We start from the raw sequence: 144179 nt of genomic DNA, 5'->3' as shown, positions 1-144179 counted from the left end.
AATCTTAGGCAAACAAGAATCCCTAAGTAAGGTATAATACTGAAAACTTTATTTTCTCCCTTCACTTTCTGCAGTAGCAGGGAGATTGTTTTTTCCCTTCTCTGCAGCAGTACTGGTACTCTATGTACTTTCTGGTGATCGTGGTTTTTTAAAAAAACCTGGAAAAATCAGTGCTAGCCAAAGACAAATAACTAGGGTTATTGAGATAATCAGTGAAATTCTGTGGCCTACATATAAGAGGTCAGACTACAGTACAACTAAAGTTAAGGATCAGAATAACTACTTAGTCAGAGAGAAACAGGGATTTTTTTTTATTATTCATTTTGCTACTAAGCAACTTAGATTTCAAAATGTTTTCATTTTGGAGAAACAAGCACTTGGAGTATGTGTATCAATCAGTTCTTGTAGGGTACCTGGCACCTCAGTCCCAAGCCTGGTTTTGGAAAGCAACATAAAAATAAATAAATTCATAGTATCATAGAATGGTTTGGGTTGAAAGGAACCTTAAAGATCATCTACTTCAAGCGCCCTGCCATGGGCAGGGACAACTCCCTCTAGATCAGACTCAGACCTTCAGGCACTGTTTCCCCTGCTGCCCTCTGTTTGCAGTGCAAGCTGGTGGCACTCCCTGCAGCCGGAGATCTGGATAGCTGCCTGTTTTCCTGGAAGCTCAATCTGGGCTGATGCATCCCTTCTGGCAGGTGCAGAGGACACAGCATCCTGCCAGGTGGATTCTGTGGCTGGACTCCCTCTCACTGACTGAACCTACCTCTTGAGTACAGAGACTGTTGCCCTCCCTGCCCGCCCTGCCTCCTCACACTGCCTCACCCCACATTTCTGATAAGCCACATCCCTGTTTGACCGCTCTGGGTCTCCACGCTCCTGGTCACTTGCACTCCCAAAGAGCAGCTCTTGTACAGCAGGGAGATTGGCCCCATCACCCTTCACTCTGCCCACAATGAGTCAGCATGGTGTACAAGCTCAACAGGAGCTCACGTTCCACCTGCACCAGCGCCAGGATGGGGCTGGGGCTCTTGCTCTTTTGCTGGGATTTTCAAACACCTTCGCAGTTCTGGCCACAGTTTTGCTGCTTTTGGGAAGGGCCCCCTGATGTGATCATCCTCTCTGGAGCTCTTCACCTCAGTGACATGAGTCTGTTTTCTAATTCCAAAGATTGTCCCATAGTTATGTCACATTTCTGATTATTCATAAGCCACATATCACTTTGTTCCCACCTGTAGTGAGACACCATCTAGCTCACGTGTCAAGATGTATAGCAGTGCAAACACGAAAACAGGCATCAGAGTAAATGATGACTAAGAAGTACATTCAAGAAACCTCTCACTGTCCTAACAACATAAAGATACTTTAGATGAATTTTAGATAGTTCAGGGACAATTTGATGACTGCCATTGTTCTGAGATGCACAGACACTATTCTAGTTTGCTCTGGTCTAGTTTCCAAATCTGGGATGCTGGTGACTCTCAGCAGACCAAATACCAAGCAGAACCATTGAGGTGCTGAACCAGCCCAAACTGAATCACAGCTAGAGGATTAGCCTGAGTCACAGGTGGAGACTCTTAACTGTGGATGGGACCAATTCCAGTACATATTACATGATATATTGTAATAAAATTTAACTGGGGATGGGGGAGTATTTAAGCATTCCTGGGAACTAGTGATCTAATTTTTCTGTTCCTCAGGGACATATAAACTGGCATTCACTTGATCACCAAAAAATAAATATAAACTTTCCATTATTTCTTACAATAATGTAGAAAGATGGACACTATGAGAATGTCCTTATTTCCAGAAGCTTAGCATAGAACTTAGTCACCTCTCTCTCCCTACTCAGTATGTTTTGTATTTACCACAAAATTGTAACAAGACAAGGGTTAATAATCAAGGAGATTTATTTTAAAAAGAAATTTTTACTACAGACAGTTTCTGGGAAGAAAAGGTCCTATTCAGACTCCTCTCACTCTGTTGATGCTGAGTCAATTCCTTTGCGTGAATTCCTCAGGACGGCATGCAGTACTACTAGTTGTAAGGAAGTTCTAACACAAAGCACAAGTCTCTCACAAACGGTCCTTTTACCTGATGTCTGGTTACATAACTTCTATCATTCTGTGCCTGTTGTTAGAGGTCTTATTTTTTGGAAACTTCCACTCTAGCCACTCGGAACATTCAGCTCCTGACCCTCAGAGCATTCTGAACTACTACCTTTTCTTCCATGAAGGCTATGCAAAATTCATTACAAAACTGGAAAACAGAGAAGGTATAACCTACTGGTATTTATGTTCAGTCTTAAGATTTTTTTCTTTCCAGTTTTCCAAAAAGCACAGTCCATACCGATTCTGCAGCTACTTATGATTGATTTAAAGAGTTACCTTTCTTCTATCCATACATCCAGTAAAAGGTTTCTTTAGTTAGCGAGGAGAGTTTAAACTTGAACAGTGGTCCCACTATTAAGGTTTATGAATAGATGTTCTGCCATCATGTAAAATATTCTGTCATCGTGTAAAATATTCTGTATCTTCTAAAAATTCAGGCAGCATGGCCCTTTCTAGACTATCTCACATAGAAAATATGGCACTGCCCAGTTTCATGTCACCACTAGAAACTTCCCCTTTTCTATCAAAGGGGCACAAAGGCCAGACACACAGGGGGCAGAATTCAAATCAGTAGCATTAAGTACGCAAGTGCTGCCAGTTCTAGAAAAAAAGGTGTCTGGGTCAAATGGGATGACACTGTTCTGCCAGAGGAGAAACAGGTCTCTCGCAGGGAGCCGGAAAGCTTGCATAGTACATGAGCAGCTACACACAGCTTAAGCAACAATAAATGGTTGGCGAAGTTATGTGCTAGAATTCTTGTACTTCTCAGGAGCTGAGGCACCATATTTGGCAAAACACTTTCAAGAAATCTGCTTTTGCTCTAGACCTTAAAATATTCTTCTGTGCTTAGAAAAGCTTGCCCCTTTTTTCTTTTCTTTTTTTTAAAAGCAGTAACAGTGATGTTGAAGTTATGTCTGTGAGTTGGAAAGGAAATAGCAGTGTCTTGGGAACCAGTGTACAACATCATTATTCCACTGTGTATATCCATGGTTTCTATTTTCAACAACATGATGGGTAAGAATACATGACAGCAAACTTCTGAAGAGCAACTGACCATAGGTCCATAGTGCTGAGACAGCTTGCACATGGAGACGAATCATAGAAGTTACTTTGCCTGACCCCAGGTGTCACACCTCTGCCAGCTGCAGGTAGAGGTCCCAAAATAAAAAACACAGCAGCCTCAAATTCATAAAACATTTCTATGGGTGGTGGTAAGTAGAAATCTTGGACCAGAAGATATGCTGATTTCCAAACACTGTCCATAACATGCAAGTAAAATCACTTTTCATCGGTTACTGTACACGCACTGTGTAGATAACGAAACTGTGGTGAAAGTGTAAACTTGAGCGTAGAGCCTGAGCTCTTCTTTAGATTGTATACATTGGACAAAGGCCACGTCTTGGCAGTGAGTAGTACATATTGCACAAAATGGAATACAGCTTCAGAGCTCAAGTGACCATAATCATACAGAGCATGTTTGTTTTATTTGCATTATAAAAGTGAGATTCACCATGAATCCTTAAAAGCTTCTTTAAAAGCTGTTTAACAGATAGCGGAAGGCAAAAGAAGTAAGGACATTGGCTAGCAATTCCACCAAGATACCTCTACTTCTGTAAAACTTAGTTTTAATAGAAAAAAATATGTATAAAGCATGTATGTCTATGTCTCTATATAACATGAGACATTAAAGTTCACTAAAAAATGTCTTTGAGTATTAATAGAAGATCATTTCCTTGGAATTTTCTTTTAAATTCCTGCTTACATTAAAATTTTACACCAAGCCATACACCACAAATTGAATTGCATCCATTAACTACAACAGCTATATGCTACACTAATGATTAGAATACAAAAAAACCTGCAATACATGAATTAGACAGATCAGAGATATAAATTTAGACATAAATTTGTCTAAAATTCACAAGTTTAAAAACCAGTAAATTATTTAATTTCCATTAATGAGAATGAGGAAATATGCTACTGAAAGAAAAGCTTTCTAAAAGCAAAGAGCAATTATGTTTCATGCTCAAAAGACCAGAGATTCCACATAAAACTCACAATGCTGTGCCAATTATTTGGAGTTCAAATTCCCTTATTGTAGCAATTGAAACAATCTCAAAGAGTGCAAAAATTATTGAGTTGAAAAATCGGTTCTTTAAAGAGTACCAGGCATTCATTTTGTACATAAACGATCTTAAAGTATCTCAGAAGGTGCTGTACGTTTTAGTTTTAAAAGTAAAAATAACATCTATCACTTTAGTAACTCTGTTAGACATCTTTTAAATAGATATTTAACAGAATTACAGACATGTTGGAGAAGATAGCTTATATTCACTGAAAAGGCTACTGTAGTGCATTAGTCTTTAGATAAAGTAATAGGATCTTTTCCATGTATTAAAAATCCTCCATACAAAAGATTTCTTAAACTTTTTAAACAGCTTTATCAAGTCAAGGTTACAAAGCACAAATGGGTAGCTAAATGATATGTGGTTACTCAAAAAGTTATTGCCTGAATCCTTACAGATTTTGATTGCTGTGGGATAAGAGGAATTTGCAGGGTTTGCTTCTTTAAAACTAAAGTATATTTTAAAATTTACAATGGCATAACAAATTGAAAGATAGTCCTATAGTGCAGATTTTTTGACTATCACACTTGCGTCTAAAAAATCTTTATCATGCTGATATGATTTAAGCTACAGTGCAGGGATTTGTCCCTTCTGACATGATCTAAGGCGAGCAAAACATAGAGTCCAACACTAAAACCTCCAGAATTCATTCCTGCCTTTCCAGTTGTAGCTCGGGTAACAGCAAAGTCTAGCAAAGTCAATGCTAATTTTATGCCATAAACAACCGTTTTAAAAGTAATAATTAGTTAAATAGGTGGAGATATATACTATTCTGGTCAAATTCCTGTTGATATAAACAGCAGCTGTATGTTCAAAGTGGTAGCTGCATATATACAGTTTCTAGCATTTACACAGACATCTGCACATTTATCTACCCAACATCCGTCACCCCAACCATGTTTTAAGTACTTCTGAATTTATACTGGTTTCTGGTTCCTATTTCTACTTCTCTGTCTTAATTAAGAGTGTCCAAAAAGACTTGTACACCTGGTTTCTCTGGTTCAAATTTCAAAGCACTCATGATCAGGAAATATAAAGCCAGGAGTCTGGCAAGGCACCCAAAAGTAATAGGAAAAAATACATTGTGAGGAACAAACAGTGAATCAGTCTTTTATTTATTTTTTTCTGCAAGGTTTGTAGCAAATAAATGAGCCTTTCTTTTTGGTGCTACCACAGCATAAAAAGAGAATCACTGGAACATGCTGGAATAGCCATAAAAAGTGAATAAAGAATAGCAAGAATGGCTCTCAAATGCCTGCATAAAGCTAAGTCAGGGCTATAAAAACTGCTGCATCTAATTCCATAATTTCTTTCTGTGTTTTCATGCAGTCAGCCATTCTGTATTGTCCTGGAGCTCACTGACCAAGGATATTGGAAAAAATGTTATCTAACCCATAATACAAATTATCTTTTTATTATCATTATTTCTTACTGTTGTCATCGTTGTTAAAAAAGGGTGTTAACTTCAAACCAAATAATTACTAGAACAGGGCATTCATCCTTTTGCTTCCCCTCCCCCAAGATTTTTTATAGACCTACATTTAATGTGGTTTTCTGTACACCCCTTAACAGTTTGTGAATTTTCATTCCTCTCTAAGATATGAATATATTATACTAAGGGATATTATATAAATGAGACCATTATTCAAAATGAGAACCTTCTCTACTAACAGCATCACTATTTGCAGAGTATGAGACAAAATAAATGTCTCCCATGAGTGACTAAACGCAAAATAAAAAGTAACCACTCGACTTTAATAGTTTAAAAATGCTATTAAACATAATGGCTCCTCAACATTCAAGCAGCACTGTGTTTTAAGTGATCTTCATTTTAAAAGAACTGTTTTATTTACATTTGAAATATTGATGGTGCATAAAGTTCTGTTCCTGTATTAATGATAGTCAAAAGTATTTAATACAATTGCCACAAGACTGAAGTCGGTTTGTTCTGTCCTTAAGGCCAGCAGGGGCATCAGTGCTAAAAATGTAAACATTTGAAGAAATAACAGGAAACAAGAAACACCTACTCTGCTCTGTGTAGTTCTCGAAAAACTATTTGTGACTTTCTTGGTGACTAAAAGAAGAAATACAAAGCAAAACCTACTAGGTTATTAAGAGGTAAAGTAGTAACTCAATCTGGTTTTTTTTTACTGGTCAAGGAGAATTTTGGTTCTAGGTATATGCTCCCAGAAATTAACATTTTAGGTAGTAATCTCATCAACTCCTGGATATAAAGGAATTGTTTCAAAATACCACAGAGATCATGCTTGCATGATAAGGTAAAAAAACAGAGAAAGTTTGGTTTTAATTTGTGAAGACATATTTAATAAATAAATTTACTTCATTATTTCTTGTATTGCCCAGGGCCAAAAATCAAAGTCTTCAGGAGCAGTATAACTTATTTCCCAGGTTATTTTGTCACCTGATGTCAAACCTGATGGTCATGCTGGCATAGCATCCATGTATTAGATGTGGTCTAAGCAACAGTAGAATTTGTGGGAAGTGAAACAAATGCACGTGCCACTTCACAGGTCAGTTTTATGAGTCCACAGTTACTTGTGTGCCAGAGGCATATAAAGGTGAATGGGCCTGGAGGAGCCTAGCAAATGGTGTGAAGTGTCCAGATCTGCAGGATGCACCTCTCTGGTGAGATATTGAGCTCCTAGGAAGGAAGCAGGGCATACTCGGAGACCACTACTGGCACACATTGCAAGTGTAAGTGATAAAATGTGTAGCCTTAATCTCTCTTTTGCTCAGTTCAATTTATCTTGGATTTCTGTCTATTTCCATGTTTTCCTGAAAAGCAGTCCAGCTTACTGCTTTTCAGCATAATCAATTAAAAAAAGAGAACGGTTACTTCCATTTACCAAAAATGTAAACATCCATGAGTAATACAGGCTTTTAAAATTGACAGGGACTAAGTACAGTCTTATTTTAAGGTTGGATAAAAAATTCAGAGGATATGCAATCTCAGAAAATTTCTCCAAGACATACTAGCCTGAACTGAAAGGAAAGAGACTGAGCTGTTAGCCTCTCCAAAATTAACCAAGATGCTGAAGGAGATGAAGAGGTCACTGGTTAAGTAAACGTTTATTGGGTTAAGTAAACTTTATTGGGTTAGGGAAGACATTTATTGGGTTTTTCATTAGTAGCTTTATTTCTTACTTTACTTTCTATTTTGTAACCAGGAAAATTAAACACTTCGATCATCTAGAACAAATGTATATTTTTTCTGGAACAAACAGATCGGAAGGTTTTTCTTTTTCAAACAGTGATGCTTAATTATGAAGTATAATAAATCTAGAATGCTTTTACATTCATAGAGCAAACAGAAACCTGGAGTTAAATGTTTTAGGCCTCGACATAAGCACACGTAGCGGTGAGAAAGGGCCCTATAGAGCTGACAAAGCCTGTTGCGGACTTGGTAATCCAAACACAGGGGTAGAAGAAGTCTCCTCAAGCAGTAAGAGATACATGACAGACAATGACTGACTGATTTCACAACATTCTACAATGCTCCACAGACTTTTTCATATCTTATTTTTCTTTGTAAATTTATTAAGATAATATTTAAAATACTCCACTAAAAGTGAGGCTAATTGGAGTAAACTTTATAAATACAAAGAGCTAAAAATCAAACAAACATACTTTTCCCAGTATATGCAGATTACATGAAGTTACAGGATAGGATAAGAAATGGTTTTAAATTACTTTTCCAGTGTCACATAGCAGGACAGGGATCCAGAGATATATCCATGTAGCAAACTGTTTACTACTTTGCTTCCCCTTGCTTGCATCCCTTCCTGCATAAGTGGTAGCCATTTACATGCCTCAAGTGCCAAGATTTTGCTGACAGCTCTTTTTCACATCTGCACTCACAACTGATTTCTCTCCAGTCAAAACCACATCTACTATTTCCAACTGCAATAACTCACATTTAAAAGACAGGCACCACTATTTTTCGCTTCCAGCTCTGTCCTTTCCTTCCTACTGTATCACAGGCAATACCAGAGTGGTCTCTGCAGACCTCATAGATACCTACTCCTGCACCGAAGCCCTACCACCTGATATACTTATCCCTCCAAATCAATTTATACAGTTGCTTTTTTCCTCCTTTTAGAGTCAACGCCCTCCTCTCCTGTCATAAAAGTCTCCATACACCATTCAGAAGCACCACACGTTGTAAAACGCATCTGTGCCTTTTCTGATGAAATTCCTTCTCTGTATTTTAATTCTCTCTACCAGCAACCAGCTCCACCTTTTTTCCTAATATCTGGCTTTTTCTTCAAGGGCCTGCACAGCTCTGCAGCTACTGCCTGCCTTCATTCACATCTCCTCTGCCTTGGTTGTCATGGCTACAACACCAGACTCACATTCAGACTTACTTTTCCCCACTGGCAATTTCAGGCTGTCTTTCAAGATGCCCATGATTTTTCAAAATCATATAAATTACCAAGCCTGCCTAAAGACCAACATCTATCGTGACATCTACAAAAATGTGTCAAACATCAGCAAGGATCTTTGATTTCCAAAGCTTTTGTATGATGGGTGTTCAGTGAAGTCTCAACATTTCCTGCAGGTCACCAAACACCCCATCGCTAAACGTATAGGTCAGAAATCTAGTAAAGCAAAGGGGTCATGTGGGCTGCCTGGGTATTTCTTATGGTAGCTTTGGGATGAAGTATAGAAAATGGGAGGAGAGGAGTGTGTCTTATTTTCATAGAAATATTTTCAGATCAAGGTTACTCAACAGGCAGGCTTCAAGCCACAAGTTTACTGTTGTTTCTCCTAGATTTTTAATAACGTCTTTGCCCCAGTACCATAGAATAGTAATAATTTTTAAAGAGATAAAATGTAGGCAAACAAATTAGAGGGTGAGGGGTTAGGCTGGCTAATGTTTTATTTACAGAGATATGTTTGATTTGTATCATTGATTTTGTAGGAAAAAAATGAAACATTACTCTGACTGTACTAGTTTCCCACCTTAGTATATCCATTGATGCTGTTAACATGGCATCAGCTATCAGCCTTCACCTCTGAACAGTTTTCAGCGGAGGGAGCAAGAAGAAAGGGACACACATCCATTGTCATCAGTGGCATTTTCCAACATCATGACAGGCTCTCACTCACACGGTGGCAGCTGCACTGACAATAGGCTGTTTTACACCTGGTGTTTTCTTGAGGGAGAATAACCCAGTGACACTGGACAGAGCTCAGGTCACCGCAGAGGTGGTAGTAGCCCATCCTTCTTATACAGGCGTGGTTGATGAACCAGAAGAAGTGCCTGTAAAGCCCATGAGGCTGCGACCCTTGAAAGTTGCAGTGGCCAATTAATTCTTGGAATTTTTATCATTTTATTCCTCAACATTTTTTCAAGGTTAAGGTTTAATACCCAGAGAAAGGACAAAACAAGACTTGTCTTTACTCACCCATCACATAAAGACATGGAACAATTGCTGCCTAACCATTTACTGGTTCTATGAACCAGTAAATGCACGTGGGCTTGTAGGCACAGATCAAAGATAACTTGTGGTCTCTGGGGAGGTTCAGATCCTGAGCTCTGTTGCAGTGGCTCTTCTCAACTCACCCCCACCTTGTTGTGAAAGTAATGTGAAATGACAACATTTCCCAAATAAACAAAGGTTCCTTTCCTTTGTTATCTTCAAACAGTGTAGCAAACTAAAGGATGAACCAGAATCCCCATACCTTATGGTTACTTTTCTCTGAATTTTAGTGAAGGTCATAGAACCTTTCATGTCTAAAAAATGATGGCTCAGGCAGTGAAATACAAGTATCCCAGGTCCACTGTAGTTCACACAGTCAGGTGTTCAAGGTTTTGAGTCCCACCACACTGCACACCTGGAAATTTGGGTTTCTCTCCAGCCGTGGTTCAGCAGTGGTTTTCTTTGGCTCTCCAGCACATTGCATGCATATTTTGTAGTTTAAACAAAGGTATATTACTTTGGTTATCAATCTAAGTATAACTCCAGGATTTCCTCCCCTAACATATCTCCTCTATATCATGCAAATCTGCTTTGCTTCTGGAAAGTCCACCCAAGCTTATCTTTGCCCATCTCCCCTCCAATGCTTGGTAAGGTACTTTCAATTTCCTTTGACAAGACATCATCAGAAACTCTTAGCATACCTCAGCAGATAACTCATTTTTTAAGGTAAAGACCAAATTAATTTTTTTTCTATTTACATTTACAGGCTTGTTGCCATGTAAACTGTCTCTGTTAGTCTTTGATTTCTGGCCCAACGTAAAGGTGAAAAGATGAAAGTAACTAGATGTGCAATTAAAGCAGAAGCTGATACTTATGGAAACTGTCACACCAAGCAAAGCTGGAAAGCTGCACATAAACTCATTGGCAATTGCCACTGCAAGCAGTGCAGCTCTGCATTCTAGGTGCCTGAGGATGGTAACTAGATTTTAGATAATGCATTTATATCTCATCCAATGCTATATTTTCAGGTGAGAGGGAGACAGCAAAAGAACTCTCTCTGAACAACATGCAGGGGGAAATACAACAGCATTTTTGCAGTAATATTTAGCTTAGGTGAGGTCATAAAAAGGATTGTTATTGGTTGGGATATTTACTGCTAATATTATTCTTTTTCTACTTGCATCTTTCTCTTTTCAAATGCCATTCTATTATGTCCCCATGTTCAGTTTTCCCTGCAGTAGATGTACTTTTGAACCTTCCTGCTTCTTCCACTGGTGTCCCTAACTTCCGTGGTGGCTCTGCTTTCAGAGATTAGGTACAGCTCTGTTCTCCTGCACATAACAGAAGCCAACAAACACAGCAAAGTTCATTCCTGCTTCTACAAATGTTTGTGCTTTTTATAAAGATGTAAGAACGGATACCAGCACATTTGAAAACAAACAAACAAAAAGAAAACTGTACCCAGATAAGCAGGCAGCATCCTACAGGCTATCAGGACTCTCTGATGCACTCTGAACTTCAAAATTCCCCAGCACCTTCCGCTGTTCTTCTCCCCTTCTAATTAATTCTTTGAGTGAGCAATTGGAGTTTGATCAATATATAACCCGTGATTTTTCTAATTGTAACTTGTTACAGCTTCTCTAAATTGGTTATTCTAAGAATAAAGACTAAGCTTTTCAAACTTCTCATCTGGAAATATTATGATAATAAGAAGTGCCTGAACTTCACAAAGGATGCCTGCAATACTACTTCAATATTGAACAGAAAGATCATTTATAAAAATAAAAAGGTTGCTTCCAGAAAAAGTAAATGGTTGCTTCCATCTTCATGGAAATGTTTAGCCCTCTTGAAATTAAGAATTCAGTTTTATTTCTTATTTTAGAAACTTACCAGATGACCACGTAGATGATAACATTTACTTGAGAAATTATATGCTACAATCTAACACAGAGAATAGATGCTTCTCTCTACTCCATTCCATGTAGTAGGAATAGTCTATAAAACTAAGCTTCTCAAAATGAAGGATGTGTGAGGAGTGAGGGAGGGAACTGCAAACCAAAACCTATCCAATCTAGTGCAATTTATATGAATGATCTCACAGCCACAAAATAATTCCATGTTCAAACGGTTGAGTGCTATGTATGCAACAAATACTCAAAATGGCATCTGCGCACTGCACATGGATGTTGATGTTACGGAACAACAGACACTGCTAGAGGATTTTTGGAAAAGAGATTTTGCATCCGTTTATTTTAGGAGGTCAACAGTGCATTCTCGCTCTTGGCCAGGCTATTAGTGATGTTATTAGGCAGGGTTATTTGCATACATCTATACTTATTAAAGATATTTAAAAGAAAATTTGAGTTTGAATTTTACTCCAACATGGAATGTAATTATTTTCTACTTTCATGCTGAAGTCTTAAAGTCAGCTATCCCATAATGTCTCTGTGGTGTCATTTTATGGCACTTATGTTCCAGTACTCCAAAGCACTTAGGTAGTACTGTTGAATCCAGTGCAATGATTTGCATACTTAAATACACACTTTTTGGGACCTGGGCCTAACACTTCCTTTCATTGTTTGTATGTATTGCAAATGGTTTCTGTTTCCTTCTGGGCACGGGATAACTAATCATGTTTTAGTCCCTGGGCATCCAGCAAGTGTAATATAAAACCACAAGATTATCACTGCTTTTTACTGCAGTTTTGTCCCAGTGCAGGCTAGAAAAAGGTGCAGCTACAGCCTTCCACTCCAGAGCAGCTTCCCCCCAACATCCAAGGAAAGTAATCTCCTGGCTATGCTAACAGTCATCCAAAAACCTACTATATAATCTAATTGAACTATCGATTCCCAAGCTAGGGCTTCTATTTAACATTCCAGAGAGAAAGAAGAGAGAGAGAAAAAGGTTTTACAGACACAGTAACACAATGCTGCACAGACCTTCCTTAGCTTCTGCTGCTTTACATTCATTTATCATAAAGATTATGCAAAAAAATGTAGTTACAATGATAATAACAGTATCCCCTCCTTCTCTGAAATATATTCTCCTTTTTATTTCAAGCTGCAAATTCTTAAGCAAGGAATATACATTTTCCTTAATAAAAAAGTCTAACTGCAAGGAAGACTAGAAGAATAGAAAGTGTTCCACCACAGTGTTACCTCACATTAGTTATGCATCTAGACAGCTGGTAGTACTATCAGTATGACAGAATCTTTCTTGGTGTTTTTTTGTTTATTTAGTTTGTTGGGGTTCTTATTTAAGAGGAGAAATAATAAGCTCATAGTTTGCATTTAAAAAATTCCATCACAAACCCACCTTATCTTTCATTCAGATTGCAAGATCAACAACTTCCCTTGACAATTATTTCCTATGAATGTTAATTAAGTTACTACTACACTGTGTTTACTAATCTTTTAGAAATAATGCAAGCCTTATGAGGACAAGATATCAATGCCATGGAATTAGAAAAATATTCTGAACATTTGACCAAAAATAGAGGTTCTGTTCTGGTAATTTTCTAAATGCAAACTATATACCTATTTTACAGAAAGCTACATATACTGATAGCAATGTGTGACATTCCCCCATACTTTTGAAAAGCAAGTCAGGTTTATTCATACCAATAGCAAAGGTATTGACTTACAAAAGGATTCTGTACTGTTGTATGATACTAGAGTATTTATTTCATATAAATGGAATAACTTAAATTAGAAAACGTCTTTGTTTATCTAAATGGCATTACGAGATTTGTTCTTGTTGGTCAAAACATTTTCTTATAACATACTTAAAATAAGGGGTTAAAAGCACTTTTCATTTTTTTCTTGGGTAGATTTATATATTTGGAGATCTTTTAAGTCATGAATTAAGCAACTCTAGGGAAGCAAGTTCTTCACAGAATAATTTAAAATCAGCTGCAAAAGAGTTTCTAGTCTGATCTTTAAAATGTAGTTACTGTCAGAAATTAACACTGAGAGTTCTTTGTACCATGGCTAGTTTGTGAATTACAACAAATCACATCCTATCTGCCAGTCCCTGATACTTCCCTAACTAGTTAAACAACATGTTGATAGTTAAGAGCTACAGTTTACTTTAGTCTTGCACTTCTAGGTTTGGGCAATGAAGCTGAAAAACGGGATATTTGCCAACAACTTAAACTAGTACTGTTCCTGCTTATTTTCCAGTGGGATTATAAGGGTGGAAATTTTAATCTTATCTAGGATAATGACAAATTGTGAAGGGAAATAAAAGTATCTCCACTGGTGAGGTCCTAGTGCGCATCAAGTGCATGGAGTGACAAAAAAAGCCTTGAAAGAGATTTCTCCAGAGAAGGATTTATTTCTTTAGAGTTCCTTTGCAAGCTGTGATGAAGGAGCAGTTGTGTTAAGATGGCCAAAGACATCTGCCAGGAAAAGCCCTGCACCAGGCAGTGATCACAGGCAGCACTGCACTTGCAAGGCAATGCAAGGAAGTCACAGTAACTGTAGCAGCGGTGATCCTAACTTTTGCAGGAACCACTTCCAGAGTAGACCAATGGACAAAAAGGAAGCAAATTGACTACCATAATGCCATTTCATCTTAACAGTCTTAAAAGATCTTAATCAGCACTTTCAGCAAGGACTGTGCATCCGACTCTGCACAGCTTATAGACAGTGACTGTGGGTGAGAGTGAGGAACCTAAGGGAAAGTACAGCCCCAACACAGCTTGTAAACAGCAGCCTACATCAGCCAGAGGTTCATGATTGATCCAGGCAAGAGAGAAGTTGAAGAAGAAGGTGTGAGAGCACAAACATATGGCATCATGACATCAATCAAAGGACAGGAGTACACGTATTGCCAGAAACATCAGTAACACATTTGGTGCTAGTTGAATATTTACTGCAAAACAAGAAGGTTACTGAATCCTACATCTTCATATCTGTTCAGAATGGAGGGTAGAGACATTACTGGCATCATTGGTGCAAAAGAGTAATGTGCTGATGGATTTTCTTCAGTGTTTTCTCAAAATAATGATCAGTCCTCGACATTTTGTGTAAGTTCTAAAACTGGCGTAGTAGTATCTAAGTACCTATTCAGGTCTGGCTCTCATTCCATCACATTTTCTACCTATTTACTAGCAAACTGTATTGAAATTACTCTTATTCTATTGGCAGCAGTTTGGCCTAACGTGATGAATGTCTTCTCTGTGAGAATTACCCATAATATGCAAACTGAAGAGAAAAATATGCACTCCTTTTAGTATTAGTTTCCTGATAGAAGGAATGACCAAGACTGCTGAAGCCAAGGAACATGTTTAGTTTCCCCTGATCTACTCTTGTTGACAAAAGTCTGTGGGTATTAGAGGAGAATTCAGAAGTAAAGCCTGAGAGGCACCAGCAGAAGGTTACCTTAGCTTTCATTCTCTGCAGTAGCTAACAGAAATTGTGAGATCATCATCTAAGTCCTCCTCCATTAGCACTCATTATTATTATCATTATTACTATTATTATTCACCTTTTATTAAGGAATCATCAAGAGAAACTCCTTATTATCTACATCATAAAGCTGGTAAAATACATTCATTCTACATCATCCACCCCTCCCATCCCCCTGAATTTTGATCTTCACTATCACTCTCAGTGCTACTTCTATTGACACTTAAAAAAATTAATAAAATGCTTAAATCCTGAATGGCTAAATTCCCTACTCAGCAGAAAGACTAGGAGCTTTCACTCAGTAATTTGGCTGAAGTGAAACTGTATCCTGTTCAGTGGAGTACAAGGCAATGGTCTGTAATGTTTCTCTCATGTTTTGGCAATACAGAAACATTTTGGCCTAGGCATGCTCCTTCATTATGGTGTCCTACAGAATTTTATTTAAATAGGCTCTGGCGTGAAATGTTTTTGTCCACCTAGCCCACTTACTACAAAGTGCAGCTGAGTGACTACTAGTGACTACTAATGAGGTACATTTTTTGTTGAGCATGTTGAACAGCATCTTCAAAAGCGCTTTGGAAAGGGCATAAGTTGCAAATTCAAGCAATGAAAACAAATATGTTAGCCATATAAAACGTTGTAATTTTTTTCTCCCTCCTTTGCACAGCGTTATATTTCACTGACATCCCCCAAATGAAATATACAAAAAAAGGAATTTGATGTACACCTTTGTCCTCAGCACAACTGCAGCAATTACATAAGTTTTACAATAGACCAACAAGAGTCCACTTATTGAGGACATTCATGACATCCATCATGTCAGAGGCTGTCAGGTTACTTTTTGGAATTTAACTACATAAAAAAGCTCCTCCTTCTGAGGCGGTCTCATTCCTTTGTCCAATTTCTGTGCTTGCAGGAGAAGGTATAACAAGCTTTTCAGAGCTAATAAAATCTTGGAGATTGCCCGTGGCAGAAAGGTTCAAATATTGGTTCCAGTGGTGGTGGCACAGTTCAGTGAACTGTTTCCCCTTAAACAGATCGTAATTATGTCTCCATTTTATCTTTTTCTCCACACTTGCATAAATTCAGAGAACCTGTGCAAGTGTAGGTTGTTTTGAAATGAACGGTGCATTTAAGGTGTTAATATGGCAATATTCTATTAAAGAGTCTTTTCACAAGTCGGCAAAAGTCACAGACTATGTGGTAACAATGCTTCTAATCACGCTAGTGAATTCTTTTTAAGGAGTCATCTGAATGGGAAGTAGAGAAATAATAGCTTTTAAAAAATATTATATAATATTATATATTATGTATTTTATAAAAATATTATATTGTCTTATTTATTTTCATAAAAACAATTTTCAGAAGAAAAGTCAAAAGTTGAGCTGCCTAACACAATCACATCAATAAATAAACATAGGATTTTAACTGTATCTCCTATTACAATCCTAGAACTTAACCATTTCTTGCATTTTTTTAATTTTCTCCTTCCAAAATTGCTTTGTAACACCATGAGCATGAAAGCAGCCAAATAAATCATTTCTATTCTTCTTAGTCTTCTGAAACTACCTGAATGACAGGGAAGGAGAACAGTAAAACTTCAAAAAGGTTCATGTGGTGTTTTACTTGCTTCCATTAATTTGTCTTTATAGTATGCAGAGACAGTCTTGCAACAATAATCTGCCCACTGCAAAATCATTGTTTCATCACTGAAGCAATCCTTCTGGTCATCCATCCAGCAAGCACACGTGTACATTTGGAGAGCTGGCAAAGAAGCAAGTACTGAGGAAGTTCTTGATAGTAACAAGACTTTGGTTTCTACATTTGAATTTTAAAAGGAACAAATTTTGTTGGCAAACAGCTCCAGAAAAACAAGGTATGTTTTGTCCTAAATTCTTTAGTAGTAAATGTTGTTTCCCTTTCTAACAACACCTTTTTCTGCAGTGACTTGCTGCTATTTATACATACACACAAAAAGAATGTTTACTAGCAATGTTCACATGCTCACAGATCCACAGTAATTTCTTCTTCATCTGATTTCTCTGAGAGTTCATCTCATAGGGTAGCAAAGGAGTTCTTGGGCTGCAAATAGAGAATGATCAATGACAGCCAGAGAGCCAAGAGGCTCTTCTATCTATCAGTCAAGTTGTCACTGCCCCTTCAACATAGGTGAAGAAACGTCAAACAATATTTTCAGCAAGTCATGCATTCCCAGAAGTGGGTGTGTATTGGCTCCAGACATCTGCTTCTAAATGCTTTTCTTCAGCAAGAACAATTTCAGCAGGAACTGGGAAGGCGCACATCTTGTGCACCTTTTTTTCCTTTCAGTGACAAATTTCCATGAGGACCTGAGTTAGAGTATTAAGTATTATGGGACACTTGAGAGACAAATGATGTCTAATACAAATAGGTAGTAAGTGCAGGATTGTCAGTAAAGACAGTAGCAGTGGCACATAAAATCATAGCAGTAAATAATTGAAACAAGAAGGAATGTCAGATGAGACAACTGAATTGGCATGTGAGTCTCTCATGAGATGTTGAGAGCAATGTTGGCTGGGAGAATCAGACACTTTTCTGTAATCATTTACAGAGGTTCTTTCTCCTCCTCCTAAACTGAAAAGAATTAGACAGGCAATGCCATGTCTAGTAACACTTATGGTTAATCTTGCTGATCTGCAGATGCTTGTGCCCGCTAACATTAGGGAAGTGGCTGAGCGGTGAAGGTTTATTTAACCCTACTGCCTATCTAGAGCTAAAATTCTGACAGCAAATTATTGTTTGCTACCAGCATTTCTTCTTCTTAGCTAACGCATACAATTTACACCACTGCCTTGCCTACACTAACAGCTTAACACATACCAGAAATGCATTTTACTTGTAATCTCTATTCCTTTGCATAGGTGACCCTCCAGTCTTCCTCCTCATGAGCTTGTCAAGGAGGTACTTAGCAAGGAAAGAGGGAAAGAGAAGCCTTCTCCTCAACACCCTTTGGTGCCAGCCAGCAGTGCCTCTGCAAAGCCAATCTGCTCCCATAGCCAGCAGTTATGCACTGGAACACTCTCTATTGTTGTCTGTACAGGAGATCCCCATTCCTAAATCATATCCTTCACATCAATGTGCTATTATAGAAAGATAAATTTCTGCACTGGCACCTCAAAGCAATCCCTTGGTCTAGGAAAAGAAAATGACATAGTTTTTGAGGCAGTCAGCACACTGTATAACATGAGGAAAAGAAGAAAACTCTGCCCACAAGGGAAAACTGCAAGGGAAGCAACCCAGGAGATAATTTTGGGTATGCAGCTATGAGGTAGCTTTAAAATAAATAAACAAATGGTCCAGCTAGTATATAAACATGACTGAGGAAAAATAAATATTCAGACAGGTTCATCTTCTTCATTATTTACCTTGATGGTTTTCAGACATCATCACTCCTGAGCATTTAAAACACATACCAAAAATATTTGCTACTCTCTTAAGCCGTTTTAAGCCTACCTGCACAAATAAAGTTCCCTTGCAACTGCAAGCTGTAGTATTGTGTTAGTAATTTTTCAACCAATTCCACTGAGGTACCAAGAGAAACTTGAAAGGGAAATCAAAAATTAAAAAGGCAAAATTATATTTTAATATATACTGCCAAACAGCTGTGAGGCCTTTGTCCTGGATGCCTTTTTTGTCTCCTTCTATAACACCTACTCAACTTATTTCTGTTCAGTAACAAAAAGAAGCTCAACCTGAAAAATTAATTTTTACAATGTGCTTTATTAAAACATGGTGATTTGAGTAAAAATTCTCATCCTTGGCTTCACAACTATGACCAGAAATTGTACTTCACAAATTTGATGAGGAAGTGACTTTCAGCTGGTTGCTGCAACACCAGCATCTCCTCACTGCAGGGCATTTTTGCCCAATGCACCAACTCAGAACTGTTGCCAACAGATGATTCAAGCCACTTTTTCACTTAATCATCATGGACCCAGGCTGGAAGGATCTTTGAGTGAGAAACACATCATTTATATTTGTAAAAGCTAGATGTACTTATTCCATTGTACCTACAAGCTTAAAGCCAAGGACCCCATTGTCTAGTGTGTTAAATGCCCCACTTTTTCCTGACACAGGTGAGGATGGAAAATGCTCCCTAGTTCACAGAACACAGTTTAAAGGACAAAGACTGTGTGCACCTGTTTTAAATTTCCTGCTCATTTCAGTACAAGTGCACATCCCTCAGCATCTTGACAAAAATAAGCACGATCCAGGTAAAATAGCAGGGAGGGGGGAGGCGGGAAATAGATATATATTCATGGCACTGATTTTGTTTCATTTTTCCCTGCTGGAGCTAAGAAGTAGAAATGTTTCTCACATGATATTTGTATTAGTGCTTTGTGTTAACTTATCATTAACTCCAGCTAATATCAGTACTGTCCTTGTTTATTAGACAGTTTTATAGGGACAGCTAAAAAAAATTAAACCAAATCAGTATCTAATAGGAGCAATTAAACTAATTAATTTTAAGCAGTTTCTGTGAAAATCATATTTTAAAAAGAAATGTTTTAATTTAAAAACTAAATCACTTCAAAATTAAATTTCATTTTACAACAATCTTTGTGAAAGGCCTAAGAGGAGAGTTAGTGTCTCATTGAAACTTTACTACTACAGAGTTTGTTTTCAATCAGAACTTATCACAGTAACCTCTGAAGACCAGGGAAAGGGTATATTCTCTTCAGTTCTGCTTATCCAACTAGCAAACTCAGTGATTAGATAATGTAAAATAGAGCAACCGCCTCCAAGATTAGGACTAGAACTAGGCATTAGTGAATGGAATCTACTATTTCTAAATCCTGGTAGATTCAATCCCCAGAAGGTACTACATCAGTTTCTTCATAGCAGAATATACTAATTTTGTTAAGTAATTGTGGGGGTTATATGAAACATATTTTGATAAACTTTTTTACTTATAAAGCCAACACATAAATTAACTTTTTTTTAATTCACAGTACCACTTTATACATATGAACAGAATACTCCAAAAAGTGTTCAAAATAAAAATTGCTGAAGTAGTAAAATAGTCAAGGCTTTATTCTACTTCAGATAATAATCTGAATACATGCTTCTTTCTTTATGAATACCTTAAATAATATGTACAGGGGTAACCAACAATACTTTGCTGCAATATTTTGCAGCAAATCCACATTCAATGGCAACCTCAACTTTCAAAATACAAATTCCCTGGTTATCAACTGACACAAACTAACTCTTCTTTCAGAAAGCAGTGGAAAAGTGGTGGGGAAAAAGCCTCTTAAAAGTCTATTACTTAAAACAAGTTATTCCTGCTTTTGGCTTTAAATAAGTTATAAAAGTGGCTATTTAAATTACTTTCATGTCAATCCATTCACCACCATCTGCAGAGAGCTATTTCAGAAGAAGAAGAAAGACTAAAGAATATCTTCACTCGTGTTACTGTCAGACCTGGTATGGTTCATATTTATCATGTTATACTAATATTCCTTAAAACTCATATTTTTTCTTCATTGAATATTTGAATGGAGAAAGTTATATACATTATACACAAAGGATTTTTTTTATTTGCCAAAAAAAGGAAAAAATATATGCATTTGAAAAAAAACACGTTGAGGAGATGACATATGACTAAGAGCCTCCATTGTTACGAAAAGTGTAACAGCAATGCTTGGCAACCAGCAGAAGCACAACAAATATATGATTACTCTGACTTCTCTAAGTAATAGAGCAATGTAGAAAATAACATGAAAGAAAAAATAGATTCTGTGTAACAATTAAAAACCCCACCTGTACCACATACTTTGTACTGTATTAAAGTAAAACCTATTCAAGAAAAAAAAAAACAAATCACAAGAAAGGAACTAGTAAGATGTCTATAGAAATGATTTCCAGTGAGATCAAGACTCTGCAGAACTTTCAGAAAACACTTGAATGCCCAGAATGAGATGTGCAATACTACTGCCTTCTATCTTTCTCCTCCAGCCTTCCCCAGTTCTTTAAAATACCCTCCCACTAAAGAGACGTTAGAGGATTCTATGGTATATCCCATGTCTGTCTACCTGTCTTAATTGGGAACTACCTAGCAGGTACAATATTCCCTGCAAAAACCTCCAAACAGAGATTAAGAACTATTTTTGCCTCCTCTGGATGCTTCCACTTGACCAAATTAACAAGAAGACATGTAACCTCAGCCTTCCTCTGGAGCAAAAGTGGACATAAACAGAGAGGTCCCAGTGACAGGGAGAACAAACTTCTCTTGGGTCCCTGTTATAGCATTGTTAATGTTAAAAAAAGCTAAGCTAACAAGTAAACAAATCAACCTTAGTTAAGGTAGAGGTAGGGTTCCTCCAGGGCATTTCCTGGCAACATTATTATCAGTGAAAAAAACCAGGTAAAACCACTATTCAGCTATTGCCAGAAATCACTCATGTCACTATCCAGGCTCTAAAAACCCAGATATTCACCCAGGCTGGCACTGTACCAGAAGCTTCCTCGTCCTTTCAAATACATGTGCCAGCAGTGCAGAATTGAGTCGCAGGGTTGAAGGTCTGTTCTCCCCAGAGAGGATAATGTGTAACATCATCAATAGCAGGCATGGGCCTTCAGCAATAGTTGGATAGCACCTATTACATTGCATAGCTGAGAACAGTTATAATTACAAAAAAATAGCCATGTAGCAACATCTACAGAAATCAAAGAGTAATCTTAAATTTTGCATAAATAAAACCATACATCATAAGGCAGAAACAAAAAGCAGTTTATTCTTTTTAAAAAAAAAAAGACAGATAGCATATTCTGGTTTCATGATAGCTGAGGGAGTGGTGACAACAGTGAGAGATCTGTTTGATCTGAAGTCCTAGCTGAGGATTTTCTCTATTTTTAGCACAGTAACAATAGCAAGTAGATGAAGAACAGCAGTTTTGCAGTCTACCACAGAACAAGCTTGCCACACCTTTCTATGAACTGCCTACTCTTCCTTTTCTAGTTGTGCCTTTCCATATGAATTAGCTCACCTAGATGTATTAACCTCAATTCCACGTTAAAGGTTTTATTTTTAAATAAAGTATATACATTTCTAAGCACTAATGTATAGAGAATATGGGGAAAATATTATCACATCAGAAAACCTATATAGGCAGTTGGGCTGCAAGCTTGTAAGTCTGGCTAAATCCATCAGTTATTTTGACATATATATTTCTTTATGTTGAGTGAAAGGAAAAGTTCATACCTTACGTGGCTTACATGTCAATATTTAGACATCTCCAAGACTCACCAAATTACAGGCACACATACAGATAAGAACCAGCTCAGAGGAAGCTGGCACGCTTGGGAAAGGTACACGCTTCTGAAAAGCAGCAGACACAAAGCAAAAATACCCCATGAACAAAGGAATCCCCAAGGTAATGTTAAATCTCATGTGCCTGAAAACAAAACAGCAATGACTAATCGGTGTGTGAAGCCTGGAAACTGAGTTGCAGCACAACAGATTAAAATTAGGGGATAAAGGCAACAACCCTTTCACACCAGAGTAATAACTACATTGCCTTTCTGGCCACTATACTCTAAGCAACTCTCCCAGGGAGCAAGGCAGGGCACTGAAGTCAGATCACCCTGCCCAAAAATCCTTGCTCAGCCACTCATCACCTCCACATCATACTAGGATATGTGCTTGAAGGACTTGGCAAGGAGAGTATGTGCTGTACCCTCTGCTTTTTCACTTGAAATAAAGTCAAGTTCCATTTCAGACAATCAAGCTCTTCTCAACTGATGTATAAAATCTGCTGCTAAGACAGGGGACTGCCGATAATCAAATTAGACATGAACAGGGGGAGGGACATTTCCTTCTGCTATACACAGATTTGCCAAATTTAGGTATGTTTGTGACATTTTAGACAGATAGAGCCATCTATCAGCATCCCTGTCACTAGCTTTGGGTTTGCAAAAATGGAAACAAGATGTTGCCTTGGAATGCATCTTTGCAAAATTCTGCAGATTAAAAACATCTCACTAAAAGCCCAGGTTTCTGTATGCAACTAGAAGCTACCACTGTAACATCAAAAGATCATATGAATGGTCATTTCATAAAATGTTAATCATAGGATCCTGAACTTACTTAGATTAACTTTCCTATTATTTACACAGAACATTGTTAGGCTATCAAAACAGACCACAGCATAGCTCAGAGAAGCAGGCGGCGTGTGGGGGGTGGAAGGAATCAGAATTCTGGTGCGGTAATAAAGGTTTCTTTCTTCAATGATAATCAACTCTGCATAATTAAAATAGCTCAAACTGCTGAACTAATTTTCAGACTGGAGGTTTCTTCCTGTAGCAACACTTACACACAAAGTTTCTACTGCGGCTGAATTTAATCGTGAGTCTAATTACAATTTTAATGAATATCTTCAACACTGCATGTAAGCTTGCATTTTGTAGTCTTGCTCTCAGAGCATTTTAGAAGCTTTCTGCATTTAATATAAAGGATTGTTCTACAGAGATATTTATGGTAAAGCAGTATTTTTTAAAAGAAAGATTAAAATATATTTGGCAATTTAAAATAATGTTTAAAGCTGATTTGAAATCACTTTACATTTTAATATGAATATTTCAGAATATCTTTACTATATATTTAATTAAAGATGAGCACTTGGTCTATTTCAAATCAAGTTCTAACTTCAGCATGGTCCAAACCATATCTGCTCAGCCTTTCTTCCTCCCTTTCACTCCTTTTTATAAATACTTGTATTTACTTGTAGGTCTGCTCACCAGAAGGCAAAAAACACTACAATAAATTCTCTGTTTGTTCACAAGAGAGAAGCCAGATTTAATAGTAAAGTCTTAAAACCCACACCAATAAAATACCAATTCTATCTGAATTGTCTGACTTTTTATGTAATCTAACGCAGTGAACTGAAAACTCATTGGCAGCCTCAGATAAATTAGAAGGTTCTTAATTAAACATGAAAAATGACTATTCATGATGGAGGTTCTTCTTCTATATGCAGTTTAGTTTATTTCACACTCCCATCAAATTTACAGCACCCAGACTGGTGTACCCCTTACCTTACAGCAGCACAGGTTACTGGTAAAATAAAAGTGACCTGGTAATCTGGCAGGTTACAGATTACATCTCTACGTCCTAGGCAGATGTAATAGATTCAAGGTGACAGGATATGAGCATTCTGTAGTAATTGTTGTACTAATCAGTACTGAAGTCATCAATGCAGGGTAAGCGTTTTTATGTTCCAGAGTTAAACTTCAGTTAAGGCTTCTACGAGGAAGCCTATTCAGATGTGCTGAAGGTTTGCAGTATTGAGTTTTTTTCCTTCTCCGCATTCTACCCATATATTTCAATTGAGAAAATGTCTTGTTTGCTTTAGGATTTAAATCCAGCAGTAATGTCTTTAGTCACTGAGTCCTATTCCTTGCCTCTTTATAATAACAGAATATAATCACTTCTACACGTTTATAAAACTTGACATTAAAAATAGTTAGGCTGCTTGTCCCACTAGTCCTGTTGGGAGGCTATGCTAGAATCCCACTGGTTTACTGGTTGGAAACACCCTTTGAATGTCATCCATTAAGTTTCTGTGCAGGAGGATTTCTCCTCCAGACCTGTCTCATTGTCTTCTACTGGCAACCTCTGAATTCACAGTTCAACACAAAGGCATCCCTCTCCAGCTCCAGAAACCCCCAATATCAGATAATAGCACTTAGACCTCTGAAAGTGGTATATTTCGTAACAGATTTTAGATGTGCTTCAGAACAAAAACATTTTTCAATATTTGTTTTGCTTTGATTTGCTTTCTAGCTTCGGTTCAAATGTCTTTAATAAACCTGGTTCGCTCATGTTTTCTTTTCCCCCTAGAACCTGTATTTAATTTCATGAAGAGAAGAGTAAAAATTTGCTTTTTAAAATTTAGAATGTATCTAGAAGCAGTGGAACTTCTTAACCTGTGCATTTCAGGGATAAATTCAGTCATGTTTCAGTGAATGCCAGTTTTCAGCCAATTTCATGCGAATGCTAGAAGAAAAGGTGTTGGGTTTTAATTTATATTTCTTTACTCTGAAAAGCATCACCTTAGTATTGGATCATGCATATCTTCAGCTGTGCTTAAGGATCAGAGATAAGAAAGGGGAAGAGTATGCCCTATCAGACAAATATCTCCAACCTAAGGAGTAATACAGGTAGTAATAATTTGCCTTGCTGTCAGCGTGGAGGCCATTTTTCTACTTGATTAAGTACCAGTACAAAAATACTGTCCAGAGTTTAAAAAAGAAAAAAAAAAAGAGCTCAAACCCAAGGAAACTAAAGCTTCTCAGATATTTGCCAGTGTTAATTATTCTTATGCTTGCAACAGACCAATGAAGGGGTGACGGTGCGACGGAAGGCATAGCCAGACAAACATCACTTGGTGAGGAAGTGTCTTGTACCTACAATCCCGTTCACAGAATCACTCCATGCACAGAAGCAGCTGTAACCAAAACACTGGATGATGCAGGTCTGTAGCTGTGATTTCAAGACTAGTCTAAGCTGATCTAACTACAAACCAGTACAGAAAGATACAGTTGCAAACTCAGGTGCACGTTGCCACCTCTTCCTTCTGCCTGTTCACGCAGACAATCTCACTCATCTAACAGGAAAATGCAAAGTCCTTATTTATCTTTGTCAGACTGGCAAGCAGGTCTGGCTGACTGGGCAGCTGCACAATAGTAACTGAGCAGGATGGCTGCAGGTCTGTAGAGCCCAGCAACAGGGATAAGGACAAAGACTTTTCTGAAGGTGGCAATTTCTTACAGTTAGGTCTGCTCAGACTACCGTGACACCCTGAACTATGCCCAGAAATTTGACTTTAGTTTCAGGATAGCAACAGATGCAACAATGACTTTTTTTTTTTTTCTATTATGCATACAGTGGAAGACTGAAGTAACTAAATGCATAATAAGAGCTGGAAATACCTACAAAAAGGAAAAAATAAGGAAGCTCACATGGCACTTCAGATATACTTGCAATGAATAATAGGAGCCAAAAAATAAGATGATACACAGAAGGTGGCCTGATTTTTCACATAGCAGTGGCTGATTCAGAGCACAAATGTTTAATCGTTTTCAGCTATCTTAAACATAGAAGTCTAACTATGAAATCATACCAGAAATTCAAGGACTGCATTCCTGGCAAAAATGAAACACAAAGTATGTGCTTTTAATCAGGGCACAGAAGAAAGTGGAATTACAGACAGCATGGTGACCAATCTAATACAGTTTTGCAAGTCTAACGTCTAACTAGGACTAGATATGAAGTAAGATTGTAATTGAGGTTTGGAGCTAAAACTGAGAGTTCACTAGAAAATAAAGAATTAAACCTGAAGTACACAACTAGAATTTACAACTACCTTTGTCCAATACAAAATGAAGATTATAGGATTATGAAAGGTAAACATTTATCTGACACTGAAGTCACAATTCAGGATACACAACAGAAGAAAGATGTCATGAAAAAGATGAGAGGGGAGTAATGTGAGCTGCTGACCAAGAAAACATCACCATCTCTGGCAGCTCACTGCTCCAATTCAGGTAAGTAGTCTATAATCTGATTTTAATCAAGCAGGACATTTCTTTCTTGTACATCAACTCAGCCCAGGCACCAAGGAGTAGTTAGGAACAGGCAAGAGAACATGAAGGGGGGGGAAATGCAGCTTACAGAAATAAGTGTTCCATCTGGGGAGGGAACTAAGAACTAAGCACATGGCTGGGAAAGAAACTACGATAACACCTGTGGAAAAGAAGTAATTGTTATCATGTTAAAAATTCATCTTATCAAGCAGAAAGGCCAAAATTATTAAAGTAGAGATAGAATCAATCTTCAAAGTTCACTCCAGAAAACAAAACATAGCTCATTTCTTCGCCTATAGAAATGTTGTTCTTACCTTATGACAGAAACCAAAACAAGAGCATATGAGAGAGAAACTGATGACTGGATACACACACTATGCATTGTTTTAAAAACAGAGAAAGAGGCAGAGATCACGATCGTGATTATTTTACAGCTAAGTTACATAGCAAGGAGCAGGTGCATAAAAAGGGAGTATTTTTACCACCTGCTGAACAAGGAATACCTGAGGTGGGAAGGAATATAAGGTGTATCAAATATTTTTCACGTATGAAGTGAGAGGTTGTTGTAATAAGTAAGGTATATATTTTTTAAAAAGCTCATACCTACGCATAACAACAAAAAAAACCCCATTCTTTCATACTCACATGTAAATTCCAGTCAATACCCAGACATATGTGAAAATGCAGAAGTTTGACCATATAAAAAATATTACCTTTTAAATAGGCAACTTTTGGCAGAGCTACAACTAGGACAACGAAAAATGACAGAAATATAAATCCCATATAACATAAGTAATAGATAGGAAAAACTTTAACTTAGATAAGCACACAAGCAAATTGGGGTAAGGTGAATAATCCATAGGGAAAAATGGTTTATGTAATAATTTAAGATGTTACAACAAAAAAAATCTTACAATTTCTTTAGTTTCTTCCAAGTCCCTGTGCTAGGGTTTGCTGGAAGCCGTTGCGGAATACAGCTCAGATTTTTGGGGTAGGTCACCAGAGCCTTTCTAAAGTGGTCAGCAGTCAGTTTTGCCAGTAATCATCTCAAACTTCCGTAGCTTTCTCCAGGGTGCAAAGTAAGCACGATCAGGTTTCACATTTAAATTAATTTGGAATTGCTTTATGCAAAAGTGGCTGGAGTTTGCAAATTTTTCTGCTTTCCTTTGCTGGAGATGAAATATTGCTTTCTGCCACTATACTTCTCAGGGTCAGTCTCTCCAGTATCTCATCCTACCTACGTAACTGGATCCTTTCTACCTTCTACCACGACTCTTTAATGTTCCATTCTAATTTTTTCCAAACCAAGTACAGTACTATTCCTGTCAAATTTACCCAGTTCTGAGATCCCATCTGCACGGCTATATATTCTTTAACAGATTCTGTTTGCTATGGGTTGACCTAGTTCAAAGTTACGTTTGTTCATTGATTATTCTGTACTCCACCTTCTCCTGTGTTTATTTCAACAGCAAATTGTATGGGTTTGCAGTTAGGTTTTTCAGCTAAAGCATTTTTATAGATTAGAAACAGTATAAATTCAAGTATTGATCCACAGGGACCCGATTTAATACTTTAGCTAAATTTAAATACCTCCACTTACAATCACTCTTTATTCCATATATGTAACCACTGAACTATTTATCCAAATTCATATTACTGCATCTCTTGCATCCTTAAAGCTCTTTACTGGGGGCAGTCCTGTGACAAACGTCGCTGCTTAAATATATTACATTGTACCCCTGCAGTGTACATTTGAAGTACACTCTGTGTACAAGTCTGACTTTGCACATGTTGGGACACCTACTGAGTTTTCTTTTGCTTATGCTTGCTTTGTTTATCAGAAAAGGAAATCATTCTGTTCCTGCAGTGGCAATTCTGTTCTTACAAACAGGAAAAAATGCAGTGATCAGGACTGACTGTCACTTTTAGGCTGTTCTCTCTACCATAGGGGTTTGGTTGCCCTAGGTAGTACACCCCAAAGTGTCATCATCAACAAAATGCCTCATAGACAGATCTTAGGCTCTTCCCAAGCTGCATGTCATTTTTGAAAGCTCAACCATTCCCTTTGTAATGGGAAAGTTTCACAGTGCATTAACTCAGAGCTCACATTGAGCAAGCAGATCTCTTCCCACATGAAGGATCCAAAAATCTGCAACTCTGCAAGTCCTGTGCAAGCTAAGGTAGAGACAAGAGCAATGAGAAGAAACCTAGGAAAAATGTCCATACTGGAGATGGTCATAAGGGATTTTTTTCATGACAAGTCAAGCAGAGAAGCAGGTCTGATGCACAAGGTTAGTGTAGTTGCCCTCTCCACACCACACTCTCAGAGGCTGGCACTTTTCTCATTGGAGGGGAGACTATGCAAGACAGCTGAAGAATCTCAGCATTTTAAGGTTCCCTTCCCACCTTTACATGGTTCTTGTTGAGAAAAAAACATCCCTTCTCCTGCCCTCTCTAACACTAGGCTTCATGGAGAGGCTGAGGATCCTAACAACTCCTTTAAGGTTTTTCAAGGTATTGGAGAAACCCAGAGCCTGGAGGAAAAGCAATGATGAAACTAAAGGCAGCAATATGGAAATAGAGAAGAGGGAGAATACTGGAGAGGGGAATATAAGACTCTTTGGATCTAGATATGTAACTGAAATAGGGACTACACCATTTGTCCATAAGAGAAGTTTCATTCCTCTCAGAATGGGTGCCAGGATTGAGGACAGGCAGCTGTCAGTTCTTCTGCAATAATATGAATGCTAGGAGAGACTCAGAGTTAATTATCATTTTGGAAGCCTCACAACATCCTGCAGACAAAAACAGCTGATAACTCTGTCAGACAAACACTTTGGAGGCTAGACAGGGATATTCAAAATCAAAAGGCACACTAAAATAAACCAATACATGTAAACATCTGAAGCATATGCACTTAAATTCATATTCTTATATATAAAAGCACATATGTACACATATAGTAGCTAATCTCACAGATCTTTGGAGGTCTGCCTGAAGAGTTTTAATTTTTGGATTTGGCTATTCTGCACTTCTAATGGGATTATTTGTTAATGAATATGAAGTTACTTGTTACCCTGCTAAGGGTAGAGTTGTAGATTTCAACAGAACAAAATAGGACCTTCTCTTCCTACTGAACACAACTCAGTTAGAAGCTTGGTCGTATTATTTTAAATGTGGTGTTAGGTCATTATGTATATTTTTTCTTTCTTTGTCTGATATGCCATCTGATGCATACCACCAACCAGCACTTCCAAATTCTCCTGTTCACAGCTGAGAAGGCACCTGGACTTGCATTAAATCAGTCTATCCTGCCCATTTAATATCTTTTCAAATAAACATCTTTGCATTTTTTCCATGCCACTGCCCATTCTTGGAGCAGTGCCCTTAAGTATCTGCAAAATTGCCTCTTTATCCTTCTTTGAACTTTATTTGCATCCAAGCTGTGCTGAGGTTAGGTGGGGAGGAGAAAACAACAGGAGGCAAGAGCAGGTCCAATGCATGTCACCTTCTGCAGAGCTGCAGCAGAGGCCTAAGGTTACAAGTAAAGAATAATTTTGCTGCTGTTCAGTAAGTTGAAGGATTTCTTTCCCCAGTATCCATGAAATGATTCTACATTAAGTTTAGCTATAAAGCCACGACCCTGGAGAAAGGGCTTGGCTCTTAGTCAAGTGTTTTTCATATTCAGTTTCACTTTCCTGGTATAAAATATTTAAGAAAACATAATTCTTCTTAAAATAATTCTATAAAAAAGTCATCACATTCCTGTCTTTTTTCATATGTAGCAGAGTCAGACATTTCATAATCATTTCATCTAGCACAAGGCTTCAGCCTCCCTTATGCTTTAAGTGATCAGTACTTGTGAAAACCTACAGAATCTATACTGAAAAGCAAACCAATAAAAAGAATAAAACTTCTTAAGGCATTAAAAACCCATTTCATCTCATCTGAGTGTTTGTACTGTCACCAGCCATTGGAGAATGTGAATGTTTCTGCATAAAACAAATTAGCACTAATAACTCTGGTAAACCGTGTGGAATTTCCACTCCTTCTGTCTGTTTAGGCTGTGGAAAAGCTCTGCTCTTGTTGAGATTTTAGAAAATTATGATTATTTAAGAAGTGCGAGTGCTTGGTGTTGTGACTGGCATTCTAGTTTTGATGAAAAGACTTTATCAGATGGAGAGGTTTTAAAGCCTTTCTTATAGATGGTTAGTTTCAATTCACCTAATCTCCTCTGGAAGTTCATTCCACAGCCAAGATCTTTGTTCTCATCCTTCACGTGTGCTACTGCATCAGGTTTGTGATGCATTAAAAGGAAAAAAACCCAAAAAAAGACACTGTAATGAATCTCTAGAAAGTGAAAAATGGTTTAGCTAAGAACAAAACATTGCAATTTTTGTAGTTCAGGGCATTGGGTTTTTTTAACCAGTAGAATTTATTTCATTTATTGAACTATTTCATTTGACTTTTTAAATAAAGATTTTATATAATCCAAGTTTTATATAACCTAAGTTTTGGCCTGAATAGGTTGCATAATAAACACATCACAAATAGTTACGCACATTAAATCTATATTTTCAATCCAGTATTTTTTAAATTTATAATATATATATGGCAAGCAATCAAAATACATTCATGTTTTAAAAAGATCTTTAATGCTGCTGTCCTGAATATGCAGCTGTGGACGATGCCCCCAATGAGAAAGTTTTTCCCTCAGTAGCAGTCACAATGTTTGGACCTTTCCCAAAACTGGTACTACAAATTCTACCATATGGCCGCCCAGCTGGGCAGTCTGTGAAACTCAAAGTAAGTCACAGGGTGTTTTGGGGTTTGGTTTTGTTTGTTTGTTTTTTCTTTACTTTTTTTTTTTTTTTCCTGCTTTGCCAAGGAGGCTCATCGATTTTCCACAGGCTGACTGCAGCAGAGCCTGTTTTTTTCTGCTCAATCAATTTTAGGGAGGTCATGAAACCACCTGATGTCTGATTTAAACAGAGAAGGAGAAAGAATTTTGAAGAGGCTGCTAGGTCCAACCTGATTTAACAGTGTACACAGGAACCAAAAGGATCCAGAGATCACTCTTCTCCTGATGTCACCAGGCACCAGCAGTATCTCGTTTGTATGAAGTGAATTAAGAAGTCGGTATATTTAGCAGCTGAATTCAATATTGGTTTACATAAAGAAGAGTTAATAAGTCCGCTGTCCCTCCAAAAGTGGTCACAAAGGAATTCCTTCATTCCCATAGAAGTTCCTGAAAAATTAAGTACCCTGATATGTGAGACAAAGTCAAGTAAGCAGATTATGGTAGGGCAGTGAATAACTCCCTGACAGAGTGCTCTGCTGGTGGTCTTCCTCCTACTTGCTTGCCTCTCAACTTGTCAACATCTGTTCTGCCAGCGAAAAACTGTCCCACACAGCCCCCAGGTACAGCCCTCTGATGCTTCACAGACAGAACGCCCACGTCCATCCAGAGAGGCAAGTCCCATGGCAATCTCCTTTCTTAAGGTTCTCATTTTTAGAACTGTTGGAAAAATAAATTAAAAAACACTTCATTGTTTGAAAGTAATTAACCTTTCGGAGAATAATCACGGTGCATTTCAAAAGGTCAACAGTTAAAGTACAAGTGTTTTGGCTTAGCTCACTGGGCAATGAATACTCCCTTTGAGACCACAGTGTATTGAGTCAAGTCTTGGGTCAGTTTTAGTGCCTTTCAAATGCAGTTCACTTTGCTGCAGTAAACAGTAGCTTTCTTTTTTTCTGTATTTTAGTACAATATTTTATGTCCAGACTACACTATAGGGTCATGCACAAAAACATTTCTGTGTATGCCAAGGCATTTTGTAATGTTAACATTTGCTAAGACCGTCTATCAGCATTTCTCAGGCAAACTGGCAGAGACACTGTTGACCCCCTGAATGTAAATGGATGCTCAAGCTACAGCGGGGAATGTATAACATCAGGGAAACAACAGTAACTTTGACTTTAAGGTAAAAACTAAAGATGTATCTCTGTACTGGAATTTCATATACAATTACTATTTACATGTATTTTTCTGGTTTGAGAGGTTCTAGCTCCTATTCTTACAGGACAAATACACCCAAAATTACTAAATAATACAGGCATACTTTACTGTCACTTCTGCCTTTTTATTTTAGTTTCTCTGTAGCTTTTGTTCTTTTTAGAGAAAAGTAAACTACAAACTCTCCTACTTTGGGTATTTTTTACAGTGCCTTTCCATGTTCTATTTTATGTATATTAGTAATGGCAACCATTCATTGAAGCTGTTCATTGTGTATTACAGCCAACAGCTGAGTTGTTGACTGAGTAGTGAGGTTTTTTTTTGGGGGACGTTGCAGCTTCCTTAATAAATGAATCTTTACCCCTCCAGATCAATTACTTGGGAGAGCTTTATTTCAACCTGGTTAAATCCTAGGCCAGCATTTCCAGCCAGAGTCTACTATATCTGTGTCCCAAAAAGGAGACAGTCCCCTTTCTGGTGTTAACCACCATAACATCAGTCCCTAGATTTATTCATTTGAATATTACTTAACCTAGGAGTTTATCTCTCCTTGTTCTTGATCAGAATCTTAAACCCACCCACTATTTGACTCAATCCATTTATTTCAGTGGCATCATCTTCAGACAAAGAAAAATCTTATGAAGTACAAGTGATCTGCAAGCTGGTGACTTAGCAGTAAGGTTATTAGCAACCTTAGCACTGACAGTTCTGGTTTTGGCACTGTTTTGAATTTTCATTATTTTCTTTCTTCCATTTCATTTTAGCCCTTTAATCAGCCTTCAGCCATGGAACGTGTTCTTCTTTTAAGATGTGCTTAATAGAGTAGCTTTGGAAGAATACTTTGTATTATCATTTCACAGCAACTTTTTTTTAAATGTATGGTTCAGTATAAATTAATCCTTGCTTAAGCACTGTGTGGCTCCATGGGGCATTTTAATGTGCCTAACTTTAATGGTTCAAGATTACCTGCCATGTCCTTTCTCTTGCCTCTTGTTTATCTCCCTGAATCACATTATAATAAAAAAAGGCTCTTTCAGGACAAAATCCATGTGTGTACCAAGAACAACAGAGTCCCAGGCATCAGAAACATCTACAGGTGTTACACTACATTCCAGGCCGTTCTGTGTAAGAATATTTTAAAATTAACAGGATACATTTTATTACTGTTGGATGGTCGTTCTCATCGTTTTGCAACAAATTATTTAGCATGGATTTTATATACAACATTTTTTAGTCAGCAGGACTTAGCAGCAAAAATCTCTTAAATTTCAAACTGCATAATAAGCATTCAAGATGAAAATCATTCAGCAGTGACTAGTTTCCAAATTAATTACTCAAGTTAACTATATAAGTAATGAATTCTGTCTCCATAGTACCACATGTAGACTTCTTTCCCTGATGAAGATCATTTTAGTGGTGGAAAAAAAATTAGCGCATACTTAGATTCAGATTTTCACATTTTTAAGTTTTCTTTCTGATTTAGAAAGACCAGGGGGTAGGGGTGGAAGACTTGTAGTTTCTCAGATTTTGTTACCTAGTCCAGACAAGTGAATGTCTTGAAACTCCAGTGTGTTATAGAATTTTCTGTCTCTCCATTCAGATGAAAACAGTAGGTGTTCATTGAAACTACACTAACTTTTAATTAATTTCTGTTCACTGGGTGAGGGGCTTATAGTTGGCCTTCCAGAATAATGGTGCACTTAGAGCAGAGGTCCATCTAGTAGCAGCAGCATTCTGAATAGCTAACAATATGAAAACATGTAGTGTTCCTTTCCCAGGATATTTTTGAGCCTCCATTTATTTGTTATTGGATTTGGATGGGTTTTGCCATTGATTTATCTAATACCAGTGTAAACCCATTATGTGAACATTTCTTTATATAGGCATAATACATAATATAGACACTCATATACGTATGGACAAAACACTCAGATATGAAATTTGAGGCGAGTCATTCCACTATGCGTTACTTTTACTTCAATTTGAATATATTCCATAAGATTAAGAATCAAAGCCTGGTGGTTTACTTAGGATTGTTCCTGGATTCCTTAAAATCAAATAACTGAAACTGGCATTTGACAAGTTCCCTTTAAAATTTTTTTTTAATTTAATAATGTTTAATATTCTAATATTATAGTAATCAACAGAGATGCTGAGAGGCTATATAATGTGACTATTCAGTCATTATTTTGTAATGACTCTCTAAATCTTTTTTCAGCTAATAGATGTTGCCCCACATTGTTGAACACATGAGCACCTTGACTCTATACAGTTTTGTACCAATGGGTGAGATCTTCACATCTAAAGCGTTATGAATAATGCCTGTGGCTATTTTCATCTCATATTAAAGATTTACTCTTGTGAAAGTTCTAGCTACAAACCCATAACAATAATGTAGCAGTAAAAGCACAGGGTGCTTCACCAATAAGTAGGTTTCATTCCCAAGTGTGAAAGTGATGTCTGAGGATGACTTTACTATAAATGGGAGGGCAGGAGACTGGAAAAGCACTGAAGATGACCTTGCCTTTGAGCTATGCTGACCATTGGATCAATAGTTATCATCAGTAGAGGCCCCTTACAGGGCTAGCTGCCACAGGGGTGGCATTTAACCTGTGTCAGGTGGCATCACATGCACGTGCAGAGAACTTCAAGTTTAGAATTAGAAGAGAGAGAAAAGGAAAGGAGATTCCTAAGCTAAGCAGCAACTCTTAACTGGAACTTTGAGTAGCTGAGTTTCAGACAGAATTCACTTCTTGCAACAAGCCAGTGAATTCGGAGAAGTTATGTGTAGGTTTAGGGGAGGTTTAGGCTAGACGTTAGGAAAAAATTCTTTACAGAAAGGGTCATTGGGCACTGGAACAGGCTGCCCAGGGAGGTGGTTGAGTCACCTTCCCTGGAGGTGTTTAAGGCACGGGTGGACGAGGTGCTGAGGGATATGGTTTAGTGTTTGGTAGGAACGGTTGGACTCGGTGATCCTGTGGGTCTCTTCCAACCTGGTTATTCTGTGTGTGTAGTTATGTTGTGGTGGTTATGTGTATTTGGCATCACTGGGACAGAGAAAACAGTGCATATCTGCATACACCTCTCTATCACTTGAGGGCATTATATTCATTGATTTATCTTAAACTGTCATTGAATCTCATTTCACTCCAAACGGGTTGCGACTTTGGCTAGTTTAACTAAAATCCCTCTCAAATAATGAGCTTGCCAAGTTTGGAAAATGCACTACTTGTGTTGTTTGTATTGCCCGCCTCAGCTGACAATCCTCTCTACAACAGTCAGTATTTTTAATGTGGTAGCATGATCACAAAACGCTGAACATACAGCTAGCGTATGCATATCTGAAGAATTAATAACGAGATGCAAAAAAAATAAAATAAATCAAGACTATTATATGCATATAGATGCAAAATTTTTTTGTCTCCAGAGACAATGAAGAAGTAAAACCAGATTGTACCTGAATGTTAGATAACTTCACATATAATAACAACATCTAGAACACCCTCTGGAGAAACAGATTTCTGATAGTTTCATCAAAATAAAAGACATTCCTCTTACTTCAAGGAAGTTACAACCTGTATAGACAAGACAAAGACAAAGAACAGAACTAGTCACAAAAGAGAAGTGAGTCCAACCATTCCTATCAATCACTAAACCATGCCCCTCAGCATCTCATCCACACATCTTTAAAACATCTTCAGGGAAGGTGACTCAACCACCTCTCTGGGCAGCCTGTTCCAGTCCCCAATGACCTTTTCCATGAAAAATTCTGATGTCCAGCCTGAACCTCCCATGGCAGAGCTTGAGGCCATTCCTTCTTGCCCTGTCCCTTCTCACTTGGGAGAAGAGGCCAGCCAACACCCCCAGGTTCTTCTCCTCTGGGCAGCTTTCCAGCCAGACTTCTCCTAGTCTGTAGCACTGCGTAGGGTTGTTGTGCCCCAAGTGCAGGACCCGGCATTTGGCCTTGTTAAACCTCATGCCATTGGTCTCAGCCCAGAGACCAATGAGGGGCTCTTTGGTGGAACTGCTCTGACATCTCATGCTTTCACAAAAGGTTTATTGTTTCTCATGCTACATCATTCCTGTACCCAACTCCCACAAGCCATGCAGAGCTATCACAGTCACTACAGAGTCTGGGTAGAAGCAGCCAAGAACTAACCTAATCTAGAATCAAAACCAAGAAAAGGTGGAATTGGTGGACAAACCAGACCAAAGGAAGCAATGCCACTCTTTGGAGAAAACAAATACAATATAAATACATTAGATTAGAAGTATGTTACTGAAACCTTAACATATGTTGAAATATTTCTGATGCCAAAATGAGAAAGTAATAACAATGAGTCCCATGACTCCAGGAATTTTAAATAAATAGTGAGATTTCATTCATATGAAAGCTGCTGGACAGGACAATACTGGAAGAGTTTGGAGAGAAGTCCACTTGAAAGTAGGTATAATTTATGTGTATTTAAAGTCTGGAGAATGTGAGAAGTAATATTTTCGATTTATTAACTAAATCAGAAATAGATAATGAAGACAAATTTTCTGTTTCATAATTTTTACCCATAAATAACAGTAAGTTCCTGGTTGCAGGCTACAAGTAGGAATGCATGTCTTTAGCATGCTGTTTGCAGGTAAGGATCAGCACAATCTGTATTTCATACTCTTTCCCTATCCCTTGTTTTTCTTTTAAATGCTTCCTTTTGGACACAATAGAAGAGATTTTCGTTGTGCTGAGTAAAAAAGGCAAGCCTCAAAATATAAAACCTAATTTTACTAGAAAGCTAATGATTGCACCATAACCCAGATTTTCTATGGCTATTGCGTTAGGGAGAAAGAGTTATGAAACTTCATGCTTTTATACATTTTGTTGAGCTTGCAATCCTGGCTGAAGGAGAGAGCAAATTCTCAGGTGCTAAACATCAAATTGCTTATTGTAGCAGCTGCTGCACTGAGCTGAGTAAGCAGGACATGCAAGGAGGGTCTTTTTCTAGGCTAGTCTTTGACCAGCTTTAGTGCTAATGCTTTCAAATTAAAAGGAATATCTTACAATTAGAATACTGTTATCACTCTTCCTTCTACTAATCATACAGACGTAAGCGTGCTTTTTGCACCTCTTACTCTTGGTTTCACTGTTTTTGTCTCACACTGGTTCAGTTCTGCAATGTGTATTTCATGTGCCTTATTCTCCAAGCTGTAAAACCTGAGTTTTTTATAATTTGTTTTGGTTTGTGTTTGCTTTTTGTTTGGTTAGTTTGTTTTGTTTCGGAGAGGTAGTATGGTATTAGTGAAAAAAATATATTGCTTCAAGTGAGAGAACCAATTAAATGCATCAGGGCAGGGCTAATATTAGGAAACTGCATAATGTTTTTCTTCTTTCAAAGAAAAACAAAATTCCTATGATTCTACTAGCACAGGAAATCCTCTAAAGTACAGACTTTTTTTCTTTGAGTACATTACAAAGAAAAATGTTTTCTGATTTTATGGGGAATGGGCAGAGAATGTTCAATATCATGAAATAATACTGACGGAATCTAGATTATTCAAAATTCAGACTCTTTAACATCCAGAGATGAGTTTGAGTGCTTTTGTTGACTTAGATGATGAATTGAATCGTTTACATGAAAGCAGGAAAGATTGAGCAACTATTAGTTGCTCTCTGATGGAAACAAGATTAATATTATGGCAGATAACCTATTTTGGCTGCCAAGGTGGAAGCAGGGGAATGCTGGAGCGCCTTTCACTACAGACATTCTGCACTGACAAGCACTGCAAGCAGGTAGGAGTGTCTGAAGCAAAAGGCATGATTCTGCAGAGCAGGGCTCCATCAGGCCTGTGTTAGTATCCCTTCTCAGCCCCCTCTCACTTTCAGGTTTTATTTCTTTAACCTTTGATTTCAGTCTTCATGTTTCTGTATCATCTCCTTTTTTAGTGAAGTAGGGGTTCAGCTCCCACTGAGGAATGAAAAGTTCTGCTCCTGAAATCTCCTGCTCATTTTGAACAATGATCTACCCAGAAAGTCAGCTTCTGTTTCCAGCAGGTTACAATTCGTGTTAGAAGCCCACAGGAAATGGGCACATTGCAGCATCTGATTAAAGTCTTTTATTGCTTAGATTAATGCAGAGTCAGCTAGTGAAAAAAAAACTTTCTTTAAGAGAAAGCAAGCTGAAACAAACCTAAAAAGCTTATTCACTTAACACTCAAGCACAAAACCAAATACTTAAATATTTAAAAAGAAATAGTAACAATTATTTGGATGATTTTTGAAAAATCTCCTCAAATATACTTTTTTCCCCAACAGCAAAAGGGTGTCCATATTCTAACCACAAGACTTCATATTTCAGTAATTCTGTGAAGATAATTACCTGGAGATCAAAAAGCAGCTTCCGTACATTTTCATCCCAATAAACAGGCATAAAACCACTAGAAGTTTGATTTATGAAAGTCCAGTAAGTGCATTCTAGTACAGATTCAGGATGTAGTTAGGCCTTTCCTCTTCAACAGTGGAGTCAGAACTTTCATGATTTATGAATCACTACTTTCCACTAATTTTCATCACAATCCTCTATTCCAGCAAGAAACCTGCCAATCATTAGCTTGATTCATAATTCTGTTGCTTCATATGGTCTCACTATATCAACAGTCTCCTTCTTCCTTCTAAGTCATCAGGTTCTCAGGTTTCTTTCCCTTTTAACAACCCGCTCTGAGATTTAATCTCCCAGGTGCTTCCTGTTTGCAGACTGTGGAGCAATAAACAGTAACATCAGTAAGTATGCAAGTTTGCTATGTCTTACTAGCTGGGAATCTAGAGGCAGAGAATAGGACTGAGAGAAGGAAGATGATATTTATGTACATTGTTCTGAAAACTTAGTAAACACTATGGTTATGTTTTGTTTCAGTGGAAAGCGTCAGAACCCAGAGCTTTGTAAATTCTCCTAAGCTAATTCACTAAGAACATTCAGTCATTCTGTTGACCACTGCAAAAGTTACCCTCAGGCAATTTAACTTCTAAATGAGCTACAGAGGAAATATAGGAGATTTTGATTAAATGTGTTCTGAGCAGTTTTAAAACTAGGTCCATGCCCAACATACACATGTGGAATAAGTCTCTTGTAAAGTAAGTGTATGCTTTCTTTCCTGCACAATTAATCTAGTGAAACAGATTTTCTAGATCAAACCTTGGTGTCTATTTTGCATCTGAAAGATACTTTGTATCTCATGCTTTAGGAAATACTGTCTGAAATGGTTAGAAAATGGAACTTTTTGGAAGTTCACATCAGCCACTTGCTTGTTTAGAATATTTGAAAAACTTAAACTAAATGCCTCCAAACTACTAAATTTTCCTTCATTTGAATTCTATGGTCTTTGCTATGTTTTCAATGAAACAATCTTACAAGTCTTGAACACTCCTGGGGCCCTTAAAGCATCTTGTTTCTGTGTTCATTATAGTGGCACGTCAATTAGAGGCAACTTCCCAACATTGGTGTGGACAAACAGGTGGCTACCTCGAACTTCTTTTTTAGATTTGTAAATAGGCCTCATTATTAGTTCTCATTTTCTCGATTATTTACTTTCCAAAGTCAGACCACCCATCTTTGCCTGCAATAATTTTACTAGAAAAACTATGTGAAACTTAATAAACAAAGTTAAATTTTTTATGTAGCAAAACATTGTAGGAAATTACAATGTGACTCTATCTTCTTTTTGAAGAATGTCCTCCACCACTGACTGTTCACACAAACAGAAGAACTTAAAACAGACCGTTTTCCTAGATGTCTTTGTCTGAAAAGGAAAAAGAATTTCTTTTTTTGTCCCAAGATATTGGAAAGAAATAGTTGCAAATATGTGAAAAGAAAACAGGGCTGTCTTCCTGAATCTGCCTGCAAGCTGTTGTGACAATGATATGCTATTACTCAGCATATTCCTCACAGAGGACTGAATTTTAAAACTGATTAAAGTCTCTGCTATGAAAAGGCCACAGACCCCAGCTAAGAATCCAGCCAGGAGCCTTCAAAAATTGTCCCTGCAGCAGCTTCATGCAAAAACAGCAGAAGCAGATACTACAGTTATTTGCAATTAAAAATTACTCAAAAGGATAAGGATTGACTTAGCAGTCAGAAGGGTTGTGAAGGGCCCCTCCGGTAGTTATTGGCGTAGCATGAAAAAAAAGGCATTTCTCTTTAGTTTCTTTAAATTGGGTAAGGGATATAGAGGGCAAGGATTAGGGTTAGGGAGACTGTCCCCACGGAGAATTTGACACAAGATTAAGTATTCATTATTTTTCTAGTGTTTATGAGCATGATGTCACATTGTAATGGAGAGATGAACTGCTATTGTGATATAGTTCAGACATACATAAGTCAGTACAGAAGCCCAAACTCAAGATGACTTACCTAAGCTACAAGGTTGCTGATAGAGCTTGCTTATATTTGAAATTTACTGCAGTGAGTTCAAACACAAATTTACAGTATATTATTCATTTCAAACAACTTTCCTGTGATGAAGAAAAGTATCTTTCCCCAAATGGGACAAACCTTATGCCCTACTAAAGGCTGAGAAGACTACACTGCACTTGTTCTTCTCAATAAGTATCTGGATGATTTGGCAGCAGAGACCAGCTACTGTACTGTGAATCCACATTCTAGCTCACTTCACAGTTATATTCTGTATAAGATACCCTCTGCTTAAACAGAAGATAGAGAAATTAGTTGGAACTCTAGAGTAATCAAATCAACCATACAAAAAAAAAAAGTTTAGATTTGATGAAGCATTATCGGTTAACTTAAGCTATTTCATGGCTACATGTCATTTCATTTTTAATTATCAAAGCCCAGGGCCTTAAAAAGGTCTGCAGGATCTCTCCTCTCAGTTTGTTTGCTGCTGCAGTTCAGCAATATTTAGCACCAATGTGTGTTGGCCCTTTAGCACTTTTATTCATCTTTAACATAATTTATCAAAGAAGGTAGCAAAAATACAAGTTGATCAGTCTCTCTGGTTTAATTTAACAAGGCAGGTCATAAAGGCTTTGTTCCTTGACCAGCCATGCCAAAGTGCTGCTTTCACATATTAATGTGACATGACTTGTACAGTCATAATTACTATGACAAGATAAAGGGAATTAGTTAAAACTTAATTAAAACCAAATGCCTTACAACTGTGCCACTGTACATACTTAGTGACTTTACTTCTTTGTTCCTGGTTTATCAAAAGGGGAAGGGGTCCACATGAATTTTCCTGGTATTACAAGTGCATCAATTAAGAAAGAAAATTAAACACTGATCATAAATAACCAGATAAGAAACAAACCTGAAATAAGACAAGTACTCTGATATGTAGTTGGTAATGAATTTCCTCACTGATACCTTTGTACTAAAGCAGCAACAAAGGACAAACAGCAACTCCTCTTCCACAGGTGTGAGAAGAATTGATCAGGGCAGAGCCAGGGCACAGAGGTGGAAATCTGCAGTGACTCTGTGTCACATTATTGGTAGCCCTTTCAAAACAGGCATTACTGAACAGCACCATGAAGACTAGAAATAAAGCCTCTCTTTTCACATTACAAATAAGGGTGATCAAAAAGAAACAACAGCTTTCTCTGGCTTATTACACTGTGCTGCTCTACAGAAAGTATAGAGGGAAAGCAGACAGCTTAGTTAAATGCTGTTTAAAAGTTTAACTCTGTGCAGTATATTGTAGTAAGTCAGCAAAACCTAGTTATATGTGCTTTGCTTTAGTAGCTATACTCGTTTCCTATGAAGAATTCAACTATGTAGATGCTCTGATGTCATTTGTCATCACCTTCTCTTTTCTGTTAGGTATTTCCCCGAGGGCAAGACCATATCATTGTGGTACAACCCTTCAACAGCATCAGAGAAAAACATTACCCTTTCATGGTTTTGGCTGCAAAATAATCTATCTAGTCGTTTTCTACTATTGTAGAAGTCATATGCTGCTTTTAGTATAGACATTGTCAATATGATCTGGGCTGCACAGTGGCAAGTCCCCATCAGCTGGATTTGACTGTTTCAATCAGCTTTCAATTATGGGCTTCTCATTTCCAACACCTCAAAAAACTTTGTATGTCTCAGTGTGTTTCTTAACCTTTGTTCACCAGAATGAAATAAAGGAAACAATATTGACAGAGAAGAAAGCAAAAGCAGGAAAACTTATTGCCCTAACGGGACAACTGACAATGAGACTCTTTGATTAAGGTAAGAAGGTAGCTTATCTCCCAACACTGGTACAAGAGGTACCAAATAAACTCTGGCTCCTAAGTTTTGCAGTTGTTTATAATCCTGCTCTAACATGCTTCTGAAGAGCAGTGAAATAGTTAACAGCACTGACATTTACAGTATAACAAGGTATCAGCACATACTGTTGAAATGAACAGGCCTGTCACATCTGTCAGAGCTGTCGTTTCAGATTCTTGCATCCACTGCCCATTTTCAAGGCCAACAGCTAGGGGTTGGCTTTTGTATTAAAACAGAAAATATACCAGCATGGAGAAAAGAGTATCTGCACTAAAGAAACATCTCTGTTCTGATGCACCACAGGTCAGCACAGTCAGACCTTCACTACTATATCCTGAGGCTGGAAAGGTGCATATCCAGGAACAGTGCCAAAACATCTAAAAGATCTAGGAACTTAAGGACATGCACAGGCACAATGTATACAAACACCCTTCTGGTTTCCTTTGTAAAAGAATGCTGCAGAAACAGTTCACCAGACTCCTAGACCTACAACTGAATCTTACTCAAAGTCTGACTGCTTTGTAGTGACTGTAGCTCTTCTAAATAGCCATAAGCTAGATTAAAACTAGCTATTTCAGGTGTCACCGGTAGCATAGCTGCAGCAACACCACCTGCGTACTTATTTAGTCCACTTCTCAAGGGTGAGCTGCCTTTCTACAGAAAGCCAATGCAGGCACGTAACTCTCTGTAGAAGGAGACAAAACCTCACAATAGCAGTCTGGTTCTTCTGCTCATACTACATGACACAAAAAAAAACATTTCACAAGGATCAGAAAAGGATGCAACTAGGTTTTGCTTCTGCCTAATATTCTGACATTTTCTCCAAGACTTTTTGGTATACAAAAGCACTTCATGAACACCTTTTTAAGGTGGTTGCTCCTTTTCTGGATGCTGGACAAAGGGGAATTATGTGAAATACAATCCTAAGATTTTAAGGTAGAATTAGCTGCTTGCAACTTACAAGAGTAATAATTAAAGTAAGAAATAAAATGAAGTATAATCCCTGATCTCCTATGTGAGCTGCACCACAGCTATTTCAATTAGAGCATATCCGCACATCAATTAGACCATATCTATATTTGTGTCAAAAATATCAAAAACATTTAGGGAAGTAGCAAGGCATAGTTACTTTGAAGATTAGCATAAATAAAAACACAAATTTAATTTTATATTTTTAATTTATAAAACACTCTCATTTTGAGCCACATTTTACGGTGTTATTTACTTCCTAAAAGCCATAGTAACAATATAGACATTCACAACAAAAAAATCCAGATCCCCCCAGAAATCAGAGAAAACAGTAAACTTAAGTAGCCAAAATCACAAAAGATACTAAATACTTTCTGAATAGAAATATGAGAGTATCAATGGAAATGTGTATGTAAGCCATATAAACAAAGGAAAACTTTTCTGCTTTGAATTTTAAAATTTGTAAAGTTTAAAGTACTCATTGGAACTTCTTACCTGCCATTCTGCAACCAAAGTCACCTTGATCCTTGCACTGCTGAAGGCTTCATTATTTCTCAGCATCTGCCCAAACACTGTAACCTGCAAAGAACTATATCCCATGTGCTTTCATCTAGAGAACTATGACAAGACCCTCATATCACTGGAGTAAAACCTCAAAGAACAATCGTGGGAAACCTTCCTTACACCCAGCCTAAAATAAATACAAGGAAATGTTCTACTAGGTCAGACTAGCTAGCTAGCCTCTGTCTCCAGCCACATTAGACACTCTGCACCAAGTACAGGTGAGCACATCAGCCTGGCCACCACCTGTAGGTCATTACTCTCTTGCTTTCCTGGCAGGTGCTATCATTTGATTAGAGATCTTGAAAGTTCATCCCTGCTTCTGTCTTTAGTATCTGCCTTGGCCCTGTTGGCCAGAAATTTCTCCAAGCTTCTTTTCTGCCTGGTGATACCATGTGTCTCCTCCTTACAACCTTTGGTGACAAAAGCTTAAGAAGTTCACTATCCACCATGTAAAAAATTACTTCCCCCCCCATTTTTATCTGCCCCTAGATCTACTGCTGCTACATATATTGAGTAACAAATGCATTTTTCTCAAGTATCATGTATCGTGTTTGGTTTTTACCTCTCCCAGGTTAAAGTTCCCAGCTTTTTCAGTCTGTCCTTGCAGAGCAACAGCTGTCACCCTCTAAAACATTTCAGTTAACTTCTCCTGTAGCTTCCATAGTTCCATTGTGTTCTCTACAGAGACTATAATGGAAGGCTGTACTTCAGATGTGGGTTTTCTAAAGTTTTACACAGCAGCAAAATGATACCCTCTGTCTCAGTCTCAAAACCCCTCCTGATGATGCCTGGCACTGCACATTGAGCCAATCGCTTCAGAGAACTGAAATCCATTATAACTCTCAAGATCTTCTCAGTTGCAACTACAAGATCTACATTATGTATATGCTCAGTAAGCTTTCTGCAGATGCATTACTGTACATTTGTCTATAAAGAATTCCATCTGACATATTTTTGTCCCTTCAGTCAATTTTGCAAGGTCCTTTCAGAGTTCTTCACCATGAGTGTGGCATTTGAAATGCTGAAAGAACATGGTATTGACTGTGAACTCACAGATGTGCTGCATATTCCCTTCTCTAGGTCACTAATGAGGGTGCTGAATAAGAATGGTATTAGCGCTGATCTCTGGGAGTCTCCACTACTGATAGTTTTCCTTACTGAAATGACCTTAAAACCCAGCTGTCTGCTTCCTAACCTTTAATCTGATTTGAGTCCTCCCAAGGACCTTAGCTCCTCTTTCTTCAATAACCCCAATTCTCTTTTCCTCCAGGGCTCTAGTTTATACCAACAAAAAGTAATGCAGAAATAGTCTTAACCAAGCAATAATACCCATGGTTTCCATCCTCAATTTCTTTGTGTATTAGAAGATGCTTTTCTGGGTTTCCCTTAGTTTTAAAGGTCTCTTGGTACAACCCTAATCATTTTCCTGGGTCCTCCTTTAATTTTTGTCTATCACTTTTTCTCTTCTAAACTGTTCCACTGCTACTTGTACCAAATCCCATCTTTCCAACTCAAATAGTCTTTTTGTGCCATTTCAGTTGCTTTACTGACTTCCAGTGGATTAGAGGGAGTGCATTTCCTTTGTTTAAGAGGATTTTCCTTTGCATTTCCCTTCGTATATTATTTTCTCAAAGAAAATATTTGCTTAGCTTAGCTTTCTCCAATCTTCTTCTGTAGGTTTTCCTTTAAAAATATGTTTATGTCAACATTTTAAAAAGTATTTAGCAGAAGAGAAAGTTGGGTAATAATTTCACAAGAAACATGAATGTTTAAGAAATTATCTACCAGTTTGTGACTTGCTTACAGTTTCTTTACAGAAATGATTTACAGATGAAGTACTAAACAGACCCTATTAAATGTTTTTTTCATCTAGCTAGCAACTTGCTGCTAGCTAATCTGGTACAGCAGGATCCATGTCAGAGGGGAATGATCAAAGTATTGAACTAAAAAATAAAGTAAAAAGGATTGGGTGACAACAGTTTGATGTCTCATTGAAGAAAGAGTAAGCCTTGAAAACAACTTTTAACATTTGGTTGTACATTCAGAATTCAGTTCCTGTGTAGCATGCGCCAATTAAGAAAGGAAGGGATATTTGCTAATACTATTTATACTACTGGTGGTTTTCTGGTACTTATTAGCACCTACATGTCTACAATGACAAGTGTATGTTTTGGATAAATTAAGTCTTCTTTAAATATTCAATACTTCACTTCTGGCTAGATGCCTCACAATAAATACAGGCCAGCAAGTCAAGACAGGTAAGGCTCTCCCCAGACTCAGTGCACCCAGCTGTGAAAAGGTGTCTCATAATTTGGGCTAGGAATTCGAAGTTGCTGTCTGATGATGTTGATAACTCTGTTCTTGGGTGCTGGTGGCTACAGAAGTTTGCATAACTCCTTCAATTCACCTCAGGGGAGTTTCAAGATTCACAGTCTATCTGGCCTTATTACAGATATTTTCTGTAAAACTGAGGAAGGCCAAACACTTCAAACAAGAAAAAGATCTTTTTCTCCCTTAAATGATCAAAGGGTGGGACAACTAACATAACACCTATTTTAAGTTAGAAATAAGCAATGGAGAAAGAAGAGAGCAAAAATGAAAAAGCATGAGAGATTTTGGGATCTCATTTACAGAACCAGACCCATGCCATTCAGGAGATGAATGGACATGAAAAAGATGAGACTGGCACAAAGTTATCAGACAACTAGCTCTCAGTAACAAGGTATTCTGTGTAGTCTATTGACCCCTTTCTAGTGCCTTCTTCACTTTCCCTGTATTTTCATTCTGTAGACTGCTATACAGAGGCAGGATTACATCTCTGTTTATATTTTTTTGTAACAAAATGAAATATTGATAGCAAGGCAGTTTTTATTTCATTGCAATTCTAATATGTTTAAGCTAATGAAAAGTGGTAACAATAAGCATTAACCGCTCACCTCATGTTTCATTTAGGTGGATTTTGTCTTCCAATCACCATGCCAACGTGAAAAGAATCAGAACAGGGCTAACAAATGGTGGTGAGCTAAAGCAATTTATCTACAGATACACAACTACTGTTGAGACTAGTCACTTTTGCTTTTCATTTTTCCTCTCCGTTTTTCTCTAGTTCCAAGGAGAGAAAATAGACTTCCTGAGAGACATTTTGTTGTCAGCTGCAGCACTGAGAAAAATAATGTTAAGATGTTAGATCTTGTTTTATGCTTTTGGAAAGCAACAACTGGGTTTTGTTACATAGACTGAAATGAAAAAAAAAGTTTGAGGCCAATCTGAAGCCAGAAGTCAAGGGATTTTTTTGACTTAAGACATTCATTTCAGCCTAAATGTTTTGTTTGTTCTATGACTATTCAAGGGGCATTTTTTCATACATGGTGAGAACATGGAAAGATGGAGATCCTGCTTATGCCCTTAAGTCCAGCATTTAGACAAATTGTTTTGAGTTAATTTTCCTGGAAGAAATAGACTTGAGCACCACCTATCTTGTCACTGTCTGACACTAAGCAAATAACATCAGAGACTTATATCATAGAAGGGTTTGGGTTGGAAGGGACTTTAAAGACTGCTCAGTTCCAACCCTCTACTAGATGAGGTTGCTCAAAGCCTCGTCCAACCTGACTTTGAACATCTCCAGGGATGGGGCATCCATAACTTCCGTGGACAACCTGTTCCAGGGCCTCACCAGCCTCACGGTAAAAAATTTCATCCTAATGTCTAATATAAATCTCCCCTCTTTCAGCTTAAAGATGTTGCCCCTGGTCCTATCACAACACTCCATGACAAAGAGTGCCTTCCCAGCTTTCCTGTAGTTCCCCTTTAGGTACTAGAAGGCTGGTATAAGGTCTCCCCAGAGACATCTGTTCTCTAGATTAAACAAGCCAAACTGTCTCAGCCTGTTCTTCAACAGGAGGTGTTCCAGCCCTCCTCTGTATTCACTCTAACATATCCATGTCCTTCCTGTTCTGAGGACTTCAGAGCTGAATGAAGTACTCCAGGTGAGGTCTCACAATAGCAGGGAAGAGGGGCAGAATCACTTCCCTCAACATGCTAGTCTCTCTTCCTCTGATGTAGGACAGGACAAAGTTGGCTTTCTGGGCTGCAAGCACACATTGTTGGCTCATGTTAAACTTTTCATGCACCAACACCCGCAGGAAAACCCCCTCTGTGCCGTGATCCTCTGCTCTGCTCTGGCGTACACCTGCACCAGAGCTGATCGCCTCTGCAAAGATTCTGATTTTCAACTTCTTAGACCCCAGCAACAGGAATTATTAATAACTTTAATCTTTTCTTAAAGAAAAACAGTCAAATCACTGAAATTGTAAAGTATTAACTCACACTTCCATATTAACTGCCCCTTATTCCTCTGTCCTTTACTCGCAGAGACATTTCTAAAGGGAAATATCCATGGTAATCTTCCAGGTTATATTAAAGATGGTAAGCACTGTCCTTTTAGCAACAGTTGATACATGTGGGAATTGCTGTAAAGTTCAATGTTGCTTCCCTGAAAACAAAACAAGACATATACCTAAAGGTGAGGCAAAAGAACAGGAAACAACAAAGCCAGGATATACAGTTTTTGTTTGACAGCCTCCCTGGTGACAGACACTGCATAAGGTTTTATCCACTACTATGGGACTTGAGTGACCTATACCAGCATCAACCTGCGTAAGACATTGCTTTTAGTTGCCTTCTAAACTATGACTTCATAGCAGTGTCACAAAGAGGCTGTTTTTAGCCATAGAAGTCAAAACAGGAGGCAATGAAGAAAAGGAGGTAAGTCAAATCAGACAGGGATAATAGGAGAACTGAATATAACAGCCAAGGTGCTTCCTGTGGTTAAGACATTTTGTATGACCACAATAAGCACTTTTTGGAGTAAGGTATTTTAGTAACAAGTATTCTTAGTAGAAAGGTGCAGCTATGATGGCCGAGCCCTCTTAGTTCTGTCTAGTTGTAGTAGATCTGGCACTGGTTGGGATGTTGCAGGGAGCTTTTCATCTTCTTGCCTGCATCCGGTCCTTTGAACCAAGGCAGATGGCAGCCAGAGAAGTACCAAGAGAAGACATGGTTCTGTTTACTAGAATTTTATGTAATACAGCTTGTAGGTTCTGTCATTTTTGGTTTTGAAAAAAACCCTCATGCTATGGCTATATGAGACAATAAATGTAACTTAAGGATTCCTCAGTGACCAGATCAAAAATGCTGTCTCTACAGAACTTATGTAAGAGCTTAAACTTGCTCTGGCAGTTCAAATTTGTTAAAAAATGTTCTGGTTCTATTCTGGATCAGACATTATCTGTCTTTCTACAATCAGCATAAAATCAGTGTAAAAGAAATCAGGCACAAATTTCATACCATGTTCTGACAGAAATGCAATTGTGTTCTTCTGTCTGATCCAGATCAAATAAGTCTTGTGGGATTATTCTCCAGAACACAGATCTGGTTTTAATGATCACACAACAATATTCACAGTCTCTTTCAGTTGTTTTGCCTTTTACAAGCAATTTTGTGTAAAACTGGATTGAATTTTTGTTACCTCTGACACTTTCAAGTCTAGGTCTCTGCTGGATCCCTATCCAAGCAGGCTGTACAACACTGTTCTTCCACTTCTCTCAGACTGCAAAGCCCCATTTTGTGGTATGTTGAAAAAGGCCACTCACATTACCATGTTATAACCTCCCTCACTACTCTTGCTTCTCTTACAGATTGTGTTTTCTTTCAGTTCTAAGCAAAGTTTCTCTACTTAGCAATGAAGTTGGAGACATGTTCATGTTATTTCTGTTGTGTGCCCTAGGCCTTGCAAAACCATCCATGGCATCCTTAGACCTAAGATGCAGGATTCCATGGGAACATCTGCCAAGCAATCTATTCAGCAAGGGTAAAATGCCCCTGATCTTTCATCATTTTATGGGCTAAAAGACCTGTAGAGCTCTGTCTTAAAGAAGGAAGACATTTTGCTAAGGGAAAATTGCTGAGAAGGTAGTCACAACTTCCTCCAGATGTGCCCTTTTGCCACGTAAGAAGTGTAAGTCAAGTCAATGCTGTATCTCTCTCAGGCTGTACGGTGCAATAAATAGACTGATGAGAAACCAGAGGTTCCAGCAGAGCAATGCTGGTAAGAGATACAGCAGTATATGCTGGGGGCCACTTGTCTGGATAGCTTTGCAGAAAAACACCTGGAGGTCCTCAAGGACACCAAGCTGAAATGAGACAACATTGTGTCCTAGCAGAAAAACACTGTAATGGTATCCTTGGTTGCATGAAGAATGTTGCCAGCAGGTTGAAGGAGGTGATCCTTCCATTCTATTCCGCACTGGTGAGGCCACATCTTAGTGCTGTGTCCAGTTCTGGGCTTGTTAGTACAAGAAAGACATGGAACTACTAGAGAAAGTCAAGTGAAAGAACACAGATAAGGAAGGCACTGGAGCACCTATCATATGAGGAAAGGCTAAGAGAGCTGGAACTGTTAAGTCTACAGAAGAGAATGCCCAGAGGGGATTTCATCAATGTCTACAAATATCTAAAGGGCAAAGAAGGAGCACCCACTGGTGCCCAGTGACTGAACAAGAGGCAATGGGCACAAACTGAAACACAGGAAAGTTCCCTCTGAATATCAGGAAACACTTTTTTACTAAGAGGGTGACTGAGCACTGGAACAGGGTGCCCAGTTAGATTGTGAAGTCTTTATTCCTGGAAATATGCAAAAGCCATACGGACACAGACATAGGAAGCCATCTCCAGGTGCTGCCCAGAGGTTACTTCCAACCTTCAGTATTTTTTGATTCTGCAAACCTACAAGCCATGCTTGCACACCTTTACAGCTGTCCACCCTTTGGTTTGCAGTGGACTCTTAGAACAGCCTTTGGCACAAGGGATGTTGCAGCAATTTTGTTCGGCTATAACCTTTCCTCCCAGCAGACTTACTAGTGCCTTGCATTTGTGCCAGGATTTATGCCAAAGGAAGCTGTCAGAACCCCAAGCACAACCTCACCTGATGTTTTAAGGAGTCTCAGAGTAAGTAGAAGAATTCATTTTTACATGCCATTGCTTGATACAGCATTTCCAACCATAGCCATGCCAAAAACTTAACTTCTTGGAGAAAGGGTGTATAATGCAAAGCTCCTCCTTATGTGAAAATTGCTTATATGGGCAGAGTTGATGAAACTGAAATATACTCATTCTTTCCTGCATCCTGGCCTCTACTTTGAATCACTGCCTTTCTTATACATCCCAGCCCATCATTTCTAAACTCAACACCACACCTGCCCATCTGACTCCATGGAAGCTCCTATTCCCATTCTGGGAATTAAAGATCTGGCATCTGGAGAATGTTGTTCCGTTTGAGGACTGAAAAAAGTAAAGCCCATGTGACACTGAAAATCCTTGTGATTTTCCACCAATTATGATATTATGATGTTATCTGCTCATTTATTTTTCTGTTACAGTTCCTTAAGATCTGTTATTTTGAGATAATTTGAACTTTCATTAAAAGGGGGGGAGGGGTTGCCTTTTTGGCAGAGAAAATCTTGAAACACATTCTGAGTATATTGTACAGATTCAAAACCTAAAAGTTACTACAAATATCTGACCACTGTTAATTTAATATAACTTAACATGGGTTTTAGGGAAAAGGCTGGTATTTTTCTAGCCAGGACAGATAGGAATACTGCATCTTCAGGCTTCTAACCACATGATCACTGTTCTCAATCGAGATTTAGATAATCTGTGGCATCCTCCTCCAAGCAGAAACACTGAGCTTGGAGACAGTCACACAAAAGTTTATTTCCAGTAAAACAAGCTCTCCCTAAAAAAATCACATTCTACTGCAGGTAACCAAAGATGATCCAGTAGGATCTTCAGTTACCTTACCTCCATACCACCCTGACGTGCCAAATTTAGATTGTATTTATTAAATGCAAAGATTTTTTACATATCTCTGAGCATGAAACATGATCTCTTGGTAAACTGCCATTGAAAAAGGAGTTTGGGTTCTAGTCTTCTTTGATCAAATTTCACCTGAATCAAAGACTCTGGAGTTTCCCCAAGATGAAGCCTATAACCAGAGGTTAAAACCTTCCTAACCTCTCAGGTAGAAAAGGACAGCAGGCTAGCAGCAGGGCTGACAGGGGAATGAATTGCCCTCCTGTTCCGAGGGGACAGACTTGATATAAGAATCCTTTTAGAGGCTGAAAGATGAACAGCTGCCTAGGGAAATATAGTGGCCGCAGTTTTGGAGTAGTTTGGCAGAAGAAACCAGTACAGAAAAACACGAACTGGAGTTTTTGCTCCTGCAATGATTCAGTCAGAGCTAAGGGCCTGAAAAAACATTCAACAGTCCAAAGAGCAAAGGTGACTACTTCCTGGTGCTGCCAATCTGAAAAGAAAAATGTAACAATCAGGCTTTGAAATTATATGTATGTATGTATGTTTCTTATTAGACTTTTACGATACCCATGTCACTGAATCCAGGTCTTTACAGTGACAAGGAATCAAATAATAGATACTTACTTCAGAAGAATACATGAACACATGCATCTTGTCACTAACTGAGCTCAACACAACCCTCATCTTCCTGTCTGAAACATCATAAAATTAACAAAGACTACATACAAAAATGTTAAAAAAGAAAATGTAGGAAATACAATCTCATAGGTCCTTACAATAGCAGGGAAATTTCTTAGTGGAAATGTGGAGTATCCTAGGATAGAATCATAGATAGGTTTGGGTTAGAAGCGATCTTAAAAATCATCTAGTCCCAATTCCCCTGCCATGGGCAGGGACATCTCACTAGATCAGGCTGCTCAAGTCGTCGTCCAACCCAGCCTTGAATACTTCCAGGGATGGGGCATCAACAACTTCCCTAGGCAACCTGTTCCTAGGTTACTCTCCTCTCCATAGAGAGGGAAGACAAAGTACCCTGCACAGTCCTGACTAGTGTGATTTAGGAGAAATTACTTGCTAACCACATATATAACACTGATTTATCTGTCTACTATAAAAGCTTTTACTAATTGACCCAAATGAATCAGGTGCTGAACACACAAGAAGTGCTTGCGCTCATTAAGAGTTTACAGTCGGAAGGGAAGTACACTGGACAGTCTGATGAGCTGATCAGATTGACATTGCCAGAACTTTCCATTTAACAGGAACAAATATTAATTCCTACTAAGCTAGGGAGAACTGAAAAGACACAGATTTCTACCTACTGTTTTAATAGTCCAGGAACTTGATGCAAGAGGATGCTGTGAATACCAGAAATATGGATGCATTCAAATAGTGATTAGACAAATTTAGAAAAGAAAAACATATTAATGATATTAAACAACTGGATATAACCTAAGGTTCATGATAGTCCTAATCTGCAGGATAATAGGAATGGAGAAGGTATGAAAAATATAAATTATTGAATACTACTCTGTTTTTCTATTTCTTTCTTAGTCATCTATTACTGTCTATTATGAGGGATGTCAGAAGAGCAAATGGATTTGTTATCTGACCTAGTAACTTTTTTCTTATATTCTTATATTGTGTTACTAAGCTGGGGGACAGAGGTGAAAGGCTCTACATCACATTGGTAGTGTCTTGTGATATAAGCACTAACTTTGAGCTGAAAGAGAACTTGCTTTCTGGAAGGAAAAGGCGTTTAAATATTAAATACTAAATAATTTTTGCCTTTATAGAACTCAAAGAGGGTAGAGTGTCCATTCTTTGCTTGCACGGACAAACTTTATATTCTATACTGCTGTACTTGTTCAACCCACTAAGCCTGCAGCACCCTGAATGTGTGCTTCTGAATCTACAAACATTAAACAAAATACAAAGAGTTTTGAAAACGATAGAAAGCCTCTCCAAAAATTATTCCAATGATCCTTTCAATGATCCTTGACCAAGAATGTCCAAGCTCTCCCCACCTTCCCAGCAGCAGAATCTGAAACCTCAGCGCAGGTTTACGTGCTGTTGAGTGTCAGGAGCATAAAATGGCAAAGCAGACAGTCATTCATCAGGTTATTAGAAAACTGAGCTCTGCATTTCACTTGGCCAAGCCTTCTCACATTCTCAGCTGACACTACTAAGCAGTGCCACACACATCCAGGTATAAAGCCTAGAAGCACCCAGGGATGGCAGGGTGCAAACATTCTAAAACACCTTCATGGGACATCTAGGACCAGGCATTCTAGTCTCTGATTTAACATGTATTCCACTTTATAAGGCACCAGGAGGTAAAGATGCAGGGTAAAGCTGATTCCTCTTGTGTTTCATTAAGGTTGATACCTTTCATATCATACAAGACTGCCTGCAAAAGGGAAATAACAAAGTTTGTGAGAGAACAAACATTCTTGAAGAAAAAATGTAGTGGATACATCAGCTTATAGCACAAGAACATCCCAGGGCATATAAGAGGAAACTGAAGTGTAGCCACACACGTCCACAGTTTGTCTTGACTGTATTACAACACTCTCCATACAAATAGTAACTATTTAGCCTACAGGAATAAAGAGAAATTATCTTGTGCCTAATTGAATAGTAGGAGTGCAGTATGGAGTGAAACATCTAAGCAAAGGAAACAATACACAGCCCTTTTAAAAAAAACTTCTTAAAAAGAGTTTTGCATTGCTCTGATAGCACCGCCTTTCCTCTCTCAAAATCCATGTTTAATTATTTTCCAATAGTTGGATTTTCTTAGGATAATGTTTAAAATAATTAATTTTAAAATGCTGCAGTGAGCATTTCAATTACTATTATTCACTTCTTCCTCTTTCATGCTCAGGGACTGATGACAATCAGAGAGCCCAGATGCCAGTCTGTACATTATAGTTTCAGTTAGGCTATTTGGCTCCTTGGCAAGATCCACAGGCAGTTATTCTGGCAGCTCTCAAGTTGTCCCTGCCTAGCAAACAATTAAGGCTGTTGACTGACTGCTCAGACTACCCTGTTCCGGACATCTGGGATTTTTCCTCTCCCTTTACTTGTCGCAGAACAGCTGGTCTGTGCATGTAGTGAATTTGTGCAAGTGTGCATCCATTCATTTATTAAGAAGGAATCAAGAAAAGCATGTTTATATAGGTCCCTTTTAAGTCACAAAATGCATGGTTATGCTAGTACGATTTTGCACAAATTAGAAAGTTTCCAAACAAGTAGGCACAGAATTATGCATGAAAGATCATATCTGGGAAAAGGTCCCTACACACACATAGGTCTGTGGCAAGCAATGTATAGTGCCTGTTGCTTTCCCCTGGAATCAGAAAAATGACTTTTATTAACATGTGCCTAAGAAAGTTGCCAGAGACTCTGTAAACTCCAACTCTGACCTCAGTCACTTCGACTTCCTGCAAAGAGTTTCCTGTACATCAAATGGGCCAGAAACACACCATACATGACCAAAGTCTCAACAGTATTGGTATTAAATTTATTATTATTTTTTGGGAGCCATCAAGGTATCCAAAGCTGTGTGATACAGAGGGAAAGTTGTGGTCTCTGCCTCATGAGATTTAATCTAGACGAGACAGAAGGCTTAGTGCACATTCAAAGTAATACCACCCAGCATGAACAGATGAAGAGCCAGGCTTGAAATTTCATCACTCAACTCTGTTATTATCTAACATTATTGCAGAACATGTGTGCTTTCAGTAAGGCCAGGTGTGCATGTGAAGATTTTCTTAGATTACCTGTGTCAGGATGGAAAATGATAAAAATCAGACTTGTTCGACATAATCATTCTGTCCAACATTTTAGCATAGGTGAATCAAAGTCATAAGCAAAAACTTCGTGATGTAGTTTATTTTGTTTGATGAACAGATGTGGGCTGTTGTAGCCAAAGAACTGGTTTGTTGGTATAAGCTGTCTCTGTCGGGTTTTGCTGCCACAGAAACATTGTAAAATGTTCCTAATGTACAAAGGCTTAAAACTGCTCTGAACACCAGGTACAGTACTGGAGGTGGTCACTGTCTTGAAGAAAGCTTGGACTGAATATACATGGAAGTTATTGTGTGGTTTTGTATAATTAGATATCTACCACTTAGTAACTACTTCTATGCCTGATCATACTCAGTAATGAAAACACTTAAAATGATAAGAATTTGGAGGAAAATTACTTATATTTACAGCCAGGGATTTATGGAGGTACAGCTGACACGCTGTAGGTTTCCAACCTAACCTACCTCATGACAATATATGTACATGTCCACATGCTTTGAGAAGTAACTTTGCCCTAGCAAATGGGCAAGAAGTTGTAGAAAGAAATAAGCAGAATTCCAGACACAGCTGGAATCACTCACAGTTATAACTTCAAGGAAGATGGAAATGAATGCAATAGATTTGAGGAAAGTCATTAAAAGGATTCAAAAGTAAAAATAACATGGTCTAAAGAGTGATGGGGAAAGTGGATTAGGTTGGTAGGATGGTATGAATTAAGAAATCTGAATATTGAGATAGGCAAAGTATTTGAGCCAAGAACTATTTCTGTCAGACGTCCCATCCTAAACTAGCTTCCTGAGATGTTCCCTCTGCAACACAGCAAATGCTCGAGATACCTAGTTGGGATGTAAACCTGAGGATAACCTACCCAGGCATTTTGCTTTTTATGCTGCATGGTATTTCAAATCCTGGTCTAAATTCCAAGAAATGAAGAATAAACATGACTACTGACTGCCTACACATGCCCATCTGTTCAGATGGCACAGCTCCCAATAACAATTTAGTTGGGCAGTTTTACTAAATTCTAGGTGCCAAACCAGCATACGTTTCACAAAGTTAGTCTGTATGACACTTACAAGCACCGTTTCCTTTGCAAGATTCCCTTGCCTGGGACAGGTTTGAAGATTAGCCATCTAATTCTTCCCTGTTAGCCTGGTCTCATAGGAAACAAGATTACGCAATCGCAGCGTGAGTCCTCATCTGTCAGCCTGCCCTCTTCTTTCCTACAAAAGTTTGGCAATCTCAACCAGATTTGACAGAAGGGCAATGATTTCAAAGTTATTATTTTCCTGTACATTTCATTAAAGGGAATGGCTGGTTCGAGGAGACTTTATCAGTGAACTTACTGAGGGAAGTTCAGCCATGTGAACTAAATCCTTATCAGACAACAGAAAATCTACACAGGTGAATGGTGTCATACCCATTGGAAAAGCTACTGTCAGAACTTCACTGATACTAGACAGAAGGGAATTCAACCTTTAGACACAAATCCATAATAAGGAGGACAGCTGCTCATAGAACAACTTGGTTTTGATCACACTTCTCATCAAAGTATGTGACCAAACAAAATACCTGAAGGCAAATGCTGAAGAATCCCAAAAAGTTTACAAACATTTCTGGCCACAGCTCAAACGCTCCATGTGCGTAGCAGAATAAATTGGCAGCACGCTCTCAGCTTGCACAGAGCAAGAGCAATGCCATCCACCTACACACAGCAAGAGTGCATCAGAATATCTGTTCGGTTTTTCAGATACTGCAAGTCCCTTAGTAATTTCCTAATGAACGTTACAGGATATAGAAGACTCACGTAAGCTTTCTCACATTTTCCTAAATGCTCACTGTTGTCCATCAAACACTTGGCCACAGGAGAAAACCAATTCTATGAACAAGTCATCCATGCCGAATGCCAGGTCCTGCACTTGGGGCACAACAACCCTACGCAGTGCTACAGACTAGGACAAGTCTGGCTGGAAAGCTGCCTGGAGGAGAAGGACATGGGGGTGTTGGTTGACAGTGACTGAACACGAGCCAGCAGTGTGCCCAGGTGGCCAAGAAGGCCAATGGCATCTTGGCTTGTATCAGAAACAGAGTGACCAGCATGTCCAGGGAGGTTATTCTCCCTCTGTACTCGGCACTGGTGAGACCGCTCCTCGAATCCTGTGTTCAGTTCTGGGCCCCTCACCACAAGAAGGATGTTGAGGCTCTGGAGCAAGTCCAGAGAAGAGCAACAAAGCTGGTGAAGGGGCAGGAGAACAAGTCTTACAAAAAGTGGCTGAGAGAACTGGAACTGGAGAAGAGGAGGCTGAGGGGAGATCTTATTGCTCTCTACAACTACCTGAAAGGAGGTTGTAGAGAGGAGGGTGCTGGCCTCTTCTCCCAAGTGACAGGGGACAGAATAAGAGGGAGTGGCCTCAAGCTCTGCCAGGGTAGGTTCATGCTAGATATCAGAAAGAAATTTTTCACAGAAAGGGTCATTGGGCACTGGAACAGGCTGCCCACGGAGTCGGTTGAGTCACCATCCCTGGAGGTATTCAAAAGATGGGTAGATGAGATGCTCAGGGACATGTTTTAGTGGCAGATAGGAATGGTTGGACTCGATGATCCAAGAGGTCTTTTCCAACCCGGTAAGTCTATGATTCATGGACTTGCATATTACAAAAGAAAAGCCTATGTGACAGCTTTCCCTTTCTAGTGCAGTCCAGTCCAAGTACCTCAAGCCATTTCACTGATAAGGTTACTTACAAAATTAGACCATTAAAACTCTCACTTAGAAGCCACAGTTGTATTCTAAACACCAATAGCAGCAAACTGAGCTGTTTTTCTGCCTTAAAAAATGGCAGTGCAGAACAAAATGAGGAAATACAGGCTAGTTCCCAAACACAGTGATAACAAAAAGTAACTAATATATGCTTATCATGAGAGAAGGTAATTGTTTATCTTTTTAGCTTCAAAAGAAAAGAAAATCCATAAAACTATCAGCATACATATCAGCATTGAGGGAGAAGGCCATCACCCACAGCATGTAATTACTGTCATCTGGCAGGAAGAAGGAACATTATCCCATTTCTTTTCAATATGTGCTGTGGCCCCAGCTGATCCACTTCTACCAAGAATTCTGTGGCAAAGACTCGAGTTTGATCTGGATTTGTGAGCCATATCAGTATGAATAGTATCAGTGTTCTGATGTTCAGTATGAATAGTATCAGAGACCTCCCCTAAACTGGTAACCTCCCGAAGCAGGATGTTGCTATCAGAAAAGTCAGACCATCCCCACAGTTTAGAATTCACTAACAGAAATAGCCTTTACTGAAACCCTTATTTGAAAATGCTATTTTGCACAACATCATTTTTATTTCATTGTTTCGTTTATTTTTTAAATAATAACAATCTTTGGCAAGCCTAACTTTAGGATTAGCATTACTTCCATTGATATTCAATCCTGGGAAGAGCGTTCCCATTATAAATGGTGAATTTTGCAGGTATATTAATTGCCTCTCTTCACCTTGGTGGATTAGATACAACAGTTTCAATCTACAGGTGGTTGGTGTCCTACATAGCTTCAGTGGAGTTCTGCATGAGGAACTATGTCACTGACAATGAGAAAAAGACAAATATAAAATGGATCAATAAATTATAATTTTTATTTTTCTAACTGTAGTTTAGGACTAAACAGAAAAAAAACCCCGTTTCTTGTGTTTGCTTAGAATCTTTTACTCTGTTAGATAAAATTGGTGAAGACTCTCAAAGGATCCAATTTTACTGGCAGTTACTTCTTAAACTAAATCAATAACTCTAACAATTTTTAATAGCAGAGCTCTGTCCATCTGAGTGGTTGCAATGCATGTGCTTAGGCTGCAGTGATGTTTATTGTAGATCAAGATGGAAAAGCTAGACTTCAAATTATATAACTTCCCATAACATAGCTTTCCTGAGGGCTGTTCAGTTCAGCAATCCACCAAAGAGGGAAAAGGCGTGAGTGCAGTCGACCCATTCCTTTCTAGCTTGAGGTGCAGATGAGGCTCCACCCAGCAAACCAAACCTTTGGCATTCATCCACATGATCCTCCAGGCTAAGGAAAGAAACCATGGAAAAATACAGCAATACATGCTCTTCTCACCTTTCTCATTCTGGTGCTTTCTTTCTCACAGAAATAAACTACCTTAAGTGGTAAACAAGACTGTCAGATTCATGGTCCTCCATAACTGTAAAGTAGACATGTAAATCTTGCTTCTGGTATGCTAGCATTTGCCCAGGCTGAACATGGTAGAAGGTACAGATTTTTCTTCTCCATTCCTCACTGTGTCCATTGTACTATGCACAAAGAAGGTAGGTAGGCCCTTTAGCAGGGGCAAAAATATGCACTCTTTCCAAACCTAATTATCAATGACGCAACAGGAAGATTGACTCATCTGAAATGTAGGAAGTAGTTAGAATTCCCTCAAACTACAACTTTTTTACTGCAAGATCAACGTGCAAATAACTTGGTAGAACATCACCATCTGGTGGATACACCCACTGACAATCTAGTTTTATTTTTTTATTTTTTTCTTTATTTCCCAGATAGATCTTCAGAATATTAGATCATAAGGTCACAGAAAAAAATACACTCAGTCCATTCAATAGTAATCTATAGCTTTTCCTTGGGACAAGACACAAACCTGCAAAAAGTGGGGGAGAGAGGGTGGAAGAGTCTAGACCTGGCTAGACTCTAATCTCTTCCAAGCTGCTGTGGAAAGATCCCATCCTTTGCGGAAAATAACAAGTACCTCCTCCAAACAAAGCCAAAGAGCAAAAATACTATGTTACCACTTTGTTAAATGGCACATTCCCCACCAGAGCTGAGATTTCTTTTTCTTTTTAATCTCAGAACCGTGCAATTAGTCTCATTATTGAAGGGAATAATTCACTTTGCATAGTCCCTACTCCCCAGCACGTCAGCAAAGTGCAAGATGTCACACTTCACAAGCTCTAACTGGATAGCAAAAGAAAAGGAGAAGACAAACAGAAAATATCCATACTGTCCTATGAAGGCAGTCTGATGTCAGTCAAAAATCAGATTATTTTAAAACAGCATCTACCCTTAGACCTTGCATCTTACATAATAAAATAAAAACACAGGCAATGCAGCTGCTTCCTACTGTGCTTGTCAGGAATTCACACTATGAAGCTCCCATAAAAGCCTGTGACAAGCAGTGATACGGTGAAGTAAAGCTCTACAGCCACCCAAATTCTTCCTATCCAATACAACTTGAAACAATGACAAATCATATGTTTAAAAATAATTTTTGGGTGCTACCAAAGGGAAAATATTTTTAAAAACATAAAACAGTACTAAGAAATGAATGCAAATTATCACTAGCATGGAAATTCAACAGTTAACAGCAGAACACTGTCTCTTATTTGTGGGTGTGGGAGAGATCCCAGGGTAGTATGTGACCTGAGAGGGAACCCTGTGTTTCAAAAGACAGTGAACTCTCAAGAAGAATCGAAACACCTGAGCAGTGACTGAATTAAAATCTTTTCTAATATATTTAAAACAAAAGATCTTTTAAAGACAGCCAAAATACATACTCAGAAGATAGCAGGAAAATAGGATCAATAGTAGACCAGAGAGAAACAGATCCTTAAGGCACTGTCAATAAAAAGAGGTACAATTTGGATTCATTGTTGTGGCAAAAGCCACTCTGAAAAAAAAAATGTTTAAAAGCAACTAAACAATTTTACAGGAATAGTATGGGATTTTGTGCAAAGGGAGAGAGACTCCAGGCTTGCCTCATCTCCTAGAAGCATCCCATATTCTTAGATGTGACGTTGCCATGACAACCACAACTTGGTGACCTCGTTATTTCAACCTAATCCTGCTTTGAAATTATAGTTGCTCCACCCTTTTGCCTGGCTAGCCTGATAACATAATCATTGTAAATGAGGATGGAAAAACACAGCAGGATACCATTCCCCTAGTGACATGGGACTAGTCTCACCTTATCAGGAAAATAGACCAACAATTAAACTGCACAAATCTAAAAGCCCAAAAGTAGATTTTTTTGTTGTTGTTTGCTATTCTATTTTGCAAAAATCTAATAGCTTGTCAGTGCAGAGATTCAGCTTGAAATGGGGGCTGTTGGGGAAATTCCTTTTAATTTAATTTAATGTCTTTATCAGGAAATTAAACAGTAATAAGGGGTAGTTCTCCTTAATTATGCATTTGTTTTGAGCAACAGCTGGAGGAAGATTTAGGATATACAAAAAGAGTCAGGATAGAACTTGTTTAGCAAATCAGATTGGGGTTTTTAGATTCAGGCTTGCCTTGCTTCATTTTAAGTGGTTAAAGCAGTGAGCATTACAAAATCCCAGCTGTAGCCATTATGGAAATACTTACTATATTTGTTCACATGTTACAAGAACATTACTGTAATTCTGCTCTTATTAAACACATGGACAACAGTACTGTTGCTGTCACAGATTTAAAGTAAACACTTTCTTGGCTCCTTGGGGAGGGAATTCAGTGTTCTCGATGTGCACAGGGCATACAAAAGCTAGAGGAGGAAAAAGTGGGGCAAATACCTTTAAAAGAACATAAATCTGGAGCTATTGATGTGTGATCTGACTGAAGCTCCATGGGCTGTTGTTTGCAAAATCATTTTGTGACTGTTCTTACATACACCTGTCTCCCTCCATTTTTTGGCAGAGCAGTTCGATTTCTCCCTTTCTCAGTATTTGCATTTAGTACACGGGGACAGAATTGACCTTGGAGGCTGTGACACTGTCTGAGACTTTTTGTGGGAACAACACACACACTATGGAAACTAAACTTGTAAATCATAGTCATATGAGGAGAAGACAACAAAAAGGAAGAAAGGGAAGTTACTTTGACAGAGGAGTACAAAGAATTATTAGCTTGCTCAGAATGGACACAGGATTTCTGTTGTTCTGGTAATTTTCAGAATACTAACACAAAGATTTCCTCAATTCTAAGCTTATGTGCCTTGGTCAGCAAAGGGGCTGAATCGGCCTCTGGGGTTATGTATGAACCCTTGATTCTAGAAAGAAACTCTACATTTTAACAACTGGAAAGGTGTAGCACTGATTTGTTCTTTCCAGCTCCCATGTCACAATAGGGAAGTTGGGTGATGCCCTGTAAAATAAAGAGCAAAGACTCCATGCACAAGCAAAGGCACCCACAGATTTACTCAGTGACAAGCCACAAAAACCTTTACCCAGAATCTGTTTTATTAACAGTATAATCACAAGTCTGTTAGCAGTCATCAACTCCGAGATAACTGATGAAGTAGCAGGGCAAATAAAGCAATCTTTTTCTGGTAAGGCTTTACACAAAAAAAAACTGAATACTGCTTCAGCAGTGCTTGGGAATAATTTTCCTGACCAGCCAAAAAAAACCCAGGTACAACAAAATGAGCTGAAAACTGAGCACTTTCTTCTGTGCCTTCAGAGTATTAACATTATGTATTCAAAAGCATCTTCAGCAAGCAGGTCTAAACCACTTGCCTCTCTATTTCAAAACTTGCCACTGCCATCTAGATATAATGAAACCACTGATAGCTTACACAGCCACCTTCACCTGCCATCAATACAAGGTGTCTCAGGCACATGGAATCATAGAATTTAGCTTTTCGCAACACAAAAAAAAAAAAAAAAAGCAGGAGGGGGGGTGAGACTGATAAAACACATAGTTTCCTCCATGAAGGGATCACGTAATCCTTAGACGTTTATTTCTTGAGGTGTTCAGCAGGGGTTAGAAATCAGTATCTATTAAAATATTTTTCTTAAGTTCTATTGAATCCCAAGAGCAGAGAATAGACATGAGTGGGAGATGTTTATACAGCACTGCAGTAAAGGAAGCAGGTTTTCCTTCGCTAAAAGGCCAGGGTTGATTTTTCTAGAATAGCAGCATACATTCCAAAATGGTGCCTCACATTCACCAAAAGCTATGAGCGAGCAAGTGAACAAGATTTATGTCCAGATTCAAATTTAGTTCTCCTACATACAATAGTAGAAGGCCAGACTATTCAATACTTAATCAGGTTTTGAGTCTGAATTTTCCAGCCTTACTTGAGATCACCATATATCATATGTAGGCTGATTAATCCTTCTAACTATTGATTCTAACACATGAACAGGAAACAAGAAACCCCAAATGAAATTCCAAGCAAGATGTGTACTTTGACAATTGATTTTTGCATAAATAGTCCGACTTCTTAATCTCTTACAACACAGTTTTCTGTACTCCTTTCATAAAAAGTAAAATATTGTCCATTTTACAGTTATGTTCCTGGATTTGAACAGCAGCCAAAATCATTCCATGTTCAAAACAGCAAACATATTTGGGGAAAAAATATTACTAACTCTTCCTTGTGCAGTTAAAAGTGAATTGCATCGCATACTTTTTCCTGAGGTTGGGGAACACAATGACTTCTTACCAACCATGCTATGAAGTTCATAGGTATGAGTTTTTATAGAGAATATAGAAGTTCTTATATACAAATGATTTTCTGCTTTGTACGGATTTAAAGCAAAAATGGAAACAAAGCTTTTCTTTTCTCTCAGATCAGTAGTGACACCTAGTGACCAAGCACTAAAGGAACAGCCCTAGAAGAGGACCGATTTTCACAAAACTCTCCTGGATTACAAAACCACCACCATAAAACTCTAGGGTGTGGCAAGAGGACATAAAACAAATAAAAAACTGACATTAGCTATGGATTGATTTAAATTTATATAGAAAAGATGCATCTGATTTACAGAACGATATGCTCCAATTCAGAAAGAAAGAAGGGATACTTTTCAGAAACAGGGAAGAAAGCATCTGGACAAGTAGAATGCAGTCACCCAGTGAAACCTGCAAAGGCTCTGAGGCAGAGCATTCCTACACACAAATGACGTGCATAGGACAGGGAACAGGACAGGACAGGGAACACACCTTAGTCGTAAGAACCACAGTTTTCCATCTCAGCCAAAGAGGCTAACTACCAGAACAGAGTACAACTACACCAGTGATATGCTTATTTTTGTCCAAGTTCTTGTTGATACAGGTAGGACTCACTGACATGTTTCCATAACTAGAATAACTTAATCCACTTACCTACACCAGAGCAGATCTCTCTCTATCTAAATATACTACTCTAGAATAAAAGTCACGGAATCACGGAATGGTTTCAGTTTGAAAATACCTTTAAGATCATTGTGTCCAATCATCGATCCAGTTCTGTGAAATTTTCCACTAGACCATGTCCTCCAGTATGACATCTACTTGCCTTTTAAAACACCTCCAGGGATGGTGACACAACCACCTCCCTGGACAGCCTAATCCAATGCTTGAAAAGCATTTCAGTAAAGAAATACCTCCTATTCCCCAACCTAAATCTCCCCTAGTGTATCTTGAGTCCATTTCCCCTTGTCCTGTCACTAGCTCCCGAGGAGAAGAGACCAACCACCACCTCACTACAGCTTCCTTTTAGGTAGTTGTAGAAAGCAATAAGGTCTCCCCTCAGTCTCCTTTCCTCCAGAGTAAATGACCCCAGCTCCCTCAGCCACTCCTCATAAGGATGGTGCTCTAAACCCTACACCAGCTTTGCAGCCCTTCTCTGGACATGCTCCAGCATCTCGGTGTCCTTCTTGTAGTGAGGACCCCAAAATTGAACACAGTATCTGAGGTGAGACCAAATGGCACCGAGTACAGGGGAAGGATCACTCCCCTAGTACTGCCGGCCACACTGTTCCTGATACAGGGTTATTTAGTTACTGATAATTACCTTGGTCAATGACTTGTGGATACAGGGGAATGCTGAAGACAAGTCTTCTCATTGGCCTTGTCCAGTATTGTTCATACATTCTATTTATATGGCGAGGGGAAAGCTGTGCAGGTGCATATTTTCCCCAAACAGGCACTTAGCTGCAATTTGTAAGTCACTTTTACTGTGTTACATACTATCAATACAGAAAACTTTTCCCAAGTGGCAATAACACAGAAGCTTGTCAAGCTGCAGTGATGATGATCAGTGTTACGGAAACAGCCTTTGCTTCCAGGGGAAAGGATGCTGCTTTCTTCCTAAGAATCACTATCCCTTTCCAGCTTTTCACGGGGTTTTAAAATTAACAAAATGCTCTGTGCTGCGCTTCAAATACAAAAAGTTTAAAAGTTGCCCAGGACTAAATTCAGAAGGAAGAGATTAGTCAAAATAGAGAAAAGTTTAAGAAAGCATAATCTGGGCAAACTCCATAGTCGAAGAGAATAACGTAAAATGTAGATCAAAAGGCAAATGTACAGTTCAAAACCAGAGCCACCAATTCCATCTGCAATGTGTCTCAGATTATTCTTATGATGGAAGAAAATTAGTTTTAGTATCATAGAATAAGTGGACGGTGAAGTCTACACCAGTCTCTCTTATCTTCACATTGTATTCATTTCTCATCAGAGAAAGTGACTCCATGTCTCAACACACTGGAGAATCACGCTTGTAATGTGCAAACTGGAGAAGCCATACTGAATTGTGCAAGGATGCTGGCATAAAACAATTAAAATCACACATGGCAAAAGTAACTCAAAAAGAGCTTGAGTGAAAGAGAGACATTCATGATGAGCAGCAAAGAGATCCTTAACCACAGAGCCAGAAAACCTATACATGTTTCTAGGATTTTTCAAGATGTGTACTAGAAAAACTGTTCAGAAAAACAAAAGAAAACTACTTGCTCTTTGAATTTCTGAGATAAGGAATGCTGGGGACTGATGACAGAGAAGATTCAGGCATTTTGTCTTACCAAAAGATGACAGCTGCAGCTTTGAGTGATAAAAAAATATCCAGCACAGAGACAAGCAGTATCAGAAATGTGTAGCTTGTTACACCTAAAAATAAATCCAGCTGTGTTACTTCTGCTTGCTACAAGCAATTTTCCCCATAACTATCCCATTATACTTCACTTGTGCTCCTATTTTTACCACAACCTAGTATAAGGTCAAAGAAAGAAGAAAAAATTCCAGCAGAGACCAATTGATTGCCCCAGACAAACAGCTCTGGAAAAGTCCTCAAAACAAGCCACACTGCATCAAGATCAGAGAAAGGAAAGGGTCCCACATTTCACACATTAAGTCTTTTCCTCACTACCAGCAAGATAACTGATAAGACTAGCCAGTTACCATGATTTGGTTTGTACAGAATGTAGTCAAGTTAAAGGGGAACAAACATTTTTTGTTGATTTTATCTGCAAGCATGATAGCAGTTAGTTTTACATGGAGAAACAGCTTAAATTCCTTGAACTCAAGAAAACTGCTCTGTATGTGACTAGTCTTTGATAAACAGTTTTCACCCTGGCGCTGAGTCTGCTTAGTATCGTTAAGGGACCCATCATAAATGAAATATAGCCATTATTTGACTTTCATGAAATTTCTAAGAGTAAGAATCACTACTGGAAAACTTCTAGCAGTCCATGAAGGGGAAAAACAATTAAGACAATTGCCTTAAATTGGCAGATCTTCAGTTTTGTTCCCATCTCCAAGGTGGGCTGGCTGTGACCTTGCAGAAAGTTCCCTTTATTTACTATGTAAGTAAACAAAATCATACACATGGCTTTGTCAGTGTCTAATACCATGGGGAGACATTTCTCCACAAAAAGTCATAGAATCATGATGGAAACAGAACAGTTGTTAGTCCTTTGTTGCTGACATGGTCAAAAATCTTAGAGCATAAAATACACGTATAACAGCATCACCTTACAATGTCAGACAAATGTTCTATCTATGCAAAGAGGTGGCTGCAACAATACGTGGATTTCCCCAAATTAAATAGAAGCCAGGCAGGACAGGTCCACTGTAAGTATTAAGGTTTGGCTGATCCATTGGTTTATCATTTGTGGTTGGTAAATGTTAGTCAAGTCTGATCCATTTAAAGGTCATCAGCAATGAGAGCTCCTGAGATTATGGTACTGTTCCCTGTCCAAATACACTACAAGTGACAGCAGTGTTGGAAACTCCCCACTGAATACACTGTTCTCCGTGTCCTGTCCTGCATATAGCATATATAGCTAGAAAGGAGTTTGGACAAATAAGGAGTTAAAATAATCAGCTGTATATTATAACATCTCTTATTTATACATTAAATTGAAGTGAATTTAGTTTTAATTTAGTATTAAGATTTGCAGCATTCTTCATGTGGTGTCTTTATAAATAGTGAAAGAAAGGTCAATATCTATTCACAGCATAATTTGTGTATTTGCTAATTACTGAAGATTACATATGAAATGAGGTGATCACACACTTGTTAGCTCTAATTACAACAGAAAAAAAATCATTAATCATAGTGTAATACAACATAGGTATTGTAGGTACTAAATAGATGGTAGCTTATTGCTGTACAACTCTTATAGTATCAGTGTAAATACCCTAAATATCCAGAGGTTGTAAAAAATCTGGAACGCCTCTGCTATTTTGCAGAGTTGTGATCTGAAGTCCTGAACTGCCAAAGAAGCCAGGTGTACCTGGACTATGGGGGAGACCAAGAGAGACTCTCTTGATATTTAATAAAATTAAATGTCCGTAGTTTAATAAGAAAGGCCTTGCCTCCTAGGTAAATATTCAAACCTTTCAAAATGTAACGGAACTTTAAGATGCAAGAACTTAACTTTGGAGGTAGACCTATTATTTCTTTGCACCAGCTCTTAGATACTTTCCTAGGTGGATTTGTCTAATAATCTTACTGCTAAGTTCAAAAAAAATTAAATGTAATGTACTGAAAATACCCTGAATTGATATTGAATTTGATAAGGGGTGTACACCTGGTAAAATTGACAAAACTGGCAAGTCCTCTATTGCCTCTTATTTTATTGTTGTTTTGATTCAACATGTAGCTTTACAAGCATGAGGTCTTTATTGCTTGCTGGTTGAAAAGAAAGATCGTGCTCAGGAATATTTTTCATTAATCACGATTCAGGCTTTTTTTACTACTTTTCCTCTCTGATGTAAATTCCAATTTGTTAATGGTACCTAGGTAAAAACAAAAATATTTCATCAAGTTCTCGAGCATACCACTGTCCAGCTAAATTGAGAACTCTATTTTTATATCAGGGAGGTTTTCTTGAAAACATTTTCTTGGTGATACAGGAGCAGCAAAGACATCAGTAAAACAACTCATGCTTTGGTCTTCGTGGTATATCCATTGCTAGATCTAGTTCTAAATGCAGATATTGCTACCCAGAATTTTTTGCTGATAAGACTCTAGAAGACCTGGTTCACAACATGACCCCAAACCAGCTGCATTGACAGCTGCAGAGACGCTGCAGAGGTCAGGCATGCAGAAGTCTAAACAAAAAGTTAAGAAAAAGAAATTTGAAAAACATATTTCTAAGCAGCAAAATTCTGCTAAGCGAGTCTGCCCTAGCTTTAGTTCCTGTGGCTACCTCAACTTTTTATGGAACAAGACAGAGAACCACATGAATTCAAATAGGTATTTATTGATCTGCTTCAACAAATAGGCCTTTATGCAATCACATAAGCAGAACAAAGGGAATTAAATTTGAACAGGAATGAGTGAATAGATCAAGGGAAGGAAATGCTTAAACCAATTCAACAACTAATAGAACTGCCAAAAGTATTTTGCCTTTCCAGATTCTTTCTATGTTTTCAGGAACATATCGAGTTGTATCCAACAGTCTGTGCCAAAGCCAACTCTCAGAAACAATTTAAAAATACGATATAATTTTAAAAATGTTAGATATTAATGATCAAATAAAATATATCAATGCGACATACTGCACATAAAAATACAATATATACAATGCATCAATGACTATGCATCAATTTAGGCTCTTAGTGTAAAATATCCAAGGCTATACCACTTATTACAATTTACAAAAGTCACAGGAGTGTTTTACTGACTGCAAACCTAGTAGCCTCAAAATTAGAAAAGCCCCTTTGAACACTCAAATTATAATAAATACATTAAATCCATATTCATGTACCATTTTTACACCTAACCCTCATCAGCCTATTCCCAGCCAGACCAGAATCAACACTTTACACTTTCTCTCCCAACTGTAGTACTTACACTTACCCTAATAACAAGTCAAAGACTAATTCTTCACTCAAATTCATCAGCAATAGTGCACATGAAAAACTTCAGTGGAGAAGGCCTTTTGTAGCCTGAGCCTTTCTTTAGCAGCCCCTTTCCAACCACACTCCAACAAGATCTCTTGATGGGTAGATTCTGCCCAGCTTCAAACAGGGACTTTCAGGATGGACACTTGATTCTTCTATCTGGCAAAACCTAAATTTTCAACATTTTCTTATAGAGAAGCAAGGTACCAAGATCTCTCTAACAATTATGGCTTTGTTCACAGACATTCCCACCTCCATTTAGCATTAACATAGTCTTTAATTTTGGATGGAGAAAAAAAAGGATTTATCAGAAATTTTCAGACCTTCAGAATTCCTTACCGTCCTGACTGGATCCTGTGAACTGCAGTGACACGAACTATGCCTGAAAATCCACTAGAAAGGTTTTAGAATTAATTGCTACCAGCTTAGTGGTAGATGTGTTTTACACAGATTTAAAATAAAGCACCTGTCCCTAGTTATACAGTCACAACTAAACCCTGAATGATGGCTAAGTTTCTGCTTCCCAGCTAATATAATTTGTAAGTAATATTTTTGCCTGCAGGAAGCACAAAGAAACCACTAAGTTGCCTTCAATTTCAAATTAGGAGATACTTCTGTATTTAGTTTAAACAGACACACATGACTGAGGTGTAGTCAGACATATGACTGTCTACAGATATCTAAAGATGAGCAAACTTTTTTCCTCAGATGCCAAGATGTCAAGAGATGACAAGACATCTCCTGTCAGCTGTAGTTCAGACTGCAGTAATCCATTCCTTCCTCACTGCTAAAACAGACTACAACATGCTACTGATGTCCAGCTGAAAATGCAGCTTCTGCATCTGCTGTCCTGATATTACTGTGATATGCAATGAAAGGTACTTTTGCTTCTTACATCTACCATGGCCTTGGATTTGTTTGGATTAAGAAAAATTCTGATCATAGAATCAGCAGGTTGGAAAAGACCCATTGGATCATCAAGTCCAACCATACCTATCAAATACTAAACCATGTTCCTCAGCAAATGTCCCTCAACATGTCATCTGGTTAACCGCTAGTTGCATCACTGCGTTCCATTCAAGTGGCTGAGGAAAGAGGGCATCCTTCAGCTTGCAGCCCTCAAATTTAAAAACTTTTAGACTGAGGAGAAATTTGGCTCCTGATCCTACACTTTGTTCTGTACTTCTGAGAAGGAAAAAACTTGATGAAATTAAAATGTAGGCTTTTGCATATCAGTTTCTAGTACTGTTTTGTTCCCAGGTGATTTCCAGATTATTTTACATAAATTTCAGCTCCTGTAATTTTTATAATTTATATCCTCCCTGAATGCAATCAAGAACATTGAGAAAAGTAAGTGGTGAAAAAATAAATGCAGAAGACTGAAAGTCTTAAAAACCAAAGCCAGATGAAACACTGAAATTAAGAGTGCATTTTTCAGAATTACACAATATTTTCCATTTAAATTATTGTTTTGGGTTCTTTTCTATTTTTCATTTCACTGTTCAAGTAAAAGCACGATGAATATTGATTTGTTGCAGAGAAGTACACCCACAAGAACATTACATTTCATTTTATCCCTCTTTCTTTGCTAAAAATTCTTGTATTCTTTAGGGTTTTTTTAATTTCGTCAGCTAGGAAAGAGGGAAACAACCCCAAATGAAACAGGAAGACTTCCTTGTGCTATACACTATGGAACATAAGTGTCTCCTGACATTGCAGCTGTGTGACAGACACGTACTGCGATTTTTTAATGCAATTTAGTCAAGAACAGCTAAAGAAGGAAATATCTGACTTAGGAAAATCTGAAACAGATTCCAGCTTTGCTTATTAAGGTTTAGAGAAATGTACCTCGTGTTTGAATGACTGCCCCAGCGTGGTGTACTCCTTTCCAAGTCCTGAATTTCATGCCTCTTGTTCTTTGTAAAGCTGAATTCAATTTTGTACAGCATCCCTTTAGAATAACTTGTATGTTTTTAATATCTCCTTTAAATAGAGAACTAAAACAAACAGGTTTGGCTGGGTGATTTTAATTGGAAACAGAAAATCTTTTGAAAATGAAAACTACGTACGCCTAGTGTACCAAAATCAACTTTCATTCATTTACTTCTCTTTTTTTTCCTGTTAACTCCAACAAGAATGCTTAGCACTCAGATTTCTCAAAGATCCAAAAGAAATAATAAGAGCACCAAAGATACTGAAGTTGCATCTCAATTTTAGCCAGAAATCTTACATTAGAAAAGAGTGTCAAATGGAGTTTGTTGTCTGTTGCAAAAAAAACCAGATAAAGCTGGAATTGATTTCAAAGTAAGTGGAAGATAAAGTATTAAAGATTTCAAGAACAGAAGTTCGGTTGCTGTGGTATTATGAATACCAATTTTTTTTAAATGCCCTAATTTGATCTTAATTCTTCACTACTGCAAGGCAAGACTGATTTATTACAACAGAGTTAACACCACTTCAGAATTTAAATTTATTGCAATAGAATAAAGGTATGTTGCTTTTTAAAAAATAGAACTACCTGTGTAGATGAAACCTTTAGATCTTCAAACTTATTACTGGGGTCTCCTGGTTAGTCTTGGAATCTTGGTGTTACCATTGAAATACAACTCAACTAAAGTGATATTAAATGTAGGAATACATCTGCCATAAAAATAAATTCTGAATTCAGTCCACTTCAGTAAAAAACTTAGTCTTGTAAAGAAATAAGCATGTTTTCCTTCTGTTTCATTTTGGCTCAGAATACACGCATTAAACAAGCATATCAGACTTTCCATTGCTGAGGTGCTCATTTAAATATATCTGTGCATAAAATTGTTTTTTAAGCACATTAAAAATTGAAGCTCCATAGAATTCCTACCTCTATCAAAGTCAATTGGCACTCTGCTCTTGACTTTTGTAGAATCAGGATTTCATTCAAGATGCTACAATCTAAAACATGTTCCAAGAAGTTTCAGCTGCCATATTTATCACAACAGGGTTTTATCTTGAAGATACGAGAAGTGAGATTATACAAGTTACATTATTTTCACTGCTAATAATTTTTATTATTGTGCTTATCTGTAACTGCTGAATCAAAGAACAAACACAGAAGTAGACACTCCAGGCTAGCACACTGTCATCTTTGTTGAATAAGAGACTAGGAGTTCACGTTACCTTGACAAGAAAAAGTGAGAGAAAGAAACAACAACAAAAACCTTCTGTTCCTGACAATGTGTTTAGAACAAGGAAATAACTTCGTCTCCATCATTCAAGTAGCAACCATCAAATAAGAGCAAATAGCCTCTAACAATTTTCCAAGACTCAAAAGCATCAATTATTCCACACACAGATGTCAAATCCTTCTCAACTTGTAACAACTTCTATGCTACAGTTTTGCGTTAGTCAAACAAAACAGACATAGCAATACAAAAAACCTCAGGCATGGCACGGAGGAATGGATAGGAGAATGGGAAATAACTACTGAATATGTGATAGTAGAGCCTCTACGTCAAAGAACTTGGCAGTATCTCATCCACACCCCAGCCATGGCAGCAGCAGGTCTAATAGACCATATTATTTTCCCTTACAAAGCTGGAATATGTTATTCAGAATCAAATAGAAATTACCCCTTTTAAAAAGACATAAGGAAGAATTTTTTCACCGTGAGGGTGGTGAGGTAATGGCACATGTTGCCCAGGGAAGCTGTGGCTGTCCCATCCCTGGAGGTGTTCAAGGCCAGGTTGGATGGGGCCTTGGGCAGCCTGGTCTGATGGGAGGTGTCCCTGCCCATGGCAAGGGAGTTAGAACTTGATGATCTTTAAGGTGCCTTCCAACCCAAACTTTTCTATGATTCTGTGATTCAATGATTCTATGAACACGTAATGACAGTAGAAAGGCCACAGAAAACTGACTAACTGAAATATCTGCATGCTACCTGAACTATTCCCTAAACCAGAGGGGAGATAATCAAAGTAGAACTGAAGAGTCCCATTTCAGTAAAGAAGTCGTAGCTCAAATGCTGAAGGCAACAGAAATTCTCGGGCACGACCACACAAATATCAACTAATGCAATTATTAACATATTTCAGATAGTTGTTCTGTAATTTTCATGCATCGAAGAAAGTAGAGGCAAGGGCAACAGATGATCAGCAGATAAGAGACAGTGCCCTTGGCTTCCTTTTTACCTTAGCTTACAGAAATGCTTACAGTGAATGATGGTAAAAAATCCTGTAAGAACAGAGATGCTTATGGCTGCTTTGTACAGTATGGAGCTAACTCACTGCAAATTTCTACTTGATGATTTATGTGTTAAATCAAAATTTTCCTAATCTTCCCCTACAAATAGTTTGTGGGTAAGTATTGATATCCAGGACTCCCTTTACATTGGCACAGACTAACAACACATGAACACTTTACAGTTCACATACAGATGTTTATTTTGCTCAGCCATCTGTTCCATCTTAAACACAAAAGAGGCCGCAGAAAATGAACCCTCACTCTAGCTTTCTTCCTGAATACACGGGCAAACAACACAGTTTCCAACAAAGCAAGTCTGTTTGTCTTCACAGTGTGTTGGAAAAGACTGCACTTTACAGACAACTCAGAAAGTCAAGTCCCCAGTCCAAAAAGCGTAGAGTCTTGGTAAGATAATCATGAAGAAATAACAATTGATGATGGGATAAGAGAGCATATAGATCACTCTAGAAGCATTTCTATTTGCAGGATGGTGTTCTGAGTCTTTTTTTTCTCTTTATAGTTATAGGTGTTTGGTTATTCTGTTTTCAGACACGCATACAACTAAGAATTGGATTGCACCACAGCAGATGCAGTAAAGAAAAAAAAAATGAGAGAAAATTGATCAAATGCAAGACTTGTACAGAGAGTGAGATGGGCAATGCCAAAATAAAAGAGTCTATTTCCAAGTGCAGGGAGGAATCAGCCATTAAGAACTGAGACACGAAAGAGCTCTTGGGTAAGAGCCACATGCAAAGGGTGCATGAAATGGGAATGGTGAAGGCATGGAAAAGGTATACACAAAGTATGCAAAACAAGACCAAGAAACAAACCTAACTTGGGAAGGCAAAGAAGAAGTATTCAGCTTTGAGTCAATGATGAAAACAGGGAGACAACTCTAAGAGAGTAAAGTTTGTAGTGGAATCTGTAAACTGAAAAGAAAATTCAGCTACTTGCTGCAACGGTAAGAAGTTAGAGAAAGGCAAAAGAAGGGTACAGCTGTTATAGTACTGTCAGAGAATTGGTTCTCATGACTGTTAAAAGGTTTTGGCTGTCTGGAAGTAGTGCTTATCCATCCCTGTCTCCTGATCATATATCTGCATGAAAAGTTGTTCCTTTATTTGTTTCCTGGTGCCTACAGCTATCCAAGGGTGTTCCAAACTCTGGTCCTGAATAGTAAGTGGGTTAGAATGCCTACCACCTAAAAACTGAGCAGATATAAATAGTTTGACATCACGATGAAAATTTTCAATTTTGTACCCTCTGAAATTAAACAAAGTATGCAGTTTCATGTGACTGAGCCAATCAAATTCACGTCCCAATTGCTGCAGTCAGGCTGTAAACTAGAACCATGCTCAGGGACTAAAAGCCAGGCCTAGAGGAGACCAAATAATACAACTTTGCTTCTTATTTTACATATTAAAAAAAACACAAAACCACAACCCAAATCATCAACAGCAATCTTCATTACTGGAGTTTCTGTGGAGGTATTCCTACCTTCAGGTTCCAAGTAAAGATATCTACTCCATGCAACATCCTACCTGATTGCCCTACGTCAAGTAACCACTAAATAAGGAAAATTTCTTGTTGCTGTTGGTTTTTTATAGGGAATTAGGGAAGCTGTCTGATATTACAGCAGTAATCTTCCTTAAAAAATGGAAGTTATGATGCTGAAAAATAAATAAATTAAATACTTGCCCTAAAGAACCAAAGTTCAAATGAACATTTTGGCTGTAATTTTATTATATACTAAAGTATTTGTTCACCTACAGAAATAACCCCTCAATATCACATTTGAAAAATGTTTTGACATATTTGATACACACACAAGTTTGGAAAATAAGAGTGAGAGTAAAAGCTGTCACAAATAAGGTGATGATTTATAAATTTCTGAAAACTTCCCACGTATAAAATGGTCTAGAACTACAAATAATTGCAATAGATTCAGAGATGTCCAAACCAGCACTGGCCAGATTTGATCAGACACTGGGAGTAGTGCAGTGCTGTCATGGTACAAATCTGCTAAAGCTGATTTGTCTTGTGCTGAGCACTGCAGCTCCATCACAGGAAGAAAGCTAAGTTAGTCCAAGAGGTGCTTTACTACCTACCCTGCGGTTACAGTTACACCTGCAGCAGCTCTTGAGTCCACACACTGTACTGCACTATGCAGAACAGAAAAACAGAAATAGCCAAGACAAAAGAATGAGCTTTTGAATACCTTGAGATTTATATTCAGTCCTGTTGCCTGTGGGCAAGTTTTCTATATGAGCTCATGCACTATAAAAAATGTTTATCTGGTACCTGTGAAACTTTCAGCTTTTCTGTTAGAATGGCAAACAGGGTTTTATGGAGCATGCCTAGTGAAGCAGGGCACCCAAGCCAAAGCAAATTATACTTCCTCAAGTTCATAGTGAAAGGGAAATGGCAATACCTCTGCTTTAATTAGGCCACGTTATCAACAATGTGTTTTTTCCACTGATGATTTAGGCATGAAATAATAACACTATGCTGCATATCCAAAGTAAAAAGCGCAGATATCCTTTAACAGGAGTAACAGCTTTTCTTACTGGGCACTGGTCTTGACATAGTCTGTAACATTTGATCTCATGGTATAGAAAGACTTTAACAAATTGTGCTTCAAAGGCCCATCCTTGCTGATTCTCTTACTCCTACATCTACACTTCAACATACATAGATAGTCCTTATACATTAATCACTGAGAATATACACATAGACTAGTCAAAAATACCTTTATTTTCAAAACACTGGTTCAGTCAGTGCCATTTTACTTTCAGTTAACCTCATTCAAAAGAATGCTAGCTCTGATTTGATACATAACCCTTTCAGACTTCTTTCTGTTGTTCTTGTTGCATTCTGTTCCCTTTACTACCTGGACATAATCACACAGATTAATGCTGATGCTGTACTCAGAACAGTGACAGCATTACCAGAGCACTATTTTTGTTGTCCACAATAAGCTCTCTCTTGTGTCTCTGGTATTCTGTAATTAGGCCCCTTCAGACACACAGTTTGGTTATTATGCTTCATCAATTTATAATGCATTATTCTAAATGGCTGTGTTTTCATTCTTTTTTCCATCTTTTTTTTTTTTTTTTGCTGTGAAATGAAAAAACAACAACCCCGATAAAAAGTACTACTCACCCTTCATCTCGATCTAGCATAATGTTTATGGGCAGCAGGGATAGCGGGAAGATGTTCTTGTGAAGAGAGGAACTTCAGCAGCTTTATAGGACAACAATCTAGGAAGAAATGACAAGCCAATACCCACATTTACTGTTTGTAAATCTGAGCATTGATTCTGCTTTCACAAGTGGCTTTCATCAAATGCAAATCAGAAGCCTGGCATCTGCTTGAGTAACCAGGCAGCCCTGTCCCCTTTCAGGGGAACAAAAGCCATACAATCAAAGGATTTTAAAAGGATGGCAAACTTATTGTAAGCTAGAAAAGGTTAAAAGTCTGCCAGGGTTTAAATATACCTCTCAGAACTCCCAAGAATGAAAACACTTGTGACCTTTATGATTTTTTTTTCTTCGAACTCTTTCAGTGTGTTTGAAACATGACAAAAAGGGAACAAATAGGAAAGAAACAAACTCCTTACATGTCTTACTTCCCAACTGATTTTGAAAGCTACAGAAATAAAACTTAGATAATTCGATTTATTTTCAGATTTCAAAAATCTTCCTCTGAAGAAGAGCATTCTGTCTATGATAACAGGGCCTACACATGTTCCCCTGCATCAGTGACAAATTTGCTTCTGCAAAGACGGGTAGCAACTGGAATTCACTCCAAACACACTATTTCCTCATCTCCGAAATCTTCACTGAGACTGGCATACACTGGAAAATGCCTTAATCACATCTGGGTAGGGAAAAACATTTTTTTAAAAATGCAAAAAATTCACTACTTGTACTTAATTCAATTAAAAACACACATTCCCAGCATCAAGGAAAGCCAGATCCTATTTCTATTGAAAAACTCCCTGAAAAAAAGTCTAATACTCTTTTCATATGCATTATTTATTCTGAAAATAAAGCCTTTTGCTGTCTGGTAACAGTCCAAAATACATGTTTAAATAAAAATATGTTAAAAAGACTTCACAAGTTCATGGCAGTGTGTTGTTCTAATACCCGTATTTCTAATTCATTTGGGAATAATCACAAAGCTTATCCCAATGACTCTGAAGCCAGAAATCAATGTTCAAAAATCTGAAATGAGCCTGAAGAGTCAGTTTGATCAAATTCTCAGATTTCTGTTTAATGATTAATTCTAGATTCCAAAGTACAGAAAGGAATACCATTTCATACACACGTTTCAGCTTCATAAGAACATTATTCATCAATGTTATTAACAACTATCTGGGAAACAATTCAGTGAGGGTAATGTCTGAATGTAAGGAAACTGCTGCTGTAAGGAAAACACTCTTCATAATTACAAGCAATTTAATTTAAATCAGGTCCTGGTTCTAGTGTTGTGAATTTAGTCAGTATCTGACAGAACAACCTGTGATCTCTTTTGAAGGAATCATAACTTGCTCTGGTGTTTAAAGACAACTATAAAGCAAAAGCTGGCAATTCTTTAAGGCAAAATCAGAACAAAAGATTCAAGGCAATAAGAAATCTTTTTATATGTAGTATGAACTACATATATCAAATTATGAAACTCGGTGTCACAGGATGTCACAGAGCCCAAAAAATATAAGTAGATCTGAAATAAAATTACAGGAAGTAAAGGAGAAATCTATTGACAGCTACTAAACCTGATGGTACAAATGTAACCTCCAGGTCGCAAGGAAAGGCTGAAAAATAACAGGCTTACCTATACTTTATGCCTTTTTGATTCTGTATTTCTGAATATGTTTTCCAGGAATAAGCTAACTTAAAACTAATAGATTTATCTCTGAAGCACAGAATCTGGAGTTCAAGTAATGCAGGTGAAACCGATGAGGAAAAAACAACCAAAAAACCAACCACCACCAAAAAACAGGAACCATGGTTTAAAAATGAAGGATCCAAGAAAAAGACACCAAGTAGGAAACAGATTCTGTCATCATTGTAATCATAGAAGGTAAAAGTCTACTTCAAGGCGGAAACATCACTTAGATGCAAAATATGAATGTTTGTTGCCAGATTAAATATCCTGCATTCTGACCACCACATCGCAAAGCCTACCCACTTTGCTTGCTGCACATGATGATTTATCCCAAACTCAACCTCCTTATAGGGAGCAAGAAGGCTGCAGAAAACAAAATGAAGAAGTCAAATCATTCCAGACTACAATAAATTAAATAGAGGAAGAGGTGAAATCATCAAAAGTAGAAGATCCAAGGAACTTGAGAGAGAGATGTCAAACAGACCACTCCTGACAGCAACCACTACTACTTGAAATGACGTGGTAGATGCTGCCAAGCAGTGATCTGTGCAGGAACAGACACGTTACTATCAGAAACAGGATACTGAGCTGGACTCAGCATCTAATATTGAGCTGGCACTTCCTTCTAAGCCATTAAGAAAGTTCTTAAGGCAACATGATTGGGAAAATAAAAGCTGTGCTTTGCTGGTTTTGCTATATGGTATCTTGTGTTCAAAGTTGACCTGCACACAGAGCAAGGCTTTCCCCACAAAGCCTTTGGTTTAAGTACCACTGCAAGACCCTCCTTCTCCTAAAAACAACATCTAGCTTTAGGGTATCTATTAGAATATCTGTTTCAGAAACATAAAATATAAGAAATTCTGTGCTGAGTCATGCCCAGAATCCTTCTTACCTTTGCCATTACCTCTACAGCTGCAGATACTAGATGTTTTCCTGAGAAAGAAGACAAATAAACTCTTTTCTTATTAGACCTGCAAATAAGTTACTTTCACAATATCAGCCTTGCATATCTTCATCTAATTCATCTAATACAGCCATCTGCATAATAATTGGTCTTGCCAGAGCCTTCCACAGAACCACAATATGTAAGAACAAGTGTTGGTTACTGGATCAGCATCCTTACTTACCACTCATAGTTTAGGCTGTGTGAAAACTGCTAGAAAATACTTCAGTTATTTAGCTAGTAAGGCTCTACGTTGCTTTTTCTGTGAAGCAATTAGAAACAAGGTTTAGCTGAAGATACTCAGGAAAAAAAAATCAATACTTCAGGGTATGAACTATCTGATTAAACTCCCAGCTTGATTTAACTTATCTTGGCAGCATAGAAGGGGCATGTTACGTTTTCTTAAAATAACTTTCTAGAGTATCTGCAATGATGCACATTGCACAATAAGGATAATGAATTTTACTAATGCTATCCAAAATGCTGATAAATGTATCATAAAAGTATCCTTGTTTATTGTGCTTACACAAGATAGCCCCATGACACATTGTGATAAAATTTAATATTAATACAGACATGAAACTAGTATACTATTGCTTTCTACATAATCCTCTGGTTCTAGCTGGATCTCACTTGAAGCTCTGAAATATTATCAGATAATACATGCTGATTATCCCTTGAAGTACAAGTCAGACTTTTTTAAAATGTCAGTTCCTAAATCCCATTTAAAAAAATGGCGTATTTCTGTCTAAACAATATAAGCTCCCTCTCCCATGTCAGTAGTTAATATAATAAAGATTAAAAGTTAAAATTCTGCCAGTCTCTTTAGTACTTTTAATCTTATTTTAAATTTACTTTACTATCAGAGCAGTGGCAATGCTAACCCTAAGTTTTTCAAAGACTTTTCAAAACAAAACCATCAAATATTTAAATTTCATTAACTTCTTGCCTTCCTTTCCATCCACTCTTTCCATTCTTTCTCCTCCCATACACACAAACATATGCAAACACACTCACACATGCAAAAATGCACTGACGATTAAAAAAGAGTCAACATTTTTTAATATGAAAGTATGGAAATATACTTTCATAAATGTGAAGACACCACGGTTTTGAGTCTAAACATTCAACACATAATTTATAACTTTAATCAACACATCTCATTTTGCTAATGCATAGTGACTGGATGCCCGAGTGCTAATGAGCGTCCCTGAATGCTAATAGCTCTGTGAAACTAGATGGCTTCTGAGCATCACATGGATTATCTAAAACATCTTTGCATCTCAGATTCCTGGCATCATTCAGCTTCACCTCTCTCTGACCTTGACATTTTATAAACCAGGGAGAATAGTTGTATTATGAAAGAAAAGCCAAAACTAAACCAAAAAATGCAGACAAGGACATATCTATCTAGAATACATTTGAAACAATTTACTGAGTTCAATATTCTCACACTAGAATGTGATCGCTGTAAGTTATTGTACCTCTTATCTGCTCATTCTTTGAACTCAAACTCTTACAGGACATATGCTTAGGAACAGAGTTGCTGTAACCAAGAAATTTTAAGGGTCTAAAGAAGAGATAGTATCTTTTAGAATCAATTTATTTGCCAGCAATTAAAGGTATTAAATATATTGTACGTTACTGCAAAAATTGCTATGAGGTGGTATAATAATACACATATTTTAAATTCAGTGGAGTTGGAAAATCAGACACGGCTTCAGACAAACAAGCCCTCCTTCGAATCCTATCCCATGTATTGAAATAATATAATCCCTTTTCCCCATAATACAACATTTATTTAGTGATTGTCAGATGTGCTTTGTTACTTCGCGAAATCCCCACCATCATGCTTGGAAGTTTTTCAGTGAGTAGATACTGCACCAATGCCCTGCTTTAAAGGAAAACATATACTCAAGGTATTATTTCAGAACCCTGCATGTCATTGTTCTCAGTAGAAGGTCAGAAACACTCTCTGAAAACCTTTTTTCTTTTAAAATTGTTTTCCATATTCTACTTTTCTATGAAGAAATGCATATATATACATATACACGTACATGCACACATATTTTTACATATCCTCAGGACAAGAAAATTTGCCTGCCAAGAAACATTAGAAAAATTATAATTGAAAAAAGTGATGCAAAAGTTATTTTCAAGTAAACTCTCCTTCCACCTTTTATTACCCTGAGAATAAACCGACATATGAAGTTCATGTAATGTTCGGATCTGTTTCCCAGCATGAAATACAGTGGGAGTACTTGATGTCTAGTTAATTTCACAGCACAGGAGAGGCCATTAGATCATTTGGTTTGATCTCTGCAATGTACAGTACACTTCACCTACCAACTTTAATGTGGAACCCCAACCTGTGTTTGACTTAAACGTGCCTCACAAAAAGGTGCATGACCTTGATCCAAGGACTTCAAGTCATGAAACGGCCTTCAATCTTTGTGTTTGTTTTGCAATGGCTAATCAATTCTCCTCTTAAAAATTACTTCAAATATTGATTTTCCAATTTCTGCTCCCGTTGATAGAACCTTTTGATACATGATGAAATATAAGACTTGTACACTTCTGTACCTGCTTTTCCATCTACCTAAAAACACTAAAATTGGCTGCCTCATCCAATTTGTCCTTTTTCTTTTTAATATTTATGTTTTCTCTCTTCTGCTCTTCTGCATCACATCTAATACTTCAAGTTATATTAAAAATTACCAGCATGCCAATATCTTTCTAGCTCTTTAAAGATCATTTGCTACAAACTATCTGTAACTCTATAAGTGTTTATCCTTTAGCAAATATCTATGTCCCAAAAAGCACTTTTTTATCCTCATGGAATGCAAACATGTGGCCTTCTAAGTACAGAACAGAAACACTTACTGATTATTTCTACATCTTCTATATAATTATTAATGATTTCATTAATTCCAGTTAGTCATGGATCTATACTACAACTAGGATTTCTCCAACTCCTCATTATCATTAGCTTTGGGTTTCTTCTTTATGAGTTTTCTAGATTTCCTATTTTCTAAACGACATACATTGCTATTTATTTACCAAAAGTACTTTTACCTAACTATGTAAGATTACGTGTCCCACAGGAAGAGGGCTGACTTCATGAAACTGTCTCCAAAGCCACTTTTATAAAAATCAGTTTGGGACAAGACTGAAGATGAAGCTTCTCAAAGGTGGAACTCAGGGGATCATGGATTCTTCTGGAAGAACTCAAACTGATGTCTGAAACAAATTATGTCACTGTACAACCATGAAGTCTAAGAACCCCACATTAAAAATGTTATGATTTAAGATCTATAAAACGCATGTTAGTAATAAAACTTTGGTGAAACAATTACATTTGATGCTGCAAGGAACACCTTTAGAAAGCCCTAAATGAAGATCAGAGAATGTAATATTTGTTGCAAATGGACTTTCCATATGCGGTAGATGCTAGCAGCTGCTACAGTCATTGCAAGAATATAAAAAAAAAAAACCATAATGTAAGAGAAAAGCTAACACTTTAGCATCATTAAAGCTAGTGGGAAACTAATCAAGAAATTAATTTTTCTACATGCACTCCTAATACTTTGCAAAATGGATTTTCAAATACAAAACAGTACATCACATGGCTGGACATCAATAAATAAGAAGTGCATCATAATCTACAAACCCTTCATATCAGTGATAATTAAACAAACATAAAAGCATCTTGGACTGATATGCATGAGATTGCAGAAGACTCATTACTACTGGAAATTTACTGCAGTAAAGCTTTTAGGCATTAATGACAATAATATTCTATGATACCTACATCAGGTGACATAATTCAATTTCAGAGTCTAAAATAGTTGCATTTCTATTCATTATCTTTTGTTAACAAAAAAAGTAGAAGAAACTGAAAAATTTACTGTAAAAATGTAAACTTTGATGAATTTTACTACTTTCAAACAACTTATTATTGTCTTAATATGATATATAAAAATTGTATTATCAGATATTTAAAGAATTTCATGATATTTTAATTAGCTTGACAGTGTGCAGCAGGTTCTCAGCTAAAACCATAGTATATAACTCACTATTTCCCACTTCACTGTAAGATGTCTCGGTTTCACTGACATCAAACAAGACAAGGTTGGCTTTTGCAACCATTAACGAACTGCTGTGGTGGGTTCTATAATTTGAACAAAGGACCTTGTCAGCTACTTAATTCTCCACTGTTTCTGATAACACACTCAAGGCAGGCAAAAGTCAGTTCCTCAGAGCCATGTTACCTGCACAGTGTTACTCCAGTGCACACATGAAAGAATCCCAGTAGGTCCATGAAACTGTTCCAGGCAGAACCCACAGGGTCATAGGGCAATTCACACTTCTCAGACCTACTATTCCAGACTTTCTTCTGATATCTCTGTTTTGCCTCATCTCAATTCACATTCAAGTTGGAGATATTTCCTCCACAGCTACGGCAGCTAACAATTTTATATGTTAAAAGAGGAAAGGAGGAATTAGAAGTGTCAGTGGACTATCAGATAATTCAGTTGCTGTGGGAATGTCAGGTAAGAGTGGAGGTAATCCCTCATTTCTAAACAAAGCCTAGCTCATTCCATGCCTTGATCAACCTACACAATCGTCACTAACATTTGTCATCTCATGGTTCAAGCAGTCATCTTCAAACACTGCCTGTTGGAGGTATTTGCAGCAATGTAGCACAAGGCTATTCATGTCTGAATCCAATCTGCAAAGAAATCTCCAATTTCAGTGAGAGATATTGTATTGATTATCAAGTTCCTTGTTTCCTGAGAAGCAGCTGAATCATACCTCCACCACTGCTGCAGAAGAAGCATGTTGAGCTAGAGCCAGTACATAAAATTACTTTGTGGAGCTGAGCGAGAATTCACTGTGTAGCCCTCCTCTAATATACCATGGAAAGCAGATCTCGTTATAACTGTTGTGTTATTCACAAACTGGAGCGGCAACAATGATTCAAAATACTCTTGTCCTGCACTCTTACATATGGACCACCTCAATTCAACCCGCACCACCTTCTGTGGACCACGTTTGGAACTAGATCAGGAAACTGATGCAGCCTGAATGAAATGAAAGCAACAAATGAATGATATATTAAAGCTAGCTCAGGCCTGCAAATTCTCCTTTCGCCGCATGTATAGCAAAGGTACGTGTTGCAGGGGAGCAAATCATAAGGAAGGGAAAGTTCTTTTCTTGGAACTGGTGCCAAATTTTTGTAAAATGGAATCAAGGACTTTACAAACCAGATAATTTCAGACCTTTTTGAAGTATCGCTATGCAGAATACAGCCTAAATATAAGCTTGTACTTATTCAGATTCGACAGGGCTTAATTTAATAGTTTAAGCATCTGCTTGAATCTGTATTTTATTTGCAAGCCTCACAAAGCAGCTGTAAATAACTACAGTATGCAAAAATGCCTGTAAGAAAAGTTTTACAATATGAAAGCAAACTTTCAAAGCTCTTCAAAAAAAAAGCATCCTTTCCTCAGTCTTCCCATGTTTCTTTAAATATATATACATATTCTACATATTTTCTGTGTAGGAAAGTCATTTTGAAAGCTTAGTATTTAAATATTTTTTCCTTTTTTTCTAAAACCATTATTTCAGTGTAGACAACCCACGGGGATGACTAAATTCACGCAGTTTCTGAGCTAACTTCTGCCCAGGTCAGGCACTTCTTGAGCTTTGCTGCTCTATATTCACCACTCATTACAGTAGCATCTAAACATTATTTAACAGTCCCTTGAAGCATTTGTCTAGTGCTCATGAAAACACATAGACTAAGCTTCACCTTGTGTGGCTGACAAAATGGAGCTTATCCTTTTATTATTAATCTCATTATCTCTAATAACAGCTTTAGTAGCTACAGCACAAAAATCTTAAAAGAACTCCATATAACACATTTTAATCCTGGTTTAACACACCCTTTTGCCAAGGAAAAGAAATCCTACTAATGAGCCCGATAACTTTGTGATATACAGAAATAGGTGTTGTCTCCAGTTAAATTCTTCTTCTTTTCCTCTAAGGGCCTAAACAAGAACTAAGAACGTGGGCAAATGTCTGATGCAGTGATCCACTGGCACAGCAAACACGTTCACCCACAACATTACTTTTACAGTTGTTGTGTTAAGCTGTCGTAGTCTTTTTGAGCATTGATGCCGTGTCTGCACCCCAAATGTCAGTGTGTTACAGGTGTACCATAGATAAAACAATTTTTTTTGGGGGGGGGAGCTATTTAGTCTGTTAAGCATAAAAGCTTTATGATTACCAATTGCACAATTCTGTGGGTCTAGTGGGAGGTGTCCCTGCCCCTGGTAGGGGGTTGGAACTGGGTGATCTTTAAGGTCCCTTCCAACCTAAACCATTCTATGATTCTATGATATTTATTCTACAGAATGCTAGCATTATTGTTTAAATAAATTTTTGGGATAGTTTGCCTGATTTTGACCTAACTTTTTATTTTTCAGTCAGGTCTTATTAAAACAACTGGAAAAATGTTGGCAAATTTCTATACTTTAGCACTTTAACTTCCATCAATTATAGACATTATCATAATTTCCCATAAAATTACAAATATAAAAAATATTAGACATACCTTCTCTTTTTTTCACAATATCTGAAAAAATGTTTTAAGATCATATTTCCATTTCTCAGAATGTTTTCATCATGTTCCTAGATTGTAACTTAAATTACCTAGAAATGAAAAGATAATTAATTCCTAGCAGGAATAGAAGAGGTAAAGTCAATCTCTTTTACATACAGCAAACAAACAAACAAACAAACAAAAAAAACCAGATCAAAATAAAGCTCTCTCAGCTACCATTATTATAGACAATAAGTAACTGTTGTTGTTTTTTACAACGTGCTTTTCCTCCGCCTCCATGCCATGAAGTAGGGAGATCATTAGTTTTACAGTCAGCAGCTGAAACCAGTTACTCTGACCTCAGATGGTACTAACCACATCCCTTCCTGCTCAACTTCAGACCACAAAAGATATATGCTTTTCTTTTTGTTGCTAGAAATCAATGAAGCAGTCAGGCCAGAACATTATTCCTAATACAAACATGGGTTATTAGTTGCAAATACACCTCTGTGAGTATTTTGATCCAAAGGTCATGGTCCTATATGGAAGAGAAGACAGAATATAGAAGCAATAAAAGCTACACAGTACTTGAACCTACAAGACTTCGCGCATTTGAATTACAGAACCATGGATTTATTTAGTCATTTCTCACAGCATCACTGAATTAAAAAACAAGACCAATGCTCAGTGTAGTTTCATTTTTAAAAAGCATTAAAGAGATGTTTAGGAAATGTCTGGTCTCCTGATCAAGATCAAGACCACAAAATGGAAAATGCAATCTTCTTTCTCTGAAACTGGTGAACACCAAACAGCTTCTAATCTATAGACTTTACAGTACACTAATTCCACCAGCTCTCAGAGTCAGATGTTAGTCTGATGTAAGGACAGCCATTTAGATTGTAGGATCTGGGATCGTTTGGGGCTAACTGTGTAAAGGGAGGACAATAAGCGGGAAATAGATGAAAGCAAGTGTGCATCTAATAAATAATTTTCTGAATGAATTGACTATATACTGCATTGCCATCATGAATCAAACCCATCTATCATATGGTCACTCTGCAGCTTTCTACAAAGCTGCAGGATTGCATCTTTTGACTTGCAGCTTATTTAAGGCAGTGTGTTTCTGTGGGTCCAAGCTTGACATTGATTTCTCAGCTGCCTATGTGATCTGGAAAGCCACTCCAACTACAGTATTGTAAAACGATTTTTAATCATATGGTACATTTCAAAATTCTCAAGGAAGAATGTGTGAGAGCTCTTTAAAATGCAAGATTCACCAAAGGGGAAACAGCGGTTAGCTCTGCAAAGGAAAAAATGTCACATGGTTGAACACATTCTCTCATTATTCCCAGAAGCTACAGAGTAGCTAGAGGCAGAAAACTGACAATAATTATATTGCCTAGAAACTAACAGCATACATAAATCAACTGTATTAAGCCTATATTCATTTATTTACTTTCCAAAGCTCATTTCAGTATTAGACCAGAAGTAACACTGTGCGAGACACTGTTCTTTGGTTTAGGGAAAATTCGGGTAAATTTTTCTTCCGCATACAGTGATAATTAAAGTTTTGTATGGTTTCTCTCTCTAACCACTGGCAACCTGAATGGCCATGATTTTTGACTGCAATTTTCTTCCTTAGTACATTGTCAGTAATACATGAAACAGAAAGCAGGCGTGCTTCAGGAAGAGTAATTCAGACTCTGTTGAAATCATTACGAGTACAGCATAAGCCTGCAGTGATGGCAAGACAGATATTCAGTCCTGAACGTCTGTTCATGTCAAATCACAAGAGCGTAGTGCAAGCAATCTAGATGCAGCAGGAATCTTTTACTCAACTATATTCAACATAACACTGAAAAACCATGAATCAGAGGTATATTTAAGAGAAAAAAAAATAGTGATATTATAGAGAAAGTGCTGGCACAGAACTGGCAGACTGGTACATATGTGTTCCTCTAGTTATCTCACAGGCCAGCAAATTTTAAAATTAGTTTCTCTTCCTTTAGGTATCTGATCCAGACTGCACTATTACTGTTCGTTCCTTACTGTTGAGTCCCCAGGCTGAGGGAAGGAACAAACTACCCTAAGTGGCAGCCAAAGGAAAAAAGAAATTTAAAATCAGCATTCTTTTCTGCTGCTATTTATTGCTTTGAGATGCCTGGCAATCTCAGTCACTTGAGTAAACATTATATCCTTGGTATAAAGATATGAGACATGCAATTAAACGTCTGGGAAGATGTTCTATCAAATTAATTTATTATCTATGATGATCCTTTATTTCTGAGATTTTTATGAACGTTGGTATGTGTTTTGGATGTCTAATTTTGAACATGGTACTTTATCACTCAACACCATTTCAGTGCCAGAAAGAGCATTAAGAACTGTAATACTTATATAGCTACATCTACTAGATATTTTATGTTAACAAGTAAAATGCATGATTTTAGAGGGACCAGAAAAATGTTTATTAATCATTTTTTTTATCCTTAAACTTTCAGGAAGTACAGTCTCCTTGAACTGACATTAGTAGGTTTGCATACTGCACATTGCACAGGTTTTTTGTGTTATTTGGCCTCACAGTAAAGATAATTTTTTTTTTAAAAAAGAGTATTTTCAATATCAGATATTTTCATTATTTCTGCAATGTAACATAGAAGAACATACTCCTCTACTGAAGGGGTTTTATGTAGAGTGTAAAAATCAGACTTCAGGAATTACAGAAAACAATCATGTCCAGAATCTTTTAGAATCTGTATTAGCCATGTTTCTTGAACTTCAGGTTGCAGATCTCACGTATCTACTCATCCTGCTCAAAGAGGAAACTTGCTTTTCTTTGCTTTTAGATCAGTTACGTAAGGGTGTATAGGGTAAACATATCAGTCCAATAAAGCAGGCTTTTTTGCTGTTTTAAGGGACAGAACTGATATAAATCACACATTCATTCAGCAAATGTGTAGTAAATCTGAAACACAGGTGAAAGGAGAGAGACTTGAGGGACTCATAAAGACAGCAACAGCAGCCAAGCATGGGGATAAAGCATCCCCCTGCAGCCTGTTCCCAAGCGGTCCCCTAGCAAGAGGGCCAGAAGGCATAGTGTGTGCTAGGTAAACACTGTTCTAGTTGCTTGTATAGGAGACAAAGCAGTTTCAAAGCAAAGCCTTTTATAACCTACTGCCCGGCTGGCCCAAGTAGCGCAGCACAGGCACTGCTGCTCCTTCCTGGCTTTGGTGGAGTAAAATATGCAGAGTTATTTTGCCAGGATAGCTACACCTACACAAAGAGCTTTGGTCTGTATGCATTAGGGGCGTACCTGTTCTGCTGCTTTTAAACCTTTCTTGATGACTTTTGGGTAACTCCAGTTAACAGGACAAAGGATCATTTGTGCATGATACAAAAGAATCGAGAGCCAGGACACCAAGCCCCTTACAAGTCCCCATTTTAAGTACAGCGTAGATTAAGAATTTTTCCAAAATTTGAGACTTTGAATGAAAAGCAAGAAAAACTTCGCATTCAGGGTGGTCTTCACCTAAAATTAGCATCTACATTGCCCACACAGCAGCCTATCTGCAGAAAAGAGATGTGTAATGGTTCCTTGAGAAATACACTAATATACAGTTTACATTTTTAGGAAAAGGTCTGATAAAGAGAACTTCAGCATTGAAGACCCTTTGCCTTTGACTCTATGACAGGAATACTGCATTAATTTTTCTCCTCTCTATGCATACGATTTGTACTAAGTGAGAACAAATAAATATGTCTACAGAGAAAAAGGTTTTCCCTTTTCCAGAAAGGAAGGAAGGATAAGAACCAAACAGACAACAAACAAACTAGTGAACAAACTGAGAAATAATAAAGCAAATCAGCTTTGTTATGACCTCCTTTCTCCATACGATTTTTTAAAATTATTATTACTTTAAGTTCTCAGAGGAACTAGTATGACGAACATACCTAAACCTCCAAATGCAAGATCATGATCCAAGAACTTACTAGGAAGGAAGAGAGGCAACACTGTTTAATAACAAGGGAGAAAGTCATAATACCATAATCTCTCTCTATTAAATTCCAGTCCACCTTACAGTAGTAAAAAAAAAAATCCTTGCTGTGGCACCAATTAAACTAACTTTTATAGAACATTCACTGTTAAGCTCTGCTGTTATAATGTTTTCTAATATGCTAGCAATTAAATATTCAGTTGAGCATTACTTGCACAATGCCTACAGGTGTGAGAAATATCACATCACTTTTCTTTTACTAAAATTTGTTATCCTAATCAAGTATTTTCAGGAAATTATTTTCTTATCATACACGGAAGATTTTTTAAATTAAGTCTTTAGGGTATGCAGCCATTTTGGGCCATGTATGTCCAGTCTACCAAATAATCCATTAAAACTCCTGCTTTCTAATTCCATATAGTACAGTGTCTCTACACCCTCCTTATTAACTTACATCTCTTGGTCTGTAAGTACAGAAATATTGTTTACATCTAAATGAAAGGTAATCAATCATGACTAGGTGAAGAAGCAGGAGCCCCTGGTGCCCCTCACTTATTCTGTGGTCATGTGATGGACAAACACAGTCTTGTTCAGATCCTAAAGAGCCACCTTCTGTTGTTGGCTGAATGGTGCCTATTAAGCCCAGCTAAATATTTTTTTTAAATTTAGTATAAAACAATGCTGTCTATACATAAGCTTCCATGTATCTACCACAAGAAAGGCAAAAAAAATTCCATTCTCAAGCAAATTGAAGGAACATTCATAAGCCTAAAAGTTAAAAATTCTTGTGTAAAAATCTTCTTTTTGTCTGTGGAGATTCTTCAAGAGGTTTTACTCCATTAATCCCTCTTACTAGAAAAAGCAACCCCCCAATATCCACTTTTATCCATTCTTTCTTCCCTTTGCCTTTCTCAGAGTTCCTTAGTTGACACAAGTCAATGAGAAGACAAGTGATTTTGGAATCAGTGAAATAAAAGCCCTGTCTCAGAAAGCTCTACAGCGATGATCTGCAGTCTTTGTCAGATGACGGTTAACAACATCGAACAGCAGAAACACATGAATTCAGTGAATGCAAGGAACCTGCTACTAACCTTACTGATCTTGCTACCACTTGAAGAATGCCAGTAATATTGGTGGAAAAGTGGAAAATGTTCATATAAACACTATCATGAGTATAAAGTAAAAAAAAGGAATGCATGGAGGCTGAACGCAAGATAGGTCTTCAAGATGGAGACTGTATAGCATTTTGTTACTGGGTGAATATAAGAAAACTAATATTTTTATCTACTGCGAGTAATGACTTTCTTAAGTTTGCTATAATTTGGCACGATATTATTATTATGCAAACAAAAATGTTTATTCAGTATTTTTTTCTTATGTTTCATGCTTAGCAGATCGTAAATATCTTTATATTTCATGCAATCTTTGGCTAGTCAACATTCAGATAAAGTGTACTGTTAAAGAAAATGTAGACTGGAAGAGCATTTGGATCCTATGTTAATGTATTAATCACCATCTCTGTCTTCCTCCTATGACATGAAGGGGTAAAATCACATCCTAAAAATAATTAATCTTTTGAAATAAAGAAGAAAAGCATTTTATAATTTTTTTCTCAACTAGTTCAGAATCAGTAATTAGCTCAAAAGACAAGTTTCAGCACTTCTTGGTAAACAGATGGGAATTTTTCCATCTACGTTTCTTATAGAAAAACAAATTCAGTTTAGGCACAATTAAATTCCTCATTAACTGTTTGAGGGGTTTATCATATTTTCCATACTTGAAGAAGACGTGCAGCAAATTTTCCTCTGACTTAAATTTCTTATTGTTTTCTTTATGTACACATATTTATTGATTTGTAGAATCACTCGGTTCAAAAAGACCTTTGAGTCAACAACAGAGCCATTCCCAACATCCTTGCAAACAGTCTGCAGTTAGAAAATGGGTGGGAATACAAGTTACAATCTGAATCAAAACTTCAGTGCTGCCAATTTATTTATATATTTTGCCTTTTTCCCCTCTATGTGCATCTAACATATTACATATGGCTATGGACATGCTGGCTTTTTAGTCCTTACTCCAGCCCACTATAAATCATGTGGTTGACAGTTAAATAGCCAGTCTAAAGATCCTGTTTGATGTTGCCGTGGCTTTGGTTTGCCCCGGGATGTAGGTCACTGTTAGTGCACAGCCTTTCTCATATCCTTGCTTCCATGATGTATTTAGATGATAGTGCATTAATGTGACGCTCTTTCAAAACAGAAGTTGAGAGATGTAAAATCTGTTCCCCACATAAATGATTTTCAACCTGTTATTTCTATTATTCTTGAAAACTTCCATCGAATGACTATATCTTCCTGTTTTATCCTCAAGAGAAAGGCAGATTGTCGCTATCTCCACTGCCAGCACTCATCATATTTAAACAGCCTTATTCATGGTTTCCAAAGGTGCAAAAGAAACTCCTGAGGAGCAGACCATTGTGGACCATTCTCTGGAATGAAGAAAGCTCCTTGAAATCCATATTGACAATTGTAACTGAAATAAAAATTAACTGAACAAGCATATTTTCTTTGGTGCTATTCCTTTCGAACCGGTCTAAAGCTCTGAGGGCCATTTTAGGGAAGAAGATTACAGATGCATTATTATTATTTAACTGTTTCCAAGTAGAGTAAATAGCTCAGGCTGAACCTTGACCTGTGATGGCTATATTCTTGCCAAACCTTGGTTAATTTAAAACTGATCTATATTCCAGCCTGAAATATCTAGCTGGACTAGATGACAATGGAGATCACTAAACCTGTATCAAATGAATCTGTATTGAAACTTGTAAGGTAAAATTTCTCTATGTTACACTTGTTCATTTGACAAGAAACATCTGATTGCCAAAATTTTACAAGTGAAACGTTAAGTTTTCCAACATTAATTTTTCAATTCATAGAAGACAACTTGACTTTTGAATAGCGACTCCAAACAGCTACATAGAGAAGGCTCCTGATACCGTAAGACCAATTGCGGCGAGTAGCAAGAAACTGGGCATTTTGTAGTTTCATTTTCATTGCACTGGCCATGAAGCATTTCACAGCTTCAAGTTATTAAGCTAGTAGCAGCAGAAAACGTTCTTCTCAAGGCATTAACAACTCAAAATGCCAGTTTCATCACCAACGCTAGCACTGAAGCATTGATAGCTACAGCCAGAGTCTTTCCCCATATCAGTTATGAAAAGTCATCTGAATGTCTTCGGCAAAGTGGGAAGAATTGAAGGGAGGCTGAACTTGATCTCTTACACTCCTTAAAATGAAAGAGGGAGGCAGAGAAGCAGAGGTAATTGGGCAACAGTAAGTGACATAATGGGGAGGCTGCTATTATTAAATATATAACCTGGGTATAGCCAAGAAGAAGGTGGAAAAAGGCTGTGCTGGAAAATTGTAGAGATGTATTTGTCTTTTAGCTCCAGAATGATCCTACACTTTATGTGCCATTTTACATACGCCTCCCCATTAGCCAATTAACTTTTTAGGTCATGGTGTCCCTATCCTGGTCATTATTTCCTCTTTCTCACCCACTCCTTCCACTAAGTCCTCCTTATACCTATAGTTTCCCCACAGAAATTGTAACTGCTTGGCATGACAGAAGATGCTGACAGTGAAGAGAACCACATTATTAACTTCTGCAGGGATGTTACTGGTATTCTAGCTGCTGGTACAAGCAAAAGGCTGTAAAATTCAAGTGCGTTTGTTTCCCCTGGGTTCAATGAGACCTCATTATATGTTTTAATCCAAATCACAACTTATGCTGCCAATAAGCACCTAATATTCATTTTGTATCATTGGAGAAACTTCCCACCAAAACGACAGACTGTTCTGCTCACATATGAAACACAGACGGTGTAATTCATTACACATATCTGGGAGGCAGGCATGACTACAGGGAGGGCTGGTTTCTGAAGTTAGCCACAGGAGACAGCCTTGCTTGTCCAGGAAATACAAATAAGGGGTTAAAATGTTCTCTTTTCTGATTGGAACAGGTACATTGTTCTATCACCTGGCTGATTATTTCCACTGCATTGGAGATCAACACAGTTAGCTGATTTTTTTCATGACTGCATAAAGAACACAGGGAGTCTTGGTTCCCATAATCCAGGAAGAAGCAAGACAGAGAAGAAAATAATAATAACATTAATATTCATGCCTGCTCTGGTGAATTCTTAACTCAAAATTCACTTTTCAAGCCTTCTTTTCCTCCTTGATCATAAATCCATGTTCTGCATTTTCATCTACAACACTGATCTTTCTGTATGATGTTGATACCTTCCCACCAACCCCTGCCAGTTAGTGCTAGTGCAACCGTAGGTTTGCTCTGTTACTCAAAAAGAAAACAGGGTAGTTGCACAGCTCCACTTCATGCGACAGGCTGGTATTCGTGGCTCATATTTTCACTTTCAATTTGTAGAGTAATGCCCCTCATATCCATGTTTGCCTTTCTCATTTCACTTACTTATTTTATCCTCATCTTTTTATCACTGTCCTTCAGTACTGCTCCCGCTTATTCTCCATTAGAATAAACTGTGCTCTAAAGCCCTAGCATGAGTTCTCCCACACCAGAGAGCCTCTCTTGTTAACAGTTCCACTTCGCTCAGCAATCCAAAGCAACCTATAATCATAGTGGCTGGGATAATGCCTCACATAAAGCGTTTTTCATTGAGATCTCAAAAAAATTAAGAGGGCAAAGAATAACAAATTTAACAATGAGTAAGTGGAACAAAACTACTTATGATCAATCCCCTGTTTTACTGCTGAACTTCAAATTTACCCTGTGAATACGACTATCAGTGAGAAATCATTATAGGAAAAATGCCCTAAACATTAGGAAATTTCCTAATCATGATGTGTTTAGCTGCATTCAGAGTCTCTGCATGAGATCCACACAATGCAGCCACGCACAAAGCAATTGTGCTGTTTTCATCTATTCCCTGTTGACTACAGTTCAGGTGAAATTAGTGTATTAAATGACGGAATGTAACCCAAATTTGCCACAGCTTTTAGAAAGCCTTAATCCTGAAGATGTTTATTCAACTAATTTTTTTGTAGCAGAGGTACTTAACAGCAGATGTACCTAGTATCTCTTTCTGAATAGAAACTATTGAGTATTCAATGGGTAGTGGTCAATGACTCGATGTCTAGATAGAGATCACTGACCAATGGTGTCCCTCAAGGGTCTGTGTTGAGACTAGTACACTTTAATATCTTTATCAATGGCAAAGCCGGATTGAGTGCATCCCCAGCAAGGTTGCAAATGACACCAAGATGAGAGGTGCGATTAACATGCCTGAGGGACAGGGTACCACCCAGAGGGACCTGGACCAGCTCAAGAAGAGGGCCCATGTGAACCTTATGAGGTTCTACAAGGTCAGGGGCAAGGTCCTGCACCTGGGTCAGAGCAATCCACATTATCAATACAGGCTGGGGGGATGAAGGGATTGAGAACAGGCCTGCTAAGAAAGACTTGAGGGTATGGTGAAGCTGAGCATGGACAGGTAATGTGTGCTCACAGCCCAGAAGAGAATATATGACTGCATGCCAGCTAAACAGTTCTTACATCTTTAATAACATACCCTTCCCCCCATATATCTTCCACATAATCTCCATGCTTCTTTCTACAGCATTCAAGATGTTTGTATGCTAAGCATGACTTACGCTCTTTTTCTCTACCAGCACCATGAAGACAAAGCTTCTCTGCAGCAGGAACACGGTGTGTGCCTGCAGTCACATCAGACAACTCTTTCAACCCACCCAGCGGCAAGACAGCAAAAGCCTAATGCAAACTCACCATTTTAGAATAGAATCATAGAATCACCATTGGAAAGGACCCACTGGATCATCGAGTCCAACCGTTCCCATCAGTCACTAAACCATGCCCCTCAGCACCTCATCCACTCATCTTTTAAACACCTCCAGGGAAGGTTTACTCAATTTTACTCAATTTCCCTCCCCAGCTGGTTCTTTTCCAATCCCTTGCTCACCATATCTTTCTGCACTTAACCTCAGGATGGTGACAGGGAGCTGTGAGCTGCAGGGGCTGCCCAGTGTCCTGTGAGGGAGGCTCCATCCAGCTCAGACACCTCTGGGTGATGAACCCGTTGTGCACTAAAACCACAGCAAGGCAGGGCACTATGCGATGCCCTGCTGAAGTTTAGGAAAGACGCTGGAGCAGCTTGGGGACACCATCGAAGCGAGGGAGGTCTGTGCTTCAAGGAGAGGTGCGCATTTATGGAGAGGGCTGCAGGCACCCCACATTGGGGCAGCAGCAGGGGTCCCCTCAGGCACGCCCCGATGTGGGGGGACCACGGCCACAGCCCCTCAGGGATATTCCACACCAGGGCCAGGGCACCAAGAAACAGAGCGGCAGGAAAAGCAGGAGGCGAAGTGGAGCAAAAAACCCACATTAGACATGCAGCACCTCAACCTCCCATGCTGCCTGACACCTCTCTGAGGAAATTTGGGCTGCGAGACTGTAATCCACAGGGAAAATAAGGGAAGCTGAGACTGCGGAGGGGGTAGGCACACGTTTTTATGCGTCTGTGTAGCCTCATATTGCTAATAGCGCTTCCCTATATGCTAACTATACAGATGGTGCAAAGGTTTGCAGGGTAACACTTTGCTTGAGGATAGGTCTAAATTTGCAAGCAGGAAGTTGAGGGAGTGGGGAGTTTTCTGAGACAGAAAATTTGTTATTCACAAAAATTAGTTGAGTTAAAGCTATTTGTCAGGTTATGCAGATAAAGTAGGTCATTAACACCTGCTGCATTACGAACCACTTTCTTGGATTAATGCAACACCGTATGCATGAAGCACTTACCTTAGGTGTGCATCGCTGTGCCCTGCTGCTGAGGAGAGTGTGAGATGAGGTTGGTAACTAGCAGCTGGAATTTGAAGAGTCTGGTCATTCTTCACATAGGGAATGGGGAAAAAAATGGGATTCTGAGCATATGAGAAAGAAAGATCTTCATAATTTGGAAAAAATACCTTCTTGGGAGTTAAAGATGCTTTTCTTCCAAGTGGTGTTTTTATACGAGCTTAAATTAAAAGCTAACTGTGTGGATCCAGAACCTAATCTGGGACCCATTTGTATTATTTCCTAAGCCCTGTCTCACTGAGACATAAAGATACATTGGCAGAAAGAGTAAGTGGCTTGTTCAAAATTATAAACAGCATTATATTTTTAAATTCCAGTTATGATATTCATGAAAAATTAATGCCTGTTGTGCTGGATAGAAAATACCACTACCTACTACAAGATGCACAGGTAAGTGACATCCAAGTTACTCGGCTGAGATAATCTTTAGTATAGTAGTTCTTCTGCAAGTCACCGAATATGACTAGTAGCAAAGTGATATGACTTTGGCTTGTGGTCACAACTTTACATTTAATTTCTATGAGAACAATGAAAGAAGAGGTTATTTTGAGCTTCTGTTATTGCATTCACAGAAAGATAATTCTTTCATGCATATGATCTGCTTTTTATCAGCAGATCTCAAAGCACTTTAAAATGGTCTCAGATATATTTGGGATATAAGGCACAGATGCATAGGTGTACTTAAAATCTTCCAGCAGAACAGTAGCCAAAGCAGAAGCAGAAACCAGAGCCTCCAATCTTAAGGTTTTTCCATGCTTTCCATTTATAAGAATGCCCTAATACATTCTTAATAACAGTATTTAGGAGGAAGTTCATACAAGGAAAATACTGTGATTATTAGTGTAGTTCCCATCTACAGGAGGCACTGGATAATGAATTTTAAACTACAGAAATGACAGTCACGTGGCTTTCTGCTGCTTGTTTCCTTCTAAAAACCACTTTTTAAATATTATCTGTTCCTTCACTTCACAGGCAAATGAGTTCAAATGATCACATTCAAAACCCCATAGTAATTAAATTTTATGTCTCCAAATTCCATCTCTTTGCTAATACTAGTCTGGTCTGAATCGATGCTGGTTATTTTAATGGTTAGATTAGGAAATTCTTTTAACCCCTACGTGCAGTACAGAAGTTAAATAATCCATTTCCCTCCCTATTGTGTCCGGAATATTGATTGACAATGCACTTGCTGATAACATGTCAACGGCAATGCTACACCCAGCTGTGGGACTCTCATCACAGCCTTGGCTTATTTTTTGGTTTGGGTTTTTTTTTTTAATTGTGTTGTAATTGTTTGTTGGGGGTTGTTGTTGGTTTTTGTTTTATTTTGTTTGGTTTCTGGAAGTGGTATATATAATAAACTGCACACACTTGGTGTCAGGAAAGCCAGGAAGCTTGGATTGTGGGCAATAACACAAGAAAGGAGAATGAACCTTTCAGCAGAGGCTGCGGCACAGTTAAAATCCTCGCTGCTAAAGAGAACACGGTTACATAGTCCTAGAAATAATCTCCCCAGTGTATTGGAAGTCTCTGCCCTCTACTGGCACTCCTGAAGATCATCCTCAGCTCAGCGGTGGGAGTCTGTGATCACATCCCTGAGTGTCCTCGCAGACAGTGTTGAGACTGGCCGTATTTATAAAACAAATCCTGTACAACGTGGTGCTTCAGAAAGTGCAAGAACGACGGTGTCTGACAGCGATCTAAATCTCAGCTGACATTTGCTACTGACTTCTGCAGTGCTTGTCAGATGTCTGCCTGCTTCTCACCTTGTTCAACACTGCAAGGGTTAGTCTGAAGCATCTCCACGTGCTGTTGCAGTCCCCATCTGTTTTCTTCCACTGAGCCCATACAAGAAAGACGAAACACGATAATAAATGTGACTTTTTGTTGTGGTGGTGGTTTTCATTCCACTATAAAAAGAAATCGTCCTTGTTCAGCATAATTAATTACTTCAACAAAAGCTTTCGAAGTACAATTTTGGGTTAACATAGAGCTGCAGCTTCTCAATGACTCAGCTACCATTGCCTTTGGAAACCTCTCCATTGTATTTAACAGTGCATTTGTTTTCCTTGGGTGCAAAGCATCATTTTAAACCATTTTGTGGCAATTGTTTTTAGATAATTGGTAGAAAACTAATTTTCCCATAAATATACAACCTTGAAAAACTAATTAAACCCATTGGCAAAGTCTGTGAATTTCACTTCACAGTGAAATGTGGAAACATTTCAGACTCAGTCCTGCAATGAACCAAAGGTTCTGCAAAGCAACTGGACCGTGTGTGGGTCAGGCTTTGCGGGGTGGCAGCCTCAGGTTTTGGTAGCAGAAGGACTACAATGGTGGCTTCTGTGAGAAGATGCCACAAACTTCCCGTGTCTGACAGAGCCTCTGCCAGACGGCAACAAGAAGGACCCACCACTGGCCAAGGCCCAACCCAACCAGTGGTAACACCTCTGGGATAACATAGTTAAGAAGGGGGATGGGAGGAAACCAAAACAAACACTGTGCAAAAGCAGCCAGAAGAGATGGGTGAGGATATATGAGAGAAACAACCCTGCAGACACCAAGATCAGGTAAAGAAGGAGGGGGAAGTGCTGCTCCAAGCGCTGGAGCACAGATTCCCCCGCAGCCTGCAGTGAAGATCATGGTGAGGAAGGCTGTCCACCTGCAGCCCATGAAGGTTAACAGTGGAGCAGATATCCACCTACAGTCCATGGAGGACCCCACACTGGACCAGGTGTATGCCTGAAGCAGCCTGTAACCCCACAGAAAGCAACCTGATCTAGTTAATGATGTCCCTGCTCCTGCAGGGAGCAGGGGTGGACTAGACAACCTGTAGAAGTCCCTTTCATCCCAAAGCATTCTACGACTATGATTCTAAAGCCTGTGCTGCAGCAGGCTCCTGGCAGGACACGTGGACCTGTGGAAGGAGAAGCCCACACTGGAGCAGGTTTGCTGGCAGGACTTGTGACCTTTGTGAGATCCTTATTGGAACAGCCTGTTCCTGAAGGACTGTACCCCATGGAAGGGACCTATGATGGAGCAGTTTGTGATGAACTTCAACCTGCAGGAAGGACTCACGCTGGAGAAGTTCATGAAGGACTCTCTCCCATGGGAGGAACCTCACACTGGAGTAGGAGAACAGTGTGAGGAGCCCTCCCCCTGAGGAGGAAGGAGTGGTAGAGACGTGTGATGAACTGACCACAGCTCCTGTTCTCTGTGCCACTCAGGGGAAGGAGGCAGAGAATTTGGGAGTGAAGTTGAGCCTGGGAAGAAATGAGGGGAAGGTGTTTTAAGATTTAGCTTTTATTGCTAATTATCCTACTCTGATTTGATCGGTAAGAAATTAAACCTGTTTCTCCATGTCAAGTCTGTTTTGTCCTTGACGGTGATTGGTGAATGATCCCTCCCTCTCCTTATCTAGACCCATGAGCCTTTCACTATATTTTCTCTCCCCTGTCCAGCTGAGGAAGGCAGTGAGAGGCTTTAATGGGCACTTGGCGTCCAGGCAGGGTCAACACACCACAGCCTAAAATGTCAAAAAGAGCTTCTTTGGATTTGTACTGATACTATTCATATTCTTCTGTACAAGTCTTGTACTTGTACTTTATTAAAATCTACTTTTCCTAAATTTGTAGCAGAAAAAAATATTCATATGAAATGGACCTGTCCCTGCTGCCATGGCATTCTGGCAAAGACATATTTCATCTCTGCACATTTCTACCTGATGCTGTGTGTAATTTGGGCTAATTGCACCTATGGATGGATGGATGCACTATGTAAAAGCATCATCTTTTCAGAGACAGATTGACTCAGGTCTGAAAACATCCCTTTTCTAAGAATGAGGGGTAGGCTGCTACTCCTGTGAAAAACAGAGTGCTAAGCACAAATGGTTTAGAGGGTAAGCGCAGGACTAATCTGTGTGGCACAATTTATGGTTTATTTCTCCCCAGACCTCTCTTTCTTTAGTAAACATTCGTATGCATCTTCAAAAAAACCACTGTATGGAAAAGCAACTTACTAAATTGGATCTATGTCTGTGATTTTTTTAACGTGACACCAGTTCTAATTTAAAAAATGGTAAATTCAGCTGCTTAATCTAAGAAATTAATAATTACTGCATTTGTTAAATTAAAAGAGGATAAACTTTTCACTTCTGCAGTATTACATTGTTGTTGATGGTGCCATATATATATTAAAATATGCTGAACAGTCCAGGGATTCTCAACAACCTTGAAGTGGATATTAATAAGTTATTGCATTTCTGTAAGAAGCACCAAGTTGTCCCTGTTCATGGCAAGGGCATGGATTAGATGGTCTTCAAAGATCCCTTCCAACCTTAAAGATCATCCAGTTCCAATCCTCCTGCCATGGGTAGGGGTACCACCCACTACATGAGGTTGCTCAAAGCCTCATCCAACATGGCTTTGAACACCTCCAGGGATGGGGCATCCACAACTTCTCCAGTGCCTCATAACTCTCACAGTAAAAAACTTCCCAATATCTGATCTCCCCTCTTTCAGGTTAAAACAGTCCGTTGTAATATCACTGCAGTCCCTGACAAAAAGCTCACCCCCAGCTTTCCTGTAAACCCTGTTTAAGTACTAAAAGGCTGCTATAAGATCTTTCCAGAGCTTTCTCTTCTCCAGGTTGAAGACCCCAACTCTCTCAGCCTTTCCTTGTATGGGAGGCGCTTCAGCTCTCCGATCATCTTTGCGGCCTCCTCTGGACTCGCTCCAACAGACCATGTAGCCATATGACCACGTTAAAAGCAACATATGCAGATGTGAGATTTTCCTAGTGTGAAGAGGGGAAAGACTTCCAGACATGGCAGTAAATCCTTCCCAAACACAACCCAAAAGTTAGGAAAAAGAAGTGCACAGAGAGAACATACACACAACTTTGCATGTTCAGTTGTTTTCAAGATGTTCCAAAAAATAATACTCACTCCATGTAAGGCCATGTTCAGAATAGGCAACACCCTCAACTCTGCAACCAAACTGTTTGTCCACATAACATTTGCTCCAGCTGAAGGTCTGCCTCTAGGCATGGCTAGTATCTCTTCAGCACCTCTACCACAGACATGTATTTTACACAGCATGATCAGGAGGAAATAAGTGAAAAACGAAGCCCTTGGCCACAACTGAACCTCAGGTTCAGTTAAATTGATTAAAATGTTATCCAAACATTTGGATTACAATGATAAAGACAGCCCAGTACATAAAACAATATACATTTATTTAGCACAAAATGTTCCATATTCAAATAGAAGCATGTGTATGCTTTTTCTAGTACTTCTTAACAGCACTTTGCTTTTTCAGAAAGTGAAGAATCATCATGACAAACACACAGACATACTAATCATTTGGCAGAACAACTGTTATGTCCTAAGGCTGTAGTCCTGACAGCAGCTTATAAACTGTAAGGCAAATTAGGAACTCCTTCTCAAGTGAGTAATCTCTATACAGTTCCATTAACTCAACTGGAACTTTCACAAGAAAAACGTCACAGGACTAGAACATCACATATGACTGCAATGCTTCCTTTAATTACAGCCAACATAATATGCGTGGCAGGATTACATTCTCAGAAAGGCAAGGACAAGCAGACTACTGACAGATTCACAATAAGCTTCCAGAAACACTGACTGAGAAAATAAATCCAACCATTATATATGTGATTACATGACATAATTGAGCCCAACTGCCATTTCAGAGAAAACAGGTAAGTTGAAGAATTAGGATATTTATGGACATTAAGGCCTCCAACTTTCATTTAGAGACAAATACTTGATACATGTTGGTAAACAAATGCTGATAGCTCACAACTGACAGTACAGAAATATTACTTGAAATCTGGTTCCATTAATGATGTAACCACAATCACTGATACAGAAGACCATCCAAATTATATCGGTAGACTGATTTTCCACAGCTTCTCCTTTGCTGATTTAAGTGACTAACATCAAAGATGTGCTGCGACTAGTTCAGTCTTCCCTCCTGTAGTTATAACTTGGATTAGACTCCCTGAGTTTGGTCGATTCTTTCCTGTTATCCAGTCATAGAAGGTTCTGTTTTAAAATAAGTGGACAAAACAGGGTGAGAAAGAAAAAAAATAAATGCTACTATGAGGTATATTAACAACAAGCATAAAATAAAAGCCTACAACTTCTTTTCCAACTGCCCTCTCTAGTGACTTCTATGTATGTTGTAAACTAGCAATACAATCACCGGATTCAGACACTCAGAGTGTCAGCTATCTGACACAACAGCTTTCAGGGCACAAAATTCAAGTGTAATATGGGAAAAGATTTCCCACATCCTTTCCAAGATGCAGATATTACCAGCACTTAACAACTTAGGATGTTTTCCTTCCACAGCCAGTGAGATTTTCAGTTTTCAAAGCTGGATTTAAAGTTTAGGGAATTGGAACCCAAGAAACAAAACCTAATTCTCTCATAAGGGAAAAGTACTTAAAAAAAAAAAGAATTTGTAAAACCACAACATCTGGCTAGGCAGCCTCTGGAGCGCAATAAATTAAAGATCTTTTTTTGAGCATTTTTAAGCCTACTAAATTCAATAGATGGGGCTCTTTTAAAGAGCCACATCAAATGGCTGCAGAGGCTTGTCACAACAAAACACATTCCCCATACTGATATCCAACTTAAAAAAAAAATAATCACACAAAAAAAGGAAATCTGATGTCAGAACTAAACTTTCTCTGAACAACCAGCAGTAGGTAAATGCAATTTCAGTGTGAGTTCTAAAAGATTTTATGAGCCCTTTACAACATATGAACATAGATTCATCTTTGGTTTTCCTCAAAGCCGAAAGACAGCTGTGTCCTTAATTTTCTTCTTTTTGACAGCTCACCCACATCAGAATGTTTGCTACTTTGCTACTCCCTATCACATCACAGAAAGCTGCACTTAGACTGCACCTCCTCTAACTGAGAGGAATGAGTAACAGTAAGCCTTAGAATCTCAGCCTGCTATTCAATAAGCTACAGCTGAAGGTTCAGCATTTTGCAGCATTATTCAGAACAAGCTTTTGTGGATGATAGAAGATGATAAAAAAGAAACGTTAACTAAATTTTTCTAAACAAGAGCAGGAATTTCGCCAGCAGGGAGAAGTGAACTAACAAACCATACACTGGGTAGTATAGAGTGTTTAAGAGAAAAAAAAAAATCTCAAAGTTTACATGCCTATTTGCAGTTTACCTTGAAGCCAGACTACCGTCTGCTGAATCTGCTGTCTGCAATTTAATTTGTCTACAGGCTTTACAAGATTCTCTGGCTTCCAACTGCTTGAGGCTATCTCCCCTGTTGGAATAACTGGTGTAGAGATGCTGAAGCTGATGGAGTCTAGCTCATTTTCTCCAGTTATGAAGCCCGTGCTATAAACCCAACGCAATTTAGAAACATAGAAAATGGAGGGGTGATAAAGGGAAAAAAACTCCCAAATCCAAGACAGCTATTAAGAACGAATATGCAATAAGATGCAGCAGTAAGAGGGACAGCAAGGATTTGCTTAGTTGTCACATGGATACTCACTCAGTGATGAATTCTAAGGGTGTCCAGGAGCTGAAATCTGCATCAGGCATTGATTTCCTGTTTGCTGGTGTATCCAAGGTAACCCTGTGATTAAAAAGATAAGCCTTTTATTTATACATCATGTTTCTGATAAGCACCATCTGCTTCTATTAATCACTGTAACATATGCCTGACTTTTCCACCACGTGGTATGGATTTCTCTTGCATCCTCTACATGTGTTAACAGCATACAGCCATGAGTTTCAGTGTACATCAAAAGCTCCAACCTATACCCCCTCACCTTCCTTGTTTGCTGATGACATTCAGGCCATTAGGGCAATCATTTAGCTCTCAGCTCCCTTACAGTTTCCCTAATGCAGACAGGGAATGGCAGTAATATGCTTGTTTCCATGTACTGCACAGCACATACGCACTACAACCATGCTTTCAAATAGCACCACACAAGCTGCAAATGTAGAGATTAAATGAACAAGCACGAGTAGTTCAGATTTTGATGACAGACATTTACACCGCATAGAATGGTATTAAGGGGTGAACTTTTCACAGGTCTCTCACCGAGCTGAAAATCCAGAGTGTAATCACTCTCAACAATTCACTCAAGAACAGAGTTTTGCATGACCACTATACAAGAGCAGAATGCCTACAAGTCCAGTGATCTTGGTGTCTGCCTGTCAGTAAAGCCCTGTAGAAGGTGGTATCAATTATTGAAACACTTCTAACACCACTGCGCTCTGACATGAGAAAGTGCATATAAGTGTGTGTATGAGGAAAGCAAAGCACAGAGAATTCAGGTGGCGTTCCAATTGCCTATGCAGAACTCTTTACTCTTAAGTTTTGCATTCTAAAATAGATCAGGATGCAGAAAGAACAACACTTTCAATCTCTGCAGCAGAATTGATAAATTTAGACATAATGAAGACTTACCAGGCCATCCGCTTCCCTCATCAAAGAGAAAGCTGTGACAGGCAAATACAAGCTAAACTTTTTACAGATCCTCAAACTGGCCTAATTTTACCTAGATGCATAGATATACAGCACCTTATGAAGGAGCATCTTTTTTTAAAAAAAAATATTATGGTTAAACTGGTTAAAAGTGAATCAAATTGTATGTCTAACATCCCCTACCATTTTGCAAAGGGAAGAAAAAGAAAAGAACTTAACCTTTTTTTAGTGTGCCCTGCCTATCATTTTGTTTATAGATTCAAGATGCCTCCTTTCTCTGTGAAACTCTAAGTAGGTCTGGGGACCTGTTTGTGTACTGTGAACGGCACATCAGAAGCATATCTCAGTGACTCCAAGTTACAGTAGAAGTTAAATAAAACACCGGCAGAGGCAACTACGCAACCACTTACGGTAAAATGGCAACAGCAGCAGAACCAGATGGCAAGCCACTACTGGCACCAGCTAAACTCTGACAAAGCTGATGCACTGCTCCTTTCGCCATGCCATAGCCAATCATCCCTAACAATTAAAAACAGGCAAGTTAGAGCACAATCAAAATAGCTCTCGGTATCTTTATCAGTATGACAGAAACTCAGATTATTTGACAAATACTAACTTTAGGACCACTTACCACAACCAGAACAGAATCAGACTTTTAAAACGTATCAAAACATACATGTTGAAAAAAAAAGGAAAAAAGAAAAAACCAAAGAGCTCCTACTAGGCATCCAGAAACTATTACAGAATGCAGTTTACTCAGCACAACAGAAACAAGCAGATTACCAAGTTAAGTATGTTTAGTTAATGCACCAAACGTACCCTGAAGGATGGGACCTACAGGGCTAACCTTACAAATCTTGCAGAATAAGTGTGAAGATGCTCATAGACATTAATAAGGCAATAATCTATTAATCATATGGCTAAGGTATTCGCAGGTTTGGACCCTAACAGAGCTCACTTCTTCCTGGAATTGTAATTCACTTGGTCAGCATCCCAAGTCTGACAGACCCTTTCAAGAAGGCTACAAAAAAAAGTCCTCTAACGGTAGAAAACAATGAGATAACCTGCAGGAAGGACACTGTGGCTTTCTAGGCAGACAGTATTTAGTGATGTAAGAGCAACAGGAATGAACCTAAGGCACAATGGCCAGGTGCAAGACAATCATGGTGCTACAGGTTTGAGATCTCTCATTGGATGTATCTACCAAGCAGGGCAGCACAGATGCAGCACGTAAGAAAATATAAATGTATTTTGTCTACTCCAACTGGATGCCTTTCTACCCATCTATATAACTATGCAACCCGTTTCCAACATTCACGAGGAAGTATTTTGTATCAGTTACAAAAAAAATTTTGCATTGTTGAAGTGTTTCCATTATATTCAAACAGACCTATTGTTTAACATCCATTTTTATTAGGAGGAATGATAGGTAGCAGTAGCTAACTTACTTGTTACAATAAAAATACTTGCATCTCTATCCTACTCCTCTCTTGTCAAAAACAAACACTCCAAATGTTCTTAAACTTTTTCATGCCTCCACCTTCCTGGGCCATCACTGTCAGACTGCTTTTGTAGCTGTTTATTGAATTTTCAGTATTCTTCAGTTTGCATTATGAAAGTCAGCATTTTCACATAAGAAAAGAAAAACCACACTAACAGTAAACAACAAAGATTATTCCTTTCATACTGGCTGGTAGTAAGAAGGGTAACGAGTCATATTTGCCAAAGTTGAGTAACAACTCTTACCCAATTCCTCCTGATGTTAATAAGTTGCATGTGTTTGCCCAAAGCACTGCTGTGTTTTTTAGAAAAATCCAGTTTGAAACCAGCTAGTTCAAACTATAGAAGTAAATCACTTTGATCCCTGTTTTGCGGTCTCTACGTCCCAAAATGACCCAAACAAACAACATTAACGCCAGAGTTCACATTGTTTCATTCACATATGGTCAGCCAGTAGTACACAGTAAGTTATTCCTTTGCTTATTTTCATAAAACATGCCTTTTATCTTCAGACTATGCCAGATGCAAACAGAGAAGACAAACCACTAACTAGAAAATACAGCATATTTTTCCTGAACAGTTTTAGACACCACTTTCAAGAATATTCACAAATTTTATGTTTTAAAATTTTAGTATTTAAGCCCCATCAAAACGTTGTTGAGGTTACACTAATAAATGATTGGGAAATAGTAGTATTTGCCTCAAAAATTTCCTTCTCTCTGCCTGTGAGCTTGCACCATTGCCTTCTTTTTTTTACTTTAAATTACTCCCAGCTTCCTCCCTCCATGCACACCAACATGGCAAGGAGTGAGATGAAAAAACTCAATAAAGTTCTAATTAAATAGCTAGCAGAGTGGAAAGCCGAAGGTCAACAGGCTTATCTATGTCTGAAGCAAAAGCAGACCAGAATCAGAACATAAGGAGGACAAGCATAGTAAACAGAATCAGCTGAGTCATCATCAGCGCAAAAACTGGGCAATTAAGGACTCTGCCTTTCAGAACACAAACAGATTTAACTTTATTTAAGCCCTGTACATATAGCTTGCTGTGTGCTTCTATTCTTCATTATTTTCTGAACATTTTTTTTACTATATCATATATTAACCAAGTACATTTCACCAACATATGGAAGATACTTAACTGCTGATTCTATTTGTTTGCACTCCAGGTTCAACAGATTCAGTATTGCTACCTGTAAAATCACACTTTCCCTAAGTGTTTCAGCAACAATTTTCCACTTGTACTAGATGCCAAGAAACTGGGAAGTGGCACTTTTGCTTCACCAAGAACGCCCACACTAATAGGCAGCTCTAGCTGCTGATGTCCCAGCAGTTATCATGCATTGCATTTTACCTGGGGTTCCAGATAAAGCAGCTTGAGCTCCTGTCAAAGTCAAGAGGCCACCTTCTTTCAGATGTTTCGTGGCTAGGTGGCTGCAAATAGTCGACGTCCAAACACTCTGCTTCCACATTAGATCACAGGTTTTGTACAAAGCTGATTGGGAAGAGAATTAGTGAAATTAACCAAAAGATAGAAAACTTCTACCTCTAATTTCCTTACTCTCACACAGAGCGCAACAGCACTATGCAACAGGACTATGAAAACATGCTTCCTCTTATTTTGTACATTGGGCAAAACACCAGCTGATGCCTTTTGTATCCCACTTCCCTTTGGGCTCTGAGTCCCAGCTTCACAGCATATATTCTAGGCAATTATCTGCTTTCTCAATATCAGAAATAAAAAACAAACACAAGACAGTTCCCTTTGCTCTCCATTAATGGTTCAAAGATTTCCCAAGTTCTTGAAACTCCTGTAGGGGTTGCTTCCATCTACAACAAGGATCTCAACTCTCACATTAGCTTCATCTGACCTTGTAGTAGCACGATCTGTCCTTTTCCCTAACTTCCTCACTGGCTGCAAAAGAGCTACACTCCATTAGTATGCAGATAGAAGACTACAAGAGATAAAGGTGTTGAAAAACAAATATTTCTTATCACCAGATTACTTCATAAACCAAGAAATAATCTGTCTGTCTGACAGTAGGATGCTGGTAGGGAATATCGAAGATATCCCAAGTGTGCCAAGCATGCATTCCAGTGCCCCTACATACTGGAGCACAACTTCTAGTAATGCAGCTTATGAGAGAAGGTGTACCCATAACTTCAAATTAAAGCAAAACTTGAACTCTCATCATTGCTTTTTATTATCAATATTTGCACAGGAAAAGAAGAAAACTAGCCATGCCAAAGATTCTAGTATTTAGAAAGAAACATTTCCATAATACAATAAGGAATAAGCATGAATAACTCTGTGACATAAACTGACCACTCATCCCAAGACACCCTGCTACCTTATCAATAACATTACTACAAATCATGATTATGATAAATTACCTTACTTAAAATATGGTGCATGCTAATAACAATCTAATATAATGCAACTGAAGTGTAAATATGTATGCCTTTCCTTAAAAAGAAATCTTTGCCTGTAATTACTGAACTGGAAGGGGGAATTAAAAGACAAATTTTACCTGATTTCCTCCACGCAGAAAACAAAGCTATTGTTTTTTCTTATATCTCTACATTAGTGGTTTAAGTATAAAATTTCATTCAGAATATTACATGTATAAAAGCTTTTTTAAAGCTGAAGGCTTTTTCCTGTAGCATGAGCTCAGTTTTTAGACAGCTCTTTCCACTACTGTCTTGCACAGTAACAGCTCAGAGAACTACAAGAGGCAACTGAGGTTTTACGTGTAAAGCGATGAATTAGGAAATTACATTGATGTTTCTACCCAGCCACTGCCTTATGTGACTTGCCTGACATGGGTAACCTTGGCCAAAGTTAGTTCATAGATAATAATGCTGAACTTCATAAAGTGCATCAAGATTTTTCCAAAGAAAACTGGACCATCAAAAAGTATTTCTGAGAATATCAAGCGTGGCACAAATTTAACAGAGAGTAAAAATTCATAGAAGCACTAACAAGCATTGTCACTGAGCTATTTTATCCTTTCACACTTATGTCCTCTTCTGGACTCAGGAAGAAAGATGATCTCAAATATCTTTATCACCATGATTTTTAAGGTTTCCTCTCAGATTTAATTCACGTGTTCACTAGTATCCATGTACCAAAGGCTTACATTTGGCTTTGGCGCTGCCTCCAGCCCATCCTCCTGCTACACACAAGATTGCATCCACTTTTTCGTCACCAAGAAGTTTTTCAACCTCTGCTGTCACCTTCAATACACAGAACAAAAAACATATTTAAAACACTGGACTGATAAGGTAAAGGAGGAAATACCAAGACTGCCTTAAAGTTGCTTCTGTTCCAGTTATGTGGTCGAGCAGCAAAACATAGCAATTTAAACAGCTGCAGAAAAAACAATGCTTATTATCTATGAACTCAAAACAAAGTAATTGTGTTGAAAAATAACCGTAGATGAAAGTCAGGCAAATAAAAGTCAGACTGTGTGGCATGTGATGACCCTGGAAACAACTGATCTGAGCAAGACTGAAAGATTGGACTCTTACCCGCATTTTATTTGTGACTTACTTTTAAACAGGTTCTTCTCTGTTTATGTTGCTGTTTAACATGGGAAATGAAACACTGGGGCTACTGGTGTTACTTTGGGTAACAGTGCAAGAAATGAACAACTAAAGATTAGCCTTCCTACTGCTTCTACCTAGACGACAACCATCAGCTGGCATCTGGCCCCTAAATGTGAGATTGTGTACTATTAGGTATCCAGTATCTTTTTCTCTTTAAAATATAAGACTTCATTATTGGTAATCAATTTGTTAGCTAGGAATTTTCTCTGACAAAGTGAAAAGCAAACCATCTCTCAACAAAAGAGAAAAACACAGTTTTTCACAAAGCCTCAATATTGAAAAATACCTCACGAACACTCTACAGAACTCTTTAAAAGCCTTAAGAGCTGTGTAGATATAAAGAAAATTTATTGGCTAGTGATTCAGCTTATCAATATGAGAAACAGGTTCAAAAGTTTAGATTAAAAAAATAAATCCTGTCCCTCAAGAGTAAAGAAAAACACTTTTTAGGACAGCTTGGATTCTCCTATATTTGCCTTCATGTAAACCAGTGCACTCTCTAGGAACCCCACCAGGGATTAGGGTTTGCATGCTTTGAGTACATTGTCTACCCACACATAACACATTCAAAAGTTATGACAGAATAAGAAAGAAGTGTTGTACTTAACGCTGTCCTAATCCTCCATCATTATATTCATCTGATACACTGTCAAGTCACAGATAGAAAAATAATGCAGCACTGCCCTGTGTGCAGAACCTCCAAGCCCCAAGCTCACACATCCACGAAAGCAGTTAAAAGGAAATCCCAAAGAAGAGGTGGCAGCAAGCAGAAAGGACCCATCCCACAGCTGTTGTTGTCACCGGGGCAGGGGAGGTGTGAAGAGAAGAAAACAAGGAGGAAGAGAGGTGGAGGCACACTTTGCACAGCCCGCCCGGTGCTGACCCACCTGCTCAGCCTGCTCAGGGAAGGAGTCTGTCATTGCCACCACCACACTGGCACTGGCGTCCTTGCTTTCCACCAGGTCGATGCTGGCTACCCACTGCCACAGCAGGAGGAATACGCGTTACTGATACAAGTACTCACTATTACAAAAAGTGTAATATTTTCTATTTAAGCTAAAGCAGAGTTAAGCCTCATCTAAGTAATTCTATTTTTTGAAAGTTAGAGAGAACGTCCCTCTGACAGTGTGTTTTCTCCCAAACAGTGTTCTTTCCCAGATACTGTTCATTCTTTGGAGATGATGACATCTTCTGTGAAGTACGATCCATGCTGAACAGATCTCTCTTCTGTAATCACCTGTTCAGAGTGTTTCCCTACCTCAAACGTAAGGTCAGGCAGAGCTGGGGCCAGCTCCAAATCAGCAAGAGTTCACAGAATCATAGAATCACCAGGTTGGAAAAGACCCACCGGATCATCAAGTCCAACCATTCCTATCAAACACTAAACCATTCCCCTTAGTACCTCATCCACCCGTGCCTTAAACACCTCCAGGGAAGGTGACTCAACCACCTCCCTGGGCAGCCTGTTCCAGTGCCCAATGACCCTTTCTGTGAAAAATTTTTTCCTAATGTCCAGCCTAAATCTCCCCTGGCGGAGCTTGAGGCCATTCCCTCTCGTTCCGTCCCCCGTCACCTGGGAGGAGAGACCAGCTCCCTCCTCTCTACAACCTCCTTTCAGGTAGTTATAGAGAGCAATGAGGTCTCCCCTCAGCCTCCTCTTCCCCAGGCTAGACAACCCCAGCTCCCTCAGCCGCTCCTCGTAAGCCTTGTTCTCCAGCCCCCTCGCCAGCTTCGTCCCTCAGTTCTGACTGTCGCGAAGTTCATAATAACATTAGACACCGGAAAGTAACAGAATATGCCTAAGATTTCTGGGAAAACTTACACACACGCCTGTAAATGGAAAATACACCCTGCGAGCAGCCGGTCCGGCTGCACCGACGGAGCTCGCTCCCTCCCGCCGCCCGGGCCTGACAAGGGACGCTCGAGGCGCCTGGGCGAGCCGGTTCGCCGGCGTTTTCGTCCCGGTTCCGCTTATTTTCGGCCCGGTTCCGCTTACCCAGCTCCGGGACTTGAAGAAGCGCACGCAGTGAGCGCCCAGCGCGCCGCAACCGCCGCACACCAGCACCCGGCCCGCCGCCATCGCCCCCGCCTGAGCCCGCGCCTGCGCCTCAGCCCCGCGGGGAGCGCGGGGACCGCGGGGGGGGCTGAGCGGCGTTCATTGGATGGTTAAGCAGGTTGAAGCGGCCTTAGTAAATAATACGGCGCCGGGAACACGGGGAATCGTTTTGCCTGATCGTAGAATCGCCAGGGTGGAAAAGGCCTCTTGGATCATCGAGTCCAACCGCTTCTATCTGGCACGAAACCGTGTCCCTGAGCACCTCGTCCACGCGGCTTTTAAACACCTCCAGGGATGGAGACTCAGCCACCTCCCTGGGCAGCCTGTTCCAGTGCCCAATGACCCTTTCTGTGAAAATTTTTTTCCTGATGTCCAGTCTGAGCCTCCCCTGGCGGAGCTTGAGGCCATTCCCTCTTGTCCTGTCCCCTGTCACTTGGGAGAAGAGGCCAGCATCCTCCTCTCTACAACCTCCTTTCAGGTAGTTGTAGAGAGCAATGAGGTCTGTGTCCATTGAGGCTGGTTACAGGACTTTTATACTGGTTAAACACATTCATACAGATTACGAGAAACACTGGTGACATATTCTGTAAATATTGGTTAAACATACATAGAACTCATTATCACCTACTCTTGAATGTACATCACAGTTTCTTTATGTCTTCACAATCCTCTGATGCCCCTTATTTTATCTCCTTCCTCATTGTGTCCTCTTGGTGAGCTCAGGTCTCTGCTATGTTCCTGCTGGGGGACTGTCCTTGTTTCAACTAGTAAACAAGCTAAACTCCTGTTACAATCACATCCTTACTGCAAGCTGGCCAAGATTTGTTTCTTATTATTCCTAATGATTTATTCCTTCCTTCACAACCATACCTGTGCACTCCTAAATCATGTCCCCAAGCACCACATCTGCTTGTCTTTTAAACACCTCCAGGGATGGGGACTCAACCTCCTCCCCAGGCAACCTCTGACAGTGCCCCAGAACTCTTTTGGTTCAGATTTTTTTCCTAAAGCTGACTCTGAACCTCCCCTGGCACAGCTTGAGGCCATTCCCTCTCGTCCTATTCCCTGGGAGAGGAGACCAACACCACCTTCCCACATCCTCCTTTCAGGCAGTTGTAGACAGTGATAAAGTCTCCCCTCAGCCTTATCTTCTCCAGGCTAAACAACCCCAGCTCCCTCAGCCACTCTTTGTAACACTTGTTCCCCAACCCCTACACCAGCTTTATTGCTCCTCTCTGGACACACTCCAAGACCTCAATATCTTTCTTGTAATGAGGGCCCTGTTTGTTGAGCAGGTTTTGTTGCAATGGGGACCCCAAGGAGGATGACTGAGTGGCGGAGTGGTGCAGTTGCAACACCAGAAGGACACATGTCATCCAGAGGGACCTGGACAGGCTGGAGAAGTGGGTCTGTGTGAACCTCATGAGGTTCAATAAGGCCAAGTGCAAGGTCCTAGGTCAAGGCAATCTGCCATTTCAGTACAGGATGGGGAAATGATGTGATTTGAATGATGCCCTGCAGAGAAGGACTTGGGGGTGCTGATTGATAAGAAGCTCGACATAAGTCGGCAATGTGTGCTCACAGCCCAGAAGTCCAACTGTGTCCTGGGCTGCATCAAAGGAAGTGTGGCCAGCAGGTCGAGGGAGGTGATTCTGCCCCTCTGTTCCTCTCTTGTGAGACCTCATCTGGAGCATTGTGTCCAGTTCTGGAATCGTCAACATGAGACGGATATGGAGCTGTTGGAACAGGTCCAGAGGAGGGCTACAAAGATGAACAGAGGGCTGGAGCACCTCCCATATGAGGACAGGCTGAGAGAGTTGGAGCTGTTCAGCCTGGAGAAGAGAAAGCTCAGAGGAGATCTTATAGCAACCTTCCAGTACCTGAAGGGGCTACAAGAAAGCTGAGGAGCGATTTTTTACAAGGGTATGTAGTGATAGGACTAGGGGCAACGGGTATAAACTGGAGAGGGGAAGATTTAGACAAGGCATAAGGAGGAATTTCTTCATAATTAATATGGTGAGACACTAGAACAGGCAGTGCAGGGAAGCTGTGACTGCCCCGTCGGTGGAGGTATTCAAGGCCAGGTTGGATGGGGCCTTGGGCAGCCTGATCCAGTAGGAGGTGTCCCTGCCCATGGCAGAGGGGTTGGAACTGGATGGGCTTTAAGGTCCCTTCCAACCCAAACTATTCTAAGATTCTATGATTCTATGTGGTCCCCTCCTCAGCTTCCTCTTCTCCAGGCTGAGCAGCCCCAGTTCCCTCAGCCACTCCTTGTAACGCTTGTTTTCCAGCCCCTGCACCAGCTTTGTTGCTCCTCTCTGGACACCTTCCAGCACCTCAATGTCCTTTTGCAATGAGGGGCCCACGTATTGTGTGGGTCTTGTTGCAATGGGGACCCCAAAGCGGATGACTGGAAACATCCTTTGCAAAATGGGAGCTGAACCGGTCAATGCCTCCAGGCTGCGCTTCACGATGTGATGTGGTACCGGCCCCAGGGACGCCACAAGGGCTAATTAATTACCGCTGATAAAGGCCCCATAGCGCTCTCAGAGGCAACTGCAGTTGGTTTCCCAGGGGCTGGGGGCACACGTGGAACAGGGAGGAGGCAGCAGCACCCAGGGGCCAGGTCTCCTGGCTTTAAGGCTTTGTCTCTTGCTATTGTCTCTTGCTGTCCTTGTGGGCTATGCACCCACATTTTCAATCATTAAAAAAAAAATGGATTCCGCTCCTAATTTTCTTCCCATGAGGTTACAGGAAAGAACTTGATGTCATTTGAGCAGGGCAATTAAACCTCTGATGAAACGTTAGCCAGGCGATAGAGATAGGATTACTTTCTGCGGCAAAAAGCATCGCTGCACAACAGCATAATGAAGCTGTTGCTTGCGACCATTTCAGGATGTTGCTGCAGCAAAATATGTTTTTGGACTTGATTCTTAACCATACAGTTTAATTTCTGGAGCTTCAAAAGACAAGAAGATGTGTTTTGAAATGCCTACTACTTGTTTGTGGATTTCAGAGCATGAAAAAAAGAAAAGTGAGAAATGTGCCTGAGTTCTGCAGAGGCCTTGGAGATGATTCCTTGAGGCCACGAGAATGCCCGGCTGTTTTAAAAAGACTTTATTTGCCTTGGCTTCTATTATAAGTTTTGCATCTTTTATCTTGATTGTTGTTGCAATGGGGACCCCGAAGTGGATAACTGGAAAGATCCTCTGCAAAACAGGAGCTGAATTGGTGAATGCAACAGATCCGGAGCTGGTTAAGTTCATTGGAGAAATTTCCTATGGGCTGTTCCGGGGTGGCAAAATACGCCAATGTGGGTTGGGCGGGCGGCGTTCCAAGTTCACAAGTAAGTACTATTTTGGCTAAATCTTTAATGTCTAGTTCAACCTTACAAGTAAATGATTATTAATAAATCTATATTTGTGGCTGGCTTGTGTTGTTTATGTCTTGGTATCTGAGTGTGCATATAAAATATCATTTCAGGGTAGCTTTTTTCTTCAAGTTATGTTCTGTAATCCTAGAATCAAGAAGGGAAAAAAATCCCTAGGACTAAAATGAGGATTTCCTTTTAGTCTTGTGAAGGGGGTGAAAGTCATTAGGACATGACCCAGCAAATCATGCTTTCCCCTTTGCTGACTCTTTCCTATGCCAAGCGTTTGTCTTCAATCTCTCTGTGCCTCTTTCCTTGCCTTCTCTGTTAAACTTCTCCCTTTCTTTTTCATTTAAGAAGTAGAGGTTTACTTAGCTGGCTGCATTTCTGTATTCCTCTAGCTCTCCTAATGCAGATGTCTGCCATAGCAGATGCTCCTGACTTTATTGACATGTTGAAGAAATTTTTACCTTCTTTTCTAGTAACATTGGTGAGAAAAAACGCTGAACTCTTCAAAGATGTAGAGACTCTTATAAATATATTTCTTCTACCTTAAAAGGTTTTCTTGAGGTCTCAAAAGCACTCAGATGTTGGTCAGTACTTTGGGCGATTTCCTGTTTTCACACATCCTGTGCTGTAGTGAAAATGCTATTTCGCATTGAAGATTGTTAGTTCAGTGTGCGGATACAACTTAAATCAGTGTGAGTTGAAGCTACTACAGTCTCAGCCTCTCCCTGGCCCACAGCAATGCTCTCCTGTCCCCATCCTTTGCAGTGGCTCTACTAGTTGTTCTGGTGAAGTAGTTCAGGAAGTTAAGCTGGCCAAAAAATTAACCTTTGCTTATCACACAACTGCACAAGCACTGCTATAAAAAGGTGAAGGAAGGGAGGACTTTGGGACTTTAGAGGGAATGGAGAAGAAACCAGAGCAACCGCAACTTAGGTCAGCATGGCCAGTTGTTAAACTGTGATGAATTTGGAGTAGTCACTTCTACAATAACCAAGTCTTGCTCAAGCTCTGACTGCAGCTGCAACTTCATGACAGGGACATAGCAGTCATGCTCGAAGGCTTTGTCTAGTGAGTTTGAATGTCTGGCAGATAGGCAATCAGGTCAAAGCTCTCCTAGCTCTGCTCTGCTTCTCTTTAGGGCATTCAGAAATACAGTTACAGTTCCTTCACCCTATCAGAGAGAATGAAGAAAAAATAGCCAATCTTCTTTAAATCCCCCTTAATCTCCAAGCATTGTGAACTGACTGGTGAGCAAGACATGGGAGATATGTCTTGGGGAATGTGTTAGCATAAATGCACTGCACTGGCAGCACAGAGCAAGCCAGAAAGCTAGCACCTCATACACTGCAGTATGGAATTCTGAGTTATGACAATACACGGTTATTAGTACATTGCTTTTCACTTTTTTAACATTCTCTAGAGGATGCTTGCAGCTGGCACACTCTTTTAACTGGGACAGTGACAGCATGATTCAATTACCATAATGAGTGTCCAGTGCCATTTTAGACTCCTCAAGGAGTATCACCTGGCCTCCAGCCGCTGCTCCTGGAGGTGTCCTATACATAGGGTAGTATGTACTTTAGAAACACGTGGTTGTCATGATAGTCTTAAGGTATCTAAATTGGCACACAGTGCTTACATTTTGTCATCTGAATCAAACTCTGAGATTGAGCTGGGGAAGCCAGGCCGTTTTGTCTGTGCAGACCAAACACAGCTGGAATGTGTCAGAGCCTCCATGGCAATGTTGTTCCTGAGTATTTTTATTTCTGCATACTAAGAGAAGCTCACCAGTCATGTCTCTGTGGTTTGTCTGAGTGCCTCAGAGAAGAGGCAAGAGAATCATTAAAACTACTCTAAAAACTCTGCTAGTCTGTGAGAAAGCTGAGTTCCATGTGCCGTGGTGTTACACTGACAGTTATTTTAGAGTTGAATAGACTATATGCAAAGGACATACAATGATCATCTAGTCCAACTGCCTGACTACTTCAGGGCTGAGCAAAAGTTAGAGCATGTTATTAAGTGCATTGCCCAAAATGCCTCTTAAACACTGACAGGCTTGGGGCATCAACTGCCTCTCTAGGAAGTGCATTCCAGATTTTGAGTAGCCCCTGGGTAAAGAAATGTTTCCTAAAGTCCAGCCTGATCCTCCCTGGTGCAGCTTTGAACCATTCCCATGTGTCCTGTCACTGGACACCAGGGAGGAGAGAACAGCAGCTCTCCCTCCACTCTCCCTCTTCAAGAAGCTGTAGAGATAAATGAGGGTGCCCTTCAGCCTCCTTTTCTCCAAACTGGACAAACCCAGTTTGGTTGCTTAGTTCTTCCTCACAGGACATTCCTTCCAGCCCTTTCACCAGCTTTTTTGCTCTTCTCTGTTCATGTCATGATGACCAAATTGTACGCCTGATATTCACTGTGACATCTACCAGTTATTGCTGCCTACTTTTTATGGGGTCTGTTTGGATTTTTTTTCAGTTATGCAGTATACGAAGCATATTTGGTTATAATGTAATGTTCCTTCTTTTTAGAAACTTTTCAGTAATTAGGCAGTTAGCTCTTCAAAACGTGTATGAGCATGCAGTGCTATGCTATCTGAAGGGCTCTACCGGTTTGTGTTTTAGGATTCTTCTCTATCAGCTTCTCTCTTTCCTGTCTGTCAACACATCACCTACAATTCCCTGCTCACATTTCTTCTGATTCTGTTAAGAAGGGGCTGCAGGATAGCCTGAACAGGCAGGTGCTCCACACGTCCTTGTTGGTGACCCATTTGGCCCTCTAAAGGAGTCACTCTGACTGTGAAGGCAAAAGCAAGAAAGTTGGCGTTCTTTAGAGGTAGGCGAGGGACAGGCTGCTGAGTAAGAACTAATGCCTGTAGCAAAAGATGGGAGCACTTCACCTAAAGCCCACCCAACTGCAGTACTTTACAGGCTTGCTATAGCTACAACTAAGGTGCTGCCAGGCACCCAGAAGAGCCTAAAGTGGGCATAAATACTAGACGAGAAACCAAGAAGGGAGATGGAAAGTGGAAATCCGTGGGATTAGGAAGTATGAACTCAGAGTGGATCTCACTGGAGTCACTGTTAGAGAGAGAAAGAAGATTAATAGGAGAAAATAAACACAGAAAGGTGCTGGACAAGGAAATGGGCTATCAGACTTCAAAGGGATGAGCTTAAGAGCATGGGACAGGAATGAGAAGCTCAAAAAAAGAGCTTGGGATAGAGAGCAGAGGTGAAAAAAAGAGACAGAAAAGAATGCAGCAGACAATGTAGTGCAGAGATAAAGACATTAACACAACTAGATAAATAAAACACAACTTAAGCCTGAACCCATATTCACAGGCTCACTGTGAGGGATTGTTTCTGTGGTAGAATATTCCTGGTTTGTCTGATGTAGTGACTAATAAAGCATCATGAACCACGATGTGTGTAACTACCTGAATTGAACATTTCTATAAAAAATAGTCCTGTTTAAGTATAGTTTAAGTCTGCAGCACCAGTACAGTGTGATGTTTACTGTTGTCAAGAAAAACATGCACTGAATAGATGATTTCTTTTCTTGCCAGTTTTCCCACACATGGTGAAAAAGCTGAATACAGGCCTGCATGTGATGATTATTATGTTCCTCTGTGTGGCCATTTTCTTTTCCCTGGTCAGTTTTGGATTCTGCATTCTTAACACAATAAAAGTTCCTTACCGGGCTATTAAGGGTCCAGCAGGAGCATGCCTTTGGAACTTCCTTGCAGGTAAAATCATCTACCAGTATTTTTCATTAGTCACAATCATATCAAATGCTAAACGTTCCTTCTTTTGCCTTACTAAATATCTCCTCAGCTTAAGTACTAGTGAATAAAATGAAGTTAGCAGTGAATTCTCATCTTTCAAAACAGGTCTGTCAGCTGGCATCTCAGCTTATTGTGTCTAGTCAGCTTTTTACAGGAGCTGTGAATGCCAGTCTTCAGGTTCCGTGTCACTGGTAAAAAGACATTATTACAAATGCTGGTATGATGTTTCACCATACAATTAAGACTAAGCCTTTTGAAGGTGTTTAAGCCACGCTTGTCTATCCCTATTCTGTTAATGTTCACTGTTGTATTCAACAACCCTTTCTGAAGCACAACCAAAATGTTTTATCTTGTTTTGACAACAACTGTGAGTACTTGTTTCATTTTGTTGCAGGTGGATGTATAGCACTTGCAGTCACCAGCTTTATGGCTGCTGTGAAACTTCATCACCTCACAGAAAGAATTGCCAATTTTCGGGAAAATGTCTTTCAGTTTGTTATCTTAGAAGAACAATTTGAAGACTGTTTTTGGCTTTGTGTGGCAAGTGCCACAGCACATGCAGTAAATTTGCTGCTAATAGCCATTAGTGGGATTAATGTCCCTGAAATTAAGACTAAACCAGAAGAAGCAACCGTTACAGCAGAAGATATCATGTACTAATAAATCTTCACAAAACTACTTTGGCTAAGTGAACTGTCATGAAAGAAACAGTTTATTGGCTCTTCAGCTTTTGATTTGGTTGGACGATTTTGGTATGAATGTCAGTAAAGTAGACACTTATAAAAATTGCAGTATTTTTTAAGGTCAGTCTACAATGCCAGCAGTTAACACATGTGGGGGAAGAACCAAATGCTAAAAATATCATTATTCTCAGAAGTGGCCAATATCTGCAGTGAATATATGATGTTTGCACTTTTTAGAAAACTGACATTTTGAAATCTTTTGGAAACCTAAGGCAAAATACAATTTCAACTAAACCAAGTGTCTTCTTTTTTTAGAAAGAGAATATGTGTATCACAAATCTTTGCTAATATATAGTTATTTGAAAACAGAAAGGATACATATTTGCCAGTTACCTTCACAGAATTATCTGGAAAATGCTGAGAGGGACATAAAAGTTATGCTTGATGATGCTATACTGGGTTAAAAAAGAAGACTTCAAGATCTTTGAGTCTCAAGTTAAGGGGAAGTGCAGGCCAAGTGTGCGTGAAATGTTTTTAAAACAGAAATTAGCAAATCCCACAAAGTAAATAAGTGAGAAAAGTAAGGTTTATGGGATGCTAGTAGAGTATGAAAAAAAAACTATTGGCTGTAAGATGAAAGTTTCATTGCAGCTTCTGGAAGTAAATTAAACAGAATCTAAGTAAAAGTGCTTTTAGATAATCTGGAAAGTAATAATCTGACAGGTTAATCGTCTTCAGAACCCTGTTAATTCTTGTTTCTATCCAAAATCAAGTAAAAGTGATGTATGATGAAACAGTATTAAAAAGAACAAAAATTGTTGAATGTATGGAAAAGTTACTTTCTTACGAAGTACCATAATTTTGACAGGCATTCAACCTGTTCTTGGGTCACAAGTAATGAATATTTCAGAGAAAATAATATGCCATTAAGCATGTAAGTTTTAGATTTTGACTACTGTAGTGAACATGGACTAACCTGTTAGTAGTAAAACCTACACATAACTGAAGAATGTCTTTGAATGAATAAAAAAAGTTATCATATAAATGAAATAATTTATTTTGCAGTCACTCTTCATCGGACCACTACCTCTAACAGTTCTTGCGAAAAACTTTGAAAAAAATAGTAACATTTTTAGAAAAGGAATTCAGAGTGTTTTAAGAACTTGTTGGGTGATTAAAAAAAATCCTTAAGTTGTGTTTGAAAAGACTTCTTTACAAAAATAGTATTGTAAGGGTCAAGTATTTTCAGAAGTGTCCAAAACCATATTTTATGTACCCAAATTACTAGTTTTATCACTGAAGGGTACAGAACACTCAGTAAAACAAATTGCTAGAATAACTTGATATTTAACATGTTTGCTGATTTGGCCTCTTTTTTAGATATTTAAATAAGGACTTATAACTTGGCTTAAGCCCATGAGTTTACTATTTTTGACCCAAAGACTTATTTTCCATCCTCTTTTTACTTTGTTTATATCTGAAGACCAATGAAAACAGATGTCTTATGCAGTAAATCTTACATTCAGTTGGTATTCTTGTGAAATCAGTTTTGTAGTTGTAAAAATCTATTCAGAGTACTCTCAATTTACACAGAATACTCAAATCACTATGTTCGCTAAGTACTTCCGCAGTGTATACACAGGCTCCAGGTGAGGTAAGAAATTAAAATTATTTATGTCCTTTTCAGTGCACAAGCAACAAGACCAGCAGCCATTTGGCGGTCAGACAGTAGCCTGGTTTCAGAGGAAACATTACCCAAAGTCAGCCTACAGATGCAATGAGCAGTGTCTAGTACTGTAGGCTGTACAACCTCTGGCTTTGGCCCTTCAAGTTTATGAGAAAAGCAGAGATTTGTGAGGGTGCTTCTGCAATAGGCTCTAACAATCTGCCCTCTTGAAGACAGCCCCTTCTTTTTAGGAACAGTAAAATCTTTTTTTTCAAGTCCCATAAAAATTTAAGAGACATCTGAAAAGTTTTGATGAGTCTACAGCCCTGATTCATTTTTAGCATTAGAGATGCAGTAAAGCAGAAAAGGTAATTCCTAATTTATACAACCACTTACTTCACTGTTGTTCTGATTTTACTGATTTTACTTTTACTCAAACCCTTCTCTGGGCCACAACTCCAGGAAGATGGTGCAATACCCAGTACATGGAGAGACAGCAAACCAACCCAGTCTCTGAAGGTGTCTGGGATGGTAGCAGCACAGTACTGTTCAGAAAATGGTCCAGAGGCCTCTGTGCTACCACCACCTTCGCCTCCCAGAAAATTCAGAGTGGCTCTGAAACAAATCATTAAACTGCAATATAGGTAATGCAATTAGAAAATGAAATTTGTAATTTTTCTGTGAACATATGCTTTAGAAGTAGTTGTTGTACAGGAAGTATTATACTGTAACACATAACTTAGCCTTTACTAAATATAATTCTTTTTAGGAAGTGAAAAGGAAGGAGATTTTTAAACCCTCCATACAGAACAATTGCTTCAGAAATGCTTTTCAGTAGAAGTCATATGCATGTATTAAAATACATTTCTCACACTGCTAATGAACTGCTTCATGCCCTCCAAACTTCCCCGAAAAATTAGTTATAGAGTAAGAGTCATGGGACTACTTAGGTAAGGACAAGATTAAAAATTTGTTAGACTGGATTCCTAGATAGGTCGCAGTAGCTCTGAAAGAACCATTAGAGTGCACGGTATAAACAAAGTTGAGGAGGAATAGCTGGGCTGATCAGCTTTCTAATTCCTTGGTTTGAATCTGTTCAACAATATTCTGCAATAACAGTCCAAAAGAAGCTTTCTCACAGCAGATGTATGAAACATTCCTGAGTATTATTGTGGGATATTGTAGCCAAATGAGTTGAATGACTAAATAACATTATCACCAAATGACTGCTTTGTGACGTGTGAGAAAATAGTCTTTGCAGTTCACTTCAGAGTGAACAGCATGAATTGAACTGAGTGAAACAGATATAAGGCCAAACTAACCATTCAGCTGTATGGGTTGTCTGAGTTTAAGCACTGCTGAGAGACACTGATGGGACAATGCACAGAATATTTGCCCAAGAAAATTCTGTTGGTGGCAGAGAGAGGTGAAAGTCAAATACAATCATACACAGTTAAGATGTACAATTACAAAGCACAACTTAGGCTAACAATGGGTAAGTCTATCTTTTCATTTGTCCCTTGTACATCATAAAATACTTTCAAAAAATGTGGAACTTGATACCATGATCTACTTTATTTACATGTTTTCATTTTGGTTATACTTCACATAGTGTATCTGATCATATGCATGCTCAACATATGGAAATTAAGACTTCTGTGGGAGTGCTTTTTACTTTGGAAAATCTGAAATCCCAAATGCGAACATTTTTGAGAAATATCTGGCCAGAACTTTGGAGAGAATATGGGTCAAATCCTGTTTTTACATAGAATTAAGAACAACTTCATATACCCTGAAAATACCCACTTAATTTGTACATGCAAAATGTATAGAAGCTCCATGCAGGATGTAGAGAAACTATGGAGCCATTCTTCAAAGAACTATAAAACTACTCATTCTGTCTAAGAGCCTCTCCAAAATAAATGAATCTAAAAATGAACTACCACTTTGATTCTTTAAGTAATGTTATGATTTAATGTTAAAATATCTAAATCAGAATATAAAGCAAAATGGATTCAATTTCCCTCAGTCATTGTCTCTGAGAGCCACTGTCCTTAATAAGACACATTACCTCTCCCTGTATCACCTAATGGAAAAATCAGTTAGGTGGGAACTGCAATATCCTGTTAGAGAAGAACAGTCCCGGACATCCTTCATTGTGTTCTGCTGATATGACAGCACAAGTTCAGTTACAAATGGAAGTAGAAGCAAACTAATTGTTAGACATAGTGTCATAAGGTGTTGAATTCTCACATATCAAAGCAAATTACTTATAATGTTACACATTTCTGAAACAAACCAACCAACCCCCCAAAATTCTGATTTATTGTCACTTGACAATAAAATCCAGTGCATGTTTAGTGCCATAGGAAATCTGGGTCTTCATACTGAGTATACAATAAATGTCAGCAAACTCCAAACAGTTATTTTCCATACAGTGCTTTGGCTACAGAGACACAAATCTACTTCTGACATTACACTGAAGACCCAGAATTCTGGTGCGCATTTTCCTGATAAAATATAACCACATTCATTCTTGTTGGTCTTTTATTTTCACTGAATACATTTTTTTTTTTAATTTCACTCTGGGATTAGAATCATAGAATCATAGAGTTGATAAGGTTTGTAAAAACCTCTAAGATCCTTAAGTCTAACCATCAACACAATGCCAACATACCTACCATACCATGTCCTGAAGCTCTGAAGCACGTTTTTTGAACACCTTCAGGGATGGTGACTCCACCACTTACCTGGGCAGCCTGTTACAATGCTTCACCACTCTTTCAGTAAGGAAATTTTACCTAATATCCACTCTAAACTTCCCTTGACATAGCTTAAGGCCATTCCCGCTTGTCCTATCACCTATCACTTGGGAGAAGAGACCAACACTCATCTCGCTACAACCCCCTTTCAGGTAGTTGTAGAGTGATTAAGTCCCCCCTCAGCCTCCTCTTCTCTGAACTAGACAACCTCAGTTCTCTCAGCCACTCCTTGTAAGACTTGTGCTGCAGACCTTTCACCAGCTTTTTTGCCCTTCTCTGGATGTGCTTCTGTGCCTCAATGTCCTTCTTGTAGAGAGGCCCAAACCTGAACACAGTATTTGAGATGTGTTCTCACCAGTGCCAAATGCAGGAGCATGATCACTTCCCTGGTCATGGTGGCCATGCTGTTTCTGATACAAGCCAGGATGCTGCTGGCTGCCTTGGCCACTTGAGCACACTGCATGGTGATATTCAGCCAGCTGCTGACAAACATCCCCAGGTCTTTCTCTGCCAGGAAGCTTTCTAGTCACTCTTCCCCAAACCTATAGCATAGCACAGGGCTGTTGTGACCCAAGTGCAAAACTCTGCGCTTGGCCTTGTTACTGCTTTCTCTTAGAATCTAATCAACTCTGCCTAAACAGATCTGCTGGTGCTGTACAAATAAAACACCATCCTTCATGGAAAATACTGTAAATTTCATTTCTGGAATCCCTAGTATAAGAAGGCTGTGGAACTGTTGGAACAGGTCCAGAGGAGGCTACAAAGATGATCAGAGGACCGGAGCACCTCCACATGAAGACAGGCTGGGAGAGTTGGGGTTGTTCAGCCTGGAGAAGAGAAGGCTCCGAGGAGGCCTTATAGTGACCTTCCAGCACCTGATGGGGGTGTACAAGAAAGCTAGGGAGGGACTTTTTACAAGGGCATGCAGTGACAGGACGAGGGGGAATGTCTTTAAATTGGAAGGAGGAAGATTTAGATCAGACATGATGAAGAAATTCTTCACAATGAGGGTGTTGAGGCACAGGTTGCCTAGGGAATTTGTGGCTGCCCCATGCCTGGAGGTGTTTAAGGTCAGGTTGGATGGGGCCTTGGGCAGCCTGGTCTCATGGGAGATGTCCTTGCCCATGGGAAGGGGCGTTGGAACTGCATGATCTTATCTATGATTGTACAAAATGTGTTGAGTTTGCAATTGCAATTTTGATTATTTTTTTAATAAAATATCTGCATTTTACCTTTCTATGTGCAAATTAAACACACCGCACACATAGCGCAGCTGTTATTTGTAAGCCTGTTGTGAGCTCACAGGAGTTGTTCCCCCCTCAGCAGTAGTGTGAACGCTTACCCAGGCCGTACCACAGGCAGGCAAAGCCACTCCGTGACACTGAGCTGCTGTGTGCGTGTGGTTTAACCCCAGGTGCAGGCAAATGGCCAAACGCCACCTCACGGCCATTTAGACAGCAGCCCTTTAGATGCTGGCTGGTAACCCTGCCTGCCTCCCTCTCTGCCTCTCTCCCTTCCTCCCTCCTAGCCCCTCTCCATGCCTCCCTCTGTCCCTGCATCTCTCTCTCCCAGCCTCTCTCCCTTCCCTTCTCTCCCTCTCAGCCTGCCTGCCTCTCTCCATGCCTTTCTCCCTTCCCTTCCTCCTTCCCTGCCTGTTTCTCTCTCTCTCCCCCTCCCTCCGAGCCTGCCTCTCTCCCTCCATCTCTGCCTGCATTTTCCCCCCCTTCCCATCCACCTCCTCCTGTCCTCTCCCTTTCTCCTTCCCTTTTCCTTTCCTCTCCTTTCCCTCTCCCCCTCCTCTACCCCTCTCTCCTCTCCCTTTCCCCTTCCCTCCTCTCCCTTTCACCTTCCCTTCCTTTCCTTCTCCTCCTCCTCCTCTTCTCTTCCCTTCTCCTCTTCCCCTCCCCTCCCTTTCCCCTTATGTTTCTCTTTCCCCTTCTGTTTCCCTTCCCTTCTCCTCTCCTTTTCCCTTTCCCCTCCCCTTCCTCTCTCTCCCCTTCTCCTTCCCCTTCTTCCCTTCTCCTTCCCCTTCTTCCCTTCCCTCCCCTTCTTCCCTTCCCTCCCCTTCTCCCTTTCCCTTCTCCCTTTCCCTTCCCCTTCTCCCCTTCCCCTTCTCCCCCTTCCCTTCCCTTCCCCTTCTCCCCCTTCCCTTCCCTTCCCCTTCTTCTCCCCCTTCCCTTCCCTTCCCTTCCCTTCCCTTCCCTTCCCTTCCCTTCCCTTCCCTTCCCTTCCCTTCCCTTCCCTTCCCTTCCCTTCCCTTCCCTTCCCTTCCCTTCCCTTCCCTTCCCTTCCCTTCCCTTCCCTTCCCTTCCCTTCCCTTCCCTTCCCCTTCTTCTCCCCCTTCCCCTTCCCCTTCCCCTTCCCTTCCCCTTCCCTTCCCCTTCCCTTCCCCTTCCCTTCCCTTCCCTTCCCCTTCTCCCCTTTCCCTTCCCCTTCTCCCCTTCCCTTCCCCTCCCCTCCCTTCCCATCCCTCTCCCTCTCCCTTTCCGTTTCCACCTCCCCTTCTCCCCTCCCCTTCCCGGTGCCGGTAGCCCCGCCCCGGCGGCGCGCGCTGCCTCGGGGCTGCGCGGGGTCCATGCTGGGCCCGCGGTGCGCGTGGGGCGCCGCGCGCCGCCTGGCCCGGGTGCCGCGCTGGGCGCGGGGCTGCTCGGCGCGGGGCGGCGGGGCGGGCGGGAAGGTGAGGGCCGGGGGGGCTCCTCTGGGCTTCAAACCGCGGGCCGGAGCGCGGGGCGAAACGATTATAGCGTTAGTTTTCGCTGCGCCCTGTTTATTTTCCACGCTTTAAAGCAGCTGTAGCGCTTCATCCCGGTTCACCGAATCGCGGCCCTGCGCTTCGCGCGAGGCAAACGCGTAAACCGAGGTGAACGCGTGCGCCGGCAGCCGCGGTTTGAAGGGCGGCCTCGGTGCCTCGTAGAGAGGTCTCTGGACTTCACGGTGCTAACGCGCATGTTTTTTCAGGGTCTTGTTCTGGGAGTCTATTCCAGTGAAAAGGAGGAAGGCGCTGCCCGGTTCACTGGTGCGGGAGATGCTTTCGATAGGCTCGTGTCTGGAAAGCTGAGGGAGCTTCTGTCTCTGTAAGTGTGTGGTGAGCTGCTGAAACGGATCGAATTGCCTAAAAACGCCAATAAATGATCTTTTTTTTTTTTTTAAATCATATAAACGTCTTTACGGATGCCACTTCTCAGGCTGGCACTAGCTTCTGCTAGGCCAAGCAGCCCGGACGGGAACTCCAGGGGAAAAGCCAGGCCTGAGAAAACATGCAAAACGTTCGTGGGGACTTGGCCTTTTTGTGAATTGGCACTGAGCCGAGTGTCCCAGCACAGTGCCCAGGAGCACTTCGTGGGTGTGGAGTGAGCTTAGTACCGTAAGATTTATCACTAATAAGGACTTTGTCAAATGAACTTTGACTTTGTCAAATGAATGCTTTGTATCCTAGATCTGGGCCACCTTTGAAGAAAGGCAAAACGCGAATCTTCCATGGTTTGCATCAGGTATGAACTTTGGATTTTTCGTGTGCGTCTTGAATAATGCATGAGGTTTGCCCTTATATCGTACTTAAGTTGAGTTCACTGCTGTGCTTGTAAAAATCCTCTGCCCTTTGTCCCCATGCAACCCCTCTCGACAGAAGATGTGGTTCTTACTGAAACCTCTGGCTCTGCACTCCCTGTGTTCACATGGCCTGTTGCACAGTCCTGTACTCCCTCCACTGTGCTGCAAATTGAGAAGATGTAAACGAGTCTGCTCCAAAGATGCTGTGCTGTGCTCTGAATTACTGCTTGCTGAATGAGATGAAGTGCAGCAGTTTCAAATCAGACTTATACTGGGCCCACTGCTCAGGATGAGTGAGTGCACGTGTGCACACTGAAACGTGCAAGGACCTTCTAGACATGATGGTTCTAACACAGGGCAGTCCCATCGTAGTCTTTAGTTGGAGGTTTTAAAGTCATTTGTTCTAAACCTCTGGAAACAAGACTTGGGACTGTTCTTCAAGCAGAATCTTTGTCTGCATAGACATGATATGTCACAAGAGTGTGAGATGGGGATTCATCTGCTTAACGTTAGGCTTTTGGTGCCATTTGAGACATTGAGCTGGCAAATAAGGGTATGATTTGTGCCTTTCTGGAGTAGTAGTTAGAGGCTAGGCAGACATGTAGTATGACACTTAAGTGTCTATAGAAATAACTGAGTCTTAACTTAGGGCTATTATAAATGATTTCAAATAAATCAATTTGTAGTGAGTGTTGCCTACCATGTATAAAGTCAAGTGTGGAGACCTCAGAGAGGTGATTGAGTAGAAAGGTTTTCAGAAATTTTATGGTAGCTGAGCCCACTGAAGGTCCCATTATCTCAGTTCTGCATATAGGATGGTTTTTGAAGTACGTCTGCAAGAGAAGGTAGTAAAATTTGGTCTTACACAGTCTTCTAAGGGTGTAAAACATAACTATAAAAAAGTTAACTTGAATCGCTGATGGTCTGGAAAGCTAACACTAATTTCAGCATCTTGTTGACTAAAAGACTCTGTTATAGCAAAGCAGTTTGAAATGGAATTGCTAGAATCTGACAGAGCAGCTATTTGTGATGGAAGGGAAACCCCAAGTTTAACTTCATTTTTCTTTAGAGTAGTGGGAGGTCTGTTCACATACATGACATTGAGTTTAATACAAATTTTATTTAATTCTTAAAAAGGCTTCTTTAACTATTGTGATTTCTTCCTTTTTGCCTTCCACTTGCAGCTTAGCTTATAAGGCAAGCATTCAGTCTGCTGTGCTATGGTGCTTGCCTGAGTTCTGGAGCTGTGTACCCGTATGTAAGTTCAGTTTGTTGCCTGACAAATCATACCAGCTTAGCTCCTGAGTGGAGCTTAGTCCCTGTCTGCTGTTAATACACATAATTAGCTGTTAACTGGACAGCAGAACAACTGGTTGCATGCCTATGGCAAATGATTGGGAGTACAAGACAGCGGTACCATACTGGCACTCTTAACATAGAAATGTGCATAACGTAGAGAAAGTACTGGTTGTATTTTAATGTTCTGTTTGGTTTGAGTTGGAAAGTAAGGTCTTTTTAACAGCTCTCTGCTATGGCTGTAATAATGAGGAAAGTGAATTGAATTTGTGTGTTGGCTTTATCTAGGACTTTCCGAGTGTGGTTGTAGTTGGCTTGGGTAAGCGGAATGCTGGACTAAATGACCAAGAAAACTGGAATGAAGACAAAGAAAATATTCGTGCAGCTGTTGCAGGTGAACCATTTTTAAATTTTCTGAAGCATTTTGACTATGAAACATCGAGTTCATCGAGTTCCACTTTTGAAGAGTGAATCTAGATATGACTTCATTTTGAAATGCAAAACCTACTGTATTGTTTGGTAAATGCATTTACTTGCTACTGATATACCTGAAGGTGTTACAGGGCATGTAAATCAATCTGCAGGCAGGTAACTGTAGTTTTTTATAGTGAATAACTTTCCTAAACAGTGAGATACTGAAAATTACTACTATTTTGAAGCCTGAGACTGTACTTAATTATGCACTTTCACTGCTTAGTTTGTGACTGAGATATTTGTGTTGTTATAAACTGGGATTCTTCACAGTGTCAGTAGTATGATCCAGTATGTTACCTCTCGTAGGCAGCAGAAGCCTTTATCTTACTCAAGGATGACTGCTGCATCTGAGTATGTATAAAACAAGAATAAAAAGTGTTCTCACTGCAGAGTCTGTAATCTGAAGCTAGAGGTCAGTCACTTGTATGACAGCTGTATGTCCAGAGTGCTAGCCCATGTTGTCTCACCAGCTGCCAAAACATTGTTAAATTGTTTGGGTACAAAATAGAATTTATGGAATATATAATTTTTTTGTTTTCCTCCAAATGAGTTCATACCTGCTTTTATAAGCAAAGAGCAGTCACAGATTCTTAGCAGAAAACTAAATTGCAGTGAATTTCTCATACATGTAGATAGTCATAATCCATAACACACCAGAATGAAAAAAGCTTTTCTTTGATATAGAGTGAGCTTAAAGGAGTCTGAAGAACTGTGGACATTGCATTTATTTTTGTGAATCATTACAGTTCATAAAGTGATGCTTTTAGTCAAGATATGTCAGTATATGGTCATTAGCAGTTTTTATTATTTTGCTGCATGATCTTTTTAATTGATTTGCTTCTAAACTCGAGTGTCTTGAATTGAAGTATCATATTGATCACCTCAGGTGCTTGTTTTGCTGTTCTGTGCAATGCTCAGCCTGCTAGTTCTGTGTTGTATTTTCAGTTGGCTGTAGACAGATCCAGGACCTGGAAATCCCTTGTGTTGAAGTAGATCCTTGTGGAGATGCTCAAGCGGCTGCGGAAGGTGCTGTCCTTGGATTGCATGAATATAACGAGCTGAAGCAAAAGAAGAAGCCCGTAGTTACTCCCCAGCTTCATGGAAGGTGATGGCAAAAGGAATGCTTGCAGATTTATTTATTTATTTATTTGTTTGTTTATTTCTATAACTGTGTGCTTGTGTATTAGAAAAATCCAAAACTGAAGGGACTTCGGGGTGTGCACCAAAGGTGTGTTCCTCTAGCTTGTCAAGGCCCCAGCGAATGATGTCCCTACCCTCCCCATTTCAGCTGCTCCCTGCAGTGTGAACTTCTGGGGGTGCATTTAATTGTTCAAGTTGTTGATGAAAGTATCAGCCCCAGTATCAGCCCTTGAGGAACACCACACACAACTGCCAGCTAGATCATTCAACTCTCTCTGCTATCTTCTGAGCCCAACAGTTCTTCCAATTTCTCCTTCATTTTGTAGTCTACCCCTCCAGTTCATGTATTCTCAATTTGTCTTAAAGGATTCTGTGTGAAAATCTTGCTGAAGCCAAGCTAAATGACGTCCATTATGGTCCTTTGTGTCAACTCTCTCATAGTTGGTCAGGCATGATTTCCCCAAATAAATCTATAATGACTGTTCCCAGTGACCATCTTACCTTCATGTACCTGGAAATGGCTTCCGAGATTACTTTCTCCATAAACTTTTAGGAGATTAGTCTAGGATAAGAGATTTGTAGTTTCCTGTATCTACCTTACTGCTCTTAAAGATGAGGACTTTTCCAATAAGCAGAGACCACATTCAGTAAAGAGACCAGGCTTCCAGTGATGCCGGCCAGCTCTCTCAACACTCTACTACCAAGGACTTGTGAATGTCTGGCTTCCTTGAGTAATCCAAAGTCTGTCTTTCCCTGCTTTGGGTAGCTCCTTTCTTCTCCAGACTCTGTTACTAAACACAAAAATTTGGGAATCTGGAAGCAGACCTTAATAAGACTGATGCAAAGCAGGCGTTGGGAACTTCAGTCTCCTCAGTGTTCACTAGTTTGCCTCCCTATTTAGCGATGGGACAGCAGGTTATCCCTGACCCTCCTTGTGCTGATGACGTACCTGTTGAAGTCCTCTTGTTGCCTTTCCCACTTCTTGCTAGTTTCAGTGTCAGCTGAGATTTGACTTCTTAATTTCATCCCTCTGTATCTAGGTAATGTTTCTATATTCGGACTGGATTCCTTCTTTACCATGTTGCTCTTTTGAGAGCTGGAATAATTGTAATGCCCTGTTTTGTGATGCCTTTTAAAGCAAATAAGCCTTTCAGTTCTGCCTCGGTAAAATGAAAGGTTTTGTACTGGTAATGTTGTGAAATAACCAGAGATCCCCATTTCCTATGCAGGCAGCTCTTCAGATGTCTGCTCTGTCATTCCTTAGTGAAACGCCTGGAGTGCACTGTGAAATGAGATCCGAATTCCACTTTTACCAAGTGATGATGTTTCAGTAGAGTGAAAAACAGAATTGGAGTCTTGATGTGGTAAATAAAAACTTTCAGGGCCGTTACAATTAATGTGATTACAAATTTTGCAAGAGATATTAAACCTTGTGCTTAAGGATTTAAACTAATCTCTGACTAGTAAGGATTAGGACAAGATCCAGTGTATTAGATAATTCTGTATCTGCCTGCTCTAGAATTCTTCTAGCTTTCTGTAAAGCATTTGGCACTGTCTAGAACCAGAGATAAGCTACTATAATAGACTAGATGCACCTCATAGTAAGATTATTGTGACATTCCTAATTGCCCCAAATTAATAATACTGCATTTTCAAACAGGAGAAAATGGATGGATGCTGACATCTTGCTTTGGCAAATGTTTTTAATCCTGATTATTGTATGGTGTTGTTGTTTAGTGCTGAAAGTGAAGCCTGGCAAAAAGGTGTTATCTACGCTGAGGGTCAGAACCTCGCTCGATACCTTATGGAGGCTCCAGCTAATTATGTAACTCCAATCAAATTTGCTGAGCATATTGAACAGAAGCTCAGAAGTTTCAGCAATGTGAAGGTCCATATAAGGTAAATTCCATTTAAATAATTCCTCTATAGAGTAAGATAACTTTCAGGCTATTCAAATCTGCAGGAGATTGTGTTCATTCTACCTCTTCAGATGACAAAAGCAGGGAAAGTATCTGGGCACTCACCTTTTTGTCAAACTGCAAACTACTCTCAGTATTAGAAGGTGAGCTTCTAGCTTGCAGAGTAAAGAAGATACTGTGACACAGTGAAATGATTAACTATCAATTAGTCATGCAGTCAATTACAGCTTAATTGACGCATGTGCTATGAAAGAGGAAACCTGATGAAGACTGAGTAAATAGAGGGGGAATATTGGGTACCTTCCTTGTAATACCTTTTGTTTTCTTCCCAAGTGGATTTTGCTTTTTTTGTTTGGATGTGGTAATTAAAACATCCTCTATTTATTGCTGTTGCTGTGGGAGCCTTTTTTTACTTTTAAAAATGTTGAAATGGAGTCATAAAAGCTCTTGCAACTGAATTTGCACAGCTAATGCTTTGTGCGTCAACGTTTGTAGTTACTGCACTTCAGTGGAAATGGGCTAACTGGTTACAGGAGTGTTGGAGGTTGTTTTGTTGAAAAGCAAAAGATTGAGGGAAATCAATTTTGCCTGTACTTAATCATTTTGATAGCAGAAAGCTAAACTGACCTCCTGCAGTATTGTTGCTCCATATGCCTTCAGAGACCACAGCCTGATAGGCAAGTGAAAGTTTAATGCTTCTGATACAGAAGTGTAGACTGGTGGTTCTTAAGTTTTGTTGTTGTTTTTAAACAAGACAAAACAAAAACCAAGCAGTGACTTAGGGGCAGTATTTTTCTGTTTCACAAAAAAAAAAGCAATAATGGTTGGATGTAAATGATGGTTTCCACACTAAGTAAAGTGGAATTAATAATTCATGTATGAACCTTCAATAATTACAATCTCTTAAAAACAAACAAACAAAACTGTCTTAGTTAAACTGTCCAGTTAAAAAAAAGTAAATAATATATTTATGTTCCAGACCGGAGTCTTGGATAGCAACACAACAGATGGGAGCATTCCTGAGTGTAGCTAAGGGTTCGGCTGAGCCTCCCATCTTTCTGGAGATTCACTATTCAGGTGGTGCTAATACAAATGACTCCCCGTTGGTATTTGTAGGAAAAGGAGTTACGTTTGACAGGTACGCATGCTAATTTTTCATGACTAAAAGAGGGGAGTTGTCTTCTTGCTGTTAATGTTCAATGGGGCGGTGCTTTTTCTTGGCTCAGGACATCTTTCAATGCCATTCCAGTGATTTTGCCCTGTATAGCAGGCTGTGCTGCCTTTCCTGGGGAGAAGACAAGCTTGAGTGATGGGATAAAGTGCAAGTTGATATGCCGCTGTTTTGTAAGGGGAAAACGGAAATTTATTTTTTTTTGGCCTGAGCAAACCTCTGAATGAAGAATTTACAAGTTTAGAATTGCCATCTGTTACTGGACAAATATATTATACTTAAGGAAAGAGAAAGCAGTTTATTTAACTGCTTTTCATGTCACATGGCTACTGAGGTATTTATCAGTAGTCATCCATCTATATATGATCACCCCTTCTATATGCTGATTTTACCATGTGTACTATTTTCTTGTTGTGTGCACTTTTAAGGTCATTGAGTTAGTCTGCTGCGGATTACTTGGATTTTTATGGCATCTTAATTATGAGGAAATAATTCATGGATATATCTGGGTTTCATTTCAGATAGAGTATCTTGCCCTCAGTATTCTTGTTAGGGTGTTGCAGGAATATTTGAAAACACATGTCCTGGTATGTGGTGCTAAAACATACTCATGGACAGAATATTATCAATGCATGCAACTGCACTCCTATGTGTCAGATGAAATTTGTTCCTTTTATTCCAGTGGTGGCATTTCACTGAAGCCGTCATCGGGTATGGATGCGATGAGAGCAGATATGGGAGGGGCAGCAACTATCTGTTCAGCCATTGTGACAGCAGCAGCTTTAAATCTGCCTCTTAACATAATTGGTAAGTAAGTATCAAAACGTCTTAATTTTACAAGATTTCTTTTTAACAAAGTTGTTTTCTAGTATCAGCACTGGTAACGGTCAAACAGAAATGCCGTGAACTCTCACAGACTTACTTGTCTCATTCCCTCACTCAGCTTCCCTTTTATTTTTAGTTGCTTATCAAAAATTGCCAGCTTTGCTTGAATATATATTTCAACACTGGATTAAAATTTTGAAGGCAGACTTCTTAGATCTTGTGTGAGAAATTATTGTCAATAAACTTATTATTAATTTTTTTTTCCAAATTTTTGATCCTTCATTACAAGAAGGAATGTGGATATCTGTGAAATAAATTAAAAAGAGTTACTTGAACTACCTGCATGCGTACTTGCCACAGCTGAACAGGCAGAAGGATCAGGTCTCGTTTCCTTAGGTGAATATCTTGGCAGAAGTCTAAAACAAACCTAGTCTGCTAATGCAGTTTTTAAGTACTTGAAAGGAGGTTATAGCAAGGTGGGTGTTGGTCTCTTTTCTGCATGTAACACGTGATGGGGTGAGAGGAAACGGCCCCAGGTTGCACCAGGGGAGGTTTAGATTGGAGATTAGGAAATACTTCTTCACCCAAAGGGTTGCTACGCATTGGAACAGGCTGCCCAGGGAATTAGGTGAGTCCCCATCTCTGGAGGTATTTAAAATATATGATGTGGTGGTTAGGAACGTGGTTTAGTGGTGGGTTTGGTGGTGGGTTAGGTTTACGGTTGGACTTTATTTTAAAAGTCTTTTGCAACCTAAATGATTAGATTCATAGAATGGTTTGGGTTGGAAGGCACCTTAAAGATCATCCAGTTCAAAACCCCCTGCCGTGGACAGGGACACCTCCCACGAGACCAGGCTGCTCAAGGCCCCATTCTACCTGGCCTTGAACACCTCCAAGGATGGGGCAGCCACAACTTCCCTGTACTTACCTGTTCCAGTGCCTCACCACCCTCATCGTGAAGAATTTCTTCCTAATGTTTAATCTAAATCTTCCTCTCTCCAATTTATAGCCATTCTCCCTAGTCCTAGCACTACGTTCCTTTGTGAACAGTCCCTCCCCAGCTTTCTTGTAGGCCCCCTTCATGTACTGGAAGGTCCCTATAAGGTCTCCCCAGAGATTTCTCTTCTCCAGGCTGAACAGCCCCAGCTCTCTCAGCCTGTCCTTGGAGATGCTCCAGCCCTCTGATCATCTTTGTATCTCTCTTCTGGATCTGTTCCAACAGTTGCATAGCCTTTTCATGCTGGGATTCCAGAACTGGACACAGTAGTCTGGGTGGGGTCTCATGAGAGAGAGTAGAGGGGGAGAATCACCTCCCTCACCCTGCTGCCCACACTTCTTTTAATGCAGCCCAAGATATGGTTGGCCTTCTAGGCTGCGAGTGTGCATTGCCGGCTCATGTTGAGCTTCTCATCGACCAGCACCCCCAAGTCCTTCTCCACAGGGCTGCTCTCTATCACGTCGTCCCCCATCGTGTACTGAAACTGTGGATTGCCCCAACCCAGGTGTAAGACCTTGCACCTGGTCTTGTTGAACCTCATGAGGTTCACACAGGCCCACTTCTCCAGCTTGTCCAGGTCCCTCTGGATGACATCCTGTCCTCCTGGTGTGGCATCTACACCACTCAGCTTGGTGTCTTCTGCAAACTTGCTGAGGGTGCACTTGATGTTGCTATCAATATCACTGATGAAGATATTAAATAGCACTGTTCTCAGTACAGACCCCTGGGATACACCACGGGTCATGGATCTCCGTCTGAACATAGAGCCAATGACCACTACTGTCTGGATGCGACCATCCAACCAACTTCTTGTCCACCCATCAAATCCCTATCTCTCCAATTTAGATAGAAGGTTGTTGTGGGGGACTGTCAAAGGCTTTACAGTAGTGCAGATAGATCATACCCGTTAGTTTTGCCGTGTCCACTGATGTGGTCACCCCATCATAGAAAACCACTAGATTGGTCAGGCAGGACCTGCCCTTCATGAAGCCGTGCTGGCTGTCTCAGATCACCTCCCTGTCCTCCATGTGCTTTAGCAGAGCTTCTAGGAGGATCTGTTCCACAATCTTCCCAGGCAGAGGAGAGGCTGACAGGTCGGTAGTTCCCAGGATCATCTTTTCTACTTTTTTTAAAAATGAGCACAGTGTTGCCCTTCTGTGATTGTAACTACAAGCAGTGCTGGTTCTTTGTGCAAAAATGTTGCACAACTGAAATAAAATGAGCTGATTCAATATCCGTGGCAAAACCAGCTGGTGATGACAGGTAGTCCATTACAGCACGCATTTTATGCTTGAGAAACCCTGACGGGCAGACGAGTCTTTTAGTAGACACTTTTATCCTTCAACCAGTAGAGGGCAGCAAAACACACATCCTCTTGGCATTCCTCGCTTAAAAGTGCAGTGGGGAAGGGTTAAATTAATGGAATAAAAGTATGTGTACAGAATTCCACTGAAAAGTGGAGGTCCACAATTCACTTATTCCTTGTGCCAGGGGCAGGTGTTCCCTAGGAATGCTGGAGTGCCTTTCATCCCTTTATTATGTTCATAGTTGGAGTTTTGAAGCTGCCCCTCTTCAGCTCATCTCTATTTGCTGCTCTTATGGCAAGTTCTGTGGCAAGTCCTCAGACTCCACCTGGTGTTACAAAAGGTTTATTTGCAATGAGCAGAGCTTGAATGGCTCAGAGTGGTAATTTGAGAATTTTCAGAAAGAAAGAAATCCCTTTATACGAGACTGATTATTAATCTGTGGAAGACATAAGATGATACTTGTTCCTTCTCTGATCTCACTTGTCTGAGCATTAAGTATAAATAAATCCTAGTGATAAAATGCTGTAGGTAAGGGAATGTGGTGGTGCATCATGCAGAGGAATATCCCTGAGTGAAAACTGGACCGTGTGTCTTTTGGTAACCAGGAAAATTAGGATTTTGAGCATAAATGCGAGATGAGAATAGTACTGTTTTCTTAAGGAGATATTTGGGGGGGGTTGCCAAGTGTGTTTTGTACATTTTTTCTGAGAAACAAACTAGTAATGCACTACTCTCTTTCTCTCTGAGGTTTGGCACCTCTCTGTGAAAATATGCCCAGTGGTAAGGCAAACAAGCCTGGGGATGTTGTTAGAGCCAAGAATGGAAAAACAATACAGGTATGCATGTGAAATTTTGATTAAACCATTTAACTAAAAGTATTCAAAATCCATCGAGTTGTATGACTGCAGCCAGAGTACATGTTTGAAAAGACCCTTTAAAAAGATAAGCAGTGCAAATGTCCTGGTTTTAAAAATGTAAGAAGCGTGTCATTAATTAGAAATCATTATCATAGGATTCTTTCAAATATAAATATCGATTGAAGAGATTGGAAGTTTCATAAATTGCTAGGAAGAGCTGAAAAATGTAGTCAGCTACTAAACATAGTAGAAAACCTTTAGCACAAGGGGTTGTTACAATGCTTATAAATGCAGCAGGTTCTCTTGTCAGAATGAATAACATATTAATTGGTTCTAGCAGACCCTTCCAGGAGTGGCACATAAGAGTATTAGTTTCCTGCTGACACAAACAAGGTCTTCACCCTCCCAAGCTGCTCCTTGCAATCTGAATTCTGAGTCACAGGGGCTGCTGTTCAAAGGAGCTTGCCAAATCCATTTCATAAATAATCCAAACTGTTCCATACTCATCTAATAGATTAAATGGTACTGAAAGTCATTGCGCTGTAGACAGTTGATTTCCTGCAGCAATCGGTAGATAGCATAATGTTTCTCTCTAGATTTCTGTGATTCTGCCACCTTTGACTTGTCTGACCCTTCCACTACCTTTAGGTGGTTCTCCCAAAAGTCAGTTCAGTCACCCTCTGTTTTGAGGGAAAAGACTGCGTACATATTCCTCTACCAAGCAGAAATTTGCAAGAAAGTGCTAGTAGCTCAGAGCACATCATGCAATTAATCTGGCAGAATTCTTTATGAATTTTCCCTTACAAGGGAAAGGAGACTGATATTTTAATTATTTTTTAAGAGGGAAAACATTTCAGGATCCAAGGAGAAAGCAGTGTAACAAGGAACTGTTTCCAAGGATGCATCTGTGTTGCTTTGTTGCATCCTCGCCTCCTTTGCAGTTTCCATTGGTCAGATCTCTGTGCTGGGTCAGAAGCAGCCCCTGGGATTCCTGGGGCTTTGCTGAGAATGGTGACCAGCTCCTGCACCCCACTGGGGCACCTCTCCAGCCTCCAGGCTCTTCTGATGAGCCAGCAACACAGAGGCCCAGCGTGCAGAGGAAGCTGCCATGGTGAAAGATTGCTTGACTTCAACTACAGATATGCTTTTATTTTATAAACATAACTGTATATACATACTATAGGTTTTCTATTTCTTTTTCTTTTGTGTTTGGGTAAATTTTGATTATCTGAAGTTCCTAGGGCCTGTGACAATGCATTTACAGTCTGACAGCTATTTAAGGTAATATGTAAGAAATAAGTCAGTGAAAGGGATGTTTTCAGGAGTTGTTAATCTGTTTTGAATAATTTTGCACCTGAAGGTAGATAACACAGATGCTGAAGGAAGACTGCTGTTAGCTGATGCTCTCTGTTACGCCCACAATTTTAATGCAAGGGCTATTGTGAATGCTGCAACATTAACAGGTAAGCAGTCTCCTTCCACGTTTCTTTTGCAAGTCATTTTTTTTGTTACTCTTGTTGGTTGGGCTGTGGATTAGTTGCACTGTGTATATAAGCCAGCCTGAATTTAAAAGCAACTGAGATGATTTTATTTCTAGTAGAACAACATCTAACAATTTATACTCTTACCAACTCTGCACCATGTCTGAAGGACTGGGGAAGGGGTTGGCATGCAGGGCACGCACACAGCAGTGTAGATGAAGTTGGGCCGGCCCAGCTGAGCTGGAACTAAGAAGAGCAGGAAAAGATATGCAGATTTCAGTGTTTCTGCACAGTGTTTCCTAGTGCTTCCATTTCTGCACTAAGCCTTTCCAGTTCCCGGGGCTGTGGGATGAAGAGATACTGGTGTGGTTGTGGAAGAATCCTGCCACATCCGTGTGGCACTGGCCATGCCGGAGCCAAAATGGCTTCTTTGTGAAGTGCATCCTGAGAGCCAGAGCTCTGACCTGTCCAGCCCCAGTCCGTGGTGGGAGCTGGCTCAGATATCTGTGATTCTAGAGAACAGCATAGGAGAGTCACTTTTCTCTTCCCAGGAACTTGTTTGACTGAAATATCTCTTATTTTATGTGAAGTTATACTTTCAGGCATAGTAAAATGTGCCTTAATAGTTTAATCCCTACAGTTGTATAAGAATGAGGTTATAATTTTAAATTTAAAACCAGTGTTGTGTGTGTATCTCATGAACTGCAGTAACAGGTTGTCATGGGTGAAGTGACTGTAGCTGAAATGAGAGCAGACGTGCAAGAGCAGTTCAGACACTTGTCCACTCTGTTGCTTAATGAATATGCTGAGCAAAATAATTACCTTTCTGTATATTCTCTACTCGTGCTTTAAGTCATATTCTATCAGTTTTACCAGTTCAATTGCTGTGGAAAATTTCAATAGACAGAAGGGAAGCTGATCTAAGGATTGTTGGCTTGTATAAAATTATTCTCATATAAAGGGCATCACAGAAGAAGGAGCTTATTCAACTATGTATTATTCTATGTTTGAGATCCTGTGACACCAAGCCAGAAGGAGGAGAGCTCCTGTAGAAATGTCTTTGACATATTTTGTTAAACTATTTTTTTCTTCTTTTTCTAAATCTGACTTTTGATTGAGTGTTGGCACTGGAGAACATGTACATAATGCCTCTGGCTTAGGCGTGGTTTAGTATTTTGATAAGGATTATTTTCATTTAAAGTAAAGTCACATATGCTGTGCAAAAATCTATGCAAGTGGAATTTACAAAAGGGAGAGTATCAGCTCAAGATTGTAGAGGTCTAGAAATTGGAGAAGTTCACTCATTTATATTTTCTATACGGAAACAATAATTTATTTTTAAAGAAACACTTAATTGCTGAATATATTGTATTAGAAATACAGATTAGTTTCATGAGATACAGCATGTAATTCTTGTCCTATCAGATTATATAAATGTTTTAACAACACGTAAACTTCTAAAAATGCAAGTTTACTAGAATCTTTAGTTTTTTCAGACCTTAAAAATTGGGAATTAAGAACAAAGTTCTGTGCGGAGTCAGGACGCAGAGGAATAGCTCAGATCAGCCTTTGCCTTTGTTGTATAACCTTGAAGGTGTGTTTCTGCAGGTGCCATGGATGTTGCATTGGGGTCTGCTGCAACTGGAGTGTTCACAAACTCATCTTGGCTTTGGACTCACCTTTATGAGGTTGGCCATCTGCATTTGTATTAAATTGTAATAATTCAGTAATAGTGGCTGTTATTTGAGAAGTTAGCGCATTACCAAAAGTCTTATTTTATGCAAATCTTGTGGGAATGGTGTTAGTACTGTATTTATTCAAAATAATTAATTTTTGCTATTATTAGCCCTCTAGTAAGGTTTAATATCTTACAGCAAAGAGCATGCACATCTCAAGGATCTGCATCTTCTGATAGTCTACTCTATGTGGATAAGCTCTAGACTATTGACAGTAATTAGTTCACGTTAAAAAGATAATTGATCTTGCTTAACAATACTGAGATGGAAATTCAGAGAGGCTTTGTGAGTGGCTGAAGCGTGGTGACTGAAGGAAGCCTCTGAACGGAAGGATTTATATTGTCAGGAGAGAAAAAAAACCAGCAGGTTTTAGTGTTAGTCTAAAGGCAAAATCTAAAGTACCTAAAAAGTAGGATTCACTGTTTCGTTTTGCAGTGTATTTCCTAATACCTAATATCATTTGGGCTGCAGATTTTTAGGCTGATCAAGGCTAAGCGAACATAAGCATGCACGGTTCCAGGGTTTATAAATGCAAGTTTGCAAAGAAAAAGAAAAAAAAGAAAAATTTGCCAAAACTATTGCTGTTTGTTTTTCAGGCCAGCATTGTGACAGGAGACAGAGTTTGGAGAATGCCTCTCTTTGAACATTACACAAAACAAGTAACAGACTGTCCTCTGGCAGATCTGAGTAACATTGGAAAGTACAGCAGGTAAGATATACCAATATCTTTTGTGTGCCGCTTCCTTTCAGTGTGTTTGTTTAATGTTAGTGCTGTTCATGTTGCTTTAGAAACAACAGAGTTTTTCTGCTTCCCACAGAGCCGGAGGAGCGTGCACAGCTGCTGCATTCCTGAAGGAATTTGTGACTGCCTCTCACTGGGCTCATTTAGATATAGCTGGTGTGATGTCGAATAAAGATGAGGTGCCCTATCTTCAAAAAGGCATGGCAGGGCGGCCTACGAGAACATTAGTAGAGTTTGTGGCTCGACTAAGTCAAGACAGTCACAATACCAAGTAAAACACTTATTCTAAAATCATTCACTCTGCCTTAAGAAGTTTAGAAGTATTACTCTTAAATGAGAGCCCTGGGAATGTTTTCATCATGGCAATGAATGACAGATGCATTTTATAAATCATTACTTGGGTAAGAGTGTCTTGCCTTTGAGATTTATCATCCCATATTATGCAGTTTAAAATAAAAAAAATTATGTTTGAACTCTTGAGATATTTAGTTCCAAAACATGATGATGGAAAACCTCTCAAATCCTATTTTATACATAAAGTAAGCATACTTATTGCAAACAATAAATCTCTTATTTGAGTGTGTGTGTTTTGATGGAGAGAGAATTAACAATAGCTGGAGATCATAGCTGTGCCTCAGTTTTGGGGGAGTCTTATGTGGTGGGAAAGGCACGGTGGTGTTGGGCTGATGGTTGGCTGTATGATCTTTTCCACCCTTAATGACTGTAGGATTTGTATTGAGGCAGACGTGATGCACTATCAGTCTTTTTAGGCTGTTCTATCAGTGTGATTAACATGGCTTCAGCACTAAGTTATGAAGCAAGTCTTACACTCCTGTTAGAACTTGTTTATCTCAGAATCATAGAATGGTTTAGGTTGGAAGAGACCTTAAAGATCATC

At 39.2% G+C, this 144179-nt stretch overlaps 3 protein-coding genes across 3 annotated transcripts; 2 read left to right on the top strand and 1 right to left on the bottom strand.

Annotated features, from left to right (window-relative positions):
* Positions 1-103078: 103078 nt before the first annotated feature.
* Positions 103079-113553, bottom strand: QDPR (quinoid dihydropteridine reductase). The gene is made up of 7 exons (XM_069856258.1): positions 113460-113553; positions 112351-112443; positions 110995-111091; positions 109209-109349; positions 106766-106874; positions 105414-105497; positions 103079-103931 (listed from the first exon to the last, which is right to left on the bottom strand). The coding sequence occupies exons 1-7, from the start codon at positions 113541-113543 to the stop codon at positions 103826-103828; spliced, it is 714 nt and encodes a 237-aa protein (XP_069712359.1). The 5' UTR covers positions 113544-113553; the 3' UTR covers positions 103079-103825.
* A 2793-nt stretch (positions 113554-116346) lies between these two features.
* On the top strand, positions 116347-121336 carry CLRN2 (clarin 2). Its single transcript, XM_069854912.1, has 3 exons — positions 116347-116865; positions 120458-120637; positions 121071-121336. The coding sequence occupies exons 1-3, from the start codon at positions 116613-116615 to the stop codon at positions 121334-121336; spliced, it is 699 nt and encodes a 232-aa protein (XP_069711013.1). The 5' UTR covers positions 116347-116612.
* A 7026-nt stretch (positions 121337-128362) lies between these two features.
* Positions 128363-143859, top strand: LAP3 (leucine aminopeptidase 3). Its single transcript, XM_069856577.1, has 13 exons — positions 128363-128464; positions 128746-128861; positions 129224-129278; positions 130921-131026; positions 132052-132211; positions 133984-134145; positions 135145-135303; positions 136019-136143; positions 139213-139301; positions 140683-140785; positions 142412-142491; positions 143136-143248; positions 143358-143859. Exons 1-13 carry the CDS (start codon positions 128363-128365, stop codon positions 143554-143556), a joined length of 1569 nt encoding a protein of 522 aa, XP_069712678.1. The 3' UTR covers positions 143557-143859.
* Positions 143860-144179: the final 320 nt, after the last annotated feature.

The sequence above is a fragment of the Phaenicophaeus curvirostris genome, chromosome 4 (genome assembly GCF_032191515.1).
Source record: "Phaenicophaeus curvirostris isolate KB17595 chromosome 4, BPBGC_Pcur_1.0, whole genome shotgun sequence".
NCBI classification, from domain to species: domain Eukaryota; kingdom Metazoa; phylum Chordata; class Aves; order Cuculiformes; family Cuculidae; genus Phaenicophaeus; species Phaenicophaeus curvirostris.
The sequence above is the reverse complement of the archived record's forward strand: the minus strand, read 5'-3'. Positions and strand labels throughout refer to the sequence as shown.

Coding starts and splice junctions, on each gene's coding strand:
- QDPR (XM_069856258.1), bottom strand. CDS start 113,543: ATGGCGGCGGGCCGGGTGCTGGTGTGCGGCGGTTGCGGCGCGCTGGGC. Junction 112,444..113,459: donor TCTTCAAGTCCCGGAGCTGG/GTAAGCGGAACC, acceptor CTGCTGTGGCAG/TGGGTAGCCAGCATCGACCT. Junction 109,350..110,994: donor AGGCAGCGCCAAAGCCAAAT/GTAAGCCTTTGG, acceptor CTTCCCAATCAG/CTTTGTACAAAACCTGTGAT.
- CLRN2 (XM_069854912.1), top strand. CDS start 116,613: ATGCCCGGCTGTTTTAAAAAGACTTTATTTGCCTTGGCTTCTATTATA. Junction 116,866..120,457: donor GCGGCGTTCCAAGTTCACAA/GTAAGTACTATT, acceptor TTTTCTTGCCAG/TTTTCCCACACATGGTGAAA. Junction 120,638..121,070: donor CCTTTGGAACTTCCTTGCAG/GTAAAATCATCT, acceptor ATTTTGTTGCAG/GTGGATGTATAGCACTTGCA.
- LAP3 (XM_069856577.1), top strand. CDS start 128,363: ATGCTGGGCCCGCGGTGCGCGTGGGGCGCCGCGCGCCGCCTGGCCCGG. Junction 135,304..136,018: donor AAAGGAGTTACGTTTGACAG/GTACGCATGCTA, acceptor CTTTTATTCCAG/TGGTGGCATTTCACTGAAGC. Junction 143,249..143,357: donor AACATTGGAAAGTACAGCAG/GTAAGATATACC, acceptor TGCTTCCCACAG/AGCCGGAGGAGCGTGCACAG.